The sequence below is a fragment of the Oryctolagus cuniculus genome, chromosome X (genome assembly GCF_964237555.1).
Source record: "Oryctolagus cuniculus chromosome X, mOryCun1.1, whole genome shotgun sequence".
Taxonomy (NCBI): Eukaryota; Metazoa; Chordata; class Mammalia; order Lagomorpha; family Leporidae; genus Oryctolagus; species Oryctolagus cuniculus.
The window spans coordinates 86,279,350-86,385,936 of NC_091453.1; the positions used below are offsets into that span (position 1 = coordinate 86,279,350).

Below are 106,587 nucleotides of genomic sequence, written 5' to 3' on the forward strand. Positions count from 1 at the left end.
CGCTCTCTGTAACTCTGTATTTCAAATAAAATAAAATAAAATAAACCTTTTTTTAAAAAAAAAAGAATTTCTCTTATGAGTAAGGCTGAACACATTTTAATGTGTTCAAATACTATTTTAACATCTCTTTTAATGAATGTCTTGGAGAACATTGTACGGGATATTATTCCCCTATTTGAAAAAGTTTCATGTATCTGGGATAAGCCCTTTAAGTGTGATACATATATTTTCCTTCCCAGATTGTCTCTTTTAAATGTTTATAATATTTTGTTATTACAAAATCTGTACATTTGCATTGTAGCAAAGCTGGATAATTTAAACAAGCAAAAATAAGAAAATCAAGCTACATATTACCACCATCCAGAGATTACCACAGTTAACATAGACTCTTTTTTTTATTTTTTTTTATTTTTTGACAGGCAGAGTGGACAGTGAGAGAGAGAGACAGAGAGAAAGGTCTTCCTTTGCCGTTGGTTCACCCTCCAATGGCCGCCGCGGCCGGCGCGCTGCGGCCGGCGCACCGCGCTGATCCGATGGCAGGAGCCAGGAGCCAGGTGCTTTTCCTGGTCTCCCATGGGGTGCAGGGCCCAAGGACTTGGGCCATCCTCCACTGCACTCCCTGTGCTGACCATCTCAAATTCTTTGCATTAAACCTTCTGGGTTGCTCTATGATGGTTTTGAATACATTAACAGATTCATCTCTTTAATATTTATTTATTGTATATTTATTTTCAATGATGAAATTACTTTGTTGCTATGCTTCTTTCTTTTAGGTGCACAATTGAACTTATTATTTTTTAAGATTTATTTAAAAGTCAGAGTTAGAGAGTCAGAGGAAGAGACACATACATACACACACACACACACACACAGAGAGAGAGAGAGAGAGAGATCTTCCATGTGCTCGTTCACTCCCCAAATGACTGCAACGACTGGCGCTGGACCAGGCCGAAGCCAGGAGTCAGAAGCTTCATCTGTGTCTCATACATGAGTGCAAGGGTCCAAGCACCATCCTCTGCTGCTTTCCCAGGCACATCAGCAGGGAGCTGAATAGGAAGTGGAGCAGCTGGGTCTTGAACTGGTGCCCATATAAGATGCCGGCAACACAGGTGGCAGCTTTACCACAGCGTGGCCCCGGGTTTATTATGTTAGTGTTTATTTTTTATTTACTTTCATCTATTTGAAAGAGTGACAGAAACAGAGACAGATCTTGCATCTGCTAGCTCACTCCCTAAATGCCCACAATAGCCAGGGCTGACCTAACATGAAGCCAGAAGCCCAGAACTCCATCCAAGTCTCCCACGTGGGTGGCAGTGGCACAAGTACTTGAGCCGTCATCTGCTGCCTCACAGGAAGCATTAGCAGGAAGCTGGATCAGAAGCAGAGTAACCGGAACTCAAACCAGCACTCTGATATGGGATACAGGTGTCACAAACGGTAGCTTAACCCACTGTGGCACAACGCTCACCCCTGAATTTATTATTGTACTTGTTTGCATGGTATTGAGAAATTCTGATATTCCCATATAAGCAGTTAGAAAATCATGACGGGGCCAGTGCTGTGGCCTAGCAGGTAAAGCCGCCGCCTGCAGTGCTGGCAATCCATATGGGCACCAGTTTGAGTCCTAGCTGCTCCTCTTCCCATCCAGCTCTCCGCTATGGCCTGGGAAAGCAGTAGACAATGGCCCAAGTGCTTGGGCCCCTGCACCCACATGGGAGACCTGGAAGAAGCTCCTGGCTCCTGGCTTTGGATCAGCACAGCTCCAGATGTTGTGGCCATTTGGGGAGTGAACCAGCAGATGGAAGACCTCTCTCTCTCTCTCTCTCTCTCTCTCTGTCTCTCTGCCTCTGCCTCTCTGTTACTATCTTTCAAAAATAAGTAAATCTTTAAAAAAAGAAAAAAAGGAAAACCATGACGTTTGAAAACATGCATGCAATAGTTAAAATGTGGAAGCAAGTCAAGTGTCCATTCAGTGTCCTTCAACAGATAAATACAGTGAAATGTAGCTCGGTCTTCAAAAGAAAGGGAATTCTGTAATATGCTACAAAATGGGTGAACTTTGAGGACAATGTTCTAGTGAAATAAGTCAGTCACAGAAACACAAAGCCTGATTCCCCATATATGAGGTACCTAGAGTAGTCCAAATCACAGAGACAGAAAATAGAATGGCGGCTGTCAGGGGTGGGGGGAGGGTGGCATAGAGAGTTATTGTTTGATGGGTATAGGGTTGCCATTTTACAAGATAGCAAAGCGTTTTGGATATAGATGGTGGTGATGACTGCATCATTATGAATGTATTTAACACTACTAACTGCACAGTTAAAATGGTGAAGGTGGTAAATTTTGTTAGGTGTATTTAACTACAAAAAAAAATTGAAAAAAAGAGTGTGCAAATTCTTTCACATTCTTCCAATTGAGAAATATGGTCTAGTTATACAAAGAGTGGAAGTGTGTATTTTAAAACTATGCATGAAATTCAAATCATTTTGCACCAAAATCAATATCTTTTCCTTAATCGATTTTATTTTTAATTGGCACATAAAAGCTGTATATATTTAAAGGGTACCCTGTGATGTTTTGTTACATGTATACTTGTTGTAATGTCCAATCAGCGTAAGCATATCTATCTCCTCAAATATCTAACATTTCTGTGTGATGAAAACATTCAAAATCCTTTCTTCTAATAGTTTAGGACAATATACAGTACATTATCATTGCTTATAGTCACCCCACTGTGCAGTACAGCACCAGAAATTCTTACTCCTATCTAGCTGTATCTTTGTACCCGTTAAATATTTCCCCCATCCTCACGCCTCTCCTCTCTCCTCTCCCCAGCTTCTGAAAACCACCATTCTACTCTCAACTTAAATGAGCTTATCCCTTTGGGTTCTACAGACAAGTGAGAATATGTGGTACTTGTCTTTCTGTGTTTTGCTTTTTTCAATTAACTGAATGACCTCCAGTTCTATCCATGTCATTGCAAATGACAAGATGTCATCAGTCAGGGCCGGGATTCAGTATGGGCACCAGCTCTAGTCCTTGCTGCTCCAGTTCTGACCCAGCTCCCTGCTAATGAACCTGGAAAAGCAGTAGAAGATGGCCCAAGTGGTTGGGATCCTGCACCCACGTGGGAGACCCGGAAGAAGCTCCTGGCTCCTGGCTTAAACCTGGTCCAGAACCAGCCTTTGTGGCTATTTGGGAAGTGAACTAGCGGATGGAAGACCTCTCTCTCTTTCTCTCTCTCTCTCTCTCTCAACTCTGCCTTTCAAAGAAAATAAAATAAACCTTAAAAAAAAGGTGTCTTCTGTCTTTACGGATGGGTAGTACTCCACTGTGTCTATGCACCACATTTTCCTTATTCACTCATCGGTGGATGGGCATTCAGGTCGTTTCCATTTCTTGGCTGTTGTGAGTAGTGCTGGGAAGTACATGGCAGTGCAGATGGGTTTTGCTTCCGTTGAACGTATACCCAGGAGTGGGGTGGCTAGATCACATGGTGGTTCAGTTTTTAGGCTTTTGAGAGACCTCCATACTGTTTTCCACAATGGCTGCATTAATGTACAATCCCACCACCAGTGTGCAAGGGTCCCCTTTTCTCCACATCCTCACCAGCACATGTCATCTACTGTCTTGATAATACCCCCTCTAACTGGTGTGAGATGATATCTTTTGGTTCAGTTTTTTATGAACTCTTTGAAAACTGTTCATCTACTTTGTCCTTGACTATAGGCTTAGTGGCTCACTCATTTAAAACTGCTTACTCTGAAGCAGGCTTTTCCACTTCCTTTAAGCTGATAGAAAAAGAGGCTTTAATCAAAGATCTTTCCAAAAAATGAGCTAACCTGGCAGCAGCATTTTAATACATCAGTGGTCTCTAAAACTTTTGGCCTGTGTTAACACATAAGTATATTCATGACTTTTATGAGAGTGTTTAAAATATACTTTAACAAATTAAGTCAGATGGAAGAGTATGTACTGATGTCTTTTCTTTTCTTTTTTTTTATCTTTTATTTAATGAATATAAATTTCCAAAGTACGACTCATGGGTTACAATGGCTTCCCCCCCCATACCGTCCCTCCCACCCACAACCCTCCCCTTTCCCACTCCCTCTCCCCTTCCATTCACATCAAGATTCATTTTCGATTATCTTAATATACAGAAGATCAGCTTAGTATACCTTAAGTAAGGATTTCAACAGTTTGCTCCCACACAGAAACATAAAGTGAAAAATAATAAATGATTTTTTTTAAATGATGATGAAATCAGATCAGACTTATTGTCATGTTTAATCCCAGTGAGAGTCAAGTTGGGAATTGATAATTTCTTTCTTTTTTTTTTTTTTTTACAGAAGATCAGTTTAGTGTACATTAAGTAAAGATTTCAACAGTTTGCACCCCCATAGAAACACAAAGTGAAATATATTGTTTGAGTACTCGTTATAGCATTAAGCCTCAGTGTACAGCACATTAAGGACAGAGATCCTACATGAGGAGTAAGTGCACAGTGACTCCTGTTGTTGACTTTACAAATTGACACTCCTGTTTATGGCATCAGTAATCTCCCTATGCACCAGTCATGAGTTTCCAAGGCTATGGAAGCCCCTTGAGTTCTCCGACTCTTATCTTGTTTAGACACGGTCAGTCCTCTAGAGCAGCCATAGACTGGGTAACTTCAAAAGCAGATTTTTTTTTTCCCACAATTCTGGAAGGCTAGAAATCCGCAATCAAGGTGGCATGAGGGTTAGCCTCTGCTGAGGCCTCTCTTCATGGTGGACAGCCACCTTCTTGTTGTGTCCTCACATGGCCTTTCCTCTGTTCCCAGGTGGAGAGAGAAACCCTCTGGCCTCTCTTCCTCTTCTTATGACTATACAAGTCCTGTCTGATTAGAGTCGCACTCCTGCGAACTCACTTAACTTTCATTACTTGTTTACAGGTCCTATCTCCAAATGCAGTCATATTGGGGAGAGGGCTTGAACAGATGATTGAATCTCTTAAAGGGAGAAAGCACAGTTTAGTCCCTAACAATACCCACAGAGTTCACTGAAACAGGTTCGAGGAAAAAAGAGTGATCTAATCCATTCAGACTGTGCCCTTTACCTATGAGGAAATAAGGAAATGTGGCTTTCCTGCATGAACATGGGTGGACTGTAACTGAGGTCCCCCAGCCAGTTTAGGGTGTTTCCTGCCACAACAAATTGTGATGCTTTTCTTCCTTTTGTTCTTACACATTCTGGCCTTTTTTACTCTCATTTCCCATAGGGCTGCTTGCCTAGGAGTCATTTTTAACTGAATAGTTTGAATACATCTATTTTCCCCCACGCAGCTGGCAGAGAGAACTGAGATCCAAGTCCTAGCCCCGCCTGGACTTGGCTGAACCCTGGAACTCTCCACGCCACAGCACACAGCTAACTCTGGCAAGTTGTTGTCTCCCGGGCCTCAGCCCAATTGGTGCAATAGGGCTGACTCGGCTTTACCTGGCAAATGTCTGGGCTGGTGCAGTGAAGCCAAAAGTCCCTGCAGCTCCAGGATTAACAGAAAAGCAAGATCTATGATTCTGAGACAGGGTCCATTTCCTCCTCCCTTCACGGGACTCTATGCCTCACCCTCTTTTTTTTTTTTTTTTTTTTTTTTTTTTTTTTTTTTTTTTGACAGGCAGAGTGGACAGAGAGACAGAAAGAAAGGTCTTCCTTTTGCCGTTGGTTCACCCTCCAATGGCCACTGTGGCCGGTGCACCGCGCTGATCCGATGGCAGGAGCCAGGTGCTTCTCCTGGTCTCCCATGGGGTGCAGGGCCCAAGGACTTGGGCCATCCTCCACTGCACTCCCGGGCCATAGCAGAGAGCTGTCCTGGAAGAGGAGCAGCCAGGACAGAATCCGTCACCGGGACTAGAACCCGGTGTGCCGGCGCCACAGGCAGAGGATTAGCCTAGTGAGCCACGGCGCCAGCATCTATGCCTCACCCTCTTATCCTAGACAGCAACCAGCAGAAATACATCTCGAAAACTATCACCCCAGTCCTTAGCCAGAATGTCTTCCCATTCCTGGGATGGCGGAGATGGTAGAAGTAGAATTGGCATTACATTGGGAGAGTCAGTGCTAAAAGATTCTGGTCTCATAGGCCATGACATTGCTTAGGCACTTGGCTATTCCTGCCTAATTATTATTTTTTGTTTATTGAGATATAATTCACATACCACACAATTCATCCTTTTAACAAAAGTGTACAATTCAGTGGTTTTACTATGCTCACAGAGTTGTGCGGCCACCACTGAGATCAGTTGTGGGACATTTTTATTATTCCAAAAGAGAAGTCCTCTACCCATTAGCATTCCCCTCCCCACACCTAGCTCTCAACAATCACTAATATACTTTCTGTCTCCATAAATGCACTTACTTTGGATACTTCATGTAAGTGGAATCATAAAATATGTGGCCTTTACATCTTTTGTTTTCAGTTTCCTTAGCACATGGTTTCAAGAGTCACCCTTGTTGAAGATAGCAGTGCTCCATTCCTTTCAATGAGTGAATGCTATTCCACTGTGTGACTATTACATATTTTGTTTATGCATTCATTACTGGGTGGACATCTGATTGTTCCTACTTTTGGCTATTATGAACAATATCACTATGAATAATCACCGACAGATTTCTGTGCAGGCAAATATTTTCATTTCTTTTGGGTATAAATATGTAGCATTTGGATATCTGGGTCATATGGCAATTCTAATATGTAACTTTTTCAGAAACTGCAGAACTGTTTTTCACAGTAACCGCACCATTTTCCATTCTCACCAGCAGTGTGAATTCCAATTCTCTACATCCTTACCAATTTTTGCTGTTGTCTTTTCCAGTGTAGCCATCTTGGTGAGTATGAAGTGGTATATTATTGTGGTGTTGATTTCCATTTCCCTAAGGATGAATTACAGATGAAAAAATGAGCTTTTGTGTGCTTATTGGTTATTCATATAGATGTTTTGGAGAAATGTCTATTCAAATATTTTGCCCATTTAAAATTTGTTTAAATAATATCTTTATTGTGATATAACTCACATACAAAAAATTCACTCTTACTGGGTAGAATTCAGGGATTTTGAGCATACTCACTGCTGTGTAACCCTCACTGTTTGTCCTGCCCTTGTGATGAGATCCAACACATGTTTGAAATAGTAAAATAAGCCTACAAAGCAATGTATTTAGAGCCAAAGAAATATAGTACAGTCTGAATGTATAACTGCCAAAGATAGGAGCATAATGAAATTGAGTGGGATTAATTAAAGAATGGTTCCTAAAATGTTTTGATCCTTTAAAAACCAGATTACTTATCTTTCATGAATGAGTTTTAAGAGTTCTTTATATATTCTGGATGTTAGATCTTTATCTATATCTATCTAGATATATACATATGTATAATCATATATATACATACATATACATATATACATATATACATATTATACCAGTATAATCATATATATATACATATATATATACATATGTATATATCTAGATAGATAGAGAAAGAGAGAGAGCAATCCCATCTGTATCTGGAGTGGCTGAGTCTGAGTGAGGCCAAAGTTGGGAGCCAAGTACTCAATCCAGGCCTCACATGGGAACGTTAAGGCCCCAAGTATTTGAGCCATCACCTACTAGTGTCTGTATCAGCAGAAAACTGGAATCTGGAACAGAGTCGGGACTTGAACCCAGGCACTCCAATAGGGTATGCAGTAGTCCCAAGTGTATGTTTTTCTAAAGATTTATTTATTTTTTTGAAAGAGTTACAGAAAGAGGAGAGGCAGAGAGAGAGAGAGAGAGAGAGAGAGGTCTTTCATCTGCTGGTTCACTCCCCAATTGGCCCCAACAGCCAGAGCTTTGCCAATCCGAAGCCAGAAGCCAGGAGCTTCTTTCAGGTCACCCACACAGGTTCAGGGGCCCAAGGATTTGAGCCATCTTCTACTGCTTTCCCAGGCCATAGCAGAGAGCTGGACTAGAACTGGCGCCTATATGGGATGCCCGCACTTTAGGTCAGGGCAATAACCTGCTGTGCACAGCGCCGGCCCCCCAAGTGGTGGTTTAACCACTACATCAGACATCTGGATACTTGATCTTTATCAGATACATGATTTTCAAAGTTTTTCTTGTATTCTTTCTGTTGTTGGTTTATTGATAGTGTCCTTTGTCCTGGGAATTAAATTAATAATTTTTAAGAATCTTGTTTGGATTAAAACTCATTTAATTTCAATAGCTTACAAAAACTTTGCTCCTATATGGCTCTCTTATCTTTCCCTCTTCTATGTACTATTATCCCTATTTTATGTACCATGTCATATAATGTACACATTTATACACTGTATTCTCATCTGCATGGATTTACTTGTTTATATAGATATCTTTAAATTTTTTATTTATTCATTTTATTTTTTGAGAGAGAGAGAAAGAGAAGGGAGAGAGGAGAGAGGAGAAAGGAGAGAGGAGAGAGGAAAGAGAGAGAGAGATTTCCCATCTTCTGGTTCATTCTTCAAATGCCTATGGTAGCTAGGACTTGGACAGGCAAAGCAGGGAGCTAATCCAGGTCCCTAGCGTGAGCTGCAGGGACTTAACTACTCTAGCCATCACTGCTGCCTCCCACTGTGCACCAACAGGAAGCTGGAATTGGGAGCAGAGCCAAGCAGTCTTGCATCTTAACTGCAGCAACAAAAATACTTCGTCCAGGCTTTGATACTTACCTATGTAGTTACCATTGCCAATACGTTTTTTTACTTGATTACTGTGCAATGTCCTTTCATTTCAGGGTGAAGATATCCCTTTAACATTTCTTGCAGGGTGGATCTAACAAAGATTTCTCTGTTTTTTTTTTTTTTTGTTTGTTTGTTTATCTGGCAATGTATATAAGATGTCTTCACTTTTGGAGGATAATTTTTGCCAGGGATGGAATTCTTCATCTCAAACATTTTTCTATGGGTTCTTTGAATACTATGTCATCCCACTGCCTCCCAGCCTCTGTGATTTCTGTTGAGAAATCAGTTTGTAATATTATTGAGGATCCCTTGTACGTGATGCATTGCTATTTCCTTGCTGCTTTTAATATTCTTTGACTTTGGATTTTGACAGCTTGGTTATGATATATGATTCTTTCTTCAGTTTCTTGGATGTATAGGTTATGGTTTTCCAAGGCAGTTGAGAATTTTTGGACATTCTTTTTTCATATCTTTCATATCTACTTTCTGCCCTTTTCTCTCCTCTTTTTGGGCCTAAATATTATCAGTGTGCTGGATGATCTCCCACATTTCTCTGAGGCTCTGTTCATTTTCTTCATTCTTTTTTTTCTTTCTGATCCTGGGAGGGACGTTATGGGGGGGAAGCCATTGTAATCCATAAGCTGTACTTTGGAAATTTATATTCATTAAATAAAAGTTAAAAAAATTTCATCATCATTTAAAAAAAATCATCTATTATTTTTCACTTTATGTTTCTGTGTGGGAGCAAACTGTTGAAATCCTTACTTAATGTATACTAAGCTGATCTTCTGTATATTAAGATAATCGAAAATGAATCTTGATGTGAATGGAAGGGGAGAGGAAGTGGGAAAGGGGAGGGTTGTGGGTGGGAGGGCGGTATTGGGGGGGAAGCCATTGTAATCCATAAATCGTACTTTGGAAATTTATATTCATTAAATAAAAGTTAAAAAAAATTTTAAAAAATTTAAAAAAAGGAAAATCTCTATTGATTCAATAGTCTCTATTTGGGGCCAGCGCTGTGGCATAGTGGGTAAAGCCACCGCCTGCAGTGCTGGCATCCCATATGGGCATGGTTGGTGTCCCGGCTGCTCCTCTTCTGATCCAGCTCTCTGCTATGGCCTGGGAAAGCAGTAGAAGGTGGCCCAAGTCCTTGGGCCCCTGCACCCATATGGGAGACCCGAAAGAATCTCCTGGATCCTGGATTTGGATCAGCTCAGCTCCAGCCGTTGCAGCCAACTGGGGAGTGAACCAGCAGATGGAAGACACACACACACACACACACTCTCTCTCTCTCTCTCTCTCTGCCTCTCTTCTCTCTGTGTGTAACTCTGACTTTCAAATAAATAAATAAATATTTAAAAATAAATCTTTAAACAATACTCTCTATTGGCCTATATTCAAGTTTGTGGATTCTTTCTTCTGCCTGCTCAAATCTGTTTTGGTTCTCTTTATTGATTCTTTTTTTTTTTTTTCCCTTATTTCAATTGTTACACTTACAGTGATGTAATTTATATCTCTTCATTAATATTCTCTTTTTCATAAAACACAATTCTCATATTTTTCTTTAGCTTTTTAGACATAGTTTCTTTAAATATTTTGAATGTATTTAAAATGGCTTGTTCATAATCCTTGCCTACTACATCCAATGCCTGGGCTTGGATTTAAAGAACAGCTTGTCTTCACTGCTTTTTTTTACCCTATGTATTGGCCAGTTTCTTGGGATTCTTTTGTATGCTTCACATTTTTTTGTTATTGTTGAAAGCTGTACATTTAAAATAATACAATGTGGCAACTCTAGGGATAATATAATGTGACAAACTGCAGAGTTTAATGTTCTTGTTGTTTGTTGTTAATTTAGTGACTTTTCTGAACCAATTCTTTAAGTCTTAAGTCTTTGTTGTGTGTGGCCACTGAAATATCTACTCAGTTAGTTTAGCGGTCAGGTAGTTGTAAAAGGATTTCCTTCAATGTCTGGAACCAATTAAGTCTCCTAGCTTCTGCTAAAGGAGCTGTGTGTGTGAATGTTGAAGCAATGCTTTTGATATTCAGCAAGGCAATTGGCACCTCTGTACTGTTGCACTTCCCACTTAAAGAGAGACTCCAGGTCAGCCAGAGGTGAGTATTTGGGGACTTCTGGAGTGTTTCTTGGGCAAATGCACATCCCTGAGCATGCACATAGCCCTACACCTGTGCGTGGCCCTCTAGAATCTTCAAAGGCCTGTTGTACATCTCATTCTCCACTTTTCCCTTTTTAATTTTTGGATAACTTGTTGTTTGTCCCAAATGGTACCATTGCCCCAGGTAGCTTGCTATGTTAAACAATTGCTATTGGTCTATTTCAATAAATGCTCCTCCAAGAAAAGGCTTTCCACACTGGGCGAGCTGTGAGTCAAGTTAAATAAAGAGAAGCCTTGTGAATGCAATTTTTAAGGAAACTACCAGACAGGGAAAATCTTAAGAGTTATCTGGGCATGAAGCTTTGGAAGAGCTTCAAACCCATCTGCCCTTTCCACTGGCTGCTACGCTGATGGTTTTCACTGAGGTGTTGAGACTGTTGCTTTTCAAGGCTACCATGGTGCTGAGAAGGGAACAGGAACGAAGCAAATTAAGATGCTATAAACTGGATTCAAAAGGCTTCCATAGCCTAGGCAGCTCATGTCAAGAGGCTTGGGTGGTCACTGATGTCATACATTAGAGTATTAATTGGTAAATTAACAACAGGAGTCACTGTGCACTAACTCCCCATGCAGGACCTCTGTCCTCAATAAGTTGTATTATGAGAGTTAGCTATAAAACTTGTTCTCAAACAGTTTGTGTGTGTGTGTGTGTGTGTGCAAATTGTTGAAATCTTTACTTAGTATAGAGTTGGTCTTCTGCATACAAACTTAATTGAAAATGAATCTTAATGGAGAATGGGACTGGGAAGGGGAGAGGGAGGAGGAGAAGGAGTAGGAGTGGGGATGGGAGGGCTGGTATGGTGGGAAGAATCACTATATTCCTAAAGTTGTACTTATGAAATTTGTATTCCTTAAATAAAAGGTTTCTTTGGGTAAAAAAAAAAAAGATGCTATAAAGTTCACTGCTCTCAGTAAAATTCAGCCATTTTTTAAATAAATATTTCTTCTGTATTATTGTGAACTTTGGCTAATTTCTAGAGTTCTAAAAATACTTATTTTGGAGTATGCATTCAGTTAAGCTGCCAGTTGGGACACTCACATCTGCTAGTGGAGTACCTGGGTTTGAGTCTCAGCTATGCTTACAATCCAGCTTCCTGATAATGTACACCCTGGGATGTCAACAAATGATGGCTCAAGTCCTTGATCCCTGCCACCCATGTGGAAGACCCACTCTGATGGAGTTTCTGGCTCCTGGCTTCAACCTGGCCCAGGCCAGGCTGTTACAAGCATCGGGGGGAATGAACCAGTGGGTAAGAGTGCTGTCTTGTCTCTCTCTCTCTCTCTCTCTCTCTCTCTCTCTCTCTCTCCTTCCTTGTCACATAAGTAAATAAAAAAATTAAATCTCCATTATGATCCGTTTAAAAACTGTTTATTTTGACCCTTTTGTATAGTGTTCTCTTGCTTTTATGGAAGAGTGAATTTCCAAAGGTCCTTACTCTAACATTCCCACTGAGGTCACCACTCAGATACTTTTTACATACAATTCAGTAGCAAACTTGCAACTGATGTGGCTGACAGCACAAGCCAAGCACTGGCTTGTGGCAATTAAATTCACTGTATTTGCCTGTATGTAAAATTTAAATTTACATTATGTAGGTTGGTACTTGAAACTATGTTGTCAACATTAGTTGACAAGTAAAATGTGTCATAATTGAAATAATTATTTTTATAAATTGATTCATAGAAAAACTTAGGCAATATTGTAGAATTTTATTGTCCTTTCAGATTTTGCCATTTAAATCTTCTGAGTGAAGTTTAGGATTGTAATTGTTCTCCCGTACTTTCACATATTAATATTTTGCAGTGTGCTGTCCATGTGACTATTTTAAAAATATTTGCATTGTAACATTTAAAGTGACTTTTAGGGTTTGAAAGAATAAAACAGGAATGTAATAAATTCCTACAGCTGTTTAAATAATATCAACACTTAAGTTTTAAGACTAAATATACTTGGTATAAGAAGTTGAAAAGAAAAGAATAACAGTCCCATACCATCCCTGTATGAACTGTATGTATGTTTACATCAGTTTTTCTAAAGTTCTAGATAAATTTATTATGGCTATGGTCTTAATTATACATTTTAATAAAACTTAACTGTGCTGTTAAAATTTACCTTCATACATTCAATAGCATTTAAATTTAAGTGTTAGGAATAACTACATATATTGCAGAATATTAAAGTTAATGCCATAATATTATATATGAGAGAAAAAGCACAATAAGTCAGGAAGAAATGGAAGGCTTTCTCTAAAACAGTAAGGAAAACGCTACTGTACGTCCCTGTTCTGTTCATCCTCCAGTGTCTCTGTTCTCTTCCTACCATCTTCCTTCCCATCCCATCCTCAATGCCTCCTCCCCGACTACCTTCAGTCCCAGCTGGTGGTCTTTCATTCTGGTGGCCTTACTGGGGTAGTGTAGGAGGATGGAGGGATGGGAAAGGTTGATTTAGGGGTATAAGAAGTTCTGGGTGGGCCTTGTGCTGCAGTAGGGCAAATCACCACTTGGGGTGCCTGCGTCCTATATCAGGGTGCTGGGTCAAGCCTCAGCTACTCTGATTCTGTTCCTTGTTAATGTGCAGCCTGGGAGGCACCAGATGATGGCTCAAGTGCTTGGGCCCCTGCACCGTGTGGAAAACCCAGATGGGGTTCCTGTTTCCTGGCCTGGTGGAGTCCTGGCTGTTGCAGGCGTTTGTGGGGAGTGAACAAGCAGAGGGAAGATCACTCTCTCTCTCTCTCTCTCTCTCTCTGCTTTTCATGTAGATGAAAATAAACATTTTTCTAAAAAAATGTTAAAGATAGTAAGAAGCTCTGGTGTTCTGTTGCCTAGTAGGATGACTATAGATAATGACAAATCACTTCCTTTAAAAAACAGTAAAAGGGGGGTCTGCGCTGTGGCATACCGGGCTAACCCTCCACCTGCGGCACTAGAATCCCACATGTGTGCCAGTTCTAGTCCCTACTGCTCCTCTTCTGATTCAGCTCTCTGCTGTGGCCTGGGAAAGCGGTGAAGATGGCCCGGGTGCTTGGGCCCCTGCACCCATGTGGGAGACCCGGAGAAGGCTCCTGGCTCCTGGCTTCAGATCAGCCCAGCTCTGAACGTTGCAGCCATTTGAGGAATGAACCAGCAGATGGAAGATCTCCCTCTCTGTCTCTCCCTCTCTCTGTCTGTAACTCTACCTCTCAAATAAATAAAATCTTTAAAAAAAAACCCAAATACTTATGGATTCTGATTCTTCATCAACCTTTGAAAAAAAGAGAGAAAAACTTTCAGAAGAGAACTGCTAGTTCAAAGGACTTCTACCAAGCTGTCATCCATGTAATGACATTCCAGGGAAAGAAATAGAACACTAGAGCAAGCCCTTCCCACCCACTCCTCCTGTCCTGATGCTCCTTCCCACATCCTAGAGGCGATCCCCACCCTCAGTATTCACATATTCACTTCTTTGTTTTTCCTTATAGGTCTATCTTCTCTATAAGCATACCTCAACATCACAGTTTCATTTTACATGTGTTTGAGATTTATACACCTGTAATTGTATGTATTGCACTGTGACTGTCTTCTTGCAGTCCATGTTTCTGTGCGTGTGTGTGTGTGTGTGTGTGTGATCCATCTATGCTTTTGCAGGTAACTGTAGCTGGTTCATTTTTATCATTGTGCAGCATACCATTATGTAAACACACCAAAATTTGGCTATTGTAAGTTTAATGGGCATTCTGGCTGCTTCTACTTTTTGACAGTTATAAAACAGTGCTACCATGAACACCCTTATACATGTGTCCCAGCACACATAGCACTTGCATTCCGTCAAATTTGTTTCAGAGCTTATAGGTTGGCAATTTCCTGGAATCACTGTTAACCATGGGCTTTAGTTTGTATTTAGAAGATGAAAAATGGCACCTGGGATGGGAGTGGGGGGTGAGAACAACAGAGGGGGAGAGGGAGGCTGATATGACCCTTTCCTTACCACTGCTCTGCCCCCACTCTTCCCCACAGCACAGTCTTGACACCATGAGGACACTTGGTATGGGGCTAATGTGCAGGCTGGTTGAGAGTATAGGGAATCTGGAATTAGAAAACTTAAATATAATTCCCTCCACCAATTCTTCCCAGATACGTGATCTTGAGCACAATTTAGTTAACCTAAGTCTCTGTTTTCCCATCTGTGAAGTGGGAATAACATTAATTACTTAAAATGGATTATTGTAGGGTTAGACAAACTGGAACCTTTCGTATGCCCTGCATAGCCCCTGGTCATAATTAACATGCTGGTTTTACCCCTAACAGAATTTGAGACCTTTGAGTTGTAAGTATTCGTCTCTGCAGAGCAGAGATTGTGAAAAACAACTCTCTCACACTCTTCCTTTGGTCAGAGCCTGTCTGCCCGCATTACAAAGTGAGTGGATTTGCACATAACGCTTACAGCTTGTATGAGTCAGCCTAATGTTCAGCTGGTTGAATATGGATTCTTTGCCCTGTTGCTTTGGTTGTCAACTGTTGCCTAAGAGCGCCAACATATAATGATGAAATAACCATTTTTTTCCTCACCATACTGTGGCTCAGAGATTCAAGCAAGGCCCAGGAGGTGGAGCCTATTCCACACGTGTCCGGGCAGCTCATTTGAGGCTGGAGACTTGGAGATGGCCCCACTGTGTCTCTGGGATCTTGGTTCCGGTTCTTGGATGACATCTTGGTTCTCTTCCACATAACTTCTCTTTCTGGCAGGAAAGCTCTCCAAAGAGCAAAACCAGAAGCTCTCAAGGCCTCTCCAGGCCTAGTCTCAGAAATGGGTCACTATTTCTGCTGCATTCTGTTCATTAAAACCAGTCACAGATACAAGGGCAGGGAAAAGAGATGTTTTTGTGTGATGATAATGAGCAGAAAATTCATCTTGCAAATGGCCCTGCAGGTGGGGAAGGAATGTTCTAGTCGTTGCTGGAAGCAATACACCATAGACAGATGTGAGCCTTTGGACTCAGAATCCAGTTTCCTTGGATGTAGTTATATCTCCACTGACTCGTCCCAGGCGATGAACAAGCAAAACATCATCGAGTTTGTTTCCAGTTAGGATGTGCGGGAGATAGGAAGGAACCAACAATGACAACTGAGAAGGTGCTTCCCAAGAGGGTGGAAGAGACCCAGGGAGTGCAGGGGCCTGGAAGTTCTGAGGAAGATGGAGTGATCAACTATGAGACAAATGCTGGTAATGAATTCAGCAAAATGATGACATTTTTGCTGAGACAAAATATAAGAAAGTGAATTTTTAAAAGCAGTTATCCTTAGGAAGAGGGCCTGTAGGAGGAATATGAACTCCTTCCACTTGTCCACCTCCTTCTGTTTGAGCTTCCTAATCTTATATATTACTTTTTTATAATATGAATTGTTTATGAAGGGAGTTTTTTTTTTTTATTTGAGAGGCTGATAAACGGAAAGAGCCACAGATAGAAAGAGATCTCTCATCTGCTGGTTCACTCCCTAAATGCCCACAACAGGTGGGACTGGATTAGGCCAAAGCTAGAGCTAGGAGCCAAGGACTCAATCTGGGTCTCCCACATGGGTGGCAGGGATAGTTGGGGTCTGCATTAGCAGGAAGCTGGGATCAAAAGCCAAAGGAGGACACAGAACCCATGCACACCACTGTGGGACACAGGTATCTTAACCAGCTCAGTGCCCATTTGGGATTTAAAAAACTCTTTTTAAAACTGCTCCTTATCTGGGGCTGGCACTGTGGCACAGTAGGTTAATCCTTTGCCTGCGGCGCCAGCATCCCATATGGGCGCCGGTTCTAGTCCTGGCTGCCCCTCTTCCAATCCAGCTCTCTGCTGTGGCCTGGGAAAGCAGTGGAAGATGGCCCAAGTGCTTGGACCCCTGAACCCACCTGGGAGACCTGGAGGAAGCACCTGGCTCCTGGCTTCGGATTGTCGCAGCTCCGGCCATTGCAGCCATCTGGGGAGTGAACCAGCGGATGGAAGACCTCTCTCTCTGTCTCTCCCTCTCACTGTCTGTAACTCTACCTCTCAAATAAATAAATAAATAAAATCTTTAAAAAATGCTCCTTACCACCAACTTTTCTTACCTTGCAACTGAAACTAATTTTTAAAAGATTTTATTTATTTATTTGAAAGGCAGAGTTACAGGGAGGCAGAGGCAGAGAGATACAGTGAAAGATCTTCCATTCGCTGGTTCACTCCCCAGATGACCGCAATGGCCAGGGCTAGCAAATCTGAAGCCAGCAGCCAGGAGCTTCCTCCAGGTCTCCCACGCAGGTGCAGGAGCCAGAGGACTCGGGCCATCTTCTACTGCTTTCCCAGGCCATAGCAGAGAGCTGGATTGGAAGTGGAGCAGCCGGGACTTGAACTGGTTACCATATGAAATGCTGGCACTGCAGGCGGCAGCCCCACCCGCTATGCCACAGCGCTGGCCCCACTACTAAAATTATACACTAAGAAAATTCAAGCATAACATTGCTCAGGTTACTTAATGTTCCTGAGTTCTTTGACATTTTTTTCTCTTGAGTGTCATGTATAATTCAAAGTGAAACAGGCAAAAACCTTTGACTTGGAACTTCAATAAGGTTTCCCAATTTTAGATAATAAAGTGAAGCCAGTGAAGTCATCCACAGATGAGTTTAGGGAAAGGGTGAACTGAGCTGTTTGAATGTGTAGCTCTTGAAGCTACGATTATCCTTAGGTTTAATTTCTTCTCAGCAGAGGATGATTTGTGTCTCTGTACAGCATCCCATTGAAATAAAATGTATTTTGAGCCGTCAGAGTATCAAAGCCAGTTCCATTAGCCTTGGGTTCCCACTTAGAGTACTGCTCTATGAGAGAGTTCTGCAGAGATGAGAAAGTGCTACAGTCAGCACTCTTCATCCCTCTCCACACTCGGCCCTTTGCTGCTTCTTGCCTTTTCCGCACATCCATCAGCACAAGGCCCTGGGGCCAAGGCCTGTTTCTGCACATGGACCCTCACCAGCCTGTACCACTTCCTTCTGCTCACAGCTCCTGTCCTCCAAAATGCTCTGTTTCTGGTCCTCGGCTTCACACCGATCATTGCCCTGGCTGGCCTGCCTGTCACGTGAGGATTTCCATGAAGCCATCCCTGATCTTGACATCAATGCCTACCCCACTGACAGGAGCAGGCCTGCAGCCTCTGCACATCCTTCTAGTCGGAGCAGCCAAGTTGGCCATCCCTGATCAAGATACATACACACAGACACACACACGCAAATATACACATTGCATATACAAATACATACCATACACACAAAGACACACATCGCATGCATAATCATACACATTCATGAACATATAAACAGAAAAAAACATACACGCATGAATATATTATATACAAACACAGAGATTTAAGGAATTCAGTTGGGCCATCTCAGGCCCAGAAAAATACATTCTTATAAACACATGCATATATATATATATATAAACACACAGATATATGCACACATGCATATACACATATGCAAATACATGCCTACACACACATTATGATGCCCTAATTGATGCCTCAATTAGGGCATCATAGAGACACTGTGTGTAGGTCTGACATTATTTGAATCAGGTAAAAAATTCCAAATTTCTCACCACAACATCACACAGGTTTCAGGGTCACTCTAAAAAACATCTCGGGGCAGGCACTGTAGCTAGTAGGCTGAGCCTCCAACTGTGGTGCCAACATGCCATATGAGCACTGGTTGGTATCCTGGCTGCTAGTCTTCTGATCCAGCTCTCTGCTATGGCCTGGGAAAGCAGTAGAAGATGGCCCAAGTGCTTGGGCCCTGCACCCATGTGGGAGACCTGGAAGAAGCTCCTGGCTCCTGGCTTCTGCCTGGCCCAGTACTAGCTGTTACGGCCATTTGAGGAGTGAATCAGTGGATAGAAGATTCTCTCTCTCTAACTCTGCCTCTCAAATAAACAAGTAAAACTTTTAAAAAAGAAAAGAGAAGAACATCTGGTCCATAGTGCCAGCTCCCTTACAGTCCCACTGCCTTGGACTCTGACATATGAGAGAATAATCAGGCCTGCTACCATTTCTGGAAAGGTTATTTTGTTCCAGGTACTTTGCCAAGTATTTTACATATATCACCTTGTTTGATTTTCACAGAAACCCAATGAGAGGGGCCATAAACACCATGCTATGTTGCCTTCTCCTTAACATAACACAGGTGGCCTTCCCTCTTTTTGGTTTCCAAAATACTTTCATATGCATGACTTCCAGTTGATTTTGAGTCTCAGAATAACACTGTGAAGTGGGAAAGTTTGGCACTGTCACTCACGTTTAGTCATTGAGACTCACATAGGTTGAGGAACTTTCCTCAGACAATAACAACTGCAAAACACAAGTGACGTCTTAAGCTGCCGCTTGCATACACCAGTTCCCATACTTCCGTATATTTATTCCTTTGTTCATTGGTCATGCATATATGTTCCCTACCAGGTACCGTGAAAATAAAAACTGATTAAGGCACAGCTTTGACTTTGAACTAGCTTTCATTCTAGAGGGAAAGAAAATCAGCAGAGAGATACAGCATGTCACGTGCCAAAGGCTGGGATTGAAACTTGGGAATACTGAGTCGAATAACTGGTCCTGCGGAGGGAGCCAGCATCAGAGGCCACACTGCTGGAACTGTGGCATGTGCGCAAAGAGGGCAGTGAGGCTGGCTGGCCTCTGAAGAGCTGTGATGTCACTCACTTTCCTCTACTTTTTCCTTCTGCAAGGGGTGAAAGGCAAGTATCATTCATTGAGCTACAGTGTCTAAGCCAATGCAATATGAGTTTATTAATTATATAGGGATTAATAGGATTTGTGTTTGTCAAAGAAAGCTAAATAATTATAGGCAAGAAACCACACAATCAAGTGTGCATCTTTAATCTGGTTCCCATCAGGAAAGGGGCACTTCTGGCCCACGGGCCATATTAGGCCAGTGAAATCATCTGGTCTGACTGTACCAAAGCAACCACAGGTGGGACTCAAAATTCAATAAATCCATAGCAAGCTAATTTTTTAAAAAATATTTATTTTATTTATTTATTTATTTGAAAGGCAGAGTTACAGAGAGGCAGAGGCGAGGGGGGGCGGGAGAGAGAGAGAGAGAGGTCTTCCATCTGCTGTTTCACTCCCCAAATGGCTGCAACAGCTAGAGCTGAGCCAATCCAAAGCCCAGGTACATAGTTCTCTAACTTTTTTAGGAAGTGAGTTTCTAAACTCTGGGCCCAAAACAGTATTAAATGTTGCATTCTGTAATAGGATCTTATGGTTTTTTGTTTTGATCATTACTTTAGGTGTCTAGATACCTTTTAGTTGTCTCTCTCTCTCTCTCTCTCTCTCTTTCTCTCTCTCTCCAAGTGCTAAAGGCTAGAAATAATAGTATAGGCCGGTGCCGTGGCTCACTAGGCTAATCCTCTGCCTGCGGCCCTGGCACCCCAGGTTCTAGTCCTGGTCGGGGTGCCGGATTCTGTCCCAGTCGCTCCTCTTCCTGTCCAGCTCTCTGCTGTGGCCCAGGAATGCAGTGGAGGATGGCCCAAGTGCTTGGGCCCTGCACCCCATGGGAGACCAGAAGAAGCACCTGGCTCCTGGCTTCAATCAGCGTGGTGCGCGGGCCACAGCGGGTATTGGAGGGTGAACCAATGGAAAAGGAAGACCTTTCTCTCTGTCTCTCTCTCTCACTGTCTAACTCTGCCTGTCAAAAAATAAAAAAAAAGAATAGTATAATCTGTATCCATCACCCACTTTCAACAATTATTGATGTTTTGCTGTGAGGAATCTTCAAAAAGCCTGTGAAAAATATGTATCATAAAAAATTCATGCATTGATTTAAACAATTTTTGCACCAAAATAAACTTCTTTTAATTTCATTTTTCCATGAGCTTTTGGAAGTTCCCTCATAATCTTGTTTCAACTCTTTTTACATCCAGACACATCTTTTTTTTCCCCGGAATATTTTAAAGCAACTACCATCTTATTTTTGAGAAAGGTTTGAAGAGGTGTGAAAGTAGAATGAGAAAGTATATGTCCTTCCAAACCTCACGAGTTTTGAGACTTAATTAAGTTGCCAGCATGATTTTGAAAAAACATCAGTTTTAGTGAGAACTCTCTTATGGCATTAACTCAGCTAACGACATAAAGCTTAGCTAGAAAAGGTGCCTTTTGGCCCTTCTCCCTTTGAAAGAGTTCTGCCGGAACAAATAAAATGGGAAAGTGTTTTGACTTAATACTTCAGATAAGAACAAAGCACAATACAGAAATATATACAGTGGAGTTTTGGCTAAATATAAAGGATACCATTGTTGTCAGTATATTTGGGTTTTAGGATAACATGTTTACTCTTTCTGTCATTGGAGCTATGATTTCATTTGTTTCCTTGTTCCCTGTTTTCAGGAGAGCTGCCTCTCAGTTGGTAGGCTGAAGATACCCTGGGATTCATCGCAATGATTGCAAGGTGAAAGTCTACAAGCACCTTACTAGGGTAGAGCTGTTAGGCAATACCATCCCCAGCAAGATAGATGCGCGATGGCTTCGCATTCAAATGATGTTATTAATAAGGACATAAGCTTCGATGTTACTTTTACAACAGAAATAACTAAACAAAGGGGGAAGAGTGGAGTCCATTGGCATGCATCTAAATAAAATGAAATGTTATAAGCACATGGTTTATCAAAAATCACTTATTTCACCACACTGCATGGTGAGAGCAGTACATGAAATTAAGCATCCAGTATGAACCCAACTATGGAAAGTACATGGAAACAAAATCGGAAGGTAACATGTCAAAAGGTTTATAGTGGCTGCCTCTGAGTGGTAGGGTGACGAGTGATTCTTCTTCTGTTTCTCTTTATGCTTTTCTGTCTTCTTCAGATTTTCTACAGTGAGCATGTAATTACTTGTATAATCAGAAAAACATTTTTTCTAAATAAAAGGGACAAGCAAGTCTCATAATCCCAGTGCCTAGAAGCAGATCAGCAATCTGTTTTGAATGTTTCCAAGGCAGTGAACCAGGCAAAAGTAAGAAGGATGATTTCAGAGTCCCCAGGGGAGACTTGTGTAGTTTGTTCCTAGGAAACCAGAAGTTTTAGCCACTCAAAACACATGTAAGTGTTTTTGGTGTGAATCAAAACCTTCCATTAGACATAATTTCAACAGCAGCTGTTACACAACCTGTATAAACTATTTTTGGTGTGCACCAAAATTTTAACAACATAGAAACTCTCTTAACCCTTTCACAGTCACATAGGTGCCAACTCACCTACTACTGCCCAGGTTGGACTCCCATAATATAGGGTGATTCCCAATGCTGTGGTGTAGCTGGAAAGGAACGAATACAGTTCTTCTGAATGCTTCTCTTTTTAAAAGATTTTATATATTTACTTATTTGAGAGATAGAGTTACAGACAGAGAGGGAGAAACAGAGAGAAAGGTTTTCCATCCTCTGGTTCACTCCCCAAATGATCGCAACTGCTGGAGCTGGGCCAATCTGAAGCCAAGAGCCAGGAGCTTCTTCTGGGTGTCCCACGCAGGTGCAGGAGCCCAAGGACTTGAGCTATTTTCCACTGCTTTCCCCAGGCCACAGCAGAGAGCTGGATTGGAAGAGGAGCAGACGGAACACAAACTAGCACCCATATGGGATGCCGAAACCACAGGCAAAGGCTTAACCTACTATGCCACACTGCCGAACCCTTGAATGCTTCTTTTTTATTGTGTCTTTGTTGAAGAAAAAGAAGATGCAATTTGAAAATGGCTTAAATCATTTAGTGGATTTGGGAGCAGATACTTGATGTAGTAGTTAAGATACTGCTAGGGATGCCCACACCCCATATCAGAGTGCCTGCTCTAGATTTCAGCTTCCTGCTCCTGCACACTCTTGAGGCAGTAGGTAATGACCGAAGGATCTAGGTCCCTGCCACCCATGTGGGAGACTCAGATTGAGTTCCAGGCCCTTGTCTTCAGCCTGAGCCAGTCCTAGCGATTTGGGGAAAAAATTGTGGATGGGAATCTCTCTCTTTCTCTCTGTGTCTTTCAAATAAAATAAAAATGCATTGCTAGGGGCAGTTTTAATAAAATTACTGGCTTAACAACATGTTATAAATATTTCATGCCCATTGTAATAAGAATAACAAAAGTAACATACTTTCCAGCCCTGTGGGTTATATGAGCAGCTTAGGAAAAAAGAATAACAAAAAAGTATGAATAAAGACATAATCTTCTCATTTCTTCTGGTTGCATCCACTTGAAGCAACCAACAATAACATTTTGTGGATCCTTACACGTTTCTCTATAATCATACACTGCATACGAATGTATACATTCATTCAAATTGAGTTCTTCCTCCTCTTATTTACAAAAATGAAGTGATATTATGCACCTAAAATTGTCTAATCATAGAATTATTTTTTAAGATTTTAAAGATTTATTTGTTTATTTTGAAAGAGTTACAGAGAGAGAGTGGGGAGAGAAAGATCTTTCATCTGCTGGTTCAATCCTCAGATGGCCACAATGGCTATGGCTAGGCGAGATTGAAGTCAGGAGCCAGGAGCTTTATCTGAGTCTCCCAGGTGAGGGTATGGGTCCAAACACTTGGGCCATCTTCTGCTGCTTTCCCAGGCCATTAGTAGGGAACTGGACCAGAAATGGAACAGCCAGGACACAATCCAGTGCCCATACGGGATACTGGTGCCACAGGAAGCAGCTTTATCGCTATGCCACAGGGCCAGCCCTGAATTGGTTGTTTTTAAAACAGAATAGAGATGAGTGTTTTTAAAATACAGATTCCTGGACCCCACACTAGGCTTTTTGAATCTGAGTTTTCAAAGAAGTTCAATTCATACAAAAATCTGAAATTTGGTAAGCGCTGCTCTGTACATTATGCTCCAACTCGCTTTTACCTCTTACCAATATACAGGGTTCCTCTGAGGTTAATGTCTATGCATCAAAGACATTTTCTTCTGGTAGATCTAAAGAAAAATAAACACATTTGATTACAAAAAATGACTTATTATTTTAAGACACTGTATGAGAGCACTTGAAAAAGTCCATGGGAAAGTAGAAATAAAAGTATAAGTTTATTTTGGTGCAAAAATCTTTGAAATCCATGCATAAGTATTTCTCCTTTTTAAAATTTATTTTATTTTTTTTTGAAAGGCAGAATTACAGAGAGAGAGGGAGAGATAGAGAGAGAGAGGTCTTCTTTTCACTAGTTCACTCCGCAAATGAACACAATGGCCTGGACTGGGCCAGGTAGAAGCCAGGAGGCAGGAGCTTCTTCCGGGTCTCCAAGGTGGGTGCAGGGGCCCAAGCACTTGGGCAATCATCCACTTCTTTCCCAGGCCATTAGCAGGGAAGATGGGAAGTGGAGCAGCCAGGACTCAAACCCGTGCTCACGTGGGATGCCTGAGCTGCCTGAGCTGCAGGTGGTGGCTTAACTCATTATACCACAGTGTTGGCCCCACATAAGCTTTTCTTGATGTGAATTTTCCATAAACTTTTGATGTACCCTTGTGTACAAAATTAAAAGACAAAAGACAGAATAGGAGAGTATATCTGGAACATACGAAATAATACTTCTAATACACCAAGAGATCTTCTAAGTGGAAAATAAAGGAAAAATGGGCATTATTGCCGTTGGAAGCTCTCTGAGATGGTGTTAGTGAGCTGGATGCTAATTAGTAACCTCTGGATCAACACCTGTGGAAGAAAAAGAGCAGAAGCAGGAATGGCAGCACTGTGGTGTAGTAGATAAAGCCATAGCCTGCAGCTCCGGCATCCCATATGAGCACCAGTTTGAGTCTCGGCTGCTCTGCTTCCAATACAGCTCTCTGCTGTGACCTGGGAAAGCAGTGGAAGATGGCCCAAGTCCTTGGGCCCCTGCACCCATGTGGGAGACCTGGAAGAAGCTTCTGGCTCCTGACTTCATCCTGGCCCAGCCGCAACCATTGTGGCCATTTGGGGAGTGAACCAGTGGATGGAAGACCTCTCTCTCTCTCTCTCTCTCTCTCTCTCTCACTTCCTTTCAAATACATAAAATGAGTCTTAAAAAATGAAGCAGGAATGAGTAGAGAGTCAGAGAGTCAGTGATCTGTGATGTAGACCCAAAGACGGTCTCATAAATTACCCAAAAGATAAGCCTTCTGAGTTCTGCCTTGCTACTGTCTTTCAAGGTCTTCATGAACAGTGTTGTAGTATGGCTACCATTCATTTTCAGCTTACACATGCACACTGTGGTAGCCCAGCCATGAACCAAGCTCTGGTGTTTTCCTTCTTTGTTAGGGAGGTCATGAGGGAAACTCCCATATACCATAAGTTTGTGTTTAGGAATAGATGCTGGTGAAATGGTGGGTGACATGGATGCTCTGGGTCACCTGGCCATATTGCCATCTATAGCCTCTAGTCCTGCTTATGCTGGATTTCCATGTCCTGATGATAGATGCTTGATAGGCACCTTTGACAGAACCCAGTTCATGATAAGCAGTTGTGGTCAGATGCTCACTTGGTTTCCCATTGTCAGCTTGCTCCATTTACACCAGGACCCAAAAGGATCCCAGGAGTTGCTGTTCGAGGGTATGAAATTTTCCTCTCAAGATGGTGTGACCTAGCTCTGAAATGCCAGAGGTCTGCTTTGTGATTATCCCATGAGGTTTGCTATAAACCACAAGAGAATCTTTTCTCATCATCACCTCCCTTAATATCCTGAGGTTTTCTATCACAGGGCACTAGTAGCAGGGCTGATGCCACTGTCGTATACACCTGCTATAGAACACTTCCTGCTCTGAGCCCTGCACCAAACCATCAGCCATTCGTATCATCCAGGTTATGGATCAGGGAAGTATCCCCAAATGAAGAATACACTGCTTCCAGAACATGAAGAATCCTACCACATACTGCACTTCTCATCTTTGTGGTAGGAAAAGCAAGGTGCAACGATTTTTATTTTACCTTCCATGGAGTTCTTCAGTGTGCCCTTGACTGATAGATGTCTGAAAATTTATTCATGTTCCAGGACCCTTAATTTTCACAGGGTTTAAATATCATGTTGTGATAATACAGCCAAGGCCATCAATGTGCAGGCCACTTGTTGCTCATCCAGTCTGACTGACATGATCTCTTTGATATAGTGAATCAATGTGATGTGTTGTGGGATATCAATCACTTCAGAATATATGATAGCAGAGGGCAAGAGAAGTAACATAGCCTCCATAGAAAAATTATAAAAGAATGGTCTTATCTGTGTTACATGAATCTGAACTTTTTCTGATCCTCTTCTCTGAAATGTATGAGAAAAAACACATTTACGAAATTAATGAATGCATACCATAACTTATGTTAATCAGCTCTAGCAAATGTATTACATCTAGCACAGTGGCACAAATTAGGACCACTACTTGGTTAAAATTATAGTTGTCTGTTATTTTCCAAGATCTCTTTTTTATTCAGGGGTCATATTGTTGAAATACACATAAATTTGAAAAGGCCTGATACTCCCATATAGTTCAATCTTCTAGAATACTACTAATTTCTTTTTAAAAAGGATTTATGTATTTATTTGAAAGGCAGAGTTACAGAGAGGCAGAGGCAGAGAGAGAGAGAGAGAGAGAGAGAGAGAGAGAGAGGTCTTCCATCCACTGGTTCACTTCCCAGATGGCCGCAGCAGCAGGAGTCGAAGCCAGAAGCCAGGAGATTCTTCCGGGTCTCCCACAATAGTGCAGGGGCCCAAAGACTTGGGCCATCTTCTACTGCTTTCCCAGGCCATAGCAGAGAGCTGGATTGGAAGTGGAGCATCTGGGACTCAAACCGGCGCACATATGGGATGCTGGCATTGCAGGCAGTGGCTTTACCCACTATGCCACAGAGCCGGCCCCACTAATTTCTTTTTTTATTAAATTCTTTTTAATTTTTTATTAATATAAACAGAACCGACTTTATACATTCCATAGGCACAGTTCCAAGAAGACAACCACACTTCCCTCACTCCCCTTCTCTCTCCCAATCCCCCTCTTCTCTCCCCTCGCTTCATCAGTTTTTGCAAAGACATAATTTTAATCCACTCCATATTCACAGGCTTAATTTGCCACTAATCATAATATTCAAACAATTGACAAGTAGGAAGACCACAGTTCCACAGGAGTATAAACAAGGGCTAAAAATGATAATCATATCATGAACATTTCATTCCTATACATTTTTTGGTATCCTATATTAACTCCCACAAATCAGAGAAAACATATGATATTTATCTTTTTGAGACTGGCTTATTTCACTAAGCACGATGTAGAACACCACTAATTTCTATACCTTCCTGCCAAATACAACATTATTTTTCTGACTATTGCGTTATGGAAAAAATTGAGATGTACAAAAAGCCAAAAGAACTGCATAGTAAACATACATATGAACATGAACCAGATTCTAAAATTATATCTTAGGGGCAGGTGTCGTGATGCCGCAGGTCAAGTTGCTGCTTGAAATGCCCACCTCCCATATCGGAGCACTAGTTTGAGGTTAGGCTCCTTCGCTGCAGATCCATCTTCCTGCTCATGTATGTGGGAGGCAGCAGTCTGAGCCCCTACCATTCATGTGGAAGACTCAGATGAAGTTCCAAGCTCCCGGCTTCAGTGTGGCCCAGGCCAGCTTTTGTGGGTATTTGGGGAATAAATCAGCACATGGGGGATCTCTCTCTCTCCCTACCTGTCATTCTGACTTTTGAGTAGATGAAACTAAACATTTACAAAGAAGGTACTATCAATGAAAAGAAATAAAAAATAAAACTCACATTTTACTATATTTGCTTTAGCACATACTTATCCATTTATCAACCCATCTGATTTTTGGATGCATTTCAAAGTAAATCACGAACACAAGGACCCGACCTTTGAAACACATCAGCATGCACATCTTTGGAGATCAAGGCTTGATTTCAGTCCCTTTTCAGGTAAACATTTCAAACAATGAAATGCATACATTTAACGTGTACTATCTGATGACTTTCGACAAGTACACACAACCCATGTGTCAAGCCATGTGAGGGTCCTCTCCTAAACTCACACAAGTGCACTTGGGGTGAGCCCTGCCTGGATGAGCTGGCAATCCACTCATCTACCCCTTTGTCCACAAGTTCCACAGGACCATCTTCTCTCTGAATACCACCTACCCTAGGAACACATCTCTTTAACCCACCACTGCAGACTGGCTCCTGTGGCCAGCTGCCACCAAGAGGAAGGACTCTTAGAGAAAGTCAGCTATTGGTGAGCTAAGAGCACACTCCTGTCTGATTTGGAGCACACACACATAAACACACCATAGATATTCCCTTCTACGTCGGCCTGAGATGCATTGAGATCCTTGCCAGGAGAATCCAGGAGGAGACTGGCCAGAATTATCACAATGAGAAAAGAAAGGAGCTGGCGCTGTGGCATAGCAGGTAAAAGCCTCTGCCTGCAGTGCCGGCATCCCATATGGGTGCTGGTTCTAGTCCCGGCTGTTCCTGATCCAAACCAGTTCTCTGCTATGGCCTGGGAAATCAGTAGAAGATGGCCCAAGTCCTTGGGCCCCTGCACCCGCGTGGAAGAAGCTCCTGGCAAATGGCTTCAGGTCGGCATGGCTCCGGCAGCCAATTAGGGAGTGCACCAGTGGATAGAAGACCTCTCTCTCTCTCTCTCTCTCTCTGTGTGTGTGTGTGTGTGTGTGTGTGACTCTGACTTTCAAATAAATGAATATTTTTAAAAAAGAGAGAAAAAGAAAAGAGAAAGCAGTGAGCACACAAGCTATGTGCTGAGCCAAGCCCTGAATTTCAGGGCAGGTCCACTTGGTCCCAGTAAGACCACAGAAAGTGAATTCCAACTAATGTGCAGCAGGTTATGGCTCAAGTACTTGGACCCTTGCCACCCATGTGAGAGAACTGGATGGTGCTTCTGGCTCCTGGCTTCAGCCTGGCCTAGCCACAGCTCTTGTGGACAGCTGGGAAGTGAACCAGCAGATGGAATAATATCTCTGTCTTTCTCTCTGTCACTCTTTCAAAAAAATAAATACAATTTTGAAAAATAAAAATGAAACCAAACACCACACAGCAAGAGAGGTGCTGTCTTCAGGGGGCATTGGGCTTTGTACTGAGCTGGAAGAAAGGAGCCAGGAGCCCTGGTGCTGAGCTTGACCTCTGCAGGAGTTTCCTGCCAGCTAGGTGAGGGTGAGGGGAGGGAGCCCCATCGAGGCTGGGTTGGGGTGCAGGGGTCTGGGAGGGAGACAGAGGAGGCTCATTTCACCCTCGGCCCCGGGCATCTCCCTGGGACTGGAGGAGCACAAGATGAGCATAAACTCCTCCCCCAGGAAGCCTTTGCCTCTGTCTCCTGGGCTCGCCATTGCCCACCTCCCATGCAGCCATCACTCCGGCAGGGAAGGAAGTCCTTTATCAGACCACAGCTCCAGCCCTGAGATGGGAGCCCTCTCCCCTTCCAGCCTGATATGCCCGCCTGGGCTTCTCTCACAGAGACCTTGATGTGCCCTGTCCAGACCTTGACTCAGTTCTGCTGAACACCTGCCTGTCGCTCCCCCTCTTCGTGGAGGAACGACACTAGACCCTGCGCTGTTCTTTTGTCTGCTCAGCCCTTCCCGGGTTAGCTGCCAATCCTTCCACGGAAGGGCGGCTCCCCCTGCCACTTTCCCCACTTCCGCGGGGGAGTGGCACACCGCCGGCCGGCTCTCTCGGGGGCTGCTCAGATGTTATCCGGATATTCCCCTTAGATGTTCCTGGTGCATGGTGTCTCTCTCCTCCTTTATAGTCCTCTTCCACCAATCCCAACTCTGCTACCCACACGCCGAGTACGCTGCTCTCCTCCAATCAGGAGCAGGATCAGCTCCTGCAGGTTATTGGTCGAACTGGAGGCAGCTGTGTAGAAGTTGTTTACTCCTCTCCCAGCGCCATATTGTGGGAGAGCAGATGCATAGAGTAAGTCTTAATTCCAGTAACTTAGTCTAGTCCGAGTTGCTCCCCACACCTGCCCCTCTGCTGAGCCTTCCCCAGGGAGGGATCCACAGCTTAATCACACCCAAGAGCAGGGGTCCCCTTCCCCTCCCTGGGAAGTGGCCTAATTTGGCTCCCTAGACCTGTTTGGGTTTCTAATTGATCTGCCACTTGGGACTGGGTCTCCCCCACCTCTGCCCTTTATTTTCTGCATTGATTCTCTGAGATCTGTTTGCCTTCCCTGAGATTTCATGACTGGACCTGAAATCAGAGCTGCAAAACACACCATCCAGTGGCTGTAATGAAACTGGTTTAAATCTCTGTTTAAAAGGCTTATTTATAGTATGTTCCCATGTTCTGTTTTGTGTGCCAAAGCTTTTACCAGCAGCAACAAGCCATTGGAGAAATAAGTATCAAGTGCAAATCAAGATAGCCCAGCCACAGTCCCCATTCACAATCACTGGGCAGGAGAGATAAATCCAAAAAGTGGAAAGCCTCCCGTCTAATTAGGAGACATGGCTTTACCCGTGCTCTCCCTCAGTGTGCTGCTGTCTTCCTTTCTATCTTCTCTGTAGCAAGGAAGACAGCCAGAGGAGGGGGAGGGTGGTGTTGAAGAAGCACATGGAGTTAACTGTTTGCAGTCTAGGCCACTGGTTGTAGAAATGGGCCTGTATCAGAATCTCCAGTAGGTCTGGGCTGGGCCTGAGAAGTTGTGCTTCTGACGTGGGACCAGGTGGTTCTGATGCTGTTAGCCTGGGGACCACACTTGGAGAACTACTGCTTTGGAGACTGTGATGGTGAGGACTCTGTGGTCCTGGCTGGACTTGAGCAGAGGCAGGGGCTGAGAGCACAGGTGACAGCCAAGGCCTTTTGGCAAAGGCTCCATCTCTTCTGGTGTCGTCCACCTCCTGCTGTCATGGATCCATCTTCTTGGGTGGGGAGAGGGTGGTGGAGGGAGCTGAGGCAGCCGAGCAGGTGCACTTCCAACAAGTTCCAAGGTGATGCTGGTTGGTGCTTCTTGGCAAAGGGAATGAAAAGGTTTCTGTGTTCTCATGACTGAGGCAGACAGGCCCTGGGCAGGCCACTTTAGCTCAGAGACCGTTGTTCCATCTGAAAAAAAATGCAGAAACCTGTTTTTATTGATGTCTTTTTCAATGGCTGTGAGAAACAGATGGAAGCAAATGAGAAAAGGTAGGTAAATAGGCTCACAGGTCTCACTAAATGTAGGTTCTCTTTGCCAGTGACAGGGGTGCAGAGCAGGGGGCAGGCAGCATGGACTTAGATGGTAAACTTATTTGGCTCCAGACTAAAACTCCTGAGTGACTTAAGCTTTTTGAGTTAAGGCTTGGCAGGAAAGGCACCAACTGACACACAGCATTTATTCATTGTGAATATCATTGGATGCTATTATTTAGGTTCAACTGTTTCAATAACAACGGAGCAAAGAGAACCTACATTTAGTGAGACCTATGAGCCTATTTACCTACCTTTTCTCATTTGCTTCCATCTGTTTCTCACAGCCATTGAAAAAGACATCAATAAAAACAGGTTTCTGCATTTTTTTTTTCAGATGGAACAACGGTCTCTGAACTAAAGTGGCCTGCCCAGTGTCAAACAGGTCTTTGTTTTGTAATCTGGTCGGTTACAAGAAGGATTGGGAAGATAAACTGGGTGTAGCCAAAGGGGAAGGGGGTGGTAGGGGAGGAAGGCAAGGCTGGGGAAATCCTACAGCCCTGGAGCTGAAAGGGGTCCTATAGCTCATCCTAATCTGCCTTACAGGTGAGCAAATGGATCCAGGGAGGGGCAGGAACTTGCTGATTTGGTTGCTGTGGGTACTGCCCTGTTCCACCCTCCCTTTTAGAACAGAAGCGCTCTTTCCCCAGAGGTGGTGAGCGAAGGGGGCTGGCGGCCAACAGTGCATAGCTGAGTCCCTCTGCAGGTGTGGCCCTTGGCTGAAGAGAGCCACTGTGTCTAAGGCCACACACCTAGGGGGGGTGGGGTGGAGGGGTGGGGGTTCCTGCATCCAATAGGTGCTCGATGCAGAGACATGAGAGGCCCCTTAGCACAAGTCAGGACATTTCAGAGTTTTCATGGGATTGTGGCTGCCTCGCACATCCACTTCCTCCTCTGCCTGTTCTTGTTTTCTCCACTTTCCCAAATGTGTTGATCCCCACATCCCCCATAAACCTCCTGCCCACCAAGCCCTGTCCGAATCTGCTTCCCTGGGAACATGGCCTGTACCACTTCCTCAGACCACAGGCTGCTTCAGTGAAGGGGTCAGGACCGGAACCCGTGCCCTCTGACTCTCAGCCTTTCTACACACCTGGCTGACGTCCCACCCTGAAACCTCTCAGGCTCTCTCTCCATCACATCCTTCCAGGAACTTGGGACAAGTGACCTCAGAGAATGGGTCAAAACCTGCTAGGAGAAGCAATGCCCCACCCCCAACACACACACACACACACACACACACACACACACACCATGGGCCACCCTTGCATAGTCCCAATGGCATGCCTGTGTCAAGCAATCAGTTTCCTGTTGCTGACAGGGAGGAAGTGCCACGTGCCCTCCAGGCCTCCCCCAGTGCTTGCCCCAGGACTGTACCGTCAAAAGAAAAAAATGGAAGACAACCTTTATAAATGTATCTATGCATACATTTATGAAGGTGCTTCAGAAAGTTCATGGAAAAATGAAATTGAAAGATAAATTTATTTTTGGTGAAAAAAATTTAAATCCATGCATAGTCTTTTTCACAATGTGTATTTTCCATGAATTTTTCCAAGATTCTTCATATATGTGTTTGCATTCACATGTATGTATATGTGCATACATGTATATTTGATTTTCCAAATAAAAAGTTTCAGTTTATACAATATGTTGTAACCTCTTGTTTCCTTAATTCCCTCACAGGCATTTTTGCACATCATTAAATATTCATCTGGAAGGTTAATATCCAGAATATATGAGAAATAACTCAAGCTGGCGCCGCGGCTCACTAGGCTAATCCTCTGCCTTGCGGCGCCGGCACCCGGGGTTCTAGTCCCGGTCGGGGTGCCGGATTCTGTCCCGGTTGCCCCTCTTCCAGGCCAGCTCTCTGCTGTGGCCAGGGAGTGCAGTGGAGGATGGCCCAAGTCCTTGGGCCCTGCACCCCATGGGAGACCAGGATAAGTACCTGGCTCCTGCCATCGGATCAGCGCGGTGCGCCAGCCGCGGCGGCCATTGGAGGGTGAACCAACAGCAAAAGGAAGACCTTTCTCTCTCTCTCTCTCACTGTCCACTCTGCCTGTCAAAAAATGAAAAAAAAAAAAGGAAAGGAAACCCTTACATGCTGTTGATGTGAATGTAAATTAGCACAGCCATTATGGAAAACAGTATGGAAGTTTCTCAAGAAAGGAAAACTAGAGCTACCTTATGATCCAGTAATCACACTACTGGCTATATATCCAAAGGAAATTAAATCAATTTGTCAAAGGGATGTCTGTACTCCCACGTTTATTATGACACTATTCACCAAAACCAAGACTTGGAATCAACCAAACTTCCCAACAACAGATGAATGAATACAATGTGGTATACAACAGAGCACTATGCAGTCATAAATGACAATGAAATTATGTCATTTGTGATATAGACAAACCTGGATGACATAATAAAAACAGTCAAACACAGAAAGCCAAACACTATATGACCTCATGTCATATGTTTTGGAATCTAAAAAAAACATGGATTGGGGCTGGCTCTGTGGTGTGGTGGGTAAAGCCACCCCCTGTGGTGACAGCATCCCATTTCAGCGCCAGTTCGAGCCCTGGCTGCTCCATTTCCATCCAGCTCCCTGCTAATGGTCTGGGAAAGCAGTGGAAGATGGTCCAAGTGCTTGTGCCCCTTCAGCTGCGTGGGTGACAGAGGGTAAGCTCCTGGCTCCTGGCTTCAGATCAGCCCAGTTCTGGCTGCTATTATCATTTGGGGAGTGAACCAGTGGATGAAAGATTTCTCTTTCTCTCTCTCTCAAATAAATAATTAAAAATAAAAATTAAAAAACAAGGGTTTCCCAAACGTAGAGATTAGAACAGTGGTTACCAAAGGCTGGAGATGGGGGGCGGGGCGGAGGATGGTGAGGAGGTGGTCCACTGGTACCGAGTTATAGTCATATAGGAGGAAAAAATTCTGGGGCTCCATTGCACAGGTGACTATAACTTAATAAGGTATTGTATATGAAGGTACTTCAGAAAGTTTGTAGGAAATGGAATCAAAGGCAAGTTTATTTTGGTGTAAAACAATTTTGAAATCCATGCATCCAAGAGTCTTCAGAAAATTCATGAAAATTGCATATTATGAAAAACTATGCAGTTTTTGCACCAAAATAAACCTACCTTTTAGTTGCATTTTCCAAAAACTATTTTGGAGTATTCTCATGTTTCAAAACACCTAGAAGTTTTTTAAACGCTCTCACCAAAAGCAAATGGTAAACACATGAGGCGGTGGAATATGCTAAAGATCCTGATTTGATCATTATACACTGCATACATGCATGCAAATTTCACATTGTATCCCACAAACATGTACAATTATAGATTGTTAAAGAAGCAAATAAGTATTCATCTAACAACATGGGTTGAAGAAGTGCATAGTGTTTCCTTTTGGGGATACTCCATAACTTAACCAATTTCCTATTTGGCAGTAGAGTATTCAAGTGAATCTATCCTTTATAAATAGCCTCCCTGCAGGCTTGCAAGGAGTTGTAGGTACTTTGCCCATTGTATTCTAGAAAGTTCTGGATGCTTCTGGATACATTTGTGGCCACGTAACCAGACCGCTTTCCCATTGCAGAAGCCTGGTATCTTCTCAGATAGCAAAAACTGTAGTCCTCAGAACTTGAAAGACTTGTCTTATCCTGCCCGTTAGTCATGCAGCCTAAGCGGGACTCGGTTCCAGAAATCCCATACACCCTCTCCCTCCTCTGGCCTCATTCCTGCCCCTCCCCACGCGCCCGCCGCACCCCCCCCCCCACGCTTTCCCGCTCGGCGGCCTGGCCTATGGCAAACGCCAAGAATTAATTAGGGGCGGGGATCAAGGAGCGGCTGTCAGGAGGTCGCCATATTTCTGTACGGCCCTGGGGCGGCCCCGGCAGTGCTCGGGTCGGGAGAGGTGCTGACAGGGCGGGGCCGCCGCTCGCCGCCGCCGGCCTCACCCCTCCCGCCGGGGACAGGTGGCTGGAGCGCGCCCCGCCTCCGCCAGCTGCGGGTGGGAGCGAGGGAGGGCCAGTCCCGGACGGCCACCGCCTGCTGCGAGCGGGAGTGAGCGAGGGCTGGTCCGGGACGGCCGGGCGAGGAGTCCGCCGGCAGCAAGCGAGTATCGTGGCGGCCAAAAAAATGCTCCTGTACCGAGGGGCCCCCGCGGGCCCTGGCGCTCCTGGCGGCGGGCTGACTCGGCCGGGTAGCGGCCCGCAGGCCTTCGGGATCCGCCTGAGCACGGTAGGTCGGGGGCCCGAGGGGGCGGACGCGCGCGCGCGCGGGCCCCGGGGCTGCGGGGGGCGCGCGGGGAGGGCCCGGCGGGCCGAGGCCTCACGCGGGACGGGACCTTCTCTCGCCCCCAGATGAGCCCCCGCTACCTACAGAGCAACTCCAGCAGCCACACGCGACCCTTCAGTGCCATCGCGGAGCTGCTAGGTGAGTGGCGAGGGCGAGTGCGGCCGCAGTGACTGGAGGCAGCGGTGCCAGCGTGGTGCTGCGGACGCGAGAGGAATTCGCGGAGCCGAGCGGGGTGGGCCGGCATCGGGGTGGGGGCCTCGGGACCCGCCCCAGCTCCGCAGACGCAGGAGGAGCGCAGCTCTCGCCGGGGACGAGGTTCCGCGACGAAAACCGAGGAAACAAGGTGTACCTGAAGAGTTAGGACTCCCGGGTGGATTTTCTCTCTGGCTCGTGATGTTCCGGGCACTTTAGGATACCTTAGTTAATAATCAAAAGGAGATGCATTAAAAAAATCGGATCCTGAGGCCGCTGGGCTCCACAAGGGCTGGCGACTGACGCCAGACGCTAAGCTAGCAAAGGGACATTGTAGAGGACCGGGTAGGGTCGCGGGGGAGGATCTGCAGAGCCGAGTGCTTTAACTTTTGAGACAAGAAAGTCGAGGAATGATGGGACATCTCTGAAGAGATGACACGAGTGCATTTGGCTCCCTGCAACTGCAAAGGGCCGGCTCCACGGTCCACGAGCGCCCTCACACCGCTGGAATGAATACTGAGGACTTCACCTCTTACTCCCTCCGTGTTTGCTTTTAAAGCGTTTTCACTTGACCCCTTGAAGCCAAGTACAGCAGCTTTTGCAGCAGCATGATAAATACTGTAAGGAAAGCAAAGGAGAAAACAGCCCTGCACGAAATGCAGCAGCATGCAGAGCTCCTTATAAACGCTTCAAAAATTGACCAAAGTGTGTGTGTGTGTGTGTGTGTGTGTGTGTGTCGGGGAGGGAGGGTATAATGCGGCAAGGTAGAACAGAACAAAATCTTGAAAATGACTTTACAGTCCCCGAATGAATCCCAGGCGCTACTTAAGCAGTCACTGTGACCATGTCATCCGAGTTATTTTGCTTAAGAAGTTGGTGGGCAGCAGGAGGAGATATAGTTAGGAGAGTTGTTTGGAAGGTGATGGAGAACTTTGATGATTCATTTGACTATATCACCAAATGCTTTATGGTAGGTATGCCTTCATTAGAAAGGAAAGGGGGAAAAATGACACGGATAGTTTTTTTTTTTTTATTTTTAAAGATGTATTTATTTGAAAGTCAGAAATACACAGAGAAGGAGAGGCACGGGGTGGGGGGCTGGTTCACTCCCCAGCTGACTGGGACTGCCAGAGCTGCGCCGATCCGTCCCGAGGGCAGGGGCCCAAGGACTGTTTTCCCAGGCCTTATCAGAGAGCTGGATCGGAAGTGGAGCAGCCTGGATGTGAACCAGTGCCCATCTGGGATGCCTGCACTGCAGGCGCAGCCTAACCCACTATGCCACAATGCCGGCCCCCAACAATAGGTTTTGAATCCAAGAGAACAGGGACCATGCCTGCAGTGAAACTCTGCAGAATGAAGTAAAATCTATGTGCGTGTAACTTAGGAAAAGAGAGAGAAGTAACAACCTACTGGGAAATAGGGGACAGAAATGTGTCGTTCCTTCACAGTTACACCTTGCCAAACTGTATGTACCTGTGCTGTGCTGTGCATGTAGCATTTTACAGGTAATTTAAGGAGTTTTGAGTTTATAATTTTGAATATGCATGATTTTTGTCTTAAGAACTAATAAAGATCCTAGGCCTACCGTAAAATGCCCAGTATGAGTTTTGAGTCTATATGTATATTCTACACATACACACATGCATGCAAACTTATATACAAAATTTTTTAAAGATTTTATTTATTTATTTGAAAGGCAGAGTCACAGAGAAACAGAGGCAGAGAGAGAGAGAGAGAGAGAGAGAGAGAGGTCCTCCATCTGCTGGTCCACTCCCTAGATGGCCACAACGGCTGGAGCTGTGCCAATCCGAAGCCTGGAGCCAGGAGCTTCCTCCAGGTCTCCTACATGGGTGCAGGGCCCCAAGGACATGAGCCATCTTCCACTGCTTTCCCAGGCCATTAGCAGAGAGCTGAATTGGAAGTGGAGCAGCTAGGACTTGAACTGGTGCCCATATGGGATGCTGGCACTGCAGATGGCGGCTTCACCTGCCATGCCACAGCGCCGGCCCCACAAACATAAATTTTAAAACCAAATCACGACTATGTGTGATAATAGAGGAATGGCAGAGCAAAGCATTGACTGGTGATCCAAAGCTTTCATTTTGTATTTTCCTTCAACATTTTTGCATTAATTTTCTAGTGCATTATTCATTTGGTAAATATTTATTGAGCATCCACTGTATGCAAGGCCAAGGTAGTAGGTACAAAAATGAATACAACATAGATCAACTGTTATAGTAGGGGAGATAAAACATGTACGGAGGTTTATGTATAACAACAAAATAGAAAGTGGTATATCAGCAAAGATGTATACACAAGCGTTGCGGGAGTTCAGGAGAAGGAGGAGTGACTTCCAGTTTACCAGGAAGAGGAGGGTGAGGAAATGCTTTGTGGAGAAGGTGACATGTGAGCTGAGATTTGAGGGATTGGGACATGTGGGTACGGGGTGGGGGGCATTCCAGGCACAAGGAACAACTGCATGAACATAGGCACGAAGCGTACGGAGTTTAATTAGAGCATGGATTTCACAAATAGAAAGGGAAAACTACAGGTCCTTGGAGAGTTTACAAAGAGCGTTTACAAGTACCTTTGCAACTTTACCCTTTGAAGTAAATAATATTTTTTGTACCCTATAGATGAGGAAACAGAGGATAAGAGAATTTAACTGACTTTTCCAGGGCTACACGTGTGGTAAGTGGCAGATCTAGGATTCCCATAGAGGCCTTTTTACTCCACGTAGCAAGTAGGAAATGAGATTAGAAAGGTGACCTGGGACCAGGATGTGACTAGGACCCTCTGGCATTTGGCCGCCTTATTCTGAAGTTTTCTCAGCAGGGGAATGTCATGATCAGAACTCTGCTTCAGGAAAATGAACCTTGCAGCAGTGGATAAGATGAACTGGAGAAGAAAGTGATGTGGTTTGGAAAGACTAGGTAGGAGATGTGATTGCAGTAACCCAGATGAGCGGGAACAAACCCTGTAAACTAAGAGAATGCCAAAGGGATAGTAAAAGCAAGATGTTGAAAGAGCCTAGGGATGTGTATTGCAAGGGAGAGGGAAGGATTAAAAAGAAAAAAGACTTTTACATTTCACACTTGTCATTTGAATGTTGACTCGTGTGTGTGTGTGTGTGTGTGTGTGTATGTGTATGTGAGAGAGAGGAAAAACAATAGGTTTGGGACAGAAAGTTATAACCTTACATTTAGGTAAGAATACTTTTAGATACATGCAAGATGTCTGTAGGGCAACAGCTCTGCTCTGGTGACCTCAAACATACCCACATAGGCCATTCTGTTGGAACAGCAGAGGATCGGGGGCCTTGTGATCCTGCGAGAGCAGAAGAGGATGGTGAGCTTGCGAAGCACTACCTCAAAGCCATCTGCCACTCACCTTCCACTGTTCCTGAGAGGCTGTCTTGGAGTAGTATCTCATTGCCTTTTGGGCTCTGGTGAGGTATGAGGCTTCAGTTACAGTGATGTTTAGACAACAAGGGATGGGGATCTAGCTTACCTTTTAACTTGGTCTACCTCTTCAGCCAGCGTGGGGTAGGCCAAGATAGAGGGTGAAATATATTTCCCAGGAATCCCATGCTATTGTCCAAGTGGTGAGCCACAGGACTAGAGAGAGGGTGTTCTCACTAAGGGATAGCATGGTCCACGTTTGGACAGATAAAACACCCTGGGATCTGGTAATACATGAGATTAGACATCCTTATTAGGGAATGAAGACATCCCCAGGATCTAGTAGTGCAGCTCTCACCTAAGTAAGTGGTGGGCGAGAGGAGTAAGGCTTCTTGGGCAGGGTGAGGTGGGCCAGGGGCAAGCTAGATTTCCTGGGGTTTGGTAGCACATGCTACATGTTGGTAAATTTTTGGAGAGTTAAGCAGCAAGAAGTAGGATTAGAACTAGCCACCGGACTGGTGCCTTATTATTATAAGTTCATTTTCTGTGGCCAACCTTGTTATTATAATTTCATTTGTTGAGGCCAAGTGAAAGACCATATAAAATCACAAGTAAGTATAAAGTGGTGTTCGCTGGTGCCTGCCAAGCACCATTCTCACCACTTCTCCCTGCTTCCCCAGCTGATCTCCCTCTGCTTCTCCAGCTGACTCTGGCCTCTGTATGTCCCCTCCCTCCAGTACTCCATGAGCTTCTAGCCAAGGAGATGAAATATCTAGCTGCTCCTGGCACCTATCTTGTGACTCTTGAAGTGCCTGTGTTAAATCTCTTTGGTGTATTCCTATAAAAAGAAGTATCAGAATTTGGAAAAAACTTGCAGTAAAGAGGAAAAGAGTTAAAGTGATTTTTTTAAAAAAAGATTTATTTTTATTTATTTGAAAGAGTTACAGAGAGAAGTAGAGACCGAAAGAGAGGTCTTCCATCCACTACTTCACTCCCCAGATGGCTGCAACAGCTGGAGTTGTACCAATCCGAAGCCAGGAGCCAAGAGCTTCTTCCAGGTCTCCCATGTGGGTGCAGGGGCCCAAGGACTTGGGCCATCTTCTAGTGCTTTCCCAGGCCATAGTAGAGAGCTGGATTGGAAGAGGAGCAGCTGGGTCTCGAACCAGCGTCCATATAGAATGCCAGCATTCCTGGCCAGGGATTTAACCCACTGTGCCACAGAGCTGGCCCCCTAAAGTGCTTTTTCGAGAGAACTGCAAGCTTATTTTTTTTTAAAGATTTATGTATTTATTTGAAAGTCAGAGTTACACAGAGAGAAGGAGAGCCAGAGAGAGAGAGAGGGAGAGAGACAGAGAGAGAGAGAAAGAGAGAGAGAGGTCTTCCATCCGCTGATTCACTCCCCAACTGGCCACAATGGCTGGAGCTGCATCGATCCAAAGCCAGGAGCCAGGAACTTCTTCTGGGTCTCCCACGTGGTGCAGGGGCCCAAAGGCTTGGGCCATCTTCCACTGCTTTTCCAGGCCATAGCAGAGAGCTGGATTGGAAGAGGAGCAACCGAGACTCAAACTGGCACCCAAATGGGATGCTGGCACTGCAGGCAGCAGCTTTACCTGCTACGCCACAGCGCCAGCCCCACAAGCTTATTTTTTTGAATGTACTGTTGTATAGATGTGTGATTGGAATTGATATGTGTTTGAATTGTGTATGTTCAAAAGTGTTAGAAAAAAGTCTTCTGTGTTCAAAGTTATCAATGTATAAATGATGTCCAGTTGATGGACAAATTGTATCTGTCTCGAAGGTCTTGGCTCTCTCCCAGTAGAAATGACTGCTAAGTCCCAACACAATTCAGGTTCTGCTTGCCAAGTGAAGTTTCTTGAAACAATGTGCATAGCTATAAAATGCTGAATCCTTCTATTAGTTAAATGGGAAAATAGTGCTGCCTCTTACAAAGTAAAGCAGTATATTTCTGATGAAGCTGCCATTGTGGGGCATAGACTTATAACTCCAAAAGTTAACCTACTTGTCTTACTACAGTACCTGGGGCTTAGGCCTCACCTGGGCCTTAAGTATTGACCATACAAGACTTCTTAGCCTTCTCCTGAGGCTGTTGGTGTTGCCTTGCTGCTGCTGAGACTTTTTTAGGTTACAGTCAGTGACAGTTACATCAGTGACTTTGGTAATACCATTGTGGCCCTTAAAAGTAATGTCTTGTTTCATTTGATGGCATTCCATACATCCATGTGATATAACCAATATTGTCAGTTGTATTGCAAAAATAGATGTTTTGAAAATGTATAATACTTCTCTCTTTTTAAAAAATGTATTTATTTATTAGAGGGGCAGAGAGAGAGAGAATCTTCCATCCACTGGTTCACTCCCCAGATGGCTGCAACAGCCGGAGCCAGGAGTCAGGAGCTTCTTCCCGGTCTCCCACATGAGTGCAGGGGCCCAAGTGCTTGGGCCATCTTCTACTGCTTTCCCAGCCCACAATAGAGAGCTGGATCAGAAGTGGAGCAGCCAGGACTTAAACTGGTGCCCATATGGGATGCCAGCACTGCAGGTGGCGGCCTTACCCACTATGCCACAGTGCCAGCCCTAGTACTTCTCTTGATTGTAAGGGATATTCCCAGTGGGAAAATGCCATGATTTTATCAGTGGTAATGGTTGGCTGTACAATCAGGATCCCACCTTGCTCTCTCATTCCAGCAATGTAGTATCAGTAATGCAATATAGGATACCATGGAAAGAGAGGGGGTAGAAGCTAAGATCTCTTTCTTGCTTAAAGAGCTAGTAGAGACATTTTGTTTGTTCCTTGTGTGTTGCTGTAACCAGTCTGGTGCCTTATAAGTAAAAAAATTTATTTGACTGGAAAGTCCAAACAACATGGCACCAGCATGCTGGTAAGGACTTCCTGTTTGCATCACAAGAAAGCTAAGAAGCAGAAAGGGAATTAGCCACTTGCCGAAGGGGCCAAGCACATTGGGGTGGCACCCTATTGTAACAGCTGGTTCTCTCTACTAATCTAGCATATTAATCTTCTCCTGCCAGACCTAGACCTAGGCTGCTCATGTAGGAGAGCACTAATCCATTCATGAGGGTGGAGCCCCCATGACTTAATTTACCTTCTGGTAGGTCCCACCTCGTAAAGCTGCTACTACCTCAGCACTGCCACACTGAGCACCAGGCTTTTGGTACATAAATCTTTGAGGGACAAACCACATCTAAACCACAGTGATATCCAGAACATTACACAGATTGCCTTTCTACTTGGGCCAGTGAACCCTTGAGAGACTTTTAAGTCACATGTGTCAGTGCCCCACAGTCACTGGTGACTGTGGCAAAAGAAGTGAGCGCTAGACAATGGCACCCTTTGAGGTTGCAGACATAGCACATATGTTAGGAAAGACTTGGGAGTCTTTTTAAAAAATATATGATTTATTCATTTATTCGCTTGTAAGGCAGAGTGACAAAGACAGAGAGGTAGATCTTCCACCACTGGTTCACTCCTCAAACAGCCACAACAGCTGGGGCTAGGCCTGACCAGGAACACCATCTCAGAACCAGGAATACCATCTGGGTCTTCCACGAGGGTGCAGGGACCCAAGTACCTGAGCCATCATCTGCTGCTTTCTCAGGTGCATTAGCAGGGAGCTGGATTGGAAGCCAAGCAGCTGGGACTCAAACCAGAAACCAGTGCTCTGATATGGGATCCCTGCATCACAAGTGGCAGTTCAACCTGCTGTACTACAATGCCAGTCCCAACTTTGGAGTCTTAAATACTTAACCTATTGTGAAGATGCGACTCAGGACAAATCATGAAACTGTTCATATTTTTTTTAACTTTAATTCTATGTTCTCCATTTCATGCGGGGTAGGCATCTTCACTTTTAACATTATTACATGATACTTAAGCAGGATTACTCCTTTGTAAGCATGCTTGCTACCATCACTGGGATTTAGGTAGGCAACTAAATGTTTTGATTTTTAACCTGTGACTCTTTCAGTGTCCCTTGGGCTATAAACAGGGATGTTGATGATATCTGTGCTCTTCAACAGAGGAGGTGATGCAAAACAACAGAAAATTAACATTCTTAAAAATAAAATGTTATGTGTGTAACATGAATCTATTTTCACCAAAATTACTGTTTCAGCCTCTCTCTGTAGCTGTCCTTTACTGTATGTGTTCACAAGTAATGAAGTGACGTAACAGACAAAAAGTTACAAAACCAAAACCAAATCAGAGCAAAATGCCTTGTGTATAGGACTGGTGACTTTTCCCATAGACTGTGAAAGGAGAAAGGCAGGCTGCTGGTCATATGAAATTTAGAAATCCGCTTCGTAACTCCATATGCCATCATGTGTGTTGTTCTGCATCACTCAGTAAGTGTGCCCCACTCACCATCACCGTTCGTGTGCCCCACTCACCATCTGGGACATCCACATGAAGTGCCCATGAAGGGCCTAAAGAGCAGTTTTCATGTCTTTGGACACTGAACTAGAGATTTTGGTCGAATTTTGGAAAGTGAGATCTAATATCACAGATTTCTACCTTTTGCAGATAATGCTGTAGATCCAGATGTATCCGCCAGGACGGTGTTTATAGATGTTGAGGAGGTCAAGAATAAATCTTGTTTGACCTTTACTGATGATGGATGTGGTATGACACCTCATAAACTACACCGAATGCTGAGGTAAAAAGTGTTTTCGTTCTCTTGTCTTGTTTTGAGTTTATGAAATCTGTTGAAGACTTCCTGTTGTTCTTCAAGATTGACCATCCCCTTTATTCATTCAACAAATATTTATTAAGTGTCTCTTCTGTGCCAGGGCACTGGTTTTGATACAGACACTGTTCCTGTCCTCACAGAACTTACAAGTCTAGCTGACAATTCAGACAGTTAAACAAGCAATCATAATACAATGTGATAATCATAATGATAAGAAAGCACAGGATGTGTGGGATGAGTCAGCAGGGAATCCAATCTGAACACATAGGTTAGTCAGAAGCCTCCTGGATGGAATGTTATTTAGGCAGAAACCGAAGGGTGAGTAGAATTGAAGGAAATAAAGGTGCACTCAACAAGGGAGGAGAGTTCTTGTGAAGAGGACAACAAATATGAAGGCCTGGAAACCTTCATTTGTCTGAGATCTCCACTTTATATCAATGTAAACTCATTATTAAATCAGACAACCCTGTCTGCCACTGGAGTTGGGGCAATTTGTGGATTAGAAGCATGAAGATGCTTGGGTATAATCAAGCCCCGTGAAAGACAGAGAGAAGGCGTTGACACACACAGTCTCTGAAGGTTTTACAGTTAAATTGCAAGGTTAGGAAATTGTTTTTTCTAACTTTTAAAGCTGCTGATAGATTTCTGTTGCCACTCTCAGTGCTCTTAATGACTTTCAAAGGTCTGTAGTCCATAATGTAAGTTTGTACTGTATCATCTTCACATATCACTCAGTGAGACAAGAATGTCACTGGCATGTTGGTGAAGTTAGAGAAATGGCCCTTTTCCATAACTTAACCGCATCAGTTTTTATCTCCTGAAGTTAATAGTAAATATTAAGGAAAATCTATTTTAGATGAAATGGGATCAAAACATATATGTGTCTAATTCTGTATGTACTAGCTGGCCACCCTAAAATCACTTGTCTTCTCAATGACTCCTTCTTATCACACCTTATCCCACATGACAGGGGTGTCAAATAGTGGGCCCAGAAAATCTGATATCATTCCATTTGTGTCTGTAGAACTGTATCTGTGAAAGCTGGTTCTAGTTGTAAGGTGGGAGGGAGGAGGAGGATGATGTCAGAATAATTGCAACAATTTTTGTCCTGGATTCATTCCCTTGTTCATTCAACAAATTCTTAATGAGCACCTATGTGCAAGGCACCAGAAATAAAGTGATGAGCCAGACAGACATACTCGTTCTCAAAGGACTGACAGTTCACTGAGTAAGAAATCAACTGAGTAGCTACATAACTAAACAGGCTGTTCTACCCGGAAGGAAGAGTACAGTTTCCTTGAGAGCATATAGCAGGGATCTGATTTAGTCTTGGGAATCAAAATGGCTACCCTGAAGAAATGACATTTAAATTGAAATGCAAAGGATGAGTATCATCCCTTCAAAATTTTGTTCCTTTCCCACAGAGCAAAACATGCAGACAGCTCTCTTTTTTTTTTTTTTTTTTTTTTTTTTTGGACAGGCAGAGTGGATAGTGAGAGAGAGAGACAGAGAGAAAGGTCTTCTTTTTGCCATTGGTTCACCCTCCAATGGCCGCTGTGGCCAGCACGCTGCGGCCGGCACACCGCGCCTGTCTGAAGGCAGGAGCCAGGTACTTATCCTGGTTTCCCATGGGATGCAGGGCCCAAGCACTTGGGCCATCCTCCACTGCCTTCCCTGGCCACAGCAGAGAGCTGGCCTGGAAGAGGGGCAACCGGGAAAGAATCCGGCGCCCCGACTGGGACTAGAACCCCGTGTGCCGGCGCCGTTAGGTGGAGGATTAGCCTATTGAGCCGCAGTGCCGGCCCAGACAGCTCTTAAGCTGTAGCATCCCCCCCAGCCCGTCATGCCAAATAATATTAACTAATTTGAGATGGGCAGTTGTTCCTTGTTTAAAAATTAATTTTAAAAGCATTTTAATGTGTTCTTAATGTACTAGATTTTGTGATTGTATCTTAAAACAAATTTGACTCAGCCAAAAGATGCCATTTATTTAAAGAAGATAGTTTAGTCTGATTCTAACTTCTAATCAAGGGTTCACTTGTTGTAATTTCTTTTTAAATAATTGAATTTAGAGGTGGCTTTGAAAATTATTATTTAATTTTTCTGTTTTTCATTTGGGGACACATTATTTTCATAGTTTGAAAAATGGAAATAATTATGCAAAATTATTATTAAGTCTGCAGAAGTTCTATTTGACCGGACCTATAACATTTGTTGTTATCTTTTTTATATTTTCCAACCCTTTATGCCATTCTTTTTTTTTGGACTGATAAAATAGTTATATAACTGCATCAACAGTTTCTTCCATAAACACAGATTCACATAAAAATCAAATTAAAAAAGAAAAGCCTATCATTAAATTCCTTTAAAGTCCACGCTCAGTTTTCTTTAACTGCTACAGATAGTGTATGAATCAACTGGTCTATATATTCAGCTGCCTTTTTCAGCAGGTGGAAAACCTCTTTCAAAGGTCAAGGATTAAAAACAGCTACAGAGCAACAGAATGAGGTATTTGCTACCTCTACTCAGAAGTGCATTTCCTAGTAGGTCCGTTGTTCTGTAGCAGGCATGGGGAACTGTTTCATTGCCAAAGGCCATTTGGATATTCATAACATCATTCGCAGGCCATATGAAATTATTGCCTTAAAAATGAGTCTGCTATAGATTTATTGAATTTCGAGTCCCACCTGCAGTTGCTTTGGCAGGGCCAGACCAGATGATTTCACGGGCCTTATAATGGCCCATGGGTCAGATGTTCCCCCACACCTGTTCTACAGTCAGATAATAATAGTATGCTTAACAGTTTGATTCCTTTATAGTACATATTGCATCACCAATATATCTAGGTAACAACAGTGCCTGCCCATGTACAAGAAGGCCTCAAAAAGTTCATGGAATATGCATATTTGAAAAATTGTGTGTGTATTTCAATATTTTTGCACCAGAATAAATTGATATTTTAGTTCAATTTCCACAAACTATTTGAGATACCCGTGAATGTCGATAGCTTTTGATAAGGTTGGTTTCATTGGTTAGAGTCCTGATTTAAATTTCCCTCTCTGGATTCTAGATTCTTGACATTTTAAGGCGCTCATGGGCAAGCTGCTGTATTCTTGGGTTCCACTCAAAGAGTAGATATCCCAGCTCTCTACGTGTGTAAACAAGATCATCTCTTATATGAGAGAACTGAACAGAACTGATTTAGCAAAGAGAAGCCACCTATCTAAGCCAAGATGGCCCTGTGGAAAATTATTGAGCTATTATCAAACTATATTAAATTCCTTCCTACAATTATATTATTATGTGTGCTAAGGGCTTTTATATTAGGTAGTGTTTGATGGTATCTTGCATCCATTTTGCAAATTCGCAGTTAAATAGAATACTTAACATGGGAACTTGGTGGAATAAAAGAGCACAGGGGAAGAGTTAAGTGAAACATAACTGCAAAAAATCCACAGCTCCCAGCTTCTCATTATTTTTGTCCTTTTCTATCCTGATTCTGGCTCTGCCCTACTACTAATCTTCTCAACTTTTTGTCATCATTTGATCTTCCCAAACTAAGTAACACAATGATGATTTGTACAGTTAGTATGGGAAAAGGAGGTGATAGGTGGAAAAAGAGGCCAAGAAATTAAGGAAGTAGTATAGTCTTCCTATTTTCATCACTTTCCCTTGACCACCTAATTGAAGGGTTTGTGGTATTAGAGAAAGTTTACATGTAATTAACAAATTCATTTCACAAGGTAGGTAAGATTACTATTTAAGAAAGAGTCCTGAGTTTTGGATGTGACATTAAATGTGAAGTAGGAGTAGCGATTAGCTCATGGGAATTCTCAGAATGACTGTCAAATTTAGTTTAAAATTAAATTTTGAATGCTACTGTATAATTAACGTATTTTACATGCAATATATGATTTACTTCTCTTTATGGTCCAGTGTTTTCTAGCCAATTCTTCCACAAGAAGAATGGGAATGACTGAATATTACCAATGTATGAGACCCAATGACAGCACAAGAACTCAGTGTTCTTTTAGTTTTTACAAAGGTCTATGGCCTTGAAATGTCCTTACTCTGTTGTTAGACTTATTTGGGGGATGAACAAATCTATAAAGTATCTACTCTAGAAGGATATGATGGTATTATCATATTACACCGTGAGATAGAAAATCAAAAGGTGATTCTCTTTCTTAGTGGCTAAACACAAAATCACACTCTTCAGGAAGTGAAAACTGGGCATCTTGGTCCTTTCTGTTCAAAATAGTAAGAGTCAAGACCATGCTGCTTGGTTGTGGCATATAGTCTTCTTGATATTGAAAAAGCATTTAATCTGTGATATAGGAAATCCTTCCTCAGGTTATTAACCATGAGGATAAGGGTTCTGTCTCTTTTATTAATGGGTATATCTCCAGTACTTAGTGCAGTGCGTGGCACATAGTAGGTGCTTAGAACATGTTTATTGAATGAATAGTAGTGCACAAAAGATAGTCACTAATTAGTGTAAAATTAGTCACTCTGAACTGAGACAATCTCTACAATTAGTTTTCTTTGTGGTAATGAAAGAAAGAAGATAATCATTTTCTAGATTTCATACCTTTAAATTTTTTTAGGTTCTCTTATTTTTATTTGTATCTCAATGGAAAATATAAGAAAAAGAGAAGTTCTGATTCCCAGATTGAGCCAATGCTAAAGGGCTACAGAGTTTATTGAGGTGACTCAGTGGAAGGCCCTTAATAGAACAAGGGAGACTTTATACTGCAGCTGTTTGCTGATATTCAGAGGCAGAACTACCTATTTTTATCTCTTGGCCACATTCCAGTGAACTGTCCCAGCAGATGGGGCAGAGGGTAAGAATTGGAAGGGTTATACTTTGGGTGGTGAGTTGAAATCATCAAGATATATGATCTCTGACATTCATATTTCTAGAAGATGAGGAGATGCCTAGTCTATTAGGTCTGAGCAGTGCCACTATCTGGTACTTTTGTTACCCTCTCTAGGTAACTACCCTTTTCATTTTATACTGAGATTACTTCTAGCAATGAGAGCCATTTCATCTAGACAAGAAAGGAAGCTGCCCAAGGCTTTCTCCAGTTCTGTTACCCAATGAAAGGGAGCCTTCTTTACATTTACAAAGTGTGACTCTAATGTAATGGAACTACTTAATACGCACAAACCACACAGGAAAATCTGACCCATTACTCCATAGTAATTTCATATGTTTTTAACTGAGTAGTTTTTGCCGAGAAATACCAAAAGGAATCAAAAAGGAGGAACTTTACAAATGTTCTTCATTTGTACATTCTGTCACCTATCTTAAGATGCTTTCTACCTTTCTAATGTCTTTTTTTTCTTGTGTAATTACAGCTTTGGTTTTACAGATAAAGTAATAAAGAAGAGCCAGTGTCCCATCGGGGTCTTTGGTAATGGGTTCAAGTCTGGCTCGATGCGGCTCGGAAAGGACGCTCTTGTCTTCACCAAGAATGGGGGTACCCTGACTGTTGGACTCCTATCACAGACCTACCTGGAATGTGTCCAGGCCCAGGCAGTTATTGTACCAATTGTTCCATTCAACCAGCAAAACAATATCCTTTCTGGAAGGAGAGAATGTTGGCTACAAATTAGTCTTGTCTGACTATTTTGAAGGGGACTGCTTACTTTCAGGTCAAATCCAGCTATCATTTGGTCTTTCATATTTTAAAAATGTCTTCATATTTTTAAAGATGTGTTCAAATGTGTTCAAATTAACTGGAATATCCCTCTGTTAAATAATTATAAAATAAGTAGATAGATCATTGGCAGAAGCTTTGAAGTGTATTTTCAAATGCTGAAATTTTCATTATTATGCAGTTTATATTTAACTCATGGTTAATTTCCCAGGGCACCCCTAGTTTTTTGCTTTAGGGTAGCTACATTGGTTTTCATCTTCCTAGAATCATACTGTTAATCAGCTTGTCTGATAGCAGAATATCTCGTTTCCTTGTATCTGGACAAGCTGCGATTTCCGTGAGACACCAAGTTTCTTGGTGGGTGCATTAAGAGCAGTAAGGTCGGAATCATTGCTTCCAAAGACTTTAAAAGGTCAGCCTTCAATCCTTTTCATAAATATCAGCCTGTCTTTGTTTATATTATATCTTCGAAGCTGTATTCTGCAAGAGTATCTGATTTTGGTGTTTGTCGCCCATTTTCCCCTTCTTTTCTTTAGCTGTAATGCCTGTGCTTTATGTTCATATTTTTGTGTACACATGCAACTCAAAAGGTAGATCTTCCTTCTTGATAGCATTGTCTTAAGATACTATTTTTTTCTTTGACTGTGTTTGGTTTTACAAAAAATGATTATTACTGAGGATTCCTTGCCCAGCCTAGAAGCCATCTTGAATTATTCAATCTTCAACAGTGAAAATGACCTGTTGGCCCAGTTTGATGCCATCCCAGGCAAAAAAGGCACCCGTGTTCTCATTTGGAACATCCGCAGGTATAGTATTCCAAAGGTCATCGATTCTAATAAGCAGAAGTAGTGTGATGAATCACATTTTAATAAATCTTTCTGAAAAAGAGTACATATATTTTGATACAAATATATGTCTCCTTACATACCTTTCTAAAACTTTCTCGTAGAACCACAGTCCTGTTTTGACAAAGTGGTTCTTGTTAGTAAAATGTTTAAGGTGAAAACATGTATATCCTGAGGCTATTGCCACAGATAACAAATACAGTTTGTCATTGTTCTAAGAACCTCAGAATCCTTTGTAAATATCTATTTCATCTCCATGGGCATTGTTTTGAGGTTGGTAAATGGCAGTTATTTTTAATGTATTTGACAGTGAAAATGAAGTATGAGAAAAAAGAAATTAGAGTAACAAAGCATAACCATGATCTTTAAAAATGAAAGAACTTTGTATTAGTGCTTTTAGAATAACTGCATTAGAAGTAGAAAAATCTTTGAAGCAGATAGATTTTAACTGTAATTAGGTTGGTTTAAAATCTTGTCTTTAGAACTAATAAAATAATACTCTGTGGTCTATCATTTGTTTAATCTTGACATGTCAGATGGAATACATTTAAAGAATATTAAATCATAAACACAAAACCTAAAATCCTTTAATATAAACTAGAAGTGTTCCTGGTATGTTTAATACAACATACTACCAGATATATTCATTCTTCCTTTTCTCCTTTGGTCAAGTATTTTATCTTATTTCTTACCTGGGTGAAACTCAGATTAAAAAAAGTAATGCTGGTTTGTATGAGTACTTACAATTAAAAAGAATAAAAATAAGGCAGGCTTACACATGAATAATTTAGATAGTTCTCCTCTGTGTCCTACTAGGAAAACTTCAAATCTATATTACAAAGGGTCATTTTTCTGAGACATTTCCAGTGATTTACACAGATTTAACACATTTTTTCTGTATATGTTATTTATTAGTTATATGGTCCTAGATGTTCTATAAAGGATTGCATGGTCAAGTAAGCTTGAGAAAAGCTGTCTTAAACAAAGTATACCATGCTGCTTTTACTCCAGGACTTCTCAGAGGCTTACATGTGCTAATGTGCACCAGAGATATTTAAGAGACCAATATCTCCCAATTTTTAAAACAATGTTTTCCATTGCTTCTTGGCCTTTTGGCTAAGATTAAATGTAAAAAAAAAAAAATGTTCTCCAGGCTCTTTTCCTTGCACAGGGAAGGGGAGAAGGAGGGAGGTCCAGGAACTTCCTCTGGGTGTATATATTACAGTAGAGTGCAGTAGTGAGAACTGAGATTATCCTAGAAAGTCCAGAATAGACAATGACAGTGTCATGGGCTTTATATAGGCTACACGCCACAGTGACTCTGGTCCAGCTCTGCAGAAGGAGCAAGATTTTCAATATAGCAACTCTGAGCTTTGGAACCAGAAGTATGAAGAAATCACTGGAGCTTGAGGTGACTCTGAGGGCTGAGAACTTTTCTCAATTTTATTTAATCCTTACAACATTTATGTATGTATGTATGTATGTATGTATTGTTTAAATGTATCACGAGGGCCTATTGTTCCGCAGAACAAATTTTGGGAACTATTCTGCTTTATTTATTTCTTCATGACATGTGATTTGGTTTTTTAAAAATATTTTATTTATTTATTTTGAGAGGTGGAGTTACATAGAGAGGGAGAGGCAGAGAGAGGGAGGTCTTCCATCTGCTGGTTCACTCCCCTCAGTAGCTGGAGCTGACCTGAAGTCAGGAGCCAGGAGCTTCTTCCAGGTCTCCCACATGGGTGCAGGGGTGGAAGGACTTGGGCCATCTTCCACTGCTTTCCCAGGCCATAGCAGAGAGCTGGATTTGAAGAGGAGCAGCCGGGACTTGAACCGGCGCACATATGGGATGCTGGCGCCACTAGCAGAGGCTTTAGCCCACTATGCCACAGCACTAGCCCTGTGATTTGTTTTAATTATTTTTTTCCAGAAACAAAGGCGAATCTTATTTTCTTTCCTTGGCAGTGATTAGTAATAGTGTGTGTGTGTGTGTGAGAGAGAGAGAGAGAGTGTGTGTGTGTGATATGGACCAAAGCTACGTGACCCAGACAAATTATGGGAAGAAAGGTCCTAATGAAAGGAATATTGGCACTATTATATTTAAGTGATAATTCCATAAGTTGTATTCTAGAAAACTAATAAATATATACCATTTTTTTCAAAATTCATTTCTCTGAAAGGCAGAGTAATGGCGAGGGGGAGAGAAAGAGAGAGGGAGGGAGGGAGGGAGAGAGAGAGAGAGAGAGAGAGAGATAGGGATAGGAAGAGGAAGAGGAAGAAAGACATCTTTCATTTGCTGATTCACTTCCCAAATGTCTACAATATCCAGTTCTGGGCCAGGCTGAAGTCAGGAGCCAGGGACTATCCTGGTCTCCCATGTGGGTGGTAGTCACCCAAGTACTCTGGCCATCCTTCAGTGCCTTCCCAGGCACAAATGGCAGGGAGCTGGATTGGAAGTGGAGCTGGTGGGACTCAGACTGGTGCTCCAATATGGGATGCCAGTGTTGTAGGCAGAAGCTTAGCCCACTGTACCACAAAGCCAGCCCCAATACATACCATTTCTATAACAATTTTTTTCCTTCCAAAAAGGTTAGATCTGGGGAAATCTTGGCATCTTATTAATCCTTACATTATTGCTGAAGTTCATAGAAGTAGGTTTTGATTCATCTCTTCATTCAGTTAAGGAAAGTGGTATTAAATGACTTATCCAGTAATACCCAGAAAGTGAAGATCTATTTTAAGATCCTACTGTGGGAGATAGCTGATATCCACTTGATTTATCAGATCATATTGCACATTCCTTTTCTTTTTGTACCCTTGGGAAGTTGGTATCACCTCCTCTATGAAACACAGAAGATTTGTTTAGATTGGAAATACCCTTAAATATTATGTGATCTTCAAACCATGTAGTTTGTAGTTCCTTTGCACTGGTAGTCAGGGAAAGATACAGATGTCCAAGTTGTGGCTCATATTGTTTCTTTTCTCTTGGGTTCCTAGTGCATTTTTGTCTTTTGGAGCCAGTTTTTGTTAGATTGGTACTTGTCTCTTTTACCCAGAAATAAAGATGGAAAGTCTGAGTTGGACTTTGATACAGATCAGTATGACATCCTGGTATCAGACTTTGACACAGAAGAGAAAGAGACTGGTGATGTTACCTCTGAGCTGCCAGAAACAGAGTATTCTTTACGGGTGAGTAAGACTGGCTTTTCTTCACCAATCGGAGGTAAGATTTCCTGCAACACGAAAATATTGTAGAATAAGATCTCATTTTAGTTATACGAAGATGACAACCTTTTAGCCCTGCGCTAGACGTCTCTTTCACTGTCTCCACTGAAGCAGTTTAGCCAATTCCATCAGCACATTTTAATGTGGTGGTTGATGTAGTGCAACAAGGTATAGAAACTGAGCCAAATCTTTACCTAGAATAGACTCAGTTGCTAGCAGTGTTTTATGGGGATGTCAGTAGAATTGGAAATGTCACATAATAACTTTCCCTTCACTGTCCCATAGGCGTTTTGTGGTATTCTATATATGAAGCCACGAATGAAAATTTTTCTGCGTCAAAAGAAGGTGACCACACAGATGATTGCCAAGAGCCTGGCCAATGTAGGATATGATCTATATAAGCCTACCTTCACAGTATCCTTACAACTACATGTAGCTGACCTCTTCGTTTCAGGATTACATTTCCAGGTTGAAAAACAAAAACTTTCCTTTTCTAATTAAAAAATGTGTGTTACAGTACAAATTGTAAAACTCATAGGAATTGTATGTACTCATAGGAAGTATATTATTCAAAGATTTATTTATTTGAAAGAGTTACAGAGAGAGGGAGAGATAGAGAGAGAGAGAGAGATCTTCCATCCGTTGGCTCACTCCCCAGATAGGCCAGGCTGAAGCCAGGAGCTTTATCTGGGTCTCCCATGTGGGTATCGGGGCCCCAAGTACATAAGTTGTCTTCTACTGCTTTTCTCAGGCCGTTAGCAGCAAGCTGGGTCAGAAGTGGAGCAGCCGAGACATGAACCAGCACCTGTATGGGATGCTGGCATCACAAGCAGCAGCTTTACTTGCTACGTCTCAACACCTGCCCCGGGAAGTATTTCTTAGACCCCACTCTGTGCATTAGTTTATATAAGAAATCACATGGAAACTTTAAAAATAATAGCCGAGATTTTATAGAGTCTTGTTCAGTAAATTTTCAAATATTTTTATGAGTCTTTAAATTTTATTTATTTATTTATTTATTTTGTTCAAGAAGCAGAGAGAGCACGAGCTTCCCCATCTACCTGTTCACTCCTCAGATGCCTGCAACAGCCTGGATGGGGTGGGTGCTGCAGCCTAGAGCCAGGAATTCAATCCAGGTCTCCCAGGTGGGTGACAGAGACCCAACTACTTAAGCCATCACCACTGTCTTCCAGGATATGCATTGGCAGGAAGCTAGAATCACAACCTGTTTTCAGGAATAAAACTCCAATATAAAACATGGGCGTCCTAACCAGCATCCTAACCACTAGGCCAAATGCCTAACTCTGCAATCTTTTTGCTTTTAAATAAAAAGTACTTATTTTTAAGTCTTTGGCTGATTCGAATGAACAGCCAGGTTTGAGAATCTGTCATAAGGAGTACTTCATATCATTTGGTTTTGAATTTTGTTATATATGACATTAATTGATATAAACAAAACAGAAAATTGACTAGAATGCATTAATCTTTTGGATATAGTACAATTTTGTTGTAACATATCAAGACCTAACACTAATGAAAATTAGGAAAGTGGAAATTAAAGGCTGATTTTCTAGAGTGACAGGAATCTTCAGCAGGCTTGACATGGATTTCCTGGTACTTCTAAAGACAGTCACACAGAGAAGCAGTTACTTGTTTCCACTCCCCCCAAACCCCGCATTAGAAGCGGATCTCAGATACTAGAGAAAATCGTAAAATGAACTATAGGAATTAGATCCATCTTTGTTGATGGCATCCAGAGTGAAAAAGAAACAGTCTTTAAAAGACTGGGAACTTGGCCGGTGCCGCGGCTCAATAGGCTAATCCTCCACCTAGTGGCGCCGGCACACAGGGTTCTAGTCCCGGTCGGGGTGCTGGATTCTGTCCCAGTTGCCCCTCTTCCAGGCCAGCTCTCTGCTGTGGCCAGGGAGTGCAGTGGAGGATGGCCCAGGTGCTTGGGCCCTGCACCCATGGGAGACCAGGAGAAAGCACTTGGCTCCCGCCATCGGATCAGCACGGTGCGCCGGCCGCAGAGCACCTGCCGCGGCGGCCATTGGAGGGTGAACCAATGGCAAAAGGAAGACCTTTCTCTCTCTCTCTCACTGTCCACTCTGCCTGTCAAAAAAAAAAAAAAAAAAAAAGACTGGGAACTTACAAACTGTTATGAAGACTTGCTCTTTCAATTTCTTTTCTAGTAGATAAGCACAGCTCTTGGCCCAAGAATCATATTCATGTTCTCCTTGCTTTATCAAAGGCAATATCTAGCATACTTTGCCTTTTGTTCTCTGATTAAAAATTAGAAATAGCCATTCCTGTATTTTTAAAAAGTCACACGAGCAAATTAATTTTCTCCTTTTGGGAAATATATGCCTTGCCTACTAAGAAGCATATTTTTAGAAAAGCTCTTATCCAACCCAATTTAAGAAAGCCAAAGCTAGCATTGTTAGCATCTGTAGGTAAATTAGTTATACAATCAATCTTACATAGTCTAGGATCTTAATGTTGCAGGTTTAACAGACCCAGTCTAAAGAAGTACTCTCCAACTACTCTTTTAGAATATACAACATCTTCTGTCTAACTTCTTTCTTATGTGGTTTTCTATTAGGACATCTTCCATACATGCGTTGTATATGTACCTCAGTTCTTCTCAATACCTGTTCTCATTTAGCCAGTTACTTTCCCATTTTAGAATTTGGGCTAAATGGGCTCACTATAGGCATGAGTTAAATGAAACTACTAAGATTTCACCAAGGTCACTGAAGAACAATATCATTGGTACTGACATTGATTCCTCAATTATGAAAGGTCTCTCGCCCCCTCTTTGTTTTTTCTCCTCATACTAGTTCAGGAAACCTCCTATTCCGGTGTTACCTGATCCCATAATTTGTCATTTCAAAAGTTTACACCAGAAAGAAAATATTTTGGGGCCAGTGCTGTGGTGTAGTAGGTTAAACCTCCGCTTGTGGTGCTGGCATCTCATATGGATGCAGGTTTATGTCCTGGCTGTCCCACTTCCAAGCAGCTCTCTGCTGTGGCCTGGGAAAGCAGTGGAAGATGGCCCAAGTCCTTCGACCCTGCACCCACGTGGGAGACCCAGAAGAAGCTCTTCACTCCTGATTGGTGCAGCTTTGGCCATTTCAGCCATCTGAATGGTGAACCAGTGGATTAGAAGCTCTCTCTCTCTCTCTCTCTCTCTTTGTAACTCTGCCACTCAAATAAATAAATGAAATCTTTTTAAAAAATTAAAAAAGAAAATATTTAACAGTTTTTATTTTAGCAATATTAGTTTTATGGTGTGGGGTCTTGGTTTTTTCTGTTTGGGGGAATTTTGTTTTGTTTTTCAATTGGAAAAGTCTTATTTAAAGTTTGAGTTTCTGGACTTCATAACACAATCAGGGGTAGGGAACATCTGGCCCACAGGCTGTATAAGGCCCACAAGGTGGCCTTGCCAAGGCAGCTGCAGGCAGGACTTGAAATTCAATAAAGCAGTAGCAAGCGAATTAAGTTGATCATTTTGTACCCCACGGATGGTGTTGTAAATATCCAAATGGCCCTTGGCAGAAAATAAAAAATGTTTCCCACCCCTGAATTATATGTTCTGAGCCAAAAATTACTGTTATGTATATCCATCTGTTGAATCACATCTTTTGTATCATATTTGAAATATTTGCCATATGATTTTGATGCAAGTAGTTTGTCATTTAGAGGGAGCAATGGCGATCATCTTTAAAAAATAACAAAAGTAAGTTTTTATTTAACTTAGGTTGACATGAAGATTTCATAGTATTTTATTGTAATGAAAAATCTCAGTTTCTCTGTTCCCCTTTTATCTTTCTCATTCTCTTACCTTGGTTTTTAAGTTGAGAATGACTTTTTAAAAACTCACTATTATTCAATAATTAAGAACTTAATAATTAGTTCTTTTAGTTTAATCTATCCAAGCTTGTTAACTTCTTCCTATAAAATCTTATAGGACTTGCTTTCAAAGAGATTTTTGTTCTTGTTGGTTTTGTTTTAATTGTGTTTTATGTGGTTAGCACAACTTATTGCCTAAAACTGTACAGATTTCTGTTATGTCATTGACAATATTATCAAAACCTGTGATCCCTATCAGCAACCTGAGAAATTAGTAAAGAAATATTTTGTGGTTATTTGTGAATCTTTAAATCACTGATGGTATTGTAGTATATTTTGTTGTAGACTTTTCGGTGCATATGTATGTTTTATATGTGTACATTAAAATACAGATGATAATACTTTTATATTATGAGCACTTACTAATGCTCTCAAATGTTTTTCAAGGATATAACTTTAAGAACTACATGATAGACCACATGAGTATACCAACATTTATTTAATTATTCTCTTATTGTAGAACATTTAAGTTAGATTTTTCTGCTAGTGCACCCAATTGAAAAAAAATTCTCTGTAACTCATAAACCCTGTTATGCACCCCTGACTATTTCTGTAGGATAAATTCCTAAAAAGAGAGCTAGTTGGACAAAGATTAAGTAGATTTTCTAAAAATACCCTCTAGAAATATTTATTTTTTTTGCTATAATATAGTGGTAGATTTTGTCTTCTAAGCCCTTGGTGTCTGTCTCCTTAATGATTTTCTTCAGAATAAGCAGGTGAGAATCACGTTTGGGTTCTCCTGCAAGAATAGCAACCAGTTTGGAGTAATGATGTATCATAACAACAGACTCATAAAGTCCTTTGAGAAGGTGGGATGCCAGGTGAAGGTGAGTGTTAATGTTTCTTTGTTATATGGAACTGAAAATAGGAGGAAGAGAATTTTATATATGCAAAGGGCATAGACTTAGTAATGGTTTTTACTCCCATCTCATGATGTTTGTTAAATTCTGATCCTAGAATTCTATCTTACTGGTGAGCTGTCTTGTATTGAAAAACTCTACCTTTCATTCTTTACAGCTGTTAATTAACCTGGGTATATTTTCTAGATATCTGTTAATAGGAGGTAAAATTAGAACACCAGCAGCTTCACCATATGTATCACCATATTAGTGTCTAAGGTAGCTCTTTCCATTTTCTTAGGGAGACAATAAGGCATAGTGGAAGGCATAAACAATTTGGTGGTTGAAGACCAAGATTTGGGTCCTGGATTTGCTGATTACAAGCTGAGTCCTAGGAGAAATCATTTCATTTCTCTGAGACTCAATTTCCTTCCTTTATTTTATACCTGCTTTGCCTATCCCACACTTACATGGTTGAGAGATTAAAATAAGTTATGTGAAAATTATTTGTAAATTGGACTGTGCAAATATTATAGTGATCTCCTGATGATAATTTAAAGTTGTAATGTCCACTAGAATCCTTTGATTTCTATTTCACAGATAAGACTGATAAAGCACAAAGAATGATAAACTGCTTTATATTATGTAGGAGGGTAGAGTTACATGATTGTAAGGCCTGGGAGAGCTAGTTTTCAGCTTATCTTGGTTTTTTCTTGTCATATGATCTTTAAATAACTTATGTTTGTGTGCCATTCTACTTATATCTTGACTCAATTCCTTCCATTAAAGAAAAAAAATTTTAAATCCTAAAGCCTCTTGCATCAACTTGTAGTTAAAAGTCACTGCAAGTTTGACTCTCTTTAATAGTTGTTTTAGCCTATGTATGTAGAAAAAGTGCTTATTTTAATAGATAGGCTATGATGATTACATAGCATCCTTAAATTTTTTTCAGATAAAGTTTCATTTCAGTTCCCTAGAATATACTAATATATAACCTTCATTTTTAAAAGTATGATTTCTTAATTTTTTAAAAAATAGTTTATTTTGAGAGGTAGAGTTACAGAGAGGGAGAGACAGAGAGAGAGGTCTTCCATCTGCTAGTTCAGAGACAGAGAGAGAGGTCTTCCATCCGCTAGTTCACTCCCCAAATGGCTGCAGCAGCTACAGTTGGGCCAATCTGAAGCCAGGAGCTTCTTCTGAGTCTCCCATGTGGGTGCAGGGGCCCAAGCACTTGCGCCATCTCCATCTTCTACTGCTTTCCCAGGCCATAGCAGAGAGCTGGATTGGAAGAGGAGCAACTGAAACTCAAACTGGCACCCTAATGGGATGCTGGCACTGCAAGCAGCAGCTTTACCTGCTACGCTACAGTGCTATCCCCTAATTCCTTAAATTTTAAAAAATGTATTTGAGGTACAGATATACAAAGAGAGAGAGAGAAAGAGAGAGAAAGAGAACGAACACACACACAAGTGCTTCCATCTTCTCCTTCACTCTCCAAATGCCCATGACAACTGAGCCTAAGCTGAGGCTGAAGCTGGGAGCCAGGAACTCAAATCATGTTTCCTACATGAATGGCAGAGACCCAATTATTTGATCCATTACTGCTGCCTTCCAGAATCTATATGAGCAAGAAGCTGGAGTCAGGAGCAAGAGATGGGTATTGAATCCAGGGATTCCAATATGGGACATGGGTGTCTTAACCACTGTGGTGGCCAAATCCCTACCCAGAACAGTATAGTTCTCTACTCAAAATCTTAAGGCAGTCCTGGAATATAAAGCAGATAAAAAGTGGTAGTGGTATGAGTAAAGCAGAAATGGCTGTTAATACCTCCAGAATCCAAGGGATCTATGAATCAAAGTTTGAAAATCTTTGCACTCAAATTTGTTAAAATTAGTTGCCAGTTGAGGGTAATACTTGTAGCCTATTGAAATGTATGGTGTTTCTGTAGATCTTGATGGTCTTTCTTTGCCCATGAGCATTATGTAACCTTTCTGTTATTGTTTGGAATCTAAAGGAAATGCCTCCAGGCAGTCAACAGTAATGTGAGTGTTGAAATTAATATTTTTTTCTAAGCCAACTCGTGGAGAAGGTGTAGGAGTAATTGGAGTCATTGAGTGCAATTTCCTAAAACCTGCCTACAACAAACAAGACTTTGAGTACACCAAGGAGTATCGGTGAGTCACTTCCAACCTGAGGTGTTTCTGATTGTTCAGTTAGGATTCTTTTCTCTGACTCCTCTAAAATCACCTCTAAAAACATGCCAGATTAGTTAACTGACAATTACTTCAAATCCATTTTCCAAGAGTAGAGAGAAAATGATTTCATTTTTAAATGAAAGCTCACTAGTACTTGATATATGGAGTCTGATTGATAAAAACTTTACTTTTAGAAATTATAGAGAGAGCATGTATCATTTGGTAAAATATTTCTGGGTGAAAGGAAGAGCCTTGAAATTATTCTTAAAAGAGAGTATGTGAGGGGGTAAAAAGCAGTCTGAAGTTTGTTCCAAAATATTTTTCTTGAAACCAGTGAACAAGTTTAGAGGAAAGTGTTGGAATAACAAGAAACATATGTGCTTTAATGGAAGTATCTAGGTCTAATAGGGAAGACAAACAGATCCGAATCAAAAAGGAATTAACACTGAGATTGAACTAGTAGGTGTATTTTTAGAAGATGAAGAAAGGCATTGTCACAGCCAGGTTTGGAATAGTTTTAAAACTTTTGAGGAGGGATGGGTCAATCACTTCTTCTTTCATCAAGTGTTATGAGATACCTTCTATGTGCCACATACTAGGGAGATCAGGATGAAAAATAAGAAAATTTATGAGTGATAACTGTTTAACAAAAATCTCAGAGCCTAGTCATTTTGTTTGTCTTGAGTGAAAGGAATCACGAATTTCTGGTGATACTTAAATAGTTAAAATTTGTGAAATTCATGTTTGATACTAAAAATTATTTAAGGGGCAGTGGTTAAGTCACAACTTGGAATGCCATCATACCATATCTAAGTACCTGGTTTGAGTCCAGGTTAATCAACTTCTGATCCAGCTTCCTGCTAATGAGCATCCTGGGAGGTATCAGATGATGACTCAAGTCCCTGCCACCCATGTGCCAGACCCAGATTGAGTTCCAGGCTCCTATCTTTGGCTTGGCTCAGCCTAGTTATTGTAGGCATTTGGAGAGTGAGCCAACCCTCCCTCTTCTTCCTTTTCTCTGCCTTTCAAATAAAAAGTTATTAAAGATATTTCTCTATCATCTTTGCTACCCTACCACCTGAGTATACCTTTTAAATTTTATAGGCATTAGTTCCTTGTTTGTTGTTGTTCTGAGAGGCAGACAGAAAGAAAGGGAAAGAAAGATGGACAAGACAGAGAACACTCCCATCTAGTGGTTGACTCCCTAGATGCTGACAATGGCCAGAGCTAGAGCCAGTAGCCAGTAGTCAGTAGCCAGGAACACAGTTACAGTCTCCCATGTGAGTGGTAGGGATCCAATTACTTGAAGTCATCACTACTGTCTCCTAGGGTCTGCATTGTTGGGAAGCTGGAATTGGGAACTAGGGCTGGGAATCTAACCTAGGCACTCTGATGTGGGACATTGGAATTCTCAACTGGTGTCTTAAACACTAGGCCAATGCCTGCCCCTCCCAGAGGTCTTGATGTCTACATTTAGTATGATGAGTTTGAGGTGATTTTTAGGGGATCTGAACAGAGATTTTCGATAAGACAGTAGATTAATCTAGTTAAACATATAGGATTTCTGGCTTAAGTAACTTAATATCTGCTGCACATTTATTAAAAACAACTATTATCTTGCATACAGTATTCTGAGGATTATAAATTTGCATAACTCTTGTCTCAATTCTGGCATTGTTGTCTTTTTCTCTATTTTATATAAAATGAAAAGATTTTAGATAAATGCAGGAACTTGAGAGAGGAATTAGTCTGTCTCCTATCACAAACTCATCCTACAAGTATTATAGATATCAAAACTGAAAAAAGATAAAAGAGAGAGGAGTATTTCTGGAATGTCTACAAGTAAGTCATCTTCAAGATAACTTTTGATAGTGGTGTGTACCATGTTCAGCTGCAACAAACTTAAAACATTTTTAGAGTGAGCTTTTAGCTTGAGAAATTCAAGTAACACATGTGAGCTGAGAACTGCACTGGTATACATACTAGCTAGGCTTTGTGGTGTGTTCCAAAAAATTCAAGTCATTATTGGTCTATTCAGGGAGCTTAGAGTCAATTTATAGTGTCAGATTGTCACATATATGAAACAGTTCATAGAACAATAAAATAATGTTTGACCAATAAAACCTAAGTGCTATGGTATAAGAAAAATGCTATAATAGAATAGGGAGGGAAGGTTTTAGATAGAAAATATAACTTGTGTTGTGCCTTAAAGGATACAGGACTTAGAAAAGATAGTAAAATGAATACGTGGATGAAATTATAGCAGGAGTTAAGGTAATGACAAAAACTCAGAACAGTAAGAATATTGGGAGTGTGGCTAATGGGTTGTAACTGGAGTGAAGGGAAGTCAAGGCCAAATCCTAGAGCAGGGGTTTGCAAATTTTTTTTTTTTTTCTGAAAAGGGTCAGAGAGTAATTATTTTAGGTTTTGTGAACAATATGGTCTCTGTCATAACTACTCAATTCTGCTGTAATATGAAAGCAGCTATAAACAATAGAAATCATCTTCTATTGAACAGATTATCACAAACATAGTAGGCTTAAAACAATACTAATTTGTCCTCATAGGATTCTGTAGAAGTCCAGCACAAATCTCATTGGTATAAAATCAAGCCATGGGCAGACTGCATTCCTTTCTAGAGGCTCCAAGGGAGAATCCATTTCTGGGACTGGTGCTGTGGTGTAGCTGGTAAAGCTGCCACCTGCAACACCAGTATCCCAGATGGGTGCCAGTTTATGTTCTGGCTGTTCCACTTCAGATTCAGCTCCATGCTAATAGCCTGGGAAAAGTGGTAGAAGTGGTCCAAGTTTTTGAGCCCCTGCTACCCAGATGGGACACCTGGAAGAAGCTCCTGGCTCCTGGTTTCAGCCTGGCCCAGCCATAGCCATTTCAGCCATCTGAGGAATGAACCAGCAGTTGGAAGATTCTTTCTCTCTCTTTTGCCCTCACTCCATCTCTGTAACTCTTATTTTCTTTTTTTTTTAAAAGATTTATTCATTTATTTGAAGGAGTCATGCAGAGAGATAAGGAGAGGCAGAGAGAAAGAGAGAGAGAGAGAGAATCTTCCATCTGCTGATTCACTCCCCAGACAGCCGCAACAGCCAGAGCTGTGCCTATCAGAAGCCAGGAGCCAGGAGCTTCCTCCAGGCCCTCCCACACGAGTGCAGGGTCCCAAGGACCCGGACCATCTTCCACTGCTTTCCCAGACCAGAGAGCTGTACTGGAAGTGGAGCAGCCAGGACCCAAACTGGCGCCCATATGGGATGTCAGCACCACCGGCAGCGGCTCCACCCGCTATGCCACAGCACTGGCCCTTCTCTATAAGTCTTACTTTCAAATAAGTAAATAAACCTATGAAAAGTTTATTTTTATTTTACTTGAAAGGCAGTTACACACACACACACACAGAGAAAGAGAGAGAGAGAGAGAGAGAGAGAGAGAGAGAGAGGTATCTTCCAACTTCCAACTGCTGGTTCATTCTGCAAATGGCTGCAACAACCAAGGCTGGGCCAGACTGAAACCAGGAGCCAGGAACTCTATCCTGGTCTTCCACAGGGGTGGTAAGGGTCAAAGCACTTGGGCCATCTGCTGCTACTTTCCCAGGCACATTAGTAGGGAGGTTGATTGGAAGTGGAGCAACCAGGCCTTAAACCGGCACTCGCATGGGATGCCAGCTTTGCAGGTGGGGAGCTTAACCCATTACACCATAATGCCAGCCCCCCTCCTTCTCTGATTCTAGTGTGTTTGCCCCACTCTTCCAATTTTAAGGGCCCTTGTGATTATATTGGATAATTTAGGATAATTTTCCTATCTTAAGATCAGCTGATAAGTAGCCTTAATTTCATCTGCAAGCTTTCTTCACCCTTGCTATGTGACCTAATATAGTCAGAGGTTTCAGGAATTAGAACATAGACACCTTTGGAGGACCATTATTTTATCTACCCCAATTTGTCCTCTGGTTCCCTAAGATTCACTTGCATCTCACATGCAAAATATGTTTATCTGATCCCGATATCCCTAAAAGTCTCAACCTATTGCAACATCAACTCCAAATTTAAAGTTTTACCTAACGTCATTGCCTCAAAAGTCCCAAATTTCATTGTTGAAATCATATACGGATGACACACTGAGTATGGAGCATGGTGGGACCAAATTCTTCTGTCTGTAGGTATGAACTCTTTTCCTCTTCAATCCTTTTTCCCCTCCTTCCTTCCTTCCTTTTTTTTTTCTTTCTTTTTGTATCTTGTACTTAAAATACAATGATGGAATAATCATAGGATACCAATTATATATATATATATATATATACACACACACAAACACACACACACATAGATGCATGCATGCATGCGTATTGTGGTTCAGATGGGGAAGAAGATGGAAGGGAAAAAGAGAGTTGAGAGAGTTGTAAGCTCCAAGCAATTTCAAAATCTACCAAGGAAATTTAAATTTCAAGGCCTGGGAATAATTCTCTGGGCCTTGCAACTCCACGCGCTAGTCTGCCCTCTGAGCATTTGGCTCTACCCTCAAAGTCATCATTCCTTGTTCATGAAGGATAACATGGGGTTGCAGCTAAGTAGTTTCAACAGCCTATTTCCTTTCTGTAGAATTTTGAGGGTTCAATAGGCTTCTTCCATTTTACATTCTCTCCATTCCTTTGACTTCAAACTAAAAGTTTGTGTGTTTTTTTTTTTTTTTTTTTTTTTTTTTTTTGCTAGTGTGCCACTCTCGAGAACCTCATGGGTCTTCCATGTATGTTGCAGATATTCTGTTCAACAAAAGCCTGCGGACAGGTCTTTCCTAGATAACCCTATTTTTATTCTTGGCTTCAGCTGAGATGACTGACATGGCTGAGTCACATGCTAATCTTTTCAAAGAGTCTTATGCGTGGCTGCATACTCTGACCTTTTGATCTTTCTGAGTGATTGGTTGTCCAGTCTTATCCTCAGCTTTTAAGTGTGTTTTTTTCTGACAATCTTTAAATTTTAGCATCTTTTGCAATTTGGATGGGTTGAGAATTTTCAAAAAAATCAAGTCCTGGTTCCTTTTTGTTTAACAGTTCTTCCCTCAATTTATCTCTTGCCTCTCAAGCTTTGCAAGAGTGTCAAGAAGAAACCAGGACACACTGTCAACAATTTGTCTGGTGATCTCCTCAGCTAAATGTCCAGTTTCTTATTTATAAGTTGTGCTTTCCACGTAACTGTAGGACACAGTTTTATTAAGCTTTCTGCCACTGTGTGAAAAAGATTGCCTTCTCTATTGTTTTCCATTGACATGTTCCTAATTTCTTTGTGAGCCTTCACTAGCAATACCTTGATTTAGGTTTTCTATAAGGCAATTTGTGTTTTCTTTACCATTCTTCTAAACCCTCACCAGTGAAATGTTTTAACATCCATATTTCTACCAGTAGTCTATTCGAGGCAATCTAGGCTGTTTTTTTTTTTGTCATGCTTCTCAAAATTCTTCCAGCTTCTGTAGTTTCCAATCCCAAAGTCACTCACAATTTTAGATGTTTGTTAACAGAAGCACGCCCACTTAGGCACTGAAATCTACTACATTCCTGTTGGTTACATCATATTTGTGTGAATCTGAGTTTAATCTTCTACATTTAAAGTAATCACTGCTAAACAGACTTGTGTCATATTGCCATTTGTTTTCTAATATGCCTTACAGCTTTTTGGTCCTTCATTTCCTACATTGCAATCTTCTTTTGGGTTTAGCTGATTTTTTTGTAGCAAAATGTTTAAATTATTTTCTCATTTCCTTTTGTGTATATTCTGCCACTTTTCTTGGTGGTTATCGTGGAGATTACATTTAACATCCTTAAATTATGACACTAATTTAAATTTATGTCAGGTTAATTTCAATTACATACAAAAATTCTGCTCCCTTAGCAACTGTCACCACCCCCTTGTTGATGTTATAAAACTAGATCTTTATACATTGTGTGTCCAAAAACAAAAATAACCTTTAGTGCACTAGTCTCTTAAACTATGTGGAAAACAAAATGTAGAGGTAGAAACCAAAGTTACAATAATACTATCTTTTAGACTTACAATATTTTTTCTTTTAAATGTATTCTCTTAAAGCATGTGGAAAACAAAAGGTGAAGTGACAAACTCCAAAGAGCCCTTGAATGTGACAAGTTACTTTTCTATTGCTGCTTTCAAGATTTTTCTCTTTGTCTTTGTTGACCATTGGATTTTAATGTGTCTTGATGTGAGTCTCTCTGAGTTTATTCTACCTGGAATTTGTTGAGCTTCTTGGGTGTTTATATTCATGTGCCTCAAAATATTTGGAAAGTTGTCAACCAGTATTTCTTCAGATATACTTTCTGCCTGCCATAGGACTAGGTATGGGGGATGGGTAGCTGTTTTTTTGCCTAGAATTGAAAATGACCAAAATTCACAATTTACCACCTGAGCCTTCCCCCTGGAAGTTGTAAGCCTTCAATAGACTCCAGAGTTCCAACTTAGGTACATCAGACTTGGCCAATGTAATTGTTGTCTGGGTGAAGAGACAGATTCTACATGCTTGCTACTCTTCCATCTTCCCAAAAGCCTGTTCAATCTACTTTTAAAAAAAAAAAAAAGATTTATTTATTTATTTATTTGAAGGTCAGAGTTACACAGAGAGAAGGAGAGGCAGAGAGAGAGAGAGAGAGGTCTTGCATCTGCTGGTTCTCTCACCAATTGGCCGCAATGGCCGGAGCTGTGCCGACCCAAAGCCAGGAGCCAGGAGCTTCTTCTGGGTCTCCCACGTGGGTGCAGGGTCCCAAGGACTTGGGCCATCTTCTACTACTATCCCAGGCCAATAGCAGAGAGCTGGATTGAAAGTGGAGCAGCTGGGTCTTGAACTGGTGCCCATAAGGGATGCCATCAATTTACTATTTTTCTAAAGAAGGTTTTTGAGAAGAAACAAGGAGTAGTTCTTCATCTGTGACTTGATGAAAGGATATAAACACAGGGCTAGGAACATCAGTGGTTTGAAGGAGAATAAGCTTATATGTGGATATGTTAACCTTGTCTGTGCAGTGAGAATATAATTGAATATGAATAAGATAGGGGTAAGGAGGAGTTCCTCTTTAGAATAGAAAAGGTCTGCAAAAACCTTGATAAATGATCCAGAGATTTAAAACATTTTGAATTCTAAGTTTCTAATGTTCCAGGTGTTTACAGTTCTATAATAAGTTGTATTCCTGGGTTGTAGAATTGAATAGGAATCAGTATAGCCATTTTAAAAGTAAAATTCCTATTTTGACATTTACAAATTACATTTGCATTGATCCTGTGTACACTGTTGTTCATTTGGGAAGATATATAAAGGAGAAGTAGCAGTAATAGCAGATGTGTAGTAGAATGTTGAAGGGGGCTTGTTTCCCTTCTGTGGTTAGCGTTTGGGTACAGGGAACTATATAGATATATTAAAGTTAATATGTGATTAAATTCTAAAAGAAAGAGTGCACTATTTGATCTTCTGACTTTCCACTTGGTCCTAAATTGTTCAACTGTAGTCCTCTGACAGTCAGTAACTGCCCATCAGCATTTGGCTCTATGCTAGCTCTGCAATGTGGTTCTCTGTTACAGTCTGTAAAGTTAACTTACCCACTCCCTCCATTATTCTATAAGCTACCCAAACTTGTAGAGCTCTACTTTTTTATTTTAAGGATTTATGTATTCATTTGAATGGTTATGGAGACAGAGAAATATTCATCTGCTGGTTCACTCCTCAAATGAAGCCAGGAACCTAGAATTCCATCTGGGTCTCCCACGTGGGTGCTGAGGGGCCAAGCACTTGAGTCATCTGCTGCTTTCCCAGTGCAGTATCAGGGAGCTGGATTGGAAGTGGAGGAGTGGAGACTGGAACCAGTGCTCACATGGGATGTTGGGCATTGCAGACTGCAGCTTAAGCCACTGCGCCACAGTGCTGTTCCCTAGAACTCTACTTTTTAAGACTCATGACCATTTTACATTTTCAGTCAAGTGACTGTTCACCATTATGGTTTTGCCATTTTGATAGGTAGTTTGCAAAGGCAGTGGATTCTCATCTTAGTTTAAGGTGTGTATATTTAAGATGGTACTGAATATACTAAATTGTGGGTTTGTGTAAAATGGGTGCATCTCAAAAATTGAAAAAGTGTTCCACATTTGCTGATTTTGGCATTATTCTTTTTGCATTTTCTTTCAGGTTGACAATAAATGCCCTTGCTCAGAAGCTCAATGCATATTGGAAGGAAAAGACTTCTCAAGAGAATTTTGAGACCTCAGTTATAGCTAGGCCAATACCGTGAGTAATAAATTATAGAGTATGAATATATTAGGGGTAATATCCATAGAGCAAATAAAAGGAACAAGGATACAATGAATGCTTTTAACATCAGGAAGTTTAATAGAATGAAAATAAGACATCATAGGTACCAATTATATCATTCTCTAAACTCCTTATTCTAGTTTAATACCTGTATCTCTTAGAAGATGAATGTCAATAATTTGTTATGGTCAGTTTATAACAGGCAATGTAGTATAGTAGAAGATGATAGTCATTTGAATCAGATGCTTGTGGCTTGAAAATCTGGATCTCCTTAATAGTTAGATGAGCTTAGGTAAGTAAGTCACTTCACCTTTAGCATATTAATTTGGTGGCATAACATTTCAGCACAGTGCCTGACATATACTTGGAGTTTGGACATGTCAGCAAACTTCCCTTCTCTTCATTACTACTAAATATTGCTAGGACTGAACCAGTTTTTGAGAATAGAACTAGAGAACACAGCTTATTAGAGAACAGGTAGAATGTATTGAGTCAGTCATCCATGCACATCAGGATGAAATGCCTCAATAAGTTAGAAAAGGAGCATAATACAGAGGATAGAATGCATAACAACATATAAATGAGGGTACTTAAAAAGAGTTCATGGCAAATGGAATTAATAAGTTTATTTTGTGCATTTATGAAAAATAAGGGTGTTGTTGAAAATACTTTTTTTAAAAAAAGTTTGTGTATTTGAAAAGCAGAGAGAGAGAGAGAGAGGTATCTTCCATCTGCTTGTTCACCCCCCAAATGCCACAACAGCCAGTACTGGGCCAGGCCAAAGCCAGGAGCCCAGAACTCCATCCAGGTCTTCCTCATGGAACCATCCTTGGCTTGGTCCATCCTCCATTGCTTTTCCAAGTTCATTAGCAGGAGACTGGACTGGCAGCAGAGCAACTGGGATTCAAACCAGTGCTTATATGAGATGCCAGCATTGTAGGAGACATCTTAACCCACTGTACCACAATGCTGGCCCTGAAAATAAGTTTTATTTTGAAATCAACGTAGAGTTTTGTCATAATATGCATTTTCTATGAATTTTTGAAGACTCCTCATAGAATCAGTTATACTATAATCAAGAGAGAAATTTCAGTTAACCCTGAGTTCATTTGGAGGTAGGCATTTCTGGTTTTTTGTTGTTGTTGTTGTTGTTGTTGGTTTTTCAATGGAAATCAGCAGACAGGGACAGGTATTGTGACATAGCAGATAGATATCCTGGCTTGGATGCCTGCATCTCATATCTGAGTGCCTGGAATGGAGACCCGCCTTTACCTCTGATCAGGCTCCCTGCTCATGCGCATCCTGGGAGGCAGTAGATGATGTCTCAAATACTTGAGTCCCTGCCACCTAAGTAGGAGATTCAGATGGAGTGTCTGGCTCCTGGATTCTGCCTGACCCCATCCCTAGCTGTTGCAGGCATCTGGGGGAGTAAATCCACAAATGGAATACTTTCTCTCTCTCTCTCTCTCTCTCTCTCTCTCTCTCATGTGCGCATGCGCGCGTTCTCGCTCTGCTTTTCAAATAAATCAAAACTTTAAATGTCAGCAAATGTGTGATATAAAATTTTCTTTCAAATGCTATTTGATTATGTATGTAACCATTGTCTTATTTTAAATATTTTAAGCTCATCCCAAGCTTCCTGATTTTCAAAGAAGTGCTATTTAAGATAAGATGTCATTTTTTGGCCTTTCCAATTAGCAAGGTTAATGCAGTGAAACAGATGTTAATATATTGCTAGAGAGTGTATGTGATGGAGGCAGAATTGTAATGGTTTATTTATTGAGTACTTATGTACCAGATGTCATTCTGACTTCTTTACATGTTGCAGTTTATTTAATCCTCGCAGCAATCCTGTGAGATAGATATTATATAATTAAATAATATCTATATTAATAATATAGATATTATTATGACTTCTTCACAGATGTAAAGACTGATATACCAAGAATTTAAGTAACTTGCCCAAGGTTAGACAAGTAGAAGGTGGTTAGAACCTAGGTTTATGTAGAGGCAGTTGGGCTTGCAAACCTAAGTTCTTAACTACTTAGCTCTTCTAGACGGATAAACAGAGGATACATCCCACACAGTTACTGTATACTCCAAGCATGAGCTCTGCTCTCTGTCTGAGTTGGAGGATCTAGCATGGTCTGCCTGTGCCCGGAAGCAGGGAGTTGCTGCCTCTAAGTGTGCTTGTCCCTGAGAGAGAATCATCTGTGCTTATGTATGTAAATCCAAGGCTTGTGTGACTTTTCCTCTTCCCTACCACTACTGCTGAAATTGCGTTTGGCCAGGTCTGGTTCTAAATAAAATAGTGGCTGTATGGAAATAGACAGTAGAGGTCAGTCCTGAGCTTAGAGCTTAGAGGTTGCCAGACTGGAGCAGCCTGAGCTAAAATGTGTATAAACTTTCTTTGTTAAAGCAGAGTTTTATTTATTAATTTTTCTTTTTTGATTAATGAGTAATATTTTTATGGGGTACAGTATATTTCAACATATGAACTTATCAAATCAGGTAATTAGCATTTCCTTATGTTTGGAATCTTGGAGCTCCTCTCTTTTTCTCCATAAAAATATATAATGCGTTGTTGTGAACTGTGGTTGCCCCATTCTGCTGTGGAACGCTAGAATGCATTGCTTCTATTTAGCCATATTTTGGTCCCTGGGGTGGTGGTGCCCCATCCCGTCATTCCCAACCTCTAGTAAACACTATTCCACATTCAGATGGATCTTTTTAAACTTCCACATATGAGAGACAATATGTGGTATTTCTCTTTCTATGTCTGGCTCATTTTATGTAACATCCTTCTTCGAGTTTTACCCATTTTGCTGCACATGACAGGATCTCATTCTTTTTTATAGCTGAATACTAGTCCATTGTGTATGTGTACTGTATTTTCCTTATCTATTTATTCTTCAGTGCTCAGCTAAAGAAAACATCGAATTGAGTGATGGAATTATGAGTCCCTTTTATTTTCTACTATATATCTTTATTTCTAGTATTACTGTAATGAGATTATTATGGTTTTTGTCTAGAGAAAGCACTATTTAAAATGATAAGAAAATTATTGATAAGACATAAGAGAACCACACCACTCTAATACTAATATAATACTAATATAAGAGCAGTATTAATGTAACATACACAAGACCTACCTCAGAAAAACTTACATGTTAACGAAACTGGTGCCTTTTTACCCTCTTTCTGTGTCTTGCACACCTTAGGTACTAACTACTTCTGTCATATCAGGCCACAACAAATTCTCATTGAGGTGTAGGTGACTGGGTTACACTTCTGGAGGAGGGAGGATGGCAGTTGGTATGCATTTTAAGAGTTGAACTCTAGAAGACTTTTATCTTAATAATTTAAACCTATTGCTGATCTAGAAGCACTATTTCTATTTGTAATATTAATCAAATTTATATTGCTTTTTAAGATTAACTTGGGGATTATCAGTCTAATAAAATTTTGATTAAAGTATTATTGAAGACTTTTTTAACAGTGAAAAAAAGATTAGGGAATCACAAATTGATGGAGGATATGTTTGCCAATAGTGCTTCAATTAGTCCTATAAATACATTTTAAGACTTACATGATTGGACAGAAGCAAATAATATGATTCTATGAGTTATATTTCTTGATAATATTGTAATATATATTAAATTTTTCTAAGTTAGCAAACTTAGAGTTAAAATTACTCTATTTACTTAAACAAGTTGATTCCAGTATAAATATTATTGACCTTTGCAAATAATCAATCATTGTGTTAATACTTTCTATTTTCATGCTCATATCTGATATAGTTCTGCCATTATTTTATCTATGAAGTTCAAAATATAGGCTATTTAGACCTTGAACTATAACATTTGTAACACATTTCATATATAAAATTAGATTCTTTCAGTTTTAGAGTATGCCTTTCTAATGTAAGACAAAGCACAGAGCTAATGTGTACACAGTCACATTCCTATTTTCCTTCATTCAGGAAGATTCCTGACCAGACGTGGGTACAGTGTGATGAGTGTCTTAAATGGAGGAAGCTTCCTGGCAAGGTGGATCCATCCACACTACCTGCAAGATGGTTTTGTTATTATAATACCCATCCAAAATACAGGTAAAATTCCAGGACTCAATATTATACCAAAGAAGATTCCTGATTTGTCTTTATATTTTAAAACAATATTGATCTCAAGTTCAAAGTTTTCAGTTTGACATTCAAGCCATATATACCAATTAGCCACACCTTACCTCGCCAGCCTTATTTTTTGTTATACCTTAACCTAAACCGTAACTTTGTATTTTAGCCAGGTCTGTGGTTTCACTATTCTCCACACATGCCTCCTCCTCTGCCCTTTGATATTATGTGCCCTCTTGCTTCCAGTGACTTCCTGCGTTCCATCTGCGCATCCAAATCATATACATCTGAGGCACTTAAGCCTTTTGTGTGACACTTTCCCTGTTGACAATAGCTTATAGTGATTTTACTCTGAATTCCCATGCCATTTAATTCTTTACATTGGTATATATACTGCTGTTTTGTGTTCTTTTCATATGTATGCACTTTGGCTCTTCAAGAGATTGTAAACTCCATAAGAACAAGGGCTTCACGTTCCAGGTTGACCTGATGATTTTCTTCACATGCCTCCTCTATGGAATCAATGCTGTAATAACCATTGTATGTTCAATGTTATTGAGTTCCATGTTTATTTTCCCAGTGTACTGTGTTCCTTGAAGTATCCAACATCCAAATAGTACCTGGCATGTTCATTTACATTTCTTTATTTGACTGTCACATGAGTTCATAATAATAGGTTGATTTGCTTTGATTCAGCTATAAATTTCTTAAAATCCCTTCTCTTTTGACAGAATAAATGCTGATAGAATAAAGATACTAAAATGTAGTATGCATTTTAGGAAAAATGTCTGAAATGGAGGGCATCCAGCAAATGAGTATAGGTCTGTCAGGTATAAACATTCCCTCATAGTCTCCAGATGTGCCTTTCCATGGACTGTGATTGGGATTGTATGATGAGACTAAGTGACTAGAAATTTCATTTTTTAGCACTTTATCTCCTGTTTGCATGTAGTGTAAGAGACCACCAGGCCACTTTATCCCCTTATAGAATGGGTATAACCTGATTTCTAATTCTTATTAATTTTTGTCTGTTTCTCAGATTACTTTTGACCATTGAATGAAATTTCAGTGTTCTTTCAGTGTATACTCCTAACATTATTTTCCTTATGCTTTACATATGGTGAGGTTTTGTAATGTGGTTCAGATCTGAACTCTTTGTCAGAGGGTTGTCAGAGTTGTAAGGAAAGAAAAGAGAAAAACTAAAGGTCATATCTGAAAGATGGTGTTTTCTCTCTACTGCAGGAGATGCTCTGTTCCAGAGGAACAAGAACTCATTGACGAAGACCTGTACTTGAGCAAAGCTAAAAAGCAGTTGAGTATACACGAAGTGATGTTCCTAACGGGACAGAGGAGTTTTGAGAAAGGAAAGGTTTTTCTTTTTTTATATAAAGATGTATTTATTTATTTGAAAGAATTAGAGAGAGATCTGGTTCACTCCCTAAATGGCTTCAATAGCTGAGATTGACCAGGCTGAAGCCAGGAGCTTCTTCCAAGTCTCCCATGTGGGTACAGGGGCTCAAGTACTTGGGCCATTTTCCACTGCTTTCCCAGGAGCATCAGCAGGGAGCTGGATGGGAAGCGGAGAAGCCAGGACTCGAACCGGTGCCCATATGGAATGCCAGCACTGCAGACAGCAGCTTAATCTGCTGCACCACAGCACCGACCCCTTTGCTTCCTAATAACTTCTCTTCTCACCTTCTAACCATCCCCTGAATGTCTCAGCTAGCGATTATATTATGCCCCACTCCCTCCTCCTCAGTGAGAGATTAGAAATCTCACTTCAATAGCATAGTTCAGGAAGCCACCTTTAGTTACTCTATGAGGCTCACACTAGTTCTAATTTGGAAGGAACATTATAACCTAAATCTACAATTGGTAATCCATTTCCGTCTGATAAATATCATGACTAAACTAAATAGCACTTTTATCTTTTCCTAGAGATCAAACCGTCGAGAAGAAGAAGATGCCTTTGGAGAATGAAAGCCAGCAGGTGAGAGACAGTCCACCTCAGCCCTGTTCTCACACAAAATTTTTCCCAACAGAGGACATAGGTTGAAGGAAGCAGCGGTCTTGAAAGCTGCATAGACATAATAAACTGTTTTTCTGGTGGTCTTCTTTCATTGGCTCTTTGAGTTGGCTTTGATCTGTTGTTATTGATGTTCAGATCACCAAAAATGGTAGAGTCAAATCATTCATTCCCCAGATTTGGATTCAGTATTGACTGTACAGTGTGAATGTCACATTCAGTGTCACCGAATACTCAGGGCTGTGTTCCATCATCACACAAGCTTCTCCTATTGGGTGTCTGGTTTTCCTGTCTCTTCCACGATTCAGGGATGATTCCTTCCTCCTTCTCTTGGGAAGAAGAGGTGGTTCTTTGTGTCACTCCCTGATCCCTGCTTTCAGGCTGGCTGGCTTTATAAAGACTATGCTGTTTTGAATTTTCAGGAGCACTGTCTCTCGGACATGGTTGCCCAGCTCCGGACGCTGAAGGGTGCAATAAGGTTGGCCGTCCTTTCAGGGACACTCCTTTCCTGACAGCCACCATAGCACCCATGTATCTTCCCCACCCAACCTTGCCTTTCTGCATGATTTCCCTCTTGAACCTCATTCCCAGAAAGATCTGCTAGTCGCATGTTAGATTCACCTTCCACCCATTCAATCAGGGTAGGTCAGACTGGTGAGGAGAGAGGCAACTTAATCTTAATTCTTTTTCTAACATTCTGCCAAGATGCAGGCAAATGAACAATCAGGTTTCACACCCTAAAGTCTTTTTTTCTCCTAATGTCGGCTTTGGCTTAAGAGCCTGATGTAGAGTTTGGGAGATTTCCTAGGACTGCCCTGTCCTCATTCAGTTTACCTACTCCTTGTATTTCTCCACCTTAATCATTCCTACTATTTTCATAAGCTGGCTCTCCCACAAGATCCCAGATGCATGTCTCTGTGTGTGTGCACTTATGAGTATATGTTAGTCTCTCGCATGCATTTCTCCAAAACCAGCACAGACACTTGCTGCAATGCTTTTTTCCTTCCACCCTCATCACAGATCTCAGAAGAAAGCCCAGCCTTAAACTGGGTCACAAGAGAGGATCAGACGTGATTGGGGGCCTGGGTTTATGTTGTGGGTGGAATAGCTGTAGGAGCCAATAAGTGAGTTGGGGAGGTCTGTTGGTGTCCAGCTGATAAGGTTGATAACTGAATGCGCCTGGGTTCAGTGTTCTAGCGTACATTACTGTGAGCTATTTGTTTTGTGTAGGAAAAAGTTTTTCTTTTTTTTTTTTTATTTTTTGCCCAAACATTCTTTCCTAGCATCAGAAGGATTGACTCATCCTTTGATATTTGGTTTTTGAATTTGGGATTTTTATGAATCATTTCTTTCTTTGATAGGTATTCACCGATCCACCGAAGATCCCTCCTATTCAAGATATGACTGGCTTGAATGACAAGACAACTGGATGTGAAATAATTGACAGCCCTAGCCTACTTCCATCTGTTGGCGAAGAAAGCAGATCACCTTCTCTTCAACTCAAGTCTCTGGATTCCAGTGCTTTTCAGTTTTCCAGGTGACCAAATAACATATTTTATTGTCAGTAGCAAGCCTTGGAGTCTGTTTTCCTTTAGAGTAAATTGGTGTGTTTTATCATGTTGATATGTTTTCTGAGGCCTAGCATGCAATCCAGAAGGAAAAACATAGTTTTGAGTTGATAGAATTGTTTTTGCATGTACTTCCAGTTTCTCAATGCAACAGTAGCTATTTCAAGTCTCTATCCTTTTTGAGATGATCACTTCCTGACGCTCTTTTATGTATTACATATTCACTTTATGTTAGCAATAACAGAAGTGAAATAATGCACATGATAATTGTTTGAGAAACATAAAGTGCTATACAATAGGGTACTGATACACACATAAGTATTATTCCTTCCCTTCAGTTTATGGATATCCAACTCCTCAGAGACCTCATTGGTCTAGCATATATTGATCATATATAAAAATAATGATTAGCTGGGGCCAGTGCCATGGCTCACTTGGTTAATCTTCCGCCTGCAGCGCCGGTATCCCATATGGACACCGGGTTCTAGTCCTGGTTGCTTCTCTTCCAGTCTAGCTCTCTGCTGTGGCCCGGGGAGGGCAGTGGAGGATGGGTCAAGTGCTTGGGCCCCTGTGCCCGCATGGGAGACCAGGAAGAAACTCCTGGCTCCTGGCTTCAGATCGGCGCAGCGCCAGCTGTGGCAGCCATTTGGGGAGTTAACCAACGGAAGGAAGACCTTTCTCTCTGTCTTTCTCTATCACTGTCTGTAACTCTACCTGACAAGTAAATAAAAAATAAATAAATAAATAAATAAAAATAATGATTAGAAATTTTGGCCATTAGATAATTTTTATCATTCCTTGTTTCCTAGAGTAAATGACTTATATAAGTTTAGTCTTGGATTTGTTCATTTTCTAGCACCTCTTTAATGTTATAAGGTACTTAAAAAGCTCATGGAAAATCAGATTAAAAGATAAACTTATTTTTATGTAAATTTAAAAAATACCTATGTATATAAAAGGCCTTCACAAAGTTCATGGAAAAACATATTATGAAAAAAACTAAGTGGGGTTCATGAACAGAGATGAGACACCAAGACTTTTAACAGGAAGTAGTCTTTTTATTGTTGCTGTTGTTGTTATTATTATTATTATCATGCTGGCATAAGGCTCAGTTTGATTCATATCCAAAAAGACAGCCCCAAATGAAAAGGGGCATTTCCTTTTATATATTTTTTAGTTTCTTTGTCTCCCATATATGGTTATACACATATATTTGAATGTTTTAATGTTACATGGCAGCTATGGGAATTGATACAAAACTACATGTGTACATAGTTATTGATAATGTTTAACTAGTTTCTATTAATATACCTAATATTTCTTCTACCACATACTGAGCTATATGCTGTCTGACACAGGCTAATACTATCACCCTGTGCTAACAAACAGAAAATTAAAACAGTTACAAATAAATTAATAATAACTACATTTCATTTCTAGAATAAGTTTTGTTTTAAATTTTTATTTCAAAAAGGCCACTACTACAAATAAACTTTTTTTTTTGGCCAGGCAGAGTTAGACAGTGAGAGAGAGAGAGAGAGACAGAGAGTTATAGACAGTGAGAGAGAGACAGAGAGAAAGGTCTTCCTTCCATTGGTTCATTCCCCTAATGGCTGCTATGCTGGCCAAAGGCAGGAACTGGGTATTCCTCCCGGTCTCCCATGTGGGTGCAGGGACCCAAGAACTTGGGCCACCCTCCACTGCCCTCCCGGGCCACAGCATAGAGCTGGAGTGGAAGAAGAGCAACTGGGACTAGTACCCAGCGCCCCAACCGGGACTAGAACCCGGGGTGTCGGCACCGCAGGCGGAGGATTAGCCAAGTGATCCACGGTGCTGGCCATAAACTTCTCTTTTAATTCCATTTTCCACTAAATTTTTAAGTACTCTCAGATTTTGTCACAATTTGTAACTGGTAGGAGTATACTACTTCTTTTTCTTAAATATCAGGAAAATTGTAAGCACTGACAGATAAGACTATCTGTATACCCCTAGTTATGGCTCCTTGCTTTCTTCTCTCTACTGTGCTGCTCACTTTGGCAGGACCAAAATATAGGGCAGGCACATAGTTTCTCTGTAGTAGTAGAAATTTCTACAGACATCAGTAATGTGACTATTATATAAGTGGGATGTGAATTTTTCAGTGACCTTTTCAGTTTTGGTATCATCTTAATATTGTAGGAAAGAGGCAATGGAACACATAAGAGGGTAAAGTGACCCCTGCTTTGTTTTTCCCCCAAAGTTATTGATTCCCTGCTTATGCTTCTTGGATGGGTCTTTTCAGTCTCTAATAAATAAATAGGTAAGTCCCCCTAATCAGTGATTCTACAATTAAGCTCTATAGATGCTGGAAGAACCTCATGACCTCCTGAACATGAACAGAAATTCTCAAGAGGAAATAAGTTTTAAGGAAGAAAACTCTTTTTAATGATTTATTTGTTTTTTACTTATTTGAAAGAGCAACAGAGAGAGAGGGAGGGAGGAGGAGAGGGAAGGAGAGAGAGACAGACAGACAGACAGAGACAGAGAGAGAAATGTCTTTCATCTGTTGGTTCATGCCCCCAATTGGCCATAATAGCCAGGTTTGGACCAAGCCAAAGCCAGGAGCCAGGAATTCCATCTAGGTCTCCAATATGGGTGGCAGGGGCACAAGTACTTGGGCCATCTTCCCCCTGCTTTTTCAGGTACATTAACAGCAAGCTGGATTGGAAGTGGAGCATCTGGGACACCAATATGGGATGCCAGTGTCACAAGTGGTGGCTTAACCTGCTGTACCACAAAGCCAGCCCTGGAACAAAACACTTAGTAGTGTTAAATAAGAGTCTGTATGGAAGCATCTAGAACAGTCCCTCAGAATATAATAGGTACTCAATAAGCAATGGTTGAATTTGAGTCATACTGAAGGATTAATTTCTTTTTTATAGATTTTATTTATTTATTTGAGAGGTAGAGTTACAGTCAGAGAGAGAGAGAGAGAGAGAGAGAGAGAGAAAGGTCTTCCATTCGTTGGTTCACTCCCCAAATGGCTGGAAAGGCCAGAGCTGCACCAGTCCGAAGCCAGGAGCCAGGATCCAGGAGCTTGTTCCCAGTCTCCAATGCAGGTGCAGGGGCCCAAGGACTTGGTCCGTCTTCTACTGCTTTCCCAGGCCATAGCAGGGAGATGGATTGGAAGAGGAGCAGCCAGGACTAGAACTGGCGCCCATATGGGATTTCGGCACCACAAGCAGTAGATTAACCTACTGTTTCAAGGCGCCAGCCCCGAAGGATCAACTTCTAAGATTCAATTAATTCATAGGGGGATGAGTAGTATAGGCCAGCCTTCCTCTCAGGAGCCTGAGCCTCATTCTGTCCTGTTCCTATGCATATGATTCTAACTACCATTGCAAGTTGGAAAGGGGACACAGTAAGGGCTATGTGTTTGTGGAGCATACTGTTAGCCTCCTTATCTTGGTCTCCTGGAGATGCTCACATATCATTCCAGATTGCTGCTGGAATGTCAGGTGTCATTACTTTTGAATCTTTTCCCAAGTATGATCACTTTTCCTTTTTCCCCAGTATTTCTTTTGTATGAGTAGTGACAAATTCTTTCAATTTCTGTTTGTTATGGAAGGTCTTTATTTGACCTTTGTTCATAAATGAGAGCTTTGAGGGTACAGTATTCTGGGTTGATAGTTTTTTTTCTTGTAAGACTTGGAACATATCTTGCCATTCTCTCCTAGCCTGTAGGGTTTCTGATGAGAAGTCCACTGTGGGTTTAACTGGAGAATCTCTGAAAGGAATCTGGCTTTTCTCTTGTGCACATTTTAGAATCTTCTCTTTATGTTTTACTGTGAAGAGTTTGACTACAATATGTCGGGGTGAAGATCTTTTCTGGTCATGTCTATTACGAGTTCTATGTGCTTCCTGTACTTGGACGTCTCTTTCTCCACATTAGGGAAGTTTTCTGTGATTATTTCACTAAAAAGGCCTTCTAATCCATTCCCTGTTTCCATGCCTTCAGGAACTCCTAAGACCTGCATGTTGGGTTGTTTGTATAGATTCCCATAAGTCTCTGACACTATTTTTTCAGATTTCTTCTTCTTCTTTTTTTGTTCTGACTGTAAAATTTCCAGAGATTTGTCTTTTAACTCGGGTATTCTTTCTTCTGTCTCACTGAGTCTGTTCTTGAGGCTTTCCACTGCATTTTTAATGTATTCTATTGAATTCTTCATTTCCAATATTTCATTTTGATTTCTCTTTAAAATCTCTATTTCATGGGAAAAATTTTCATTCATGTCATGTATGAGTTTCTTTAATTTATGGATTTGCTTTTTCCTTAATGTGTTGTATTATGAGAATTAGCAGTAAAACTTGTCTTCAAACAGTACTTTATACTTTGTGCTTCTGATTGCTTCTAAGTAATCCTATGATCAATTTTTTGAATTAAATTTCCAGCATTTCTTCAATCTCTTCATCTTCACATTCTAGTATTGAAGTGTTGTTGTGTACCTTTGGGGCTTCATGTAGTCTTCATGCTCTTGTTTATTGAATTTCTGCATTTATTTTAGGCATTTGTGGAGATACTTTTTTTTTCTCTGTGATGGCTTTTATCTCTGGATTATGGCTTAGTGGAGTGTCTGCTCTTTGATTGAATACCTGAGGCATGTGCTGAGTGTGGCTGGGGAGCTCTGTTCAATGCTCCAGGGTGAGGGAGTGTCCAAGGTAGCATCCAAGTTGGGTGTGGTAAATCTTTTTTTTTATCAGAAGATAGAGTTTGATCAGCTCTGTTGGCTTAGTCTCATGATCACCTCCTCTTCTCCAAGGAGCCCAGTGCCTGGGTGCTAGCTCCATTGGGTGCAGTATTCATCTGTGCTGCCATAAGAACCACACAAAGGACCCATGCAGTCCTCAGTGTGAGCACGGATCCTGCAGCAATGACCCTTACTAGGCAATCAGGGAGCCCTGAGCATGTGGAGCCACTCAGAGTGGCTACCCAAAGACCCAACCACACCCTGCACCCTCCCATGGAGCCACAGTGTTTTCACAGTCTGTCCCAGCACACAAGGCTTCCACACTCATGAGCACCCAGCTTCCTGTCAATGCTCCAAGGCAGACTCAGGTATCTCCTCTTAGCTGGTTGCTAGGCACACAGACCCAAGCTGGCACAGCTGTTAATGTTATGTCCAAAATGGTGTCCGCCCTCTCTCAGCTAGTTACAGGACGTCGGTGTCGGGTGGTCAGGGAGAGAAAATCATGCCCTTCCCCCCTCCCCCTTTTTATCCTCTGTGTTGGCAGGTACACTGTCTCCCACTGGACTCCAAGCTGTACTCACTCCAGGCTCTTCCCACAACCTTATCGCCAGTGGCTTGGGCTGCTACAGTCTGGTTTCACCTCACTCTCCAAAGCTGGTGCTGAGGCTCTCAGCTGCTGGGGTCCTGAGTTGTGCGCATCCACACCCTCCACGTGGATCCACAGTATCCCTCTAATTTGTGTGGAGTTTCCTCTGGAGTTTTCTCCCTAACTCTTCCCTGAGATTGCACTCTCTCCATTTTTTTTTAACTGTCTTCCCCTAGACTAGAGCAGTAAGCTCCCTCCCTATTCTGCCATCTTGGAATCTCGCTAAAAATTCTTCTGTAACTCTAGTATTTTGGTAACCTTGAGGGAACTGCAAATGCTTACTTATGCACATATTTTATGAGTGCAATATGGTAGTGCTTCCATTGGGTGGCATACTTCATCAGTCATTTGTTTACAAGTCTTTATGGAATGCTATATCCGGAGTGAAATTTTGGCTGTAGAGTACAGATGAAATACTTTAACCAATTATGTGTGATTTTTAACTTATTAACAAGAAGATTCTTTCCAAAGAAGTTTGTTAAGTGGTAAGGGATAAATGATAACTGATGCTATTGATGTTATATGTGCTATGTAAATTTAGTAAATGATGATTGTGTCATTTCAAGCTGCACATATAGGGTATTCAAATTGGAGAGTCTATTGTTTCTTGGGGGAAATGGAGGTGCTCAAGGTTTTAGTAAAATACACTGGAGCTTCTGATAAATCAAGGTTAATGGTGTGATAGGTTTAATCAAGAGCTACAAAGGTTTCCTTTGTTATCAAAACCTGAAACTTGATAAGTGTCCTTGGGTCATAAACTAACTATAGATAAAATAAACCAACACTGTCCAAGAGAACTTTAAGAAGTTCTAGTGGGGTAGGTTAGTTGGGGCTCCAGAGCTGTCATTAGAAACACCTTTGTGGATTTCATACATCTAGCAAAAGGAGGAAAGAACCCCAATAAAGAAAATAGGTTCAGCCAGTATATACTCAGGCATAACCTTTTACAGGAAGACAACTTATTTATGTTCAAGGAAGTAATCCCTTTGGTTGATTAATTCTACATGTATTTGAGCTTATTATATGAAATGTATTGTTCTAGGGTGCTGATGCACTCAAAATTGAAGAAACTTAGAGTAGTCAAAGTAATGCAAATATCCCCAATGCATGCTAATTTCCTTATGAGTGGTACAAATTAAAGTCCAGTGTATCCGTAAGCACATAGAAATGGGCAAGAATTGCTGGTTGTGATTTATTTCGGTGTTTTGAGTAAACTGTGTGTCAAAGCATTAGTTCATGTTTTCAAATAATAAAAAAAAATCTGAATTACTCTGTAATGGTAGAAGGAGAGGAGAAGGGACATTTTAATATGTTCGAAGGAATATTTGAAGCCAAAAAAGCAAAGTTTAAAAATAGAATAACAATTTTCAAATAAATAAGATTGATTTAGGGGCCACTATTAGCATTTTAAAATATGATCTGGTAGAGCAACTTCCAGAATGCAGAAATGAGGAACCCAGTGGACTGTCACCGACAGATAACAATGAACTTGAAAAAATTATTTAAAAAATTCAGAGTTTCTGGAAATTATCCTAGGGGCATACAGCAAATGGAGAAATACTCATTCAAGAAAACCTACTAAAACGCAGGAACACCAGCAAGAGCCAGTGACATTTGAACCACGACCTGCTCCCACCCCACTCCAAGCTCTGTTTTATGAAAACCGCTCCAGAGAACTCTAATCCAGGTGGGTGTGGTCAAGAAGATGGGGACTCCCTGTTCCCCTAGCTCCCTGTGTAGAGCTGTAGAGGGACAGACAGCTGTAGAGCTGGGAGGGACAGACTGTTAGCTTTTCTCACCTCCCCCAGTTTCTTGGTCTTACAGAGGCACTATTCCAAGCAGACTGAAAAAGACTGGATCTCTTTTCTCCCACCCATTTTTCTCTTCCCTCATGCAGCTCCCACTTGTAGGGTAGAAGCACTCACCCAGGTATCAAAAGCCAACAGTACCAGACCCCTGTTGCTCAGGCTGAAGCCGAAGCTCGAAGGAGCAATGCAAAAACTACCTGAGCATCCATTCATAAAGAATAGATTTCCGTCTGGTAGAAGTGGACCTCTGTCCCTGCCTCCTGCTCTTGCACAGTATTACAGAGATTCTGCTTGCAGAGAGAGAGAGAGAGAAAGAGGCAACTCTTAAGGATGAAGAACTCTACAGCTCTACTGAAGGGACTGACTTTGTGAAACAAAGCATGAAGATTTCCAGGCCTAAGAGCAGAAACAGTAGACATCTTGATGGACATTTGAGAGAACACTCACGACTTCATGATACAAGTTAAAACAAGCAAATGGCCAAGCAATCAGAAGTTTACGAACAGAAAGGATCAGGGAAAGACAATCAAGAACACTCCTGGCATCAGAAGCAATCCTGGGTATAAGAAAGGCTGTGCCTAAGAAGCGATCAGAGCAGGACATAAGGTGGACTTGAAAGGAGTCTATAAACTGCACACTGGTCAAACAACAAAGAGCAGTAGCCTCACTGGCATATGGGGCTTAAGCACTACCTCTGACCAACCACTGGCTGAACAATAAGCTACTGTGACCTAGGGTCAATTTCTTAGAATCCAGGCTTAAAAATAAAATCACACACATCTCTGGCAGTGTCAAAGCCTGTGGTCATGATCAAGGTTGTACACCCTCAGAGGTGATAAAAAGGAAAATCCTAACCCACGAGTGCCTGGTTGTAGGTGGGACAGAAATAAAAACGTCTTAATCATTTGTAGAGGCCTTCAAACCATACGCATACATCCAACAGTAAAGGATGAAAAGTCAACTGGCCAAGAGGGCTTAAGCACAACATTTGACCAATAAGTGGCCAGTGCTAGGCCAATAAGTGGCCTAGGATGAATCCTAGGTGTCAGGTAGAAGACTAAAATCAAGCAAAAAATCTGAACAAGGACATCAGAGCCTGTAGGGGAAATAGACTTAGAGAATCAGTTCAGCCAAGTCACTTATAAACAACCAAACAAACAACATCAATTCCCAGGGAGAGCCTGTCAATGCATGTAATTGCTGTATTAGCTACAATGTCCAGTTGCCAGCAAAAAACTATGGGACATGCAAACAAACAGGATATATATGTGTATACACACACACACACACACACATATATATAAAGGATATACATTTATATATGTATATGTGTGTATATATATATATATATACATATATATATATATGACAATAGAAACTGCTCTTGAAGAGACCCAGATATTGGATTTAGTAGACAGGTTTCAAAGAAGCCATTATAAATATAGGGATCTTTGGTTTGTTTTTCAAGATTTATTTATTTACTTGAAAGTCAGAGCTATAGAGAAGGAGAGGCAGAGTCAGAGCGAACGAGATATGGTTCATTCCCTAAATGGCTGCAATGGCCCGGGCTGGGCCAGGCCAGAGCCAGGAGCTTCTTCCAGGTCTCCCATGTGGGTACAGGGGCCCAAGCACTTGGGCCACCTTCAGTTGCTTTCCCAGGTGCATTAGCAGGGAGATGGATCAGAAGTGAAGCAGCCAGGTCTCGAACCAGCGCACATATGGGATGCTGACACTGCAGGTGTCACCCTTATCTGCTGTACCACAGTGCCAACCCCATACGGGGATCTTTAAAAAAAGAAGTTGTGGAAAATACATATTATGAAAAACCTAGGACCAGTGCTGTGGCATAGAAGGTTAAGCCTGCACCTGCAGTGCTGGCATCCCATATGGGAGCCAGTTCAAGTCCTGGCTGCTCCACATCTGATCCAGCTCCCTGCTAATGCACCTGGGAAAGCAGTGAAAAATGGCTCAAGTTTTGGGCCCCTACACCCACTTGAGAGACTGGGAAGAAGCTGCTGGCTCCTGGCTTTGGCCTAGCCCAGGCCATTGCAACAATTTGGGGAGTGAATCAGCAGGTAGAAGATCTCTCTCCCTCTCCCTCTCCCTCTCCCTCTCCCTCTCCCTCTCCCTCTCCCTCTCCCTCTCCCTCTCCCTCTCCCTCTCCCTCTCCCTCTCCCTCTCCCTCTCCCTCTCCCTCCTTCCTCCTTCCTCCTTCCTCCTTCCTCCCTCCCTCTTTATATTTCTTTCAAATACATAAAACAAATCTTAAAAAAGAAAAACTATATTTTTCATCAAAATAAACGGATTTTACTTCCATTTTCCACATTTGAAGTATCCTCATTTGTTCAAAGAACTAAAGGTTACCATGTCTAAAGAATTAAAGAATGTGTGATGACAGTGTCTTGTCAAGAGAGAACATCAATAAAGGATTTTTTAAGTATAAAAATGAAACAAATGGAAATTCTGAAGGTGAAAAGTACAATAATTAGTATGAAAAATTCTCTAAAAGGGCTCAACAGCACAATACAGTTAGAAGATGAAAGAATTAGCAGACCTAAAGATAGATCATACATAGATTATGTAATTAAGAAGGGATTTTAAAATGAAGTAGAATGAACAGATCTTCAGAAAAATTAGGACATCAGTAAGTACACCAACATAAGCATAGTAGGAATGCAAGCAGGTGGTAAAAAGGGGTAGAAAAATCCCAAATTTCAAGAAAAACAACCTACACATCTAAGAAGCTCCAAAAATTAAGTGGACAAACACAGAGATTTACAGCCAGAGACACCACACTGAAAATACTGAAAGCCAAAGGCAAAGAGAAAATCTTGAAAGCAATTCATCACGTAAGACAGAACCCCAATAAAATTAACAGCTGAGGAACAGGTATTTAGCCCAGCATTTAAGACATCCACATTCCATATGGAAGTACTTGAATTCAATACCTGGCTATGGCTTCTGACCCCAGCTTCCTGCCAATGCAGGATTGATTGATGGCTCACATAGCTGGGTTCCTGCTACCTGCATGGAAGGCTTGGATTGAGTTCCTGCCTCCTGGCATCAGACTGACCCAGCCCCACTCAGCCACTGTGGAATGAACCAGTGGTTGGAAGAATCTCAATCTCAATGTGTCTGTCTGTCTCTTTCTCTCTTTCTCATTCCCTGAAATCAATATTTCTAATTAAGCAATGTGAACAGCAGACTTTATCAGAAACAATTGAGACTAGAAGGCAAAGAGATGGTGTTATGGTTTAGATACTATTTGTCTCCACAAAAACTCATGCTGAGATTTAATTGCCAGGGTAACAATATTGAGAACTAGTGAGACCTTTAAGAAGTGATTGGGTCGTGGAAAGTCTACCCTCCTAAAGGGATTAATATGGTCCTTGCAGGAATAAATTAGGTATTATGAGAGTGGGTTGTTAGGATTCATGTTCAGTTTCCTCGGCTTTCTCTCGCTTCCTCTCTCACATGTGATCTCTTTGCATGTTCCCACTTTCTTCCACTTTCTGCCATGAGTTGAACCACCATGAGGCCTTCACAAGAAGCTGACCAGACGCAGCCACCCAATCTTGGCAGACTCCAAAACCGTGAGCCAAAATAAACCTCTTTCCTTTATAAATTATACAGTCTCAAGTGTTCTGTTATAGCCACAGGAAATGAGCTAAAACTAAAACAGACAGACCTATTCAAAGTACTGAATGAAAAACTGCCGACCAGGAAGCTAAAATGCAATCTTAAAAAGCTATCTAAGAAATGATGAAAAAAAATTCCCAGATAAACAAAAGCTGAAGGAATGTTTTGCTAGCGAGATATAATAAACAGAGTTCTTTAAGTTGAAAATGAGTGTTGCCAGACATTAGTCTGAATTCACATGAAAAAGCAGGAATGATGGGAAAGATAGTTGTAATTAATTACAAAAAACAGTATAATGGAATACCTCTTCCTCTTTCTATTCTTAACTAACCTAAAGAAAAATTACACATAACAATGTATGGCAGGCCTTCAAACAGTTCATGGAAAGTACATGTTATGAAGAACTTATGCATGGATTTTGAATTTTTTGTGCCAAAATAATCTAATTATACTTTCCATGGATTTTTTTAAAGTACTCTCATATACTGGTATACAGTTGCATATATGTATATCATTTCAGTTGGAGGCTTATGACATATACAAATAGAAGATATTCGGCAATAACAGCACAAAGGAGGTAGATGATAAAAATGCTATACTGGAGTAAGGAAATGCTACCAGACAGTAACTCAAATATATAGTCAGAAATGAAGAAAATTTTAAGATCGTAAATAAGATTAGTACCACAAACTGTAACTATGTACTAGCTCTTTTTTCTCTCAGATTCCTCAAAAGAAATGACATTATATAGATTACTATTACATTTATAAGTGAACTAGGAAATATCTACATAACATGAAAAGAAAGTAAAGGAGGAACAAAGAAGGTATGACAGACACGTAAAGAGAACAAAAAGCTACTTAGACACAATTCTACCATTCAATAACATTAAATGGACCTAAATTGAACAATCCAATCAAAAGACAAATGTTATCATATTGGATTTTTTAAAAATTTCCACATATACTGTCTACAGGAAACTTGAAACATATTTTACATTAAAAATTATTAGTATATTGAAAGCAAAGGGATGGAAAAAGGTTTACTATGCAAACATCAACTATATGAAAACTGGAGTGGTTATGCTGATATCATACAAAATAGATTTCAAGACAAAAAACTTTTAACAGATATAGTGAAGGATCTTTCATAATAATAAAGTCCATCAGGAGTATAATAATTGTGCCCTTTTATGGACTAATTACCAAGCCCTCAAAATACACAAAGCAAAAGCAGATAGAATTGAAGAGAAAGATGGACAATTCAGCAGTAATAGTAGGATACTTTAATACCTCAGTTTCAGTAGTATATGTACCAACTGGGTAGGATATTAACAAAGAAATAGAAGACGTGAATAACACTCTACAGAGAGAGAGAGAAGTTCAGAGAGAGAGAGAGAGAGAGAGAAGTTCACTGAACAGCAGTGTGATACATAGTCTCCTCAAGTGCATATTGCACATTTGCCAGTATAGCCATATGTTGGGCCATAAAACAGGTTTCAATGAAATTGAAGGAATTGATGTCATACGAAGGATGTTCTCCAGCCACAATAGTACATGAGAAAACAACAATAGAAGTAAAGTTGGGAAATTCACAAATATATGAAAATTACATGATACATTCCAAATTAACAAGTGAATGAAAGGAAAAATCACAAGAGTAATTAGAAAATATCTTGAAAAGATGAAAATGAAAACAAAATATAGCAAAATTATGGAATGAAGCCAAAGAAATACTCAGAGGGAAATTATATTTGGAAATGTTTATATTAAAATTGAAGAAAAAATATCTCCTACTGAAACAAGAGCACTGAACCCAAATCAAGCAGAAGGAAAGAAATAATAAAGAGTGGAGATGAAATAGAGAATAGGAAAATAATAGAGAAAATCAGTGAAACCAGAAGTTGCTCTTTGAAAAGAACGAGAATTAAAAGAATTCTGTATATAACAGATTCAAAAATAAACTATTAAAGAATAAATTTAACAGAAGTGCAGATCAAACTTTTATACTGAAAAGAACTAAGGACTTTTGAATGAAGTTAAATATAACCTAAATAAATGGAAATATATTTCATGTTTTTGTATCAAAAGATTTCTCAAATTTATCAACAGATTCAATGCAATGTCTATCAAAATATTAGATGGCTTTTCTGCAGTACTCAACAATATCACCCTAAAATTCATATGGAAATACTACAGATGTAGCACCATCAAAACAATCTTTAAAGAGAAGAAAATTGGAGAAATCTAACTTCCCTGCAGTAACACACAGTAATCAAGACAATGTGGTACTGTTAAAAGAAAAGACATATACATCAATGGAACAGTCAAGAAATAAACCTTATATTTCTGGTCATTGGATTTTTGACAAAGATGCCAAGGCAGTTCAGTGGGGGGAAGAACAGTCTTGAAAAAAATGATACTAGGACAACTGCTTATCTGCCTGTCAAAAAAAATGACATTGGATCCCTGTCTCACAGTATACACAAAAATTAACTCAAAATGATTTACAGATCTAAATGTAAGAATTAAAACTTTTAGATATAAACATGGGATAAAGACATCACAACTGGATTAGACTATAATTTCCTAGATATGACACCAAAATCTCAAGGGACAGTGAAACAGTGAAAAAGGCGTGAATAAAACTTAAGAACTTTTTCAGTTATAAAGGACTCCATCAAGAAAGTGAAAAGATGGCTCAGAGTGGGAAAACAACTTACTACATCTGATAAGGACTAGATATCCAGAAAATATATAAACTATTACAACTCACTAATAAAAAAGTAATCCAATTAAAACGGGCAAAGACTTTCCATAGACATTTTTCCACAGAAAATATACAGATGACCAGTAAACACCTGAAAAGATGCTCTACATCACTAGCTACAGAGGAATTGCAAGTCAAAGCCACACTGAGCTGCTATTTCACACCTCCTAGGATGGCTCGAATCCAATAGATGGATAATGACAAATATTAGTGAGGATTTGGCAAAATTGAAGCCCTCATGTATTGAGATGTGAATGAAAAATGTTGCACCTGCTTTGGAAAACAATCTGACAGTTCCACAAAGTGTTCAACATAAACTTGCTGTATAGCCCAGTTATTCTACTCCTAAGTATATAGTACAAGAAAATTGAAAACATATTCACACAAAAACTTCTACATAAACGTTCATAGAAGAATTGTTCACAGTAGCCAAAAACGTGGAAGCAACCTCAGTGCCTGTCAGCTGATGAATGGATAAAGAAAAGTGGAGTATCTGTACAGCAGATTCTTATCCAGTTGTAAAAAGGAATGGAATCGTGATACATGCCTCAGCTTGGATGAACCTTGAAAACATGATGTTAAGTGAAAGAAGCCCATTACAAAAAAAGAGAAACATTTATTTTATGATTCAGTATATATAAAGCGCCAAGAATAGGCAAACCTATAGGGGTAGAAAGTTAGAAAGTAGATTAGTGGTTGACTAGAGATAGGTTAGGGGTATGATAGATGTCTGGTAATGAGTGAGAGATTTCTTTTGGGAGGATGCAAATTTTCTATACATTTTGGTGATAGTCAGCTACACAACTCTGAATACCCAGAACATTGAATTGTATACTTTATAGAATGGATTTATATCATTTATATCTCAACAGACTGTTTTTGGAATATATCATCTGGAAAGGAATACGTAAACACTGTAAAGGAGTGATGGTTTGAGGTTGGTGTTAGCCTCCTGGTTTGAACACTAGTTACAATGCCTGTGTTCTGTCTTAGCTCTAGCTCCTGACTTCAGCTGCTGGCTAATGCAGACTGGGAGCTAGCAGTGATGGACCAAATAATTGGGTCTCTGCCACCTAGTTGGGATGCTTGGATCAAGTTCTTGGCTTTTGGCTTTGGCCTGATCCAGCCCCAGCTGTTGTGGGCATTTGGGGAGTGAACCAGCAGATGGGGGAAGCCTCTGCCTGCCTCTCTCTCTCTCTCTCTTTCTCTCTCTCTCTCTCTCTTTCTCTCTCTCTCTCTCTTTCTCTCTCCCTCCCTCCTCCCTCTCCCTTCCTCCTGCTTCTCTTGATCTCTCTCTCTCTGTGTCATATATATGTATATATATATTTATATTTATATTTATACTTATATTTATATTTATATGTAAGGGGCCCTGGTTTTAGGTTCTTATGCTCGCCTACTAGAATGCCTAAAACATGGTAGGAAACATCTGTGAAATGAGTGAGTAAAGAAGAGAAAAGAACCTAATTTGAATATAGCATTCTCTGTCTTTGTTAACAAACTACTAAGCTGATGATGGTTAAATATAGGAATCTCTCGCAAAGCATTTTGAAAGAGCAAAAGGATGGTATAAGTGTATCTTTGTCATAAAATATAAAATACTTAGAAAATAACCCAAAATGTACCTATAAAGCAACAGACAGTGGGGGAATGTGTCAAAAAGAGAAAAGAAAATGAGAAGAAACTATGTACTTAGAGAAGAAATTAGAAAAGAATAAAGCTTAATTAGTATACTAAATCCTGAACACAGGTGTAGTATGAAACTCATTCCTAGAAGGAGGAGCCAGACTTTCTGGAGAAGTGTAGGCCCAGTAAGTAAAGTCCACTTATTTTTCCCTCGTTCACATGATTGTTCCTTTTTGAGTGCCACTTAGGCAAGAGTTTTGTTCCCTCACCCCCATAGAGCAGTTAAATGAGCTCCCTTCTATCAAAAAGCCTGTACCTTTGTACTTCGGTAAGATATCTGAACACGTACGCACACGCACACACATCCCAATCAACGGGAGCAGCATGATAGAACACAGGGCATTCAGTTTAGCTGATGTTGATGAAGAAATTAATAGGAGATAAAGCTAGGGCCAAATTATGTCCCAGCCCTAGTGCTTTCTAGCCACTTTGAGAAAGTTACTTTAACCTCTTCCTGAACATCCTCTTAAATTTGACAATGGCACTAATAACACCACCTATCTCAGGGTTAGTGGGAGAATTAGAAAAGACAATACACAAGGGGCCAACGCTGTGGTGTAGTGGATAAAGCTGCTGTCTGCAGTGCCGACTTCCCATACAGGTGCCAGTTCAAGTCCCAGCTGCTCCACTTCCAATCCAGCTCTCTGCTGATGCACCTGGGAAAGCAGTAGAAGGTGGCGCAAGTGTTTGGGGCCCCTGCACCCATATGGGAGACCCAGAAGAAGCTCTGGGCTTCTGGGCTTCAGCCTGGCCCAGCCCTTGCCATTGCAGCCATTTGGGGAATGAATTAGCAGATGGAAGGTCTCTCTCTTTCAACTCTGCCTTCCAAATAAAAAATAAATCTTTAAAAAAAAAAAAAGATTTGAAAGAATTACAGGAGAAGGAGAGGTTTTCAATCCAGAGCTGGGCCAATCCAAAGCCAGGAGCTCCTCTTCGAGGTCTCTCACATGGGTGTGGGGCCAAAGCACTTGGGCCATCCTCCACTGCTTTCCCAGGCACATCAGCAGGGAGCTGGAGCAACCAGGACTTGAATAGGTGCCTATAGGTACCAGTGTGGCAGATGGTGGCTGAACCCGCTATGCCACAATGCCAGCCATAACTAAATCTTTAAAAATATGAAAAAAAGAAAATGAAACTCGGTTTTATATATACCAAGTTTGACATACTAGAGGGGACCACTCCCCCAGAGAGACATGTATGACAGGCAGTTGGAAATTCAGTACTAGGGGGTGGTCAGGTCTTGGAAGAATGTTGGAGCTGTTGCCCAGATGCTGCAGCCAAGAGGGTCTAAGAGACTGCCAAAGAAATGTAGGGACAGGAGAGAGGATAATTAAGGAGTAAGCGCCTAGAAGTGGGAAAATGAAGATAAGGGCAATAGTATGACTTTTAATGGCCTTTCATAAAACTTTGTTGTTGCTGTCTAGAATTATGTATACCTTTCTTTCATGCCTGCCAGCTGATTGTTTTACTATCTTCCTCAGTACCACAGCTCCATAGACCATCTGTGGTACTCCTTACACATGTTAAAAAATAGGTACCTTTGTTCTTACATAGCCCCTAAGTCCTTTTGCTTTTCCTCTACAGCTAATACAACATCTATTACGATAGCATAGCAGTTTTATTTCTGAAGAACATATGGGACATTGTAAGAAGCTAAAGTTTGAGGGGTCTTATACATGTTTGCAGAAATGGCACAGAAATCTGGGCAGCCTTGAAATACTATGAGGTGGCTATTATTATGCCTGATTCTCTCATTGATAAGTTGATTTTCATCTTCCAATTTCTTGGTTATCTAGGGAGAAGACAGAATAGTTATATAGGTATCACTGGGGTTCCCATCCTGCTACAAGTTTAGCCTTTGAATTTCTCTGATGCTTTTTATTTTGTTAGTTCCTTTGACCATTAGTGCATGAGATGGTACTTCCAAAAATTCATTGAAACTGGAATTAAAAGAAATGTTTATTCTGGTGCAGAAATTTTTGAGATCATACATAAGCAAGGTTTTCAGAGAGTTCACAGAAAATGCATATTGTGAAAAACATTGGGCATGAATTTCAAAATGTTTTTGTACAATTTAACGTGTTTTCATTCCATTTCTATGAACTTTTGGAATTGTTCTCATATCACAATCAGAAGTGGAAGGTGATTTAAAGCCATCATCCTAAGCCTTTCTGAGGAACTGAAGGAGTGACTGTTTGTCCCTGACTGAGGAGAGTTATTTGTCACAATGGGGAAATAACTTATATTGGTTGATTTGCTTCCTTTGTTTCTGACTAGGGCCCTATGTTTTAATTAACTTTTACAAGTGAATAATGGGCAATAGGCACAATCCAGTTAGCTTGCAAAGGAATTGTATTGTGTTCTGTTGGCAATATAACAAATGGGCATAAGTCTTTGATAGTCAAAGGCTTTTGTGATGCTTTAAAGTTAACGAGCTGGCTCTGTTCTCTGCAGACTCCACTAGGCTTTTTATGACCATTTTATTCCAGTTGCAAGTTAGGGAATTTTTGCATGTATTTTTTTTGTTTGTCTTCCTTTACTTGCATTTAGAAATCAGGCTTGTTTCAGTCCTATTATTAGAATTCTTACCAAGGTCAGCCTAACCGTGTTATGTCCTGATATGACCCTTCACCCTGTTCAGCTTCGTGTCTTTCTTAATTTTCCAGTTGCATGTGTGAAGGTAACTGGGTAAGACTTGGGATGTAAAGTTGCATTCTGAACCTGAAATGATTTTGGGGTAGCATCTAGAGGCGATTTTGATAGGAACATTGAGGAGGGGCTCCATAAGATAAGACTGTACTTAGCATATATTTTTGACAGCTTACAGAGAAATTTTCTCTTATTGCAGTAAGTACAAATGGATACTAGGCGAGGAGCCTGTGGAGAAACGAAGAAGGCTCCAGAATGAGACAACAACACCTCCTCTGGATTATTCCATGCCTGGCTCTTACAGGAGGGTGGAGGCAGCTGTTGCCTACCCAGAAGGCGAGAACACCCATGATAAGTCCAGTTCTGAGAGAAGTACACCACCATGCCTTTATCCAGAATACCCAGAAGCAAGCAAGAATACAGGCCAGAGTAGGGATGTTTCAGTTCTGTTTCCAGGAGCCCAAGACCAACGTCAGGGGTCCCTGCTTCCTGAAGAATTAGATCAGATGCCAAGACTGGTAGCAGAAGAATCTAACCGAGGTAGCACAAACCTGAACAAAGAAGAAGTGAACAAGGGACCTTTTGTAGCTGTTGTCGGTGTTGCCAAAGGTGTTAGAGATTCAGGGGCTCCCATTCAGTTGATCCCTTTTAACAGAGAGGAGCTTGCTGAGAGAAGAAAAGCAGCTGAGTCCTGGAACCCAGTGCCTTACTCTTCTTTGACCTCGGCTGCGATTCCTGCTGCAGCCACCGGGGAGAAAGGAAGAGGCTATGAGGAGAGTGGAGGTTGTCATACGCCAAAGATGAAGAACCAAAGAGAGCTGGAAGAGTTGAAGAGAACCACAGAAAAACTGGAACGTGTTTTGGCCGAAAGGAATTTGTTCCAGCAAAAGGTTCGGGTAACACTTTACCACTAGAAATGAGATCATTGCAACCAAGGGATGGGGACATTGGTGCACTGACCATTTCATGGTCTGATGCCTTTAAACAAAATCTGCCCTTGAATCATTCAGAGTCCATGAATCTTAATGGGCTTCCTTCTCCTATTTGGGCATTGAAAGGGTCTGTAAGTTGAGGAATAGGTACAGTGGAATCCCAGGGTGAATATTTTAGTAACCAGTTTTGGTACTCTTTGGCTTTCAGTAGTATGTGGGGGTCATTGAATTTCTGTTTTCTTGTATTGCAGGTGGAGGAGCTGGAACAGGAGAGAAACCACTGGCATTCTGAATTCAAGAAAGTTCAACATGAGTTGGTGACCTACAGCACCCAGGAGTCCGAAGGCTTGTACTGGAGCAAGAAACACATGGGTTATCGTCAAGCTGAGTTCCAGATTCTGAAAGCTGAACTGGAAAGAACCAAAGAGGAAAAACAAGAATTAAAAGAGAAACTGAAGGAGACAGAGACACACCTGGAAGTGTTGCAGAAGGCTCAGGTCTCCTACCGGACCCCAGAGGGAGATGACCTGGACAGGTTAATTACTAGGGTTTAGTTATCAACTTGAGAGTGCTAATGGGGAGCATCCCTTAGGACCCCCAGTTAGTGGTCATAGACAAGGGAAAAAGCCTTAATTCACAGGCCACCAGGGATTGAGTAATTACTCCTTAGAAAACCTCAGCCAGTTTCCCCGTGCCTGGTGGCGTTGTGCTTTCTTCTTTCTTTCTAGCTAATGGAAACATAATTGTTGAGAAATGTAGGCCCATTTTGAAGGGGCTTCATTTTATTCTGTTGGCTAATGACTTCATGTCATCTCTTCTGCCCCTCACTCCATCATACAGGGCTTTGGCAAAGCTTACGCGGCTGCGTATCCACGTCAGCTATCTCCTTACTTCTGTCCTCCCTCACTTGGAGCTTCGTGAGATCGGGTATGACTCAGAACAAGTGGATGGGATCCTGTACACAGTGCTGGAGGCAAATCACATACTGGATTGAGCACCAGACTCTCTCTCTCTCTCTCTCTCTCTCTCTCTCTCTCCTCTACTCATTTCAGTCTGTATACTCTATATACTCTTCTATCTTCTCTACCCTTCCTTTCTTCTCTTCTCCTTTCCCTCTCTCCCCGATGCCTCTGTCTTTCTCTCTCTATCACTTGTATGCCTTATGTAGAGAATCTTTGAGTAAATCCTGACTCTTAATCAATCTGCTTCTTACTCAGTTTTGGTGTGGAGAAAGATGCCAATTAAGTAGGATTTCAAGAGTCAAGAAACAGAAAAGCAAGTCACCAAGCTAGGTGACATGAAAGATTTACTATTCATGACCCAGATACTCAGCCTATTTAATATTCTTTCTGAAATAGTTTGTATTTTTTTAGGTTAAATCAGTTGGCAAATACTGGGTCCAATGTACCAGGTGTTTGGGGATAAGCTGAGAAATAGAAGTCATGGTTTCAACCTGCAAGGATCTAATAATCTAGTTGGAGACACCAGACATATACCAGGTTGCCTAACTATACACAGAAGTATTTGATGTCTTCAAGTGAGAGGTACAAACCTGACATAGAAGAGTTGGGTGGGGGGTGGGATGGAGATCTGAAGGAGGAAGTTCAAGGCAGGTATCACACCAGAAATGGGACCTACACTAAGATTTAAAGAAGGAGCATGACCACACTGCTGATGAACAGTGGTTCTTTAGGTTGTAGGACTATGGTTGATTTTTTTTCTTCTTCCTATCTTCCTGCCTTTTTCAAATTTTCTATAATAAACTTGTTATTCTTCCTGGAAAAAAATAAATTCTTTAAAAAAAAGAGCAAGTAAGCTTGAATTTGGATATCAAATGAGAGACTGTGAAATTATGATATTATAATTTATGTTAAATTTAGCATTACCTCTGGAAGAACAATATAAATGCACAAAAATCACAAGATGTGAAACAAGTGTCTCTGTTAGAAGTGATGGGTTAAAAAAACGATGGGTCAATGTAAATTTTGAAAAAACCCTCGAATATATCATCAAGTTGTGGACTTGTAGGTAGTGGGGGAAGTATTTTCGAGCAGGGAGATTTCCTGGTGCCCCTCAAAATTACACCTGCCTGCTCTTCAGGCTAAGGTAGGATGAGGGGTAGTCCTCATAGTACCAGAAATAATAAAACTCATACTCTTTTGTAAAAGGATGCATTGTATTAATTAATGGCTTTATTGTATTTATAAAGCACACACTCTGAAAGAGTTCAAGGTACTCTTCAGAAGATGTTGAACAATGAACACATAAAATAAATCAACAGTGAAAAATAGGATGTAGAGGAGAAACAATCAAAGGAACTTGGGATCAAACAGTGAAAAAAGATTAGCTAATCTAAAGGAAATGTTTTGGATTTTTATTCTATTTCGCCTGTGCAGAGTTACTTCAGAAAACTCTTTGCAAGCGATTTTTGCCTCCTTTGAAAGGAGGCCCGTGGTAGATATTCCAGTGAGACTGCAGGAAACCAGCGGAAGCCATCACCAGGCTTCAGCCCTAGAATCAGTGTTTAAAGATCTCCTCTGCCCCTTTGGATTACCAAAGTCAAGGCCCCAGTTGTCTAAATATGACTGAAGGGAGAGCAGCACATTCAATCTTTCTTGCAGTGATACTGTTCTTGACGTGGAGGCTGGAAAGGGATGGGGTTTTGCACAGATCTAGATAATATGGATAGGAGTCTGATGGATAAAGAAAAAACAGCATTGAAGAATCAAGCTCTGTTATTTGCTGGGTGAGCAAGGGGACGAAGAAGGAAGGAAGGTTGGCAATTGGGCTTTCAAAGGGAAAAAATAGGTGAGAAAGTTCTAACTCATCTTTTACTAGTGCTTTCTCTCAGCCCATCCACTGGGCCATGGTTCTGACTCCACACTGCTTATCCAGCCAGTTACCCCATGAGTCCATTCACTTCAATAGCAGAGCAGCTTCTTTGTCGCTTACTTATTAAGAAACTGTTCCAGCCTGGGATCCCTTTAACTACTGATTGAGTGTCACTGTGGAGAGGTTGGGGAGTGCTCTCCCAGCCTTTCCAGAGTTTATGGTCTAGTGTGAAGGCAAAAGGCGTTGAAGGAAAAAGTGGGTGCCTCCTCCTGGCTTTCCTGATGGGTTAGCATATCTTTTCGAATCTCTAATGATTGGCCTTTAACTTTCCATTTCCATGGTCAGCAGAGGTCCTTATTATTTCATGCCTTGATAATTGAAACAGATTCACTGGCCTTGTTTGCTTCCTCTTCCCATTCCTCAGCCTACCCTACACAATATTATTAAATTGCTTTTAGAAACTTCATCAGCTCATGCCTCTGCTAGTGTTCCCAACTGCCTGCGGAATGCCATACACATTAATTAGTATGCTGCTGAAAGCCCTGTACGGTCTGGCCTCTACCCTTTCTTTAGACTCACCTTGCAATATTGCACACACAAACCACGTTTCATCCCAAGTGAACTGCTTTTCAGTTTCTGAGCATGCCTTAAGATTTTCTCGTTTCCCATTTGGCTATTCCATCCCCTTAGCCTGGAATGTTCTCCCTCATCATCTTTCCCTTGGCACAAGTGCCAACTTTTTTTTGTCCTGCAAATTCCTTGGATTAACCCAGTTAGGCATGGCATTTTTCTTGGAACATTTCAGTTTTATGTCATTTGTGAGGGTCTCATCACAAACTTCCTTATCCCGTCTTCCCTATTAGAAAGCTTCAGATTCAAATATTTGACTGCCTACTTGACATTTACACTCACATATACTTCAAATAAAACATGTTAAAAATAAACAGTGACATACCCCAGGACTGTTTCTCCCTGCCAGTTTTCCTCTTCTTAGAAAATGGCACCTCCACCCACCCAGTTGCTTAAGCGAGAACCCTGGAAGTCATCCTCCCATCCCCCACATGCAGTCTGTCAACAAGTCTGTCAGTTCTCACTCCAAAGTATATCTTCACTCTACTCACTTTTACCGCAGCCACCTTAGTCCAAACTGCAGTCCTCTCCCATGGATGGTTACAGCTGCTGACTAGAGTCCGTGTTTCCACTCCAGTTCCCACAATTGTCTCATCACTAGGGACAGAGGGCCTGTTTTTAAATATAAACCAAGCCATGCAGTGCCTCTGCTTAAAATCATTAAATGACTTCTCATTGTTCTTGGAACAAAATCCAAACTCCGTAGAATGTCCTACAAAACCCCTGTCTACGTCTACATTGTCTCATGCAACCCTTGATGATCTGCCACTGTTTGGCTCACTGTAGTCTTCCCACGGACGCATGGCACGTTCTTTACCTCAGAGCCTTTACCCACTTGCAATGCTCCTGTCTCCGGACTTGGTGTGGCTGGCTATTCCTCATCCTTCAGCCCTTGGTATAAGTGCCACTTCCTCAGGCCTGTCTGAGCAGCCATTTTTTTTCTGCCTACCCTATTACTCTCTCACTGTTTTCTGGGTCATTTTTTAAAATTCATGGCGCTTCTCCCAATTTAACATATTTGGTCATTTACTTTCACTCGTGCGAGACATGTTCATTGGATACCTACTGTGTGCTGTGTGATATATAATACTGAACATAATATACATGGTCCCTGTTTGCCTCCCTCAGTAAATTCCATAAAGAAAAAAGCCATGGCTTTTTTTTTATTTTGCCAACCACTGTATCCTAGAGCTTATTGTGGTAACTGGGATATAATAATAAATGATTGTTAATAAATAAATGAATGAATGATGGGAAGTGTGTTTTGTTCATATCTCCATCTCTCTCAAGGGCTCAAAACAATGTCATGTTGATAGAAAGGGTTGGGTAAAAACAGTGTGGGGAAGGTTGGTAAGAATCCTGGATATTAAACTGTGAAAATACAAGACTGAGGCACTCAGTGCTGCAGGTTACTGGGGGTGTTCATTGTGAGTTGGAGTTCAGGCTACCAAAGGAGGAAATATACATGGGTGTTCTTTACAACAAACGGTCAGAATTATATCCAAAGGAGGCTCCTTAGCATGTAATTTTTAAATACTGAGAACTACAGAATATAAGCAGATCTTGAGAGCAAAACTAAAAGGAGAAAAGAAATTCTGAGGAGGCTTCTCTCACCTTCTTCAAGAGTGGTGATAGCTTATTTCAAGAGAAGAAGAAAGAGTTATCTACGGGCCAAGAACTGACAGAACACGTTTCAAGGAAATCAATTCTGGGCACATGTTAGGTCAGTATGTATTTGTTGGATGAACAAATGGGCATCTGGCTGAGGGCTAGGCCAGACCTTGTGGTCTCAGCAGACAGGAAGATTTGCTTGCCCATGTTCAGTGATTTCCAGTTACCTGGGCTAACATTGGTTAGGCTCTTAGTTCCCAAGGGCAGTCTCTAGATAGAATGTTGTTCAGAATTATTTTTTTTCATTGTTTTTAATTTGAAAGAGTCACACACACAGAGGGAGAGAGCGAGCGAGAGAGGGAGCTTCCATCCACTGGTTCACTCCCAAATGGCTTTGTGGCCAGGGCTGGGCCAAACTGAAGCTGGAGCTTGGAACTCCATCTAGATCTCTCCTGTGGGTAGCAGGGGCCCAAGGGCTTGGACCATTTTCTGTTGCATTCCCAGGTGCATTTACAGGGAGCTGGATCAGAAGTGGAGCAGCCAGGACTCCAAGTGGTGTTCACATGGGATGCCAGCATCACAGGTGGCAGCTTAACCTGCCTATAATGATGCCCCCTCCTTTTTTTATTTTTTAATTTGAAATGCAGAGTTACAGAGAGTGAGACATACACACTCAGATATGGCATGGGGTGGAGAACAAGCGGAATTCTATAAATTCCAACCCCTTTGGTAGTACCATATTAGGAATGAAGCACTGAGGTCTTCCCAGGAATGCTGACTGAGCTCTGCCTAAGCCAAGCCACATTTCCCCAAAACAGTGACTTAAACTCCATGACAAGGACATCCTTAACTCACAGTTTATAATAGGCAGGGAATCAGGAACCAGACATTTTGAATCCAAAGTCAGGGCGCATGTTTGGATAATAAACTTTAGATAATATTGGGTATGTGAAAGCTCTAGTCATTGAGACATAAAAGCATTCATTTTCTAACAGAAGACAACATCTGCTGAAGAAATCTGTTACTTGCCTTCATCCCTAAACCCAGTCTTGACATGAATTGCCCGAAATCTCCAACCCCCTTTTAGATAAAATACTGTAACTATTTTTGGTGCTTTCCATGTCCTTGGGTAGGCAACATAACTTGAGGTAGGGGACTAAGACAGTGAACCCAAGATGTCTGGTCTTCCAGATGGGCCCTGGGAACCTGGAAGGGCTGGAATTGTAGAGGTATGTGGGAAAGGTTTTCTAGAGGTGGGGGCATTGTCTAAGCAAAGTCATGAGACTGCGAGCCAATGGGGAACACAGGCATGCCTGAGAGTTTGAGAAAGGATGGCTTACCAAGCTGGAGCATAGGAAGAGAGTGGCCCAAAGGCTTGCAAATGCCAGAGGGAGGCTATACTAAATTCACTCAACCCCAGAGCTTTTGCAGGCTATGAAGTAGGAAAGTGGCTGTTGAAATCTCCCCAACTGTCCCACATTTGGGAAGTTAACCGCAGTTTGCAGTTCCCCGGGACTAAGCTTTTATGTAGCAGCGGGGCCCGTGTAATCATAGTTCTGTTCCACCCACATTTTTACAGATCTGGGCGAAGGTAAAAGGGCTATCAGATCTCTTTCCTCTCCAGCTTCTCAAGTCTACTTTTCCCCGGGGTTCTGTTAATAGTAGCCAACAAATAAAGAAGGCTATCCAAGATGTTCACAGTTTTCAGACTTTGGGAAAGAATCTTGAAAAGTTTTTAGACCATTCCTGGGGGCCAGTGCTGTGGTGTAGCAGATTAACCTGCCATCTGCAGCACCGGCATCCCATTTGGGTGCCAGTTCGAGTCCGGCTACTCCACTTGCAATCCAGCGCTCTACTAATGTGCCTGAGAAAACAGTGGAGAATGGCCCAAATGTTTGGGCTCTTGCATCCAGAAGAAGCTCCTGGACCCTGGCTTTGGCTGGGCCACTGTGGCCATTTGGGAAGTGAACCAGCAGATGGAAGTGCTCGCTCTCTTGTTCTCTCCCTCCCTCCCTCCCTCCCTCCCTCTTTCTGTAATTGACTTTCAAATAAATTTTTAAAAAATATTTTTAAAGACTATTCCTCTGCTAGTATAGATTCAGATCTGTAGTCACACACACACACACACACACACACACACACATACACTTTGTTATCTTCCTCCATACCCCAAAGACACATTTTGGTATGACTGACAGTACCATTTAGGTCAATGATAATGCTGAGATAATAACATTTAACCTTTTATATCATGCCCATTTTATAGATGAGGAAAATAAACTGTGGAGAATTAAAGTGCCTTTCCCAAGGTCACCCAATTAGGGAAGGTACAGACAAAATTCAAACCCAGGGGGCCAGCGCTGTGGCATAGTGGTGCAATGCCAGCATCCCATATGGGAGCCGGTTCTAGTCCCGGCTGCTCCATTTCCAATCCAGGTCTCTGCTGTGGCCTGGGAAAGCAGTAGAAGATGGCCCAAGTCCTTGAGTCCTAGCACCCATGTGGGAGACCTAGAAGACAGGCCTAGCTCCTGGCTTTGGCCTGGCCCAGGCCCAGTCATTGCAGCCATTTGTGGAGTGAACCAGTGGATAGAAGATCTCTCTCTTTCTTTAATAAACTCTGACTTTCAAATTAATAAATCTTAAAAAAAAAAACTGAGTTTATTTGGCTCCAAAGCCTAAGCTCTTTGCCCTTGATACCATACTGTCTATTTTGAAAAATGATTAGTCTTGTCTTCTTTTAATAGGAACATGCTCAAGGCAGCCCACGCTAATAGGAATTTCCAAGGCAGAAGTTCCATAATCCCACACAATGTTTAACTGCCCTCATGATCGGGAAATTGTTCACTTATATAACGAATATCCCTCAAAACAATGTGGAAATTCATTTCCTCTTCACTGGGTTTTTCACTCAGGGCTGTGCTTGGCAGCTTTCCTGATATCAAAACAGCCATCAGGATCCTATTCTTACACTCCAGGAGGTACTGGACTTGTTGGCCTCTGCCCATGGGTGTTCTCACTGACTCCTTGGAAACCCCCACGCCTCCCCCCACCCCAGTACCTCCCCAGACAGTGCTGAGTTGGGCAAGTCTCTTGGGAGTGAGAAAGTGACACTTGAGAACATATTGGTTTATTATTACACACAGAGGAGTAAAATTAACCATACAAGTTGCCTCTGGAGTTGGGAACAGGAGGAAGGCACCTCCTTTCTCATCCCATCTGGCTTTTTGTTGATTTCTACCTTGTCTCCCTCTTTTAAACCATTGACTCATTTAGCTGAAGGGTGCATGTGCTGCTCAGAGAAGTCCCTGCTCCCCAAATCCCAGTGTTTCCGGATTGCTGTCGGATTTTTCAGCCCCTTAGGACATCTGGCATTTTTTCGAGGTGCACTGAGGAGCTAGTGTTCATTATGATGTTAATGGTCGATCTGGGGCTGACTGTGTCGCTCATTTTTCGGATCAAGGAGTAGTAGAGTCTTCACAATAGCATCAGGCATGCCTTGGAGGTCTGCTGATCCATCCTCTTGTGTTCCATTGGGTGTTTTCAGAAAAAAGAAAGGCACGTGACTAGGCTCCAGGGAGCATCTTGTCTTTGTACTCTGGGTCCGACTGGTCTTTCTGTTGAGCGGCCCACACAGAACCTTGTAAAACGTCATGTATTCTGAAAGGAATGTACGGGCTGCTTTGCCTGCCATGTTACTTGTACTCATTTGCAGTCGAATTTCACATCCCATCATCCTGCGCACTATCTTTCAAAAAATCATACAAGTGTTCTCCGTTGTCTCCACGAGGCCGTGTTATGGCTTCGAAGCCTCCCTAAGAGGATACTTGGGAGCAAGCGAGGGGGCCACTCTTCAAGGCTGACAGGAGAGCAATGGTTGTCTCCTAAAAAGGCACAATGATGTGCCCTTGGGTAGTAGCTTGCTACTTGCTCAAGCTCTGAAACATAACTGCTTCTCTTCTGGAGCACCGAAGCCTGGAGCAGGACTTGCAGGCAAGCGTTCCTTAAGAATTCCTGAGTACAGTTCCCAGGGAAGCCATGGCTTGTGGGTGGGAAGAGGTGGTCAGATTAGGGCCTCTCTATCACTGTGCCTGATAACAGCCTGTTAATCTTTTATCGGTGATCACATCATGACATATAGTGAGCCACCACTTAGGGCAGAAGAGAAAGATAACATGCTGCACTTCCTGTTTGAGGTTCTTCCCCACCTTGATATAACAGAATTTCTCATCAAAGCCAGGAACCGCTTGGACAGGAAGACCAGGGTGGACAAAGGCCGGGCTTCAGCCAGCTGAGGAGGAGCACACGCACTTCCCAGCTGGAGGCCTCTATGGTCCCAGAGGGGGCAGCTGCAGGCATGAAAGACTCCCTGCCCCTGGGACCAGGGCTGACGGGGAGGGTCCAGTTGTCCGTGCAAGGTTTCAGTTGCCTGCCTTTAGTCCTGGGCCTTGCTCTCTCCTCTCAGCCTTCTCTCACAGCTGTGTTTCTCCTCTGGTCCAAAGCCAGCAGGCCCAGGGACACCTGAATGGGCACTACCCCTGCTGCCCTGGTCACTTCTGGAGACTTGCCCAAGAGAAGGAGAGGCTGAGCCCCAGGGCCACTCCCTCTCTTAGAGAGCCATAGGAGTCCTAAAGAGGCAAGCTCCAAAGTACAGTGGGCTTGGGGCCGGCACTGTGGCTTAGCGGGTAAAGCCACCACCTGCAGTGCCCTCATCCCATATGGGCACCGGTTCGAGTCCCGGCTGCTCTACTTCCCATCCAGCTCTCTGCTGTGGCCCAGGAAAGCAGTAGAAGATGGCCCAAGTGCTTGGGCCCTGCACCCCAGTGGGAGACCTGGAGAAGGCTCCTGGCTCCTGGCTCCTGGTTCCTGACTTCGGATCAGCGCAGCTCCGGCTGTTGCGGCCAGTTGGGGAGTGAACCAGCAGAGGGAAGACCTCTCTCTCTCTCTCTCTCTCTGCCTCTTCTCTTCTCTCGGTGTAACTCTGACTTTCAAATAAATAAATAAATCTTTAAAATAAAAACTATAGTGGGCTAACCGAGCTATATATCCTTGTCTGCCTCTTAGCACTACTCCCTATGCTATTTCTCAATGTCCCATAGTGCTTCAGCCACAGGAAGCAGTTTCTTTTGATGCCCTTCCTTCCGAAGCTCAAGTGGTGGCAGGCCCTCATTTCCTGTGGACTGCACTTGCAGGAGACTTACAGTCCCCGACAGCTCTATCTTCTGTTCCTTTCTTAGCTCACGGCACAGCCCATACTGGGCCGGCAGCACAGTTCCGTGTGCATGTCTTATGTCCTCTGGACCAGCTGTTGGGTCCTCCAAGGCCCAGACTTTACCTTGCTTACTCTGGGCACCCTCAGAACCCTCAGCACATCGCCTGACCCAGGGCTGACTGGCTGGATGTTTGGCTGGCCGGCGGAGAGTCTCTCAGCAAGCTGGAGCTTCCCTTTGCACTAGGAAGCCACTTGTCTGTCTCCTCACCCCCATTACATAGCAGTTGGTCTGGGGGTGGGGCAGGGAATGAGTCACGCTATTATCAGAGGCAGGACAGGAGGCAGAAACCTCTTTTCTTGTGCAAGGGTCAGAGCCTTGAGGCAGGGGCATGAACACAAGGTTGTTCACTACTCCCAGGTCTATGGCTAATCTAAATTACTTTATGATAGAAGGCAACAGGGGGAGGTCCATTTGGACCCCACATTCAGGAAAATTTCTTGGGATCTAGAGCAAAGCTTTCTCAGCCTGCCAAAGGATCAGTCACTGTCTGTGAGGTGTGCCTTGTTTTTTGTTTTTGTTTTTGTTTTTGTTTTTGTTTTTGTTTTTGTTTTTGTTTTTTTCCTGGTTGAGGATGAACTTCTCACCACATTTTCTTAAATATTCTCGGATTCATAATGGTATGAGAGTCCCCCGCCGCCCCCTTTTTCAGGCCATCCTCATGTCAATGTGGAGGGAATCTCTGTGCCCTCTTTCCTTCCAAGACCCTTACATTCCAGTGGCTGACTGGGATAGGAAGGCTGAAGGAGTTTAAGGAGCAGCCGGCCCTCATACACCTTGTGAGACCACAATCCCAGGCTCGCGTTGCTGTGGGAGGAGTTTCCAAACTTAGGTTCAGGCTGTCATACTCTGCAACTCGAGGTATTTTCCTGAGCTCTCTGGGGCTCCCCTTTGACTTATTCAAAGATCTGCCTCACTGAGGTGACTGGAGGGTGTAGGAAATTGGAGGATCTGAAAGTGC

At 41.6% G+C, this 106,587-nt stretch overlaps 1 protein-coding gene across 2 annotated transcripts; it reads left to right on the forward strand.

The window, feature by feature from the left end:
• Nucleotides 1–34,936: 34,936 nt before the first annotated feature.
• MORC4 (MORC family CW-type zinc finger 4) lies at nt 34,937–99,999 on the forward strand. Of its 2 annotated transcripts, none has more exons than XM_070067479.1 (17): nt 34,937–35,340; nt 35,463–35,535; nt 43,549–43,681; nt 49,076–49,293; nt 50,036–50,183; nt 53,279–53,411; nt 53,733–53,861; nt 58,067–58,186; nt 60,273–60,373; nt 68,582–68,680; nt 72,687–72,815; nt 74,079–74,147; nt 74,775–74,826; nt 76,224–76,399; nt 94,554–95,244; nt 95,538–95,821; nt 96,127–99,999. In XM_070067479.1, exons 1-17 carry the CDS (start codon nt 35,239–35,241, stop codon nt 96,278–96,280), a joined length of 2,811 nt encoding a protein of 936 aa, XP_069923580.1. In that variant the 5' UTR covers nt 34,937–35,238; the 3' UTR covers nt 96,281–99,999. The 2 variants fall into 2 exon arrangements, with proteins under 2 accessions (XP_069923580.1, XP_069923579.1); XM_070067478.1 differs by having other exon boundaries at nt 34,938–35,340; nt 95,538–95,783; nt 96,127–96,487.
• The last annotated feature ends 6,588 nt before the right edge of the window (nt 100,000–106,587 follow it).

Excerpts from the sequence above, each read along its gene's own strand:
- MORC4 (XM_070067479.1), top strand. The coding sequence starts at position 35,239 with ATGCTCCTGTACCGAGGGGCCCCCGCGGGCCCTGGCGCTCCTGGCGGC. Across the intron at positions 58,187-60,272 it reads AGGTGGGATGCCAGGTGAAG|CCAACTCGTGGAGAAGGTGT; the intron begins GTGAGTGTTAAT and ends TTTTTTTCTAAG. Across the intron at positions 95,245-95,537 it reads GGAATTTGTTCCAGCAAAAG|GTGGAGGAGCTGGAACAGGA; the intron begins GTTCGGGTAACA and ends CTTGTATTGCAG.